This window comes from Heloderma suspectum, chromosome 9, assembly GCF_057233095.1.
Source record: "Heloderma suspectum isolate Gila_16-S chromosome 9, 16-S_ref, whole genome shotgun sequence".
Taxonomy (NCBI): Eukaryota; Metazoa; Chordata; class Lepidosauria; order Squamata; family Helodermatidae; genus Heloderma; species Heloderma suspectum.
Window position 1 is genome coordinate 23419933 of NC_139466.1, and position 144179 is coordinate 23564111.

The window sequence follows — 144179 nt, forward strand, 5'->3', positions numbered from 1 at the left end:
GTGAGTTCATTTAGAATAATTAGAAACTTCTGTATCTTGCAATACTAGAACTAGGGATCATCCAATGAAGCTGAATGCTGGAACATTCAGTCAGACGAAATGTCTTCTTCACATGGCACATAGTTAAACTGTGAAACTCAGTTCCATAGGATACAGCAATGGCTGCCAACTTGGATGATTTTAAAGGGGAATTAGACAAATTCATGGAGGATAAGGCTATCAATGGCTACTAGTCATAATGGCTGGATATTACCTCCAGTATCAGAAGCAGTAGATCTCTGTATACCAGTAGCTGAGGAATAGGAATGAAACTCTGCCATTCAGTGGTGCAGCTAGGGCTGGACAATGACCACCCAAAGAGTAGCAAGTGTGGAAGCAAACTCCATTTTGTAGTCATGATGGTGCTACAATGTAAGTGATTTTAAAATGCATAATTGCACATGCTCAGTGTGTGTGTGTGTGTGTGTGTGTGTTTTAAATCAGGGTTGGCAAACAGTTGTGTTGTAGTTCTAACAGATCAGGAATGTAAAAGCAGTTTAAAGCATGGAATAGCACTTGGGGGAAAATAACTGAAGTAATGCTTGTGGCCATCTAAAGCCTGCTCCACCATAAGATGATCAAGTCCAGGGTCTGAAATCACATAATTGCGCTACTGATGCTATTGCAGACGTGTCCTGTTGGTAGGCTACCCACTGTGACATCTGGTTAACCACTGTGGGTACAGAATGCTGGATTAAATCGGCCTTTGGTCTGATCCAGCAGAACTTTTCTTATGTTCTCTGAGATAGATAGATAGACACACACACACACACACACACACACACACACACAGCATGGTACAATAGAGGATTCTTGATGCTTCAGAAACAAGACCTGGTCTTTTAGAACTGCAATATCCAAGAATAATTTTGGATGATGGGGATTTCAGACACCTCCCTAGTAAGAGTGCAGCAAGAGTTGTTTGAAAACTATATATACTAATAGTGAGTACAGTTCTTTAAGTGTGGATTCTTATGTAGACAAGAAGAAGACACCCTGGTAACACCTTTGTTGTTGGTGTTAGTATTAACTAAGATGGGTGACTGTAGCTAGAGATTCTAGGCCTCTATTGTGTTTTTACATGGAAGTTAATTTCTATGAGAAAATTGTCTGTTTTTAGTGGAAGCCAGAGAACACTACTGAATCTTCATTACAGTAGGAGAGAGAATGGAAAATGTGTGTAGGGGTGTGTGTGTAATAGAGTATCCTGGAAAAGAGGTGCATGGCTGGCTGGTATCCTGAACAGGGTATATAATCCTGTGGATCTTTTTGTGAGGCTGGAAGGTTTTGAAATGCCCCTCCACCCCCTTGCACTAGAATTATTGCAAGTGATGTACCGACTTTGGAGTGGGGTGGGGTGGGGTGGGGGAAGAAGTGCATGTAAATAATATATTGAGCCAAACTGATGCAGTGAGTTATCCAGGAGGGACTGCAGCATAGAAAACAGCTCTCAGCATGTGGGCAGCACATCAGAACAGTAGCTGACTTCACTTTGTGATTGACAGTGAATGTGTCATGTTCCTAATATCCTTCACAGAATCAGAACTTGATATACAGCTCCCAGTAAATCAGGAGGCCAGGCTGTGAGCCCACATTCAGAACTTGCCGCAGACAAACCCTTTTTTAAAAAAGTCATGTATGTGTATAAGCATTTCTAGCTGACCTGGGAGAAGTGGTCTACACCATTGTATACAGGTTTTCCAACTTCTTTCCTGATCTCAGCCTGCACCTTCAACACGGCAGTGAAGACTACAAAGGTGCAAAAAAAAAAAAAAAAAAGGTATAAACTCTTTTTTCCTAATTACTGAAGCTTCCTAATAGAAAAAGCTGTACCTTCACACTGATATGAAAGGCACAGGACCCTCTACTGAGAAAGGAGGTGGTAACTGTGAATTCATCAAACCAACCATCAGGGTTCGACTAGGGATGTCTCCATTGCTGGGAAATCCAGCTCTTTTTGGGCTCTCCAGAATTCCGCAGTGCTCCTGACTTGGTTTGCTCTTGCAAGCTGAGCTGTGCAGTTTCCTTGCATTCTGGGGACTTTCAATGCTTTTTTTGGCGGGGGGGGGGGGGTCTCAGCCATAATTTGCACAAAAAGAGATTTGCACAAATCATGGCTGCAAATTGTGCAAATTTGTGTAAATTTTGGCTGTAAATTATGTGAAATTGCATTGAAAATTATTTACTCAAATTCCATCAGCTGGCCCGACTCATTGTGCACTGAGTTGAGCCAGCTGGCAGAAGACAGAATGGAGTCTGGGTGGCTGAGCTGACAAAAGCTTGTCACGCTCCACCCCTCCCCCCAGTTCCTCCAACCTCCTTGGGTTGGACCATGGACAGCAGTCTCTCATGAGCTGGAGCCAGGAGCCATGGACAAGCCAGGAGTGAGGACTGAAGAGCAAGCCAGGACCAATGGATAAACCAGGAGGCAGGAGCAAAGAGCAAGCCAGAAGTTATTGCCAGAAGACAACCAAAGGCCACAGGAATATGTTCAGGAAGACTCTATTGCTCAAACAAAGCTTGACTGGAACAGGATGCCCTCTTCTAGTCCTTCCTCTCCAGAAAGATCATATAGCTGGTCTGTATGGCTTGGGTGGTCAGTACAGGGCCTGAGAATACTAAATTGCCTAGGCAGATGCTTCAACATGCAGTTCAGTGGCTCACCACCTAGAGCAGTTACACATAAATCCAAACCCAAAGTTACACATAAACCAAAAGGTTGAGTGTAATGGCAGCTCCTGAAACCAATAAAATGTGAGGCATCCTGCTCAAAACACAGAATCTGGAAGCAGGTTGAGGAAATGATTGGCCTGAGTCTTGCAGCTCCAGAATGCTATCCTGATGGTGGCAGAAACAAGGGGCCTGTCAGTCTAGATGATCAGATGACCTCAAGTGCTAACAGAGCAGCCTTCCCCAAGCTGGTGTCCTCTAGATGTTTTTGGATTACAGCTCCCATCAGCCCTAGTCAGCATGGACAATGCTCAGGAAGGCTGAGAGTTGTAGTCGAAAACACCTGGTGGGCAGTGGGTTGGAGAAGGGTGGGGTAGAGGCTGTGTTGTCTCAGGTTTGAACACCCAATCTGAGCAACTCAACACAAAGCAACTCAGTTTTGGAGATAGAGAAGCAGTAAGGTGCATGCATCCAAAATCCATTGGGGGCCCTTTGATACTTCATGGTATTTTTGAACATTCAGGAAGAATCCTCAATGGACATGATTCCCTCTGCCACTAGCTAGCCAATACTTCACCCCACCCAGACGTTTGCATTCAGGGGGGCAAAACCCCTTGCAGTAAGGGATGGGTGAACTCACCTCCGTCTGGGTCATCTGGGAGCTCAATGAGCTGCCACTAGGGATGTACGAAAGTCACTTACCTGATCCCGAAGCTTGATTCGCGGTGGGGGGGAGGTGGTCCATCCCTCCCCCCAAAATTCTGGCTGGGGGGGAGGCGCCCCGTCCCTCCGGCCGCGAAACCTCCTCTCCTGCTGGGACGCAAATGGTGGCGGCCGTAGCTGCCGCCGTTTGTTAGTTTACAGCTTATATGTTAGTTTACAGCTGACTATATAAATATTCTAAGTAGTAAGGCAATCATCCTTTGTAAAAACTGAGGAACTGAACTGGCAGTCTGATTTTATTAGTACTCACAGGGTGTTCGTCCCCCCCCCTTTCTTTTCCTCCTTGGTATCAGTTTCTAAAGTGTAATGTAGGATGCCTGAAGGGTTTCCACTGTATATTAAAGAGATATACAAAATGCAGGAAATGAGGGGGAAATCATCTTTAAAAACAATGTTCTTGACTGAGAGCTGTATGTTTCAGGTAGGACCTAAGGATGGGCAAACCTTTCAGTTTTGCTTCCTCCTACTTTCATATTTTTAAAATCTCATGTTCTTTCTCTTCTGAATATGAAGAAATATGTAAATTTTGATAAATTCTTTTAAAAAATGATCTAAAACAAAATTCTTACCCATCTGCACCAGCCATATTCTATAGTTACATAAAATAAACATAGGTCCCAAGACATGATCTGAAGGTACATGATGAGGCAGCCATCTTGCTGAAGCTAAGCAGGTCTGGGTCTGGTCAGTGCTTAGAGGGGAGACCACCTGGGAACCACATGTAGCCACCTTGAGTTCCACAATGATGGAAGAAAGATGGGATCTAAGTGTAATAAATACATAAACAAATTACATCAATTAGCAGCATGGAGAGAACCATGATGTACCTGCTAGCCATACAGCTATTAAAGATGAGGCGCTTGCCATAAAAAAATAGGTGGCAACCCCAATTCAGCACTAACATGGTTAAATTAGGGATGCTGGAGAAATTTGAGATGGACTAAAATGAGGTCAGAGATTTCTAAGAATCCAGCCTGCGGAATCTGCTGCGGACCAGTCACCTAGGCCATGCAGAGTCCGTGGACTTTCAGACCTTTTAAAAAAAAATTCCTGAAATTTATGCGAATTTATTCATAGGAAAATACTCACTTTTCTGCTGAGACTGGTAAATATATGCAAGGAAAAGTTGAATGGAATGGGGAGGGACAATACACTAAATGTTACCTACTAACATAAATGATGTAAATTGTTGCAAACCCACTTACGGAATTATTTTTATTTGCGTATTTTTCCACATAACATTTTTTTTTTTAATCCGTCTGTGCATGCACACTGGAATGAATGACACTGCACAATCCACAGAACAGACATGGGATGGATTTCATAAAATCCAGACATCCCTAGGTTGAATACACAGGGATTCAAACCCAGAATTTTAAGAACAAATACTTTCCTACATTCATTAAAAAAAATAATCAAGTTCCTTTTGTCCTGAATATGGAGAACTCTGCAAATTCTGGTAAATTGATTCCCATCAAAACCACAGTGAAACACAATTCTCAAGCATCCCTAGTATGGAGACTTGTGGTACATGAAATGGGGTGCTGTGTACACTGGCAGCATGGTCTGGCAGGAATGATGCAGCATGCAATTGTAAATAGCATCGCTGCCCTTACAATGAGAATAAACTACAGCACTGTTAAAATAAATAGCTGCACTTATGTGGCAGAGAGACAGCTGGAATGTGTGGGTAGCACAGGCTGTGAAAAATCTGATTTTTTTTTTTTAAAGAAAAAGAAGAAATGGAACAGCCTGAAATGACAGAGTAAAAATGTTTAGACTGAGCTTGCCTGTATGTTACAGAATATAATGTATGTTATGGGGGGGGGGGAGCGGTGCAAAGACTTCTCCGATGTGATACTGTGTGAGATGTCTTGTTCTTTTTTTGATAAACCAAATGGAAGAAATTCATAAATGACGACAAAATGACAGATCCTGCTGTGTATTGCAAACGATAGCATTGGATATCGAACAACAAGCCTGTTGTACTATCATCATTTTCACTCTCTCAGATGCACATATGCGCATTGCGCACACATCCCGGCCATTGGCTAGTTTTCCCACATTCCCCAAAGATTGTTATCTTGCAAATGAAGGAGCTTAATTATTTCTATAACAGAAGGATTATAGAGCTCCCACAGACCGATTCTTTCAGTTTGAACTTCATTGTAGGTATAATAAATTTCATGTAGTTCATGACCAGCACAGCTGCTTCAGGAATTACTAGCGTAAGAAGAAATTCTCAGAGTGGGAAGATTAGAAAACAAAACAAAAACAAATCAGGAGCCTTTATTAGATGATACCATTCAGGTTGGGACCACAGAGGATAAATTAGCAGGGAAAAATGTGGTACAATAGCTGGTACCCGAGCAACCTTTTCATGTTTTGTGGGTTGTTGGTTTTTTTACCATACCTGTTCAAGACTCAACTAGGAGTCGAGTCTTGTGAAACAGCCACTAAGAGAATGTGTCTTTTGTTTTACTCAGCACATTGAATAGGTTCTTTGTTCTTTCCTGATATGTCTCATGTTTTAGATGTTTGAAGACTGATTTATGTCTTTGTTTTGGATTTCTCTAGTCCATGGGTGGGCAGCAGCTATAGGATGGCCAGGGGCCATCCCCCCCCATGTCTCCCCTGTGGGAGGGGGGAAATAATTAAAATAAAATTTAAGAAATCACTAAAAATGTGGCAGCAAACCACTCCGTAGCATCCGCTAGCGCTAAAACAGACAGATTTTGCTTGTTTGCAAGATAAATTTGAACATTTTAGTGCTTCATAGCCACTACAGGACTGCATGTTGTTTGTTTTTCTAAAAAAAAAAAAATGGTTGCAGGTTGCCCAACACTGCTCTAGTCGATGCAATGGATTTCCATCATGCTGCTTTGCTGAATGTAGACCAATGAATGCATATTTAAGCAGATTCTTGTCCCAGAATTGATAGGTTTGTAGGTCTGGAAAAATTTTCTACACCAAGAGTGGGCTATCTTCTTTTCTTTTCTTTTCCATTGAGGGCTGCATTCACTTGGAGGTAATTTCTTAGAGGTTACATGGCTGTAGTGAGTGAGGCCAGATCCCCCCCCCTCTTTAGATCATCATCACTCACCCACACTTCCTGTTTTCTCCCTCTTAAGAAAAGAGAGAGAGAGAGAGAGAGAGAGAGGCAGGCAGGCAGGCAGGCAGAAAAACAGAGGTGGTAATTAGAGAGAGAGGTGGTAAACTTAAGACCATCTACACCCACACACCCTCTCTCTCTTTCTCACACTCTCACACATCCATCCACCAACCCCCCCCCACCGCCCCATTCAATTATCTTTCTCTTCCCTCTCTCTCCCCCCCTCCCCCTGCCACCCCACTTTCGCCTCCCTGAGTGCCTCCAGCCCACAGCACTGGAGCCACAGCTGCTGCAAGGTGAATGAGAGATTGGAATGCAGTGGTTAGAGCATCTTTCTGAAGGTCACTACGTCACTGTAGCCACCACACCCTGTAGTTGAGCCTCTGAGAGCTCATATGTGCACCACTGGTCTCTTTTTCATTCTCCTTGTGGTGGTACCTGCTATGGGAAGGTAGGGGAAAGAATGGGAATGAGAGACACCAGGGGGAAGATAAGGCTGACAGACTCATGTTGCCTAAAGACTATGTGTCATCTGTCAGTGTTCTACAATGAAATTAGAATCACCATACCAAGACCACCAAGACCAGTAAGAGATGATTGCAAGGGATATCAAGGATTTTCTATGTTCTCAGATTAGATTATACAGTGCTGCAGTGGCACTGTAAGGTCAAGGAAGCCCTGGGAAAAATACCCAGTAGGTACCCCCCGCCCCCTGCACACACACACTATCCTGGGCACATCACTCCCTTAATTTCCTTTATTCTCTGGCCTATTCTGGTTCCTGGCTTTTTCCAAAACCACTGCCCTGGGAACTCTATCTTTCTCCCCCAGGTGGCAGAAGGGGAGCAAACAGGTTAGACACTCTGGAAACTAAGAAATGCAATACGAGCTTTGCTCCACAGTGTCCCTGATCTCCTCTGTAAAAGGTTAGTAGAAGAAGGAGAAGGAGAAGGAAGGTCTCACTGCCATGCTGTCATTTGTGAGCTTTCTGAGCTGCAGGGACCTAGACCTGCACTCCATAATCTGGCCCTAATGATGCCACTGCCATAATGGGCCAAAGAGTTTAAATGTGTTACTGTCACAAGTGAGCTTCCTTGGAAAGTCACTGTTCTTAGCTGGCCTGAAAAACCTAAGAGGGGAGAAAACTTGCTGTCTGCTTGTAAACTGAAAGGTCTACCAACTGATGGAGAGGTTTTTGGGGATCTAGGATACTGGCTATAACTGCCCTGGCCTAGTTGTGCCCCTAGGACAGAATTCTCTCCTGAGCTTTTGCCCAGTGAGCTCCAACTTTTGAATTCGTGGCTCTTTCCAAGGGGACAAGATCCTTATGAACATTTGTGATGCTGGGAATGTGTGTGCCACTGTGCTAGTTCCCAATCCCTAAGATTTATTGATAGATAGAACTGTGTCGTTCGTTCCTATATTTCTGTTCTAGAAATAAAGGGCATATTTTGTGTTTGTTTATAGACATCAAATGAATTGCTCAAATGACTGTTTTTAGAACATTTCCTTGAGAAATTCATGTACAGACTTTATAATCTTGTTGATTTCACAGTCCAATTATCATCTAATTATTTTACTTATTCCTCACATGTGTATACCTGTAGTTTCCTCTTTATTTTTTACTTCACTTCTGTCTTATTCTATTACGTTTGTTGTTCATAACTCCCAAGCACCAAATTTACCTGCAGCTGAAGGCAACACAGAATCGACAGAGACAGCCTTCCTTGGTTCACACTCCTCTTGTTGAAAGTTTTTTAAGTAGCAACTTTTAAAACTAAAACCTCTACTTACTTTGTTTAGGCTATTGTAAGATACCAAGGGTGTGGTGGAGGTGGTCTTGAACTATCTGTCTTGAACTACCCCTTCAGTAGGGATGTACGAGAATTTTGTTTGGATTCATTTTTTACTCAAAGGTACCCCATTCACACCTCCAAACATGAATGCAAATGTGGGCATATTTTTTTCAGGAAAAGCTCACATGTTCCTGAAGTTGTGTTCACATCTGATAAATGTTCACTTTTAGAAGTGTGCATTAAAAAAAGCCCCATGCATTTTCATGCTTTAATCTGGTGGGGGAGTGCACATTTGGGCATGCACTTCCAAAAATATGTGCAGAAATGCACAATTTCCCTATTCAAATAAAAAAAGCAGTGGGGGGCAGGGAACAGATAGCAATCAAAAGCAGGGGCGAGGTGATCTGAGCTTCAAGGTGGAGTTTGAAGAAACTTGGACATCTTGAACATCACTGATTTTCCTATTCCTAGCCTTCAGCAGCTTTTCTCTAGTAGCTTGCCTCCTGAACCATCACATCTCTAGGTCCTTAGGAGACCAGCAAGAATAGACCTTAGGTTAAATGAGTCCCCCTAAGCTGCAGTCCCAACTTCAAAAGTGTCAGCTGACCTCCCAGCTTGAATACAGTCAGCTGACTCAGCAAGATAATTGGCACACACCAAATGTTTCCATTTCCTGGATGCTGCCTTGGATCATGAACCCTGCCTACCTTTGACCTTGCATCTATTTCTGGCCCCTTTGAACCTCTATTTTTGCTGTGGAACTCAGCCTGGCTCGAACATGCAATTGGCTCTGCCCTTTGATCTTCGTCTGGATCAGTGCTTTACCTCCAGCCCATTTGTGGCTACTTCTTCTGTTGCCCTTCTGATCCTTATCCACCTGCACCCAAACTGGGCTTCAGACACAGAACATCTTGGAGCTAAGCCAAGACTTGATAACTCCTTAGATTGTTCTCCATGTTTGCTAGCACTTGTGACATGATGCCTCGCTTGATAGAAGTAAGAGGTCTAATGCTGCTTTTACCAGCCTGCCACCACCACTTAAACAATTTTTCTTCTATTACCCTGTACACTCAAGAATACCATGGCAATTATGTGGCTTCTTCTGTATAAACTGCCAGCTCCAGTTATTTAGCCACCCTGGACAAATAACAATGTGTTAATTTTGTAGTTAAGTAACAGTAACAGCAACTCACATTCTTTTGAAGTCAAGTAAATTAATAAACCAGCATACACAAACATATCTAATTCTCCCCCCCCCCTCAATCTACGGGTTCCACCTGTCATAACTGCCCTTGGAATCCCACTGATCAGAGATGTCCATCCATTGCTGGGGGAAATCCGTTTCATTTTTGGCTTAATGGAGCTCCCCGGCATGCCCAACTTGCTTTGCATTTGTGGGATGAGCTATGGGGTTTTCCTGAAATCCAGGAACTTTGTCTGTATTCTTTTAAGTAGTGCAGATAGAGATTTTGTGCAAATTACAGCCACAATTTGTACAAATTACACAAACCGCAGTTCAAATTTGTGCAAATCTCTATTTGTGCAAATAAAAAAAAAATACAGAAAATCCGCCAGCTGGTCTGACTCACTGTGGACTGAGTTGGGCCAGCTTGTGGAATATAAGCTGAAGTCAGGGGGGAGGGGAGAGCCCGTGAAACCTCGTTGAGCTCCACCCCCAACAGGATTCCTCCTACATCCCTACCACTGAACAATCCCAACTCAGCAAAGAAATGGAACCAACATGGAGCTCCACCACCAGCATAGCCAATCCCAGCAATAAACACGATCTGCTGATCCTTCATAAAAGCAACACTTCCCCATTTCACCATATGCAGGAGCTCCTCATTAACCATCATTTGTAAATTTAATGAACATGGAGGGTCACACCTTCATCCTGATGATTAATGAAAATGTTAAATGATCCAAGGCCCCTGTAACGTCCCACTTAGACAACCTCCCCATGATTTGGTGTCGTGTCATTTCTCATTGCTCTGTGTTTCCACTCAACTGGCCATTTTAAAATCCAAATAGCAGTGCTCCATGTCTGAGCCAAATTGAATTTAATATTTCAAGTAAAGATTTTGCATCCACTGCTTTGCCCAGACCCAGATAAATTACACATTCTTTCATCCAGTAATTTTTCAATGCTATCAGGAAAAGCAATCAAGCTTTGAAGATTACTAATACTCCCTGCCTGTTCTGTTCTCCACTGGACCATGAAAGATCAGTCACTTAAAAATCCAAATCCTGGTGTTATCAAAGCATTGCTGCTACACCAGCCTGGGGACTGATTAATTTTTTAAAAATATTTTATTGGTTTAATTCATTTTCTCACACTTGAGAACTCCTCTGACCCTGAGCATGACTCCTCAGTGGGCATTCCTTGCTTATCAGTACTAGACAATTTACAGGATGGTACTCTTACCTTTCAAGGTATAAAATCAAGAACAACCCCAAGATATCATAATTTGGCCAGGTGTCACTAGGTAAGTCAGTTATCTGTCTTCTTTGACTTCTCTATGATATCTCAGCAAACCACCATAATGTATTTTCAACAACCTTTTCATACATCTTAAAATATCACCCCACCATCACTTAGGCAGAGAGTGCTACCTAGCGCAGATGAGTGCCTTGTGGTATGTCTCTCTGGGTCAAATATTATAGTTGGAGACACATAACACACATCAATAAGACTGTGTCAGTTCACAGGAAGCATGTTTACTAGTTCCTTGGAATGAAATAGCCATAATGGTAAGGACTATCATTATTTCAACAAGGCTGTTCTGTGGATCATATAAGACTAGATTATTATGTTGGGCGGGGTCAACAGCAAAGGAGATGTGCCAAATGCAAAGAGCCCCCCCCCCAGCATATTGTTTAAATATAAACAATAGTTTAAAGCACATATTGCCAATAACTAAGCCTTAGGAGAGCCATTTACAACTTTTAGAATGGGGAAAATAAAAGTGCAACAGCTGGGAAACCACCAAAAAGCTGCCGCCATTTGCGTACGCGTGTTTTTTTTTTTTAAACAGACGTGATAGGCTACATAAGTCTTTACGTAGCCTATCACATCTATGGGGGGTGGGGAAGAAAAAGTCCAGACTGCAAATGGCGGCAGCGGCAGCTGGTCAGAAGACCAGCCTCCGCCGCCGCCACCGCCGTAGCCGCTGCTGGAGCCGCCACCATCGTCCGGAACATCCGCCCCTGGTAAGTCTTGTCCCGGGGGGGATCCATGGGGGGCGGGGGGGTGGCAGGCCATTCTGTGATGGATTTCGGGGGGCCGAATGCCAAATGATCTCCCTTTCTCTCTCCATCAGCACCCCAACCCCTCACATATACCCCAATATCTGTTAGTCCTCTGTCTGATTGATGGAGCCAGAAAATCCTTCCATTCAGTTCTGTAGTCCAAGAGCAATTGGAAGTTGGAGCTGAGTGGTCTTTCTGGAAGGGAGAAGGAAGCAAGCACCTTGACATCTGCTCCCTCCTCTGGCTGATGGATAGGACTGGGCTTTCTCTTGCCATCATGTTCTTTCTGGAAGGCAAGAGGTGCAGCCTCCCAGTGGCCCAAGGTCTCCTCACTGATTGCAGGGTATGCTTCCCTTCAGCTAAGGATCTGTATGGATTTTGCAAATTCCTTTCTGGTTGCATTTTGTGGATTGTCAGGGGTCTTTTATTCTGTTGCATGCTCATTGACAGAATCAGAATTTTTGTTGGAGAATGTTGTTAATTTGCAAATGTGTACTTGCGCTAATGTGCACTTGCGCTAATGCGCACTTGCACTAATGCACATTAACGTAAGTATGCATTTGCAAATGAATGAAAGTGCATATATCCCCCCCAAGTAAAACAAAACAAACAAACAAAAAACAAACAAACAAAACTTCCACAAGTCCATCAAATCTGCACAGCTTGCAAAAAGCTGGTCCGCTGCAGAATCTGCAAGTCAGATTAATAGAAAACCAAATTTATTTGAATCTGTTGCAGATTTCTCTGGCATCCCTACATTTAGCTTTCTAGTCCCATAGCAACTTGCATTTGGAGCCAAGTGTTCTAGCTGGCAGTGTGTGCCTCTGCATGTGCATGAACATGTTTCAGGGAGGCATTAAGATGCCCATTGTTATTGGGAGTATATGGCTGTCACAACTATAAAAGTGTCAGTATGTTCATCTGTAAAATGGTGCAGGGTATGGGTCTCATCACAGCAATGAAGAGGGAGGGGAGAATGGGGGGCGTCTTTTCCCTGGATTCTGGCTGGGAAAGCATCCTTCTCTCTTGTTAGTTTCCTTCTGTTGCCTGTCAACCGTTAAGTGTTGCACACAAAATCTCCCAGCTGGGATGCAAAATTAAATTTCCTGAAATTGCATAGGAAGGTAGATTGCTGGGGTCTTGTAATGGTGAATTCGCTTTTCTTTCCTTTTTTTTTTAATGATCAAAACTAGCAACAGCCCTCTGTTTATACCTTTGTGGTTTCTGATGAAATAATTACATCAGAAGAAGCCAGCAGCTGATTTCTCCCCCAGCATGCACAAATTAAGGGGGAAAGAATATTTGATTTTCCTCCCAGTGATAAGGGAAGTAGAGGTCATTGCTCCCCAAAAAGTCTCATTGCAGCAGGATTCATGCTCAGAACAGGGCTCATGCGTCTTAATGAGAATAAAGTTTGTGGGTGGCTGAGCTAGGGGATCATTCTTGGCTTTGATTTCCTGTTGGGAAAGAAAATATCATATTATTAAAACATGTTAAAATCTCCTGTGAACTGAAGACTTGAGCTGCATACTATAATTCTATTGCATAGTCTAAGATGGAGGAAGCGGCAGCCACCCTGGTTCCTCTTGTGTCTTAGTCTCTGGTTTGAATGTAATTTACCTTATAAAGCAATGCTATGCATGCTTCCTCAGAAACAAGTCATATTTAACACAATGGATTGCACTGTTAAGCTCTCACTCACTGATGAGGCAAATGCCTCTGTCTGCAAAATGTGGGGACTGGGAGAGTTTTCTTGTGAGATCAGTCCTTAAGACTGTGGCTCAGTGGGTAACTATGCAACAGGAACTGGAGAGTGTGGATGTCTCAGACAGACCTTTTAATCAGTGGGCAGCAGCCAAAATATTATTGGCATGTTCAATATTAAAGAAATCCCCTACTGTCCAAAAAGAATATCACCGATTTGCAGAACCAACAGCTTCCTTGACTTATTCGACTACTTTCCTACCGCAACAGATGTGTTCAGGTTGTCAGTGAAGTGTGGGCATATTTTAGAAATGAGTCCAAATCTTGAGGAAGGACTAGTCAGTCCTTCCTCAGTCAGTCGTGGAGTTCATGTTTTGACTGCACAAGGTCCCAAGCTCCAGCCCAGACATCTGCTGTTAAAGAACCTTTAACCTTAAGGTTAAAGAACCTTAAATAGCAGGAACTGGAAAAGACTTCCACCTGAGACCTGGAGAACTCCTGTAGCCATGGTAGACAGTTCCTGGTTAGAAGGACCGATGGTCTGGCTCAGAGAAAGGCAGTTTCAATGTTTTCATGCAAGTTATTCAGATTGCTACCTGTCAAATCCATCTATTCATAGGGGGGGACAACAAGCCAAGGATCATTGTAATTCTGCTCCTGAGCCCAGTGGAGAATTACTCTTTTCACGTGTGTGTGTGTGTGTGTGTGTGTGTGAGAGAGAGAGAGAGAGAGAGGGAGTGCTAGGGATGAGTGAGAAATTCATTTTAATATGAATTTAAATAATTCGCACATTTGAACCAATCTGCAAACCAGAACTCAATTTCTCCCCATACCTCCACACCACCCAGAGTTTAGAGACAGAATCATTTCATCCAAAGGCAAAAGCACCTGTGACACCACCAAATTTTGTAATTAATCAAAACTCATCCATTTCTAATGCTTATCTTTGTACTGAGCCTGGTTCGATATAGTATGAACCAGCTGGTTTCCCGCGAACACAGTTCGTGGAGAAAAATCTAGTCTCATGAAAGGTTTAACTTGACCGTGTTAAGGGAAACGTTCAAGGTGTACGTATCCCTTAATCCCTTCATGGTTTGCTTGCATACCGTCTGTTACTGACATATTGTACTTTGGCCTGCCCCTGTGTTTATACAGGTGTACAGAGACTTCGTTTGTGTTCATATATTATTTGCTCCAAGTTGCAATCAATTATGTTTGTTTAATTATACTTGACTTTTGGATATGAAAAATAGAACTTTATAGTACATTGTTATAGAAGAGAGCCCAATTCTTTTTTTTCCCTTTTTCTTTCTTTTTAAAAAAGCTTTGTGGACATAAATAAACACCCGACTTTGAATTCTAGTGAAAACCATTGTTATTCATGGGATCTGCATGTCAAGCGCTTTCCAATGAAGTGTGTTTCTTGAGAATCAGTGAATGGGAAGTAGGGATGTACGGAAGTCACTTACTTGTTCGCGGAATTGATTTGCAGTGGGAGGGGGAGGTGCTCCGTCCCTCCCCCTGGAATCCTCGATGTGGGGGAGGCGATCCGGTCCTCCCCCCTGGAATCCTGCCCGGCTGGCTGTGCTCCACGGCAGCTCTGCAGAGCAGCTGGCCAAGCCCGTCCACAGCCGGAGTTCCGGCCACGGATGGGCTGCTGCGGAAGTAAATGGTGGCCGCCGTATTGGCCGTCATTTGCGTCCAGCCAGGCTGCTGTGCTAGGCTACGTAAGTATTGACGTAGCGTATCACGACTGGGCAAAAAAAAAATAATAAAAAATAACAGCATACACAAATGGCGGCGGCTACGGCGGCCGCCATTTGCGTTCCCTATTTTTCGCCGTTTTAGCCTACGTAAATATTTACGTAGGCTATTACGGCGAAAAACAGGGGAACGCAAATAGCATAGTGGGCGCTTTTTGTGTTCCTTTTTTTCGCCATAATACCTTACGTAAATATTTACGTAGGCTAAAACGGCAAAAAAAAGAACGCAAATAGCGCCCAGTATGCTATTTGCATTCCCCTGTTTTTCGCCTTAAGAGCCTACATAAATATTTACGTAGACTAAAACGGCAAAAAATAGGGAACGCAAATGTCGGCCGCCGTAGCCGCCGCCATTTGTGTACGCCTTTTTTTTTTTTTGCTTGGCTTGCTGTGATAGGCTATGTAAATACTTATGTAGCCTATCACGGCAAAGATCAGGATGGAAATGGCGGCCGCGGCAGCTGGCCGAAAGACCAGCCGCCGCCGCCACCGCTGGACCCGCCGCCGGAGCCACCGCCATCCGGAACATCCACCCCAGGTAAGCCTCATCCTGGGGGGAAACTGCGGGTGGGGGGCGGGGGGGCAGGCCATTCCGCCATGGATTTTCCGCCACAATCCATTCTGGACTTAATAGCAAATCATATATGTATAATTCAAAGTCGGGAGCTAGTTGTTCATCCCTTTTTGACTGCCTTCCCATTAGGGATGGCGGAGAATTCCACCACGGATTTCAGTGAGGCCGAATGCCAGTTTAATGACTTTAAAAAAAAGAATGACTTAAAAAAAAAAAAAGCGCGTACGGGTAATGGCAGCCCCCATAGGGATCCGCCATTCCCGTTCCTTATTTGGTCGCTGTAGTCTACGTAAAGATTTACGTAGACTACAGCGACCAAATAAGGAACGCGAATGGTGGCTCCCTATGGGGGCCGCCATTACCCGTATGCATTTTTTTTTTAAGTCACCCGTGATAGGCTACGTGTCGATTGACGTAGCCTATCACGGCTGACTTTGCAAATCTAGCTGTGATAGGCTACGTTAATCGTCACGTAGCCTATCACGGGGGCGTTTTTTTTTTCTTTGATTGGAATGGCGGCGGCGCCCCGGACGAACACCCGCTGAACCGCCAGCAAAGGTAAGTCCCGTCCCGGGGGGGGGGGTGCGGGGGGCAGGGGGGGTGCGGAGAATTTCTCCCCGAAACTTGTTCGGGGGGCCGAACACATTGGCGCTCGGCCCCCCGAAGTTTCGGGGAGAAATTCTCCGCCATCCCTAATTTGGCATCAGACACATACTCAAGGTCATGTAATGAACACTGGATGCCCTATATAGGGATGCTGAAGGAATCCACTTGCGGGGTGGAGCTCAATGAGCTTTCATCAGCTCAGCCCTCGGACTTCATTCCATCTTCTGCTAACTAGCTCAACTTGGCCTGCTGTGGATTTCAGTGTTTGGTTTTTTAATTTGCACAAATTACAGCTGCAATTTGCGCAAATTTGTGCAATTTGCTCAAAGTATGCAAATTGAGGCTGCAATTTGCACCACTTACACAAATTGGTGCAAATTGTAGCTGTATTTTAGTTTGGGATGCATATTTAAACTGTACATTGCTGTTGTAAACATAGTAGTGGTTGATTTGGATTTAATTAGCACCTGCATCGTCTCAAGCTTATTTCACTACCTAGAGCCATAGACACCAGCTGCCCCCCAAAGCTTGTAATGCAAAGAACAAAATCAGGATTCACTTTGTTTCTGCTACTTCTTTTTTTCTACCTCTACCTGGACCAAACTACAAAAACATGTATGAGTGATAAACTGAACATGAGTTGTGACTAGGGATGTCAGAGAATTCTGCGACAGATGTCGCAGAATGCACTGGCATTCGGCCCCCCGAAATCCATCACAGAATGGCCTGCCACCCCCCCCACCCCCCATGGATCCCCCCCAGGACAAGACTTACCAGGGGCGGATGTTCCGGACGATGGTGGCGGCTCCAGCGGCGGCTACGGCAGTGGCGGCGGCGGAGGCTGGTCTTCTGACCAGCTGCCGCCGCCGCCATTTGCAGTCTGGACTTTTTCTTCCCCCCCCCATAGATGTGATAGGCTACGTAAAGACTTATGTAGCCTATCACGTCTGTTTAAAAAAAAAACACACACGTACGCAAATGGCGGCAGCTACAGCCACCACCATTTGCGTTCCTTATTTTTCGCTGTCTTAGTCTACGTCAATATTTACGTAGACTAAGACGAAGAAAAGAAAGGGGAACACAAATAGTGCCCACTACATAGCTGCCGCCATTTGCGTACGCGTTTTTTTTTTACCCAGAGCCTTCCACAGCCAGAAATCCGGCTGCGGATGGCCCTGGCCTGGGCCTGGCCGGCTGCTCCGTGGAGCCGCCATGGAGCACAGCCGTCCGTCGAGGATTCTGGGGGGGAGGACCGGATCGCCTCCCCCCCCGTCAAGGATTCCGGGGGGAGGGACAGAACGCCTCCCCACCACACCATGAACACAATCCACGAAAAGGTATTTATTTATTTATTTATTTATTTATTTCTATACCGCCCAATAGCCGAAGCTCTCTGGTAAGTGACTTTCATACATCCCTAGTTGTGACTGGGATGAATCAGGATTCCCCTTCGGGTGGCCATTACAAAAGACAGTCCTCTGTTTGAAGGGCTGTCCAGTTTAAAGAGAAAGAACCCTAAGAAGGGAAAGCAGGAACCTTGAAAGCACCCATTGGCAGGACTTGGACTGCAGACTGTGCAGGCACACAGGTCACCTGGTGACAGTTGTCCACACTATGGTGAGATGTACTATATTCCTATTTAATAATAATAATAATAATAATAATAATAATAATAATAATACATTCTAAATGTGAATATCTCTATATAAATTAAAATATGCACATTTTATGCAAAACACTCTTTTGTCCTTTTTTAATGATGCATTTCCTCTTTGGGGGCGATTCATAAGTGGCCACCCTATTTACATGGAGGAGGCCTGTGCATGTCCACTAATGTGGACATAAGGCTGCTGAAGGCATAGGAGTATGGTCAGGAGTATGGAGCTAGCTGGCATGACATGCTTTCAACACATCATGGCAGGGTCATGTGGAAACACCCACCCCACTTTCAACACTAGAACAATGTTTTGCATGAATTCTTCAGCTCGCTTCAGAGGTATTCCTCCTCCACAAGTTCAAACAGTGTGTGTGCATGTGCATGCGTGCCTGCATGCGTGATGTCTGTTAGCCCTGCCCCCAACATCCTCATCCCTTTCAGCTCCACCCCTGACCTTTGCATATTGAGACTGAAAGTGTGAGGTGGGATTCCTGACATATTTAGAATCCTCCCTAAAAGAAGTTGTGCCATAAAGGGAGTTGACTTTGACATTCCAAATAGACATAGCCCCAGTTCAGATTCTTGCTGCATGAACAAGGTCCCTGAGCCCTAGACTAACATGTCCCTCCTCCTCCTCTTTTGCACACTGGAGTAGGAGACTAAAAGCTTTTGCTTCTGATTTTTTTTTTAAAAAACACAGTTGCCTGTGGCATCCAACACAGGGAAATGTTGTTTTTTCAAACTATGGTTTGAGAACAAGCCGGGATATGAAACCATAGTTTGATCCTGGCATGTTCTCACTAACCAGCAACTAAACAACTTAACCATTCCACAAGTTTGGGTATCAAAGGTGTTGGGAATATTTCAACCTCATCTGCAAGTTACTGGAAGGGGTCAGTGTTGCAGTTAGTTCATGGGCATTTTAACTACAGTTAGCCTCAGGATCTCTATAGCCTACAATGTGGTTTCCTGTGATTGCTTCATTTTGCTCCTCCACTCCCCCCTGGCCGTTCCATCTAGGGATGTTGGAGAATTTCTCCATGAATCTCCAGGAGCAGACTGTTTCTCCACCAATTTCAGGGGGCTGAATGCGTTGGCATTCGGCCCCCTGAAATTGGTGGAGAAACGGTCTGCCACCCCCCGGCCACCCCCCGGGATGGGACTTACCTTGCGCGAATGTCCCTGGCGGCGGCGGCTCCCAGCGGTGGTTCGGTGGTGGTTCGGCTGCGGCAGTGGCAGCGGCCGGTCTTCCGACCGGCTGCCACCGCTGCCATTTCCAAGTAAAAACAACAACAACAAACAAACGTGATAGGCTACGTAAAGATTTACGTAGCCTATCACGGCTAGATTTTCAAAAAACACCATGATAGGCTACGTAAATGTTTACGTAGCCTATCACGGCTGACTTTGGGGGGAAAAAAAGCATGTACGCAAATGGCGGCGCCCATGGGCGCCGTCATTTGTGAACACGCTTTTTTTCCCCCCAAAGTTTTTTTACCACCCATTATACAAAGTCAAAAACAAAGATGGCAAGGACCTAACAGAAGCAGAAGAGATCAAGAAAAGGTGGCAAGAATATACGGAAGGTCTGTATAGGAAGGATAGTAATATCGGGGATAGATTTGATGGTGTGGTCAGTGAGTTAGAGCCAGACATCCTGAAGAGTGAGGTTGATGGGCCTTAAGAAGCATTGCTAATAACAAGGCAGCAGGAGACGATGGTATCCCAGCTGAACTGTTTAAAAACTTGCAAGATGATGCTGTCAAGGTGATGCATGCCATATGCCAGCAAATTTGGAAAACACAAGAATGGCCACCAGACTGGAAAAAATCAACTTATATTTAGGGATGGCGGAGAATTCCACCACGGATTCCAGTGAGTCCACGGAATCCGTGGCAGAACGGCCTCCTGCCCCCCCCACAGAATCCCCCTGGGATGGCACTTACCTGGAGCGGATGCAGCAGATTCGACGGCGGCAGCTCCAGTGGCGGCTCCGGCAGCGGCTCCGGCAGCGGCTCCGGCAGCTGGTCTCCTGGCCTGCTGTGGCAGGGCTGCTGCCGCCGCGATTGTCATCCTTGGACCATGATAGGCTAAGTAAGAATTTACATAGCCTATCATGGCTAACCTCAAAAAACAAACAAACAACACGCAGCGTACGCAAATGGCGGCGGCTATGGCGGCCACCATTTGCATTCCCTATTTTTCTCCGATTTATCTTACGTAAATATTTACGTAAGATAAAATGATGGGAAAAAAGGGGAACGCAAATAGCGTAGTGGACGCTATTTACATTCCTTTATTTTTTGCTGTTTTAGCCTAAGTAAGTAGTTATAGCCATTTGCGTCCGCACCAGGCCGTCTGCAGCCGGAAATCCGGCTGCGGACGGCCCTGGCCGGCTGCTCTGCGGCCTGGCAAAAGAGCAGAGCAGGCTGTCAAGGATTCTGGGTGGGGGGAGGATGAGATTGCCCCCCCATCAAGGATTCCGGGGGGAGGGACGGAGCAAAGGTAAGTGAGTTTCGTACATCCCTACTTATATCCCCATACCAAAAAAGGGAAACACTAAAGAATGTTCAAACTATCTAACAGTGGCACTTATTTCACATGCCAGTAAGGTAATGCTCAAGATCTTGCAAGGTAGACTCCAGCAATTCATGGAACAAGAATTGCCAGATGTACAAGCTGGGTTTAGAAAAGGCAGAGGAACTAGAGACCAAATTGCCAATATCCGCTGGATAATGCAGAAAGCCAGGGAGCTTCAGAAAAACATCTATTTCTGTTTTATTGGCTATTCTAAAGCCTTTGACCATGTGGATCATAACAAATTGTGGCAAGTTCTTGGTGGGATGGGGATACCAAGTCATCTTGTCTGCCTCCTGAGGAATCTGTATAACAACCAAGTAGCAATGGTAATCACAGACCATGGAACAACAGACTGGGTTAAGATTGTGAAAGGAGTACGGCAGGGTTGTATACTCTCACCCTACCTATTCAACCTGTACGCAGAACACATCATGCGATGTGCTGGGCTTGATAAAGCCAAGGCTCGAGTTAAAATCGCTGGAAGAAACATTAACGATCACCGATATGCAGATGATACCACTCTGATGGCTGAAAGTGAGGAGGAGCTGAGGAACCTCATGACAAAGGTGAAAGAAGAAAGTGCAAAAGCTAGGTTGCAGTTAAACCTCAAAAAAACCAAGATATGGCAACCAGCTTGATTGATAACTGGCAAATAGAGGGAGAAAACATGGAGGCAGTGACAGACTTTGTCTTTCTAGGCACAAAGATTACTGCAGATGTTGACTGCAGCCAGGAAATCAGAAGACATTTACTTCTTGGGAGGAGAGCAATGACAAATCTTGGTAAAATAGTTAAGAGCAGAGACATCACACTGACAACAAAGGTCCGCATAGTTAAAGCAATGGTATTCCTTCCCTGTAGTAACCTATGGCTGCGAGAGCTGGACCATAAGGAAGGCTGAGCGAAGGAAGATAGATGCTTTTGAACTGTGGTTGGAGGAAAATTCTGAGAGTGCCTTGGACTGCAAGAAGATCAAACCAGTCCATACTCCAGGAAAGAAAGCCAGACTGCTCACTTGAGGAAATGATATTAAAGGCAAAACTGAAGTACTTTGGCCACATCATGAGAAGACAGGACACCCTGGAGAAGATGCTGATGCTAGGGAAAGTGGAAGGCAAAAGGAAGAGGGGCCGACCAAGGGCAAGATGGATGGATGATATTCTGGAGGTGACGGACTCGACCTTGGGGGAGCTGGGGGTAGCGACGGCTGACAGGAAGCTCTGGCATGGGCTGGTCCATGAAGTCACGAAGAGTCGGAAGCAACTGAGCGAATAAGCGACAACAACCCATTATACAAACAGTCCATCTTGTATTGGTTTCACTGACTAACCATCACATCAATGCAACTTTGTTCTTCAGCACTCAGCTGGGAATTTCGTTCCACATCTTTGCTTCTGCATATTGCATTTGGGACAATTAAGCCCCCATTCAGGCATTCTACTTCCCATGTTGTGTGAACATGTGAAAAGAAGAGCACCCCACTGCCGCCCCCCTCCATCATCGCACCCTGATTTCCCAGGGTTCTTAAATGCATGGCGAACATCCATGAATACAGAAGGCTCTCCTGTTCAGACTGTTGCCCTCCATGCCTACAGGCCGAGGGTGACAGATGCAACAGATATGACGATGGAAGGAGGAAGGGCTGGAGAGCTCCTCTCTTCATGCATTCATACAACATGGGAAGTACCTGAAAAGGGCTTTAGGCAACATTTAGACTCAGGTTGCCTCAGCAACTGACTCCATCTATTCTAAATCCTAAAGGCATGGACCCATTGGACTGAACTCACCAAATATACTGTGCATGTAATCTTGGAAGAGCTCAATGGAAATAAAAGATTGTGGGGGGGACAGGGAAGCAAATCGTTTAGCTTAGCCTCTGAGCTTGATGGAACCTGGTATAATTAACAAACTTGTGATATCTCTAGCAATTGTAATTCCAATTATTTGCTAGCTGAAGGCAAGTTTCTCTGCTCTAAGTTGGGAAATCATGTAAATAGCCTAATTAATATAATTTGCCTTATGTTCTACCAAGAAAAACAAAAACAAATATGTCAGGGTTTTTTTTTAGAATAAATAACACGGTATAGACTATTAAAAAAAAACAAAACCCAAGTCTGTTCTCAGTCAGTTTGCAGAGCAAATATTGTGCATTGCAGATCTTTTTCCCCCAGCATTTCCAAGTAATTCAATGTGATTTAATGAAATTATGATTGCTTCCCTCAAACTCTGCCCTGCATTAAAATACAATGAAAAGCACTTCCTTTGTAAAGATTAAAGAAGATTCTTCACAGAATAGAGTGTAGCTACATGTACAACAGGGGGACAAGAGATACCAGCAAAAGTGACATCAGTTCGTATCTCCAGTCCTTTTAGCATCAAGAGATTTCATCCCAACATAAAATAAATCTTTGAAACATTCCATGCTGCCGTGATGGGAAGGCACAATAAATAACGTTTTGCCTCTTCCTCATGTGGAACGAAGAGATAAAGCTATTTATAAAGCCTTAAAAGACTTTAAAATCATCCTAACAGTTTGTCATGTGTTAACGTCAGGAAGGATTTAATCACCTAAAGTAAAAATAAAACAATGTAAAATCTCTTGTTTTCCTCACCATTTTTAAATAGTGCTCAGTTTTCATAGGTCTCCATATCAACTATCAACTAATTTTCCCCCTAAAAACAAAAGAAAGAGAGAAAGAAAGAGAAATTAGAGGTAAACATAGAAACTAACAGGCTGAGGACAAAGAATGAGATATTGCTAGCAACATGTGCTTGTAGCTGAAAGCCATGGTTCCATATAGTGGTACATGGATCCGTCAAACCTGGTCTCACTGAGATTGTCAGGTTTTTGAGGTCGAACTCATTCCATCCCATTTCTGCATGGGAGTGTGTATGCACGTGAGTTTTAACACTGTATATAAATCCGTAATGTTTTGTGGGCATTTTCCCTACTGTATGCATTAATGTACATAGTTTGTTTGTTTATTTATTTGATTCATACCCTGCCTTTCCGTCAAAAAAGGTGCTTAAGGGTACAATCCTATGGATGCTTAGACAGGAAAAAGTCCTACAGTTCCCAGCATTCCCCAGCTAGCGTGGCTGGCTGGTACTGGTAAATGCTCGGAGTTGTATGATGTTTTTCTGTCTAAACATGCATAGGATTGTGCCCTAAGGCAGTTAACAGTAATAAAACCTACACTAAAATAAACATCAAAAATGATAAAAAATGATTAAAAACACAGTTTTAAAAAAACAATAAAAGGAACAAAAAGTTAGCACTCAACCCAATAGCACCTTCTTCAGCATCAGACCAGCTTACATGCCAAGGGCCTGCTTGGGTAATAATTAAAAAAGGAGGAAACAGAGAGGGAACCAGTGTAGCCACCCTTGGCAGGGATTTCCAGAGCCTGGGAGCAGCCACCAAGAAGGCCCTCTCTTCTGTCCCTGCCAAACGTGCTTCCAGTGGAGGCAAGAGATAGTTTATTCCTCCCCATCTTCCTTACAAAGTAGAATGCAAATTTGGCATCCTTACAGCATGTGTTTTGCCATGTCATTGTCTGATGCAGAGGAAGGTAAGCAGGAAATATAGTGATATCCCCTCAGGTTTTTCATTACTATGAATTACAGGAGGAGAAACTAATTGTAGGGCTGCTGCTGTCAGTGGCAGCCATGTGTTTTTGGTAATGTCTAATTTTCTGTTAGATATATATTTGACTTAGGATTATGGGATGCACAGTGTCATCTAATTGATAATCTTTTCTTTTCATTTCATTTGCATAGGGTGGTGGTGGTGCAACTTTGCCAAGATAATTTGCCTTCCTTTGCAATGGACCCAACCTGTCAGCACATCACATTGGCAGATTCCCTTTAAAGTGAATCAGATTTGTACAAGAGCATGGTGGAGGGAATACCAAAAGGGCTTCCATGAATTTTGAGCAACTATTGTTTCCTATCTGTCTTATCCTCACTAACAGCCCTTTTCTTACTTTTGAAATGGTATAGGCACCACCTGTGATTAAATATCCATGAAAAATGGAAGTGCAATACATGTGTGAACTGTGAATTGGAAAATTAAGCTGAAAATCTTCCAGAAATTTCACCTCTTCTTATCAGAATAGACAAACCCTGGGTAGCTATGAATGAGCAGAAGTGAGCAGATGTACTGACTCCTGGACACCTGCTCCCTCTGAGTTAATAGCCAAGGGACACTCAGTTGTTGTCCATGACATCCTATCCTGGAACTGTGGGTTGTTGCAGGAGGAACAACCCATACTGGTTACCCATAGTTTGTAGCTGTTGGTTTATTTAATCCAAATAATAGACAGCAACAATAAGGGTGCAATCCTATGGGGGTGGCTGTAAGTCTCCAAACTTGGAGGGTTATATGGCCATCCAATGCAGAAGGACTGGTGGAGATGAGCTTGACGTTTTCTCCTGTCTAGCTGAGGCATTGGGGAGGGGAAGGGAAGAAGGCTCGGGAGGCTGGAAGATTCCTAATAAGCCAGCTTCCCTGGTCTCCTCCCCTCCCTGCCCACAGGAATGCCCCCTTTCTATCCTCTCCAAGATCACCTTTGTGACCTCAGAGAGGCTGCCAGTGTGGTTCTCTCCATGCTGGCTGTGAGGGGGAGGGGGCAGGAAGTTCAGACTCCTGAAGCTGAGGTCAAAGCACTGTCTCCAACCTTGGATCCAGAAATCCAAAGTATCTTATCCCTCACCGCCGCCTAGGGGCCATAGGATTGTTCTCCTTAGTTATCAAAACAGCAGTTCAGCTCAGCATAAAGGCTAAAAAAAAAAAAAGGTAAAGGTGTCCCCAACCAGTCATGTCCGACTATAGGGTGCGGTGCTCATCCCAGTTTCTAAGCCGAAGAGCCAGTGCTGTCCGAAGATGCTTCCGTGGTCATGTGGCCGGCATGACTAAACACCGAGGTGCACGGAACGCTGTTACCTTTCCTGCTGAGGCGGTACGTATTTATCTACTTGCAATTTCTTGCTTTCAAACTGCTAGGTTGGCAGGAGCTAGGACTGAAGATGGGAGCTCACTCTGTCACATGGCACTCGGGTCTTGAACTGCTGTCCTGCTGACCTTCCGGTCTGCAGTTCAGCATCTTAACCACTAAGCCACCGCGGCCCCAAAAGGCTAAAAATACTCAAGAGCTATTCAAACATATGCCTTCTTAAAGAGCCATATTTTTATGTCCTGCTATCACCTAAAGTAGTATACTGTTGGGGCCTGAAGACTCTGTTGACAGAGCATTCCACAAGATGGGTGCAACCATGAAGAAGGCTCTAGAACTTGTGGCTGCCTGCCTAGCTTCACGAAGCAGTGCATCAAACAACAACTGGAATATGTGGGGAGGAACATATGGAAGAAAGCAGTACTTAAGGTGCCCAGGTTCCGAGCTGTTTAGAGCTTTACAGTTTACACCAGCACCTTGAACTGAGCCCAGAAACAAACTGGCAGCTGGTGAAACTCAACTAAAATAGGCATACTGTGCAGTATCCAACATTGACATCCCATAAATGCAAATAGCGCTACTGGAGCTCTGCTGATTCTTTCTGCTGTGCAAGTGCTTGCCCATTATGCTTGCACAACCAGTTGTGTGAGCAGTTAAACAGGTGGTTGCACAACAAGTTGCACAACATGATTGGTTGCACAACAGGAATGCACAATGGCTGCATACCTTGTTTCAAAAAATGGAGATCCATTTTGTTTTGTTTTTTAAAAATGGAGCTTGGCTGAATATTTCCATCGCACAAGTGTTTGATCATGGTGCTCGTGCAACTGGTTGTGTGAGCAGTTGCGCAAACAGTGGCACAACAAGTTGCACAATGGGTGCAAGCAGTTGCATAACCAGTTGCACAATGGGAATGCACAATGGTTGCAGAACTCATTGAACAAGTTACAACAGGTTGCACAAGAGTTATGCAAAACTGCTTGTGCAACCACGCTTGTGCAAATGGAACTTTAGTTGGATTCTTCTCTTGCACATAGTTCAGAACCTAGTTTCCACTTGTACAATGTCATTTGCGCTAACAGAATGACAGAGTTGGATACTGCCCAATATGTTCAAAATGCCTAGCTCCCAGTAGCAACCTGGCTGCTGCGCTTAGCACCAATTTGAAGTGGACAGAAACACCAAGTGTTATGTGGCTGCTTGTGATATTTTCCATCCAGGATTTGTTGTTAAATGTACCTCTGAGCTTGACTCAAATGCATTTTTCTAAGCAAATATTCACATTTTGCAAGCTGGTGCCAAAGCAAATTGTTAGTTATCTCCGCAGAGGTATAAGAGAGGTGGTGGGGGGAATCTTCAATATGTTTTAGATGTAGCGAGCCATCTGCAACCTCGTCTCTAGATAGTGCAGTGAAGAATAATTCAACAATGGTAATTTGACCATAATAATCATAATGAGCGGATCATGCAGAGTTTTATTTATTTACAAGGTCTCAGAGGGCTCTTCTTTGGGGATCATGCAGTGCCTTGAACAATTGATTTATGGGACTAATCCATCTGCAGTTAATCTGAGTGGGTGGCTGGGAGAATGCTGCAGTCCCTTTCGAATATTTAAACCATCATTTAGCCAAGCAAAAAAGAAGTGTGTGCATGTGTGTATTATACACACACAGACATGTGCGTGCACGCTCACACACACACACACACACACACCCGTGTGTGTGTACTGGTGCACAGATGGCCTCTTGAAAGTCTCCAACAATTTCTCACAGGTAGGACTCACCATTGCAGGGCTTGTAGTACAGCCTTTTCCCTCCATAAGGGTATTTGTTTGTTTGTGCAGCTGCCACTGCAAGTGGCAACAGCAGCAACTGTTTTGGGAGCCTAGCCTTTATTTTGCATCCTTCACAATGCTCCACACCTGGAGTCATCCTGGGGAACTATTCTTCACTGAAGACAGCAGGACATAAAAGAAGGACACAACAGCTGATCTTAAAGGATTGGCTGGTTCACATGGGAGGCTTCACTTAGCGAGGTGCCAAGCTGTTTAGGGCTTTAAAAGTGATGCCCTGTGGCTCAAATTGCACTCAAGAATATAATAAGAAATCAACGTGTTCATTTCACAATCAGGCAATCTACATCAGCTATTCCCCTGGTTTATGCATTTCCATCATTTGTGCCATAAAATCCTCTCCTTATTTTACAAAAACAGTACTTTCCGTTAGATAATCATTTCACTTATGTATAAAAGGTTACACTTATTTAAAATATATGAGCCACCACTGCAAGAAAGAAGCGGCATCATAAACTACCTTCCTAGAAGATGCTACTTTCCCCAATTCTTCCGCCCCAAAAGCTTCACTGCATTTTAAGATAGAGATGAGTGCTCCAGAACTCAAGATTTAAAGCCAGCTTTTCGTCAGCCCACAGTAAAAGTAATAAAAGCCTTTTATTATAGAGAGACTGTAAACATATTTAGCAATAAGTTCAAAAGCTGGAAGTCTTGAAATATCACCACTGTTGGAACATACAAGGGTTATATCAACTGGAGCCTGGTTGAGCGATTTCAGTTTGCCGGTATTCATTGGCTGGTCATCACCGGGTCTTATAGTAGGGATAGGAATGGGGGAGAAATGTGTTTGGTTTGCATTTCAGTTTGAACTTAAGAATTTCACACTTTTGAATGAGTATGTAAACTGAAACTCAGTTTTGATTGGAGTTCTCCAATAAAAAAGGGATATAAACATGCATTGATTAGGTGAAAGTGTACACCCAAAAAATAACATTAAAACACATTATATTGGGAAAATAACTTGCAAACATTAGACAAAATTGCATACAAACATGGATATACTAGGACAAAGGCACACACAAATGCATACACATTTTTATGCAAACTTTTTTTTTAAAATCTCAATGTTCAGATGATTTGTGAATCAGAAAAAGGTTGAAGGTGCTCTGAATACCATATCAATGCTTGCTCTGACTCATTTCCATATCAGTGAGCAACTGCTGTCCAGAGGCATAGTGCCTGTGATACTGGTGGTAGTATATAGGCCGCCATGCATGCAGACAGTTAGGGGCTAGCTGATGTGGCCTTGAGACCCCCTGCAAATTCTCTCAATGCATTCCAAGTCATCTGAACATCCCCAACTGAGTCAGACCATAGGTCCACCTAGCTCAGTATTGTCTATAATGACTGGCAGAAGATCTTTAGGTTTCTAGATAGTCTCCTCACCCTACCTGGAGATACCAAGGATTCAGTCTGAGACCTTCCATATGCAAAACAATGTGCTCTGCCAATGAGTTGCAGCAGTCCTCTTTCTAGAAAAAGAAAAATAGTGTGGTGTGGTGCAGTTGAGGGAAGAATATCTTAAGGCATTATGTTCCTTCATTGTTCCATGGGTTTGATCTGTACTCCACTGCACTCTCCTAAATCCCAGTTTAACTAGGAACATTTCTAAATGTAATTCCAGGATTGGAACATGTGGAGTTCACCACAGCTTTCAATTCCTTGACCTCATTTCAATCTCTCTCTCTCTCTCTCTCTCTCTCTCTCTCTCACACACACACACACACCACCACCACCACCTCCAATGCATATGTGTGCATAGAGATACCAGCAAAATTCCCTCCACAACCATGCTCAGAAGAAAACTCTGGGAACTTGTTGAAGCCATTTTCCAAAATCCAGAATTCTTCTCCCCATCAGACTGAAATCCAAACAGGACAAAAATTGCTGGCTCAGTTCTTTCCAATTCAATTTTTGCAGGTTCAGAATCGAATTCGTAAAGGGGACTGGTGAGTGAACAAAAACAATCCAATGTAGATTGCTCTTGTGCCTTTAACTGTGGCTTGATCTACAGAAATTAGCAAGTGAAAATGGCAATGGCATTCAAATTAGGGATCTACGAAAGTTCCGCCACGGATCTCAGGGAGGCCGAATGCCAGCGCATTCGGCCCCCCGAAATCAGTGGCAGAACGGCCTGTCCCACTGCCCCCCCCAGGATTAGACTTGCCTTGGGTGGATCTTCCTGGTGGCGGCGGTTCGGCGGTGGTTCGGCGGCGGCGGCAGCGGATGGTCTTCTGACCGGCTGCCGCCGCCGCCATTTCCAGGTTAAAAAAACAAAAATGTGATAGGCTACGTAAAGATTTACGTAGCCTATCACGGCTAGATTTTAAAAAAACACCGTGATAGGCTACGTAAATCTTTACGTAGCCTATCACAGCTGACTTAAAAAACAACAACCCCTCCCGCGCGTATGCAAATGGTGGCGGCCATGGCTGCCGCCATTTGCGTACACATGTTGTTGTTTTTTAAAAAAATCAGCCATGATAGGCTACGTAAACATTTACGTAGCCTATCACGGCTGACTGAAGGGACGCAAATGGCGGCTACGGCTGCTGCCATTTGAGTCCCTGCTAGCCAGCGGCCGGATGTCCGGCTGCTGGTGGAGCTGGCTGGCGGATCTGCAGAATCGCTGCGGAGTACAGCCGGCCAGCCAGGATTCCGGGGGGGAGGAACGGAGCGCCTCCCCCCCGGCCAGGATTCCGGGGGGAGGGACGGAACGCCTCCCCCCCACCATCAACATAATCCGCGGAAAGGTAAGTCACTTTCGTACATCCCTAATTCAAATAAACAGTTCCACTAGCTAACATCTACATGGACGTTTCTGTAAGAAGCAAAAGTACAGTGGTTGGGTGACAAGTTGGCAACCAATTCTTTTCTCAAATTGCTTTTAACTTCTACAATACTAGATCAAGTTCTTAATCTCTGTTTATCTCCCCTATCATAACATTAACACTGAACATCCTCCACATACAAACATAATCGAGAAATGGTAATTTGCTTGTATATATGCTGAACTAAGCACATTCCAATGGATGAGCTTTGAGATTCTGTTATCTGAAAAGTAATCCAGTGCTACAACAATCAATATGAAGACAGCATTTACATCATCTTGTCTTCCTGTGCTTGCTTTTCTTGGCATAATCCTGGGTCGAAGTCCAATTCCCCATTGGTTTCGATTCAAATATTTCCCCATTTTTGACCTTGTTGAGGTTTGAGTGAGGCACAAAGTCATGAGATCAGATGCAACAATCCAACAAAAGCTGGAAGAAGAACATATGTCTTGAGATTCATTAATTAATCTCCTCCATCACTTTTGCTTTCTGAATCTCCATCATCTGAGAGAAGTTAAAGTGAAATGGTACCTAGATTACGTCTTACCATAGATAATATCTAAGAGGTGGCCATCCATCTTTTCATTCTCCAGAAACCTTCTCACTTCAGAGCAACACATTGATTGATTAATTGATTGATTAATTGATTGATTTGATTTGTACCTGCCTTTCTACCAAAAATTATTTATTTATTAAAAACCTTTCTATCTCGCCCTATATCATTAAGATCTCTGGGCGGCATACAGAGAAAATCAATTGAAACAGCAAACAATAAATAATTTAAACACCTAAAAAAGATATTCAACTATTAAACAAGCTAAAACCAGTTAAAATCTAAAGCAATGGAACAGTTAAAACAATGTGCGAGGGAATGCATTTAGCCCTCAAAGGCTTTGGTAAAATCCTTGTTTTTACTTGGTGCCAAAAAGAGACCAATGTCTGCACTGAAAATGGCGCTGAAGGCAGCTTACAATCACAAATAAAACTTGGTTTAAAAATATTAATATAACCAATGCATTGGAAGCACGACTGAAAACACAACAATAACAATAACAATTTGTGTGGGGGAAACACAAATGGTCATAACATTTTTTTTTTTTTTATGGTACAGGCATGGAATATGGCAACCTCCCCCCCCCCCCCGCAGTGAAGAGGCGACCTGTAAAATTTCAGACAGTTTGGCCCAGTGGTTTTTGTTCTAGGTGGAGTTACAATCTGATTTTTTCCACAAAAACTCAGAAAGCAAAGAGCCATAACTTCTCCCTGTTTCCATATACGCATGTGAAACCTGGGCCCCTCCAAGAACCCCTCACAAGCATCCCACCCACCAAAGTCCAGGCAGTTTGGCTCACTGGCTTGAATTTGATATTCTCAGAAACTCAGATCAAACTCAGAAGGGAAAGTGTGTTGAAGCAGGGGTCACTAACCCTAATGACTGCTGCAGGTTTCTTTGAAGTGACAAACAACCCTTATTCAGAAGAACCACTGGCTCAGCCTGTCTATGGCTGAATAATACACACATTACCTGGCAGGCAGGCTGGAAGTAGGGATGATGGAGAATTCCACCTCGGACTCCAGTGAGACTGAGGCCGGATTCTTTAGAATCCACCCCCCACCGGAGTCTGTGGCGGAATGGGGCAATCCCCACCCCACCCCATGGAATCCCCCCGGGACGGAGTCTACCTGGCGGCGGCTGCAGTAGCAGCTCCAGCGGTGGCTCTGGAGGTGGCGGCTCCGGGTGGTCTTCTGGCCGCTGCCAGGCTGCGGCTGCAAATGGCAGCTGCTACGCCAGCCACCACTTGCGTCCCTGCCAAGCCATGATAGGATACGTAAGTATCTACGTAGCCTATCACGGCTAATGCAGGGAGGCAAATGGCATAGCGGCTGCCATTTGCGTCCCTGCGGTAGGCGTGATAGGCTACATATATATTTACATAGCCTATCACGGCGAAAGGCAGGGACACAAATGGTAGCTGCTACGGCGGTGGCCATTTGCAGCTGCAGCCCAGCAGTGGATGGAGGTCCGGCTGCGGGCAGCCCTGGCTGGCGGCTCTGCAGAGTTGCCATGGAGTGGAGCCAGCTGGGGAGGATTCCAGAGGGGGGGACAGAGCACCTCCCCCCCACCGCAGTTGGCCCCAGCGGAACCAGGTAAATGTTTCGTACACCCCTAGCTGGAAGAGGTTATTATTATTTTTATCTGAGCTACTGGCTGGGTGCATCTGCAGCTGGGCATCTGGCTGCAGCAGGTCTGCAGCCGCAAATGGCAGCCGGCATAGGGGCCGCCATTTGCATCCCTTCGCTGAGCCGTGATAGGCTATGTAAATATTTACATAGCCTATCACGGCAAAAGCAGGGATGCAAACAGCAGCCGCTACGCCATTTGCATCCCTATCTTTTGCCGTGATAGTCTACGTAAATATATATACGTAGCCTACCAGCAAAAGAAAAGGCAGGGATGCAAATGACATAGCGGCTGCCATTCGCATTCCTGCCTTTTGCCATGATAGGCTACGTAAGTATTTATTCGTAAGTAAGTACGAAAGGCGTGCGGGACGAAGTCCCCGCCGCCCCCAACCCATGAAAGGCGCACGAAACGGAGCACTTACCTGCTCCCGTCCACGCTGCTTTGCAAATGGTGGCCGTCCTGGCCGCCATTCGCTTCCTCCTCTTCCTAGCTGTGATAGGCTACATAAATACTTATGTAGCCTATCATGGCTAACGCAGGGACACCATTTGCATCCCTGTGGAGGCTGTGATAGGCTACGTAAATATTTACATAGCCTATCACGGCGGGGGGGGGGAACCCAGCCTACGCAAATGGCGGAGGCTACCGCCATTTGCGTACGCTGGGTTTTTTTCCCCCCTGCCGTGATAGGCTACATAAATATTTACGTAGCCTATCATGGCTCAATACAGGGACGCAAATGGCGGTGGCTACAACAGCCGCCATTTGCGTCCCTGCAGGGCTACCCAGCAGCCGGATGTCTGGCTGTGGGCAGCCGGAGCTGGCCTGAGGCTCCATGGCTTGGCCGTGGAGTGGAGCCGGCTGGGCAGGATTCCGGGGGGAGGGATGGAGCCCCTCCCCCCCACCGCGGATGCCCCTGCGCGTAGCCAGGTAAGGGATTCGTACATCCCTACTTCCACCACAGAAGAAGATGCTGCTCCACCTTGGGCAGGAGTACAACTCCTGCACCTGCCCATGCCAGCGTCCTCCATCAGTGACCTCCGAGCACTGCAACTGGCCTCTGCTCTCTGCTGCCGTACTGCACCGGGGTGCACTCTCTGCACTAGGGGACAGACAGCTAGTCTAACAGTGCTGCTAGTGAGAGAAGCATAGGGAAGTATGAAAGTCACTTACCATTTCGTGGATCTACTTCGCAGTGGGGGGGGAGGCGCTCTGTCCCTCCCACCGGAATCCTCGATGGGGGGAGGCGCTCCGTCCTTCCCCCCGGAGTTCTGCCCGGCCGGCTCCGCTCTGCAGAGATTCCGCGGAGCCGCTGGCCGGCTTCGCCCACAGCCAGACATCCGGCCTCTGGGCAGCAGGGATGCAAATGGTGGCGGCCATAGCCACCGCCGTTTGCGTCCCTGTACTTAACCGTGATAGGCTACATAAATATTTATGTAGCCTATCACGGCAAAGTAAAAAAAAATGCGTACGTGGCCGCCATTTGCGTTCGCTATTTTTCGCTGTTCTAGCCTACGTAAATAATGGCAAAAAATAGCAAACACAAATGGCAGCTTCCGTAGCCACCGCCATTTGCATACACTGTGCCCGGCCAGGAGACCAGCCACTGCTGCCACCGCTGCACCAGCCCCTGCACCTGCCACCGCCGCCACACCTGCCACCGCCACCACCCTGCTGCCGCCGCCCCCACCACCCCTGCCTCCACTGCACCTGCCGCTGCCACCACCCTGCTGCACCCGCCACCCCGCCGCACCCGCCGCCACATCTGCCGCCGCACCCGCCACCGCTGCACCCGCCGCACCCGCCGATCCCCCCGCACACCCGCCACCAATCCCTCCATTTACTTTATGGCCGCAAATGGCACCCAATATGCCATTTGCATCTGGATACTTAACATAGCGATACGGCACTGCAATGGTAACCGGCTGTATTACCAGCATTGTGGAGCCAGCGGCCGGCTCCGCACGATCGCCGCAGGGAGGGAGCCAACCTGGACAGATTCCGAGGGGAGCCAGAGATGAGTGCTCTGTTTCACCACGGGCCCCAATGGGGCCGGATTCTTGGAATCCAGCCTCATTGGGATCCGTGGCAGAATTCTTGGACATCCCTACCTGCAACTGGTTTACATAGGGTTACTGCCTCTGATACTGGAGGTGGTATATAGCCATCAGGACTAGTCACCAATGATATCTTTATGCTGTGTGGATTTGTCTTATCTTATCCCCCTTTAAAGCCAGCCAAATCGGTGTCTATCGATAGCATTGAAGGGAATAGGCTGCAGTAGAATCTATCTTCCCCACTGGTTTGTTTGTTGATGTTTTCACTTCAAAGTTTTTTGTTTACTGTGGAGTGCATTAAAACTTGCAGCTGAAAACTTATCAAAGTTTTTATGACATGCTCTGCCATATTTCAGGAGGACTCCAATGCTCATCAAACCCAGACAGTATTGCCAATGGTCATGAATGATGGGACTTGTAGTCAAACAACCTCTGGAGGGCCCCAGGTTCCTGACTCCTGCCATAAGCCATTATTCATCAACAATTATACCCTAAGCATCAAAAACAATAACTATCAGGTAATTACCCAGTCACTGCTGAGTGAGTTCCACCTGTTTTCTCCTTCCCTCCCCTTGCCCTTGGTCAGTATGTGTAGCATGAAAATGCTATCTGGCATGCACAGGAAAGACAGCCTGAGTTGTCAAAAGTATACAATGGACAGCCATTTGTCAGGGATGCTGTAACTATATCCTGCATTGTAGAGCTTTCATTGAGCAGGGGGTTAGACTTATCTCCAAAGTCCCTTCCAAATCTATGATTCTATGAAATGCTCAGGTGCCAAGCTAAGAACCTTTTTTCAAAGTAGGGATGGAGAGATATGGGCATATGGCATGATGGATGAGATAGGAAGCATAAAATGAAACAAAAATGCTTTCTAAATAACCCAAGGTATGCAATCATAAGGAGGAATCTCAAACTTTCTTGTAAGGAGCAAGGATCCAGTCATTTTAGCCTAACCTACCTCACATGGTTGTGAGTATAACATGAGGGGGGGGGGGAAATAATGTACATTGCCTTGAGTTTCTTGGAAGAAGAGTGGAATATAAATTGAATAAATATCTTTTGTTATATGGAATAGTCCTCATTTTAAACTCTGTAGAATCAAGGTCAACAGGGATGGAGAATCCTCCAATCAGGTATGGTGATGTGGACTTAGGGGCCTCTAGGGAAAGATTTTTGATACTTGGGACATGGCATGTCTAACACATGCATACAGAGAGTTGGGCATCAACAATTATGGCCGTGTAGGCCCCTTCCAACCCTACTATTCTATGAATTATGCCAATAACATCTGCAACAGATCACATTCTTCAGTTCCCTCCTTAGAACTGTCATCTCCCCCTACGTGGCTTAATCAAGATCACTGTGGGGAAAAATATCATGTGGAAAAATAACTGTTTGGCTCCAGCCTTCTTCTGCACCAAGTGATGGGGATGCTTTATCCCTTCCAGGGACAACTTTATTTGCCATAGAGGCCACATAGTTCAGTGTGATGGAGTACATTCTTGGTATGCAGAAGGTCCCAGGTTCAATCCCCGGCTTCTCCAGGTAGGGCAAGGAAAGACTCCTGCCTGAAACCCTCGAGAGCTGCTGCCAGTCAGTGTCGACAGTACTGGGCTAGATAGACCAACGGTCTGACTCAGTATAAGGCAGCTTCCTATGTTCCTATGCCTATCGAAACTCTCACTTATTGTATTGATGATGTCCTCTAATCCACCGAACAATTCTGCAGAAGCCTTGCCTTGATCATTTCCAGTTAAGACTGAACTCACACAAGCCCCATATATCAAGGAAGTGCTGCATTCCATCAAAGAGATACGAAGCAATATTTTATGCTAGTGTTGTAAGTAGACTAAGAAAACCCTGGATTGCTTTGCTGTGACTGGAAATCCCTGGTGTATTTTGGCTCCTCAATCAATATTCGTTTATGTCTCAAAGTCTTGGTTTTATGATACAAGTCTCATTGGCTTATATTGTAGCCATTCTCTCAGCTCTGGAATCATATCTAGTCTCATTGGAATGGGTTGCTCAAAAGGACTGAGCCCAAGGCTACTCTGGGTGTTGTGAGAACTACTGCAATAATTTGAGTTCAAGTTCACCTGCATTCATGGTGCAGGACATTTGCTTACGAACATTTTTTTTTTTTTAAAGAAAAAGAATATAAACAGGTGGCATGACCTGAACCACAAAGACTTGACATGTTCTGATACCATGAGAATGGATTCCCCCTACCCCTGACCAATCTAGTAATCTAGGATGGTGAAAACCATGTCAGAGAGGCAGGAACATGTGGGAAGAACCACAGGAAGCTTGTCCATCCTTTCATGGTTTCTGCATTTATTCATTTTCAGAGTGGCATGGATGGAGTTACAAGGAGCACACCTCTTTTATAAGGGCAAGACCATAGCTCAATAGGTAGAGCACATGCTTTGCATGCGGAAGGTCCCGGGTTCAACCCTTGGCTTCTCCATATAGGGTGTCTGTGTGTGTGTGTTTCATTGGTCAACTATGTAACACATGGTTGCAGAACCTCAAGCCCAGAGGTAAAATCCTCATGGGCCCCAAATGTGACCCTCTGGGGTTCCACAGATAGCCACGTCCCCTTCCCCAGGCTCCATCTCTTTTTCCCGACCACCATTGTTGGGTGGTTTCCTGGCTTTTGGGTAGATATTTTCCCATTCTAAAAGGTTGAAATTAGAGCTGTGCACAAATGGCCTCTCAAAATTCTCCAGCCAACTTGTGGGCAGAGAAATTGGGGGGACAATTTCCCCAAATTTCTCCTAGGGGAAGATAAATTCTCCAACAATTTCTCACCAATAGGGCTCACTATTGGCAGGGGCTGTAGCACAGGTTCTTTCTTTTTTCCGGAGGGTTTTTGGTTTACTGCACTACTTCTCTTGGAGGCTACAGCACCAACTGTGTTGAGGGTTCCACTTTTCTGAGGCAGAATTTAATTTTGAATTACTTTTGGTGGTCTTTTTGAGCTTACCTAATCATCGCAAGGTGGCCAAGGGTGCTGTGTGCATTTCCTCTCTCTATTACACATCTTTCTATTGCTCTGCATTTCCTGAACTGAGAAAGTCCCATGGGAGGAATTGCTTCATTATCTCTTCCTCATAATGGCTTTAACTGAAGCTGAGGAGGTGACAGGCTGCCACACAGATTACTGTACAATGACAGACAGGACACTCATGCACACTCCTCAGCCACCTCACAAGTAAGGTAAGCCCAAGAACCTCAAAGCCAACCCATGAGAATTTCTGCGAAATTTATCCTCCTTTGAATTTCTTTCTGCAAGCAATTTCTTTTCTTTTCTATCAGATTGAATGAGAATGATCAAAAAAATGTGGGAGAAATTTTCGGCACAGCACTGGTTTTAATGCGTCTCATAAGGCTGAGCTTGAAGCTAATAGATGCTGGTATTTGCAATGTGGTCCCCAAGACCTTCTCTGAAATGAAATTTGGCCCTCGGGCTGAAAGAGGTTCTGCACCCCTTATGTAATGATACTTGTTTCTGCATGGATGAAACCACTTTGGAACAAGATATATTCATTGTGTTTCTCCCCTGAGGTGCTAATAACGATGGGGAGTAATCAGGCTAAAATTCCATTCTCTTGGAAAACAAGGGATTTAGACAAGAGCAGAACAGTTGTGACACATATGCACACAGAGATAATTCTCAGTAGCTAACCTGGTGACTTCTCATTTGAGCATCTGTTGATTGAATAGTGTAAACAAAGATAAGTGAGTAATTTGAGCATTTACAGAGGGAAAAAACAGCTCAGTAAACAGATGACACACTTAGCTCATATTAGTCAGTCAGTCAAGCAAGGAAATCGTGACACTAGGAGGAACACGGGACAAAATCTGTTGATGAGATTTCATCACCATCGATTTCCTAGATCTGCTTGAGGGCTCTTCCAAAAACACACACACCATTTTGCTCAAATACATATGATTTCTTTGTAACTGCAGAGATCAACCCAGGTACAAAGGCAAGTGGTAAATGTAGGGAACTAATGGAATGAACAACAAACAAGAAAATGTGTATGCTGTTTAAGTAGGAGTGCAAGTATTCTACACTGTTCTTTTTCTATGGGTCTTTATCTCTCATGGCATAGATGGAGGCAGTTTCACCTATTAATTGTTCTGCATGTTAAGAATACAGGAGCAGAGCCAATGGGGGGTGGGGGGTGAGTTGGCACCCATAATGAATGGATTAAAAATGAAAGACCTGGGGTATATCCAGGGCTAGGTCACCTGCTGTAGTTAGGTCCATTAGTGGAAGAAGAGCAGCAAAGATATCCTCCAATTGTTCTAATTGTTCTGTGGTCCTCTCTACATCTGAAAATGCGCGTTGTTAACTTTTCTTCATCTTTCGTAAACTAAGCAGTCAGGATGCTGGGAAAGACTGAAGGCAAAAGGAGAAGGGGATGGCAGAGGATGAGATGGCTAGATAGCATCACTGATGCAATGAATATGGACTTGAGCATGCTCCAGGAGAGAGCGCAGGACAGGAAGGCCTGGCGTGCTATGGTCCATGGGGTCACGAAAAGTCGGACATGACTGAATCACTGAACAACAACAATCTTATAGGAGTGGAGGCCAGATTTGGCTTCTTCTTCTTCTTCTTCTTCTTCTTCTTCTTCTTCTTCTTCTTCTTCTTCTTCTTCTTCTTCTTCTTCTTCTTCAGGCAAGAGGAGGATTGCTCAAAAAAAGACCACAAACTGATGCCCAGTTTCTGTGAGTTCACTGCCAGCCTGGGACGCTCCAACTTATGTCTGTAACCACTTCTCAATTCACCCTAACTCCTGAATGAGAGGAACTCCAGGAGCTGCATGTTCATTTTCAGCCTAGAAGGGGGCGACTAACAGATCATTCCTCAGTCACTGCTGAGGGAGTTCAGCTTTGCAAGGAGCAAGGATCCAGTCAGTCATCCTCCCTTTTAGCCTAACCTACCTCACATACAGTAGTTGTTGTGAGCATAACATGAGGAGGGGGAGAACAATATACCTTGGAAGGAGAGTGGGATATATAAATTGAACAAATGAACATTTTTGTTATATGAAATAGTCCCCATTTTAAACTCTGTAGAATCAAGGTCAACAGGGGTGGGGGATCCTCCAATCAGGTATGATGATGTGGACTTAGGGGCTTCTATAGGCAGTTTTTTGATACTTGGGACATGGCATTCCAACACATGCATACAGAGAGGTGGGCATTTGGCAACGTTCAACAACTTTCAATAGTCCAGGTAGGTGGAAGCAAAAGTTGTGAATTGGGAGAGTCCACTTCTGATTGTTGTTCAGTCGTTAGGTCGTGTCTGACTCTCCGTGACCCCATGGACCACAGCCCTCCAGGCCTTCCTGTCCTCTGCTCTCTCCTGGAGCATGCTCAAGTTCATGTTCATTGCATCGGTGATGGTATGTAGCCATCTCCTCCTCTGCCATCCCCTTCTCCTTTTGCCTTCTATCTTTCCCAGCATCAGGGTCTTTTCCAGTGACTCTTCTCTTCGCATTAGGAGGCCAAAGTATTTGAGCTTCAGCTTCAGTATCTGTCCTCCAAATGAGCAGTCAGGGTTGATTTCCTTTAGGATGGACTGATTTGACCTCCTTGCAGTCCAGGGGACTCGTAAGAGTCTTCCCCAGCACTACAGTTTGAAAGCATCAGTTCTTCGGCACTCAGCCTTCCTTATAGTCCAGCTCTCACAGCCATATGTTACTACTGGGAAAACCATAGCTTTGATTAGATGGACCTTTGTTGGCAAGGTGATGTCTCTGCTTCTTACTATGCTGTCTAGGTTTGCCATCGCTTTCCTCCCAAGGAGCAAGCATCTCTTAATTTCATGGCTGCAGTCACTGTCTGCGGTGATCTTGGAGCCCAAGAAAATAAAATCTGTCACTGCTTCCATTTCTTCCCCTTCTATATGCCAGGAAGTGATGGGGCCAGATGCCATGATCTTAGTTTTTTTAATGTTGAGTTTCAAACTCTACTTTCACCCTCAACAAGAGGCTCTTTAGATCCTCTTCGCTTTCTGCCATTAGGGTGGTATCATCTGCATATCTGAGGTTGTTGATAATTCTCCCAGCAATCTTAATTCTGAACTGTGATTCATGCAACCCAGCGTTTCTCATGATGTAATCTGCATATAAATTAAATAAGCAGGGCGACAATATGCAGCCTTGTCATACTCCTTTCCCAATTTTGAACCAATCGGTTGTTCCATGTCCGGTTCTTACTGTTGCTTCTGATTAGGGTGGATCAATCTGTCAATTTGTTTCTGTCATTTCTCATTTTTCCAAAAATAGATTGGGTTTGTCCTAAACTTAAAAGAGTTTTCCCCAGTCTTTAATTCACTTTGTCCCACAGTTTGAGATTAACATATATTTTCATGAAATGTATGTGCATTTTGTGTATATTTCTCCAAGTACATGCATTTTTGTATGGGATTTTGCTTCATATAGACATTTTTGCAAGCATTTCTCCTAATATACTGCATTTTTGTACTAATATGCACATTATGTATTAATCATGTATTAATATGTGTGCACATTTCTCTAAAACTTTTGTACACATTTGTTTATTGAACAATTCCACCGCAAAATTTGGAGAAGTGCAAATTTCAGAGGATATCAGAGTTTTGATAGCATATAAATTCAAAAGTGCAAAATCAGGAAAGTTCACATTAAAATGCATAAATAAATAAATAAATAAATATCCCCCATACCTGCTCCTGGTAGACAGAACCATCAGAGCCAAATTCCAGTCTGTGTGCATGGGGGATGCTGGAAATATGACAGGTAAATTACCATGTAAAATTAAAATAAGGGGGAAGGTTGGCCAGTGTACTAGGTACTTTGCATTTTTAAAGAAGCAGCAATTTTATTCTCATTATTTTCTATACAGATCCCCACCCCCAGCAAATTTCTAAGCAACCAATAAAAGCAAATGTCGGTTGCTCATATACAGTGGAGGGTGGTGGCTCCAATTTTGGTGGGGCTGCAGAACCGTTCTGGGTTTCAGTCAGAACCATTCAGAGCTCCAAAGGAGTTAAGCAAGGTGCTGAAATTATTTTGTGAGTCAGGTTCAGCAGACTGTATATCTCCTTTAGAGTTCTAGCTGGTTCTGGGTGAAAACTGGAATGGATTCTTGCCCCACCAAAATCAGAGCCACCAGCCTCCACTGCTCATATTTCTAAATTGGGGGTTTCACACTCAAAGAAAAGTGACGTTTAAGTAAAGGCAAAATGGTCCAGTAATGTCCAAATATTAAAACACTCTCAGCCACTTGTCTTATGTTCAGTTGTAACAACTGGGAACGAAGCTTTAGAGAAGGAAAAGAAGGCAGTGGGGTGGGGTGGGGGGAAGAATGAGACAGCAAAATTAAAGTTTGCTAATGTTTTTCACAGTACATGCAAGAAAAAATAATATAGCATTGTTTAAAAAGAAGTGTTGGGCAACTGCTGGGGGCTCAGTGTGAAAATTTCATATTTTGCTAGAATTAGTTGGAATATGTGAATTTCCATGTTGTGTTTTTATTACAGTATTCACACATTTCACAATTTCTGACAAAAGCTACCCAATGTGATGAAATATATAATTTTCTCATGTGGAAAAAAATGCTGTTTTGTAGAAGGATTATGGAAATACTCATTTCATTTTCACTTTGAGCAAACATTTTCTATATTTTTTTTCTCTGAGGGTTTTTTTTAATCCCAAAAGCAGTGTTCGCATAGACAAAGGGATTCCTGGGGCGAACTCAGTGACACTCACTCCCAGCTTTCTAGGTCCACCCTTCCGCTTCATATTGCTATCTTACGAAAGGGGTTCTTCAGCAAGAAGCAACTTCTTTATCTCCTGCCAGCCCCAGCACAGATCCTTAGTACCAAGGAAAGCAATTCAGCAGTACTGAAAACAAGTCCCATGAGGAAAGGTGGAATTAACTGGCTATGTTGAGCCTGGAGAAGAGAAGACCTGAGAGGAGACATGATAGCACTCTTGAAGTACCTGAAGAGCTGTCACACAGAAGAGGGAAGAACTTGTTCTCTACTGCCCCAGAGGGCAGAACTCAAGCAAATGGACTTAAGTTACCAGAGGGACAATTTTGGTTGAAAATTAGGATAATTCAATTAACAACAACAACAAAACACCTTTCATAGAATCATAGAATAGTAGGGTTGGAAGGGGCCTACAAGGCCATCGAGTCCAACCCCCTGCTCAGTGCAGGAATCCAAGTCAGAGCATCCCTGACAAATGGCTGTCCAGCCTCGTCTTGAAGGCCTCCAGTGTGGGAGAGCCCACCACCTCCCCAGGTAATTGGTTCCATTGTCGTATTGCTCTTACAGTCAGGAAGTTCAATTTAACTTGTTTTGTTAAGGACTTTCCATGTTCACTCAAAGTACAAAATGCTGGGAAATTACAGCTGTTAAGATCCATAGCCTTAATACAGATGTGGTATATAGGCCCCATGGATATGGTATGGTATTCTATACGGTGGCTAGTTCCAGCTTCACCACTACTGTGCGGCTGGATGGCTGTCAGTGGCAGAGTGGTGGACCAAAGTCCAAAATTTGGCTATTCACTGGAACTGGAGCTTGTTTTGAGCTCATGTGCCTTTTTGTGATGAATTAACTCACAGCCCTTTTGACATGAGTAACTTCCATTTGGAAAAGGGCAAAACTACATTTTTGGGGGGATTTGGCAAAGCATGCAAATTAACTATAATATGTAACTGTTAAATTTCCCTCCATGGAATTAAATTAGGAAGCCATGAATGTGTTTACTTGCATGGGGTTCTATGTGTTTACTGAACCTCCTCTGTCCAGTATGCTCAGGCCAGCATGCACAATCATTCCTCCAATTTTATCCTCACAGCAACCCTTTGAGGTAAGTTAGAGGTGGTGACTGGCCCACCCCATAATGATAATGGCTGAGCAGGGATTTTAAACTAAGGTCTCCCCAGTCTTAAGTCCAACATGCTATCTCCTGCACCACATAAGCTCTCCCAACAGATCACTAAGTTGAGAAGATATAGGAGATGAATGATACATCTACAAAAAGGTAGCCTACTGACTATGTGTCTTGGAATATTTCCACTCTCCCCACATGTCTCTCTGTATGTAACACTATATATATAATGCTACCATTCTGGCAAACAGCAAAATTTAAAACAAACCTAAATGAACTGAACATCAATAGGAATTAGGCCATACTTCTATTTGTAATTAATCTATTAATATGCTGTAAACAAATATGTGCTGAGAAAAACAGAAATGGTGGAGTTCATCTCCAGAAACCAACTAGACTACAGGCATATTTCACACTTCTGTCTAGCACTACCAGAAATGCCAGGTGGCCCACTTCTTCCTTGGCTAGAGAAGCACCACCACGAGTAGGAGGACTAGGTGGTGACAAAGCAGGGACTGGATTCTTGGACACAAATTGCGGCAGGCTTGTGTGATATAGTGACAGAAAAGAGAGAACATGTGCCAGCACTTTTTTAATTCGCTGGGACACTAACACCACACGCCACCTCACCCACCTCAGAATTCCCTGAAAAAGGCTAAGCTGCCATTTTTATTCAAAATGGCGGCTCGGTGAGGGATTGGGTGGCTGAGCACCACGCATTGGGCACTCATGGACCACCTGACAACTCGCTGCCTGTAGCGAGCAGGGGTGGGCAGCCGGCAGGAGGCTGGTGAGTGGGGGGAGACCCAGACCATGGTTAGTCTGCCCATCCCTATAACACCTCCCCCCCGATAATCTCAGTGAGACCAACATTGACAGAGCCATCCTTTGCTAGTCATGACTTCCAGCTCCAAGACATAGCCCTTGCTTCCACAGGTCCTAATCCTTCAAGGGCAGGGGATGGGGCAGTGGGCATGATCCTACTCTACACATTCATTGGCCATGTGGGCCAGAGCATGAGACTAGGGATAATGCTGGTACTGCTGTGTTGGGTGCAGGAGCACTGATGAAATGATTGCCAGCACCTCTGGAGCAGAAAGTTGGGAGGCAGGCACAGCACATAGGATGTGGACCAATCTGAGGCACGGGCAATATTCAGTAGCACAGAATGGTAAAATTAACTTTGAATACCATCTTCTTATGATTTCATCACAGGAATCCCACCAGGGTCAGCACAAAACATTTTTCCACCCAAGGCAAACCTCCCCCCGCCCAGCAAATCAAAATGCATAGTATCCAAAGCCAGCTAAATTATTTTGGGACCCGAGGCAGAACATCTCACAAATGCTTTCCCCCCCCCGATGATAAAAAAATCAAAGTCCAAAAATCCAAAAATAATGTAAGTAACTAAGAATTTGCTGCCCTTTCATGGTACCCCAGATCTGCTGCCTGAGGCATCCGCCTCAACCTAATGGTAGGGCCGGCCCTAAATTCCTCAGGCGTAAGCATTGCAAGGGGATTTCCTCTCTTTAAGGAAAGCAGCCAGTACTAGTAGAAGTACCATTCGTTGCTTGGCCCCCTTGCTAAAGAGAACAAGTAGGCTGTGAAATAACTGTAGCAACTTCTCATTTTTTCCCCTTAAAGCCCTTGTTAAGAGGCCAGAGTGAAAGTGGTAATGAGTGCATGTACTATCCGGGAGAGTGTAGTCCATATTAAGTGGGGAGAATTAGTCTGGCTGTGCAATTTTGTTCCTGGGGCAGTTTGGGGTGCTTTATCATGGCAGAAATATTGTATGGAAATAATAACCTAAAATTAACATCCAAGAAGATAAATGCATCTATGAAAACCATCCATTTGGGAATGAGCATATGAACCTTAGAGCCAATGCAGTGTAGTGGTTCAAATAACAGGCTTTCAATGGGAAAATCTATGTTTAAATCCCTGTTTTGTCACATAGCTTCTTCAGTAGCACTCAGCCAGTCACTCATTTTCATTCTAACCTACTTCACAGGGATATTGCAGGGGATAACAATAAAATTGAGGGGAGGACATCACAATGCAATCAATGAATAATCCTCAGTTTCAGCCCCTGTAAACTGACAGTGTATTATTAATGACATAATTAAGGGATTTTTAACACTACCTTTTGACATAAAAACTAGGGATGGATGAAAGGGACTTACCTTGTCCCGCAGCTTGTTTCGCAGTGGGGGGGAGGCGCTTCGGTTCTCCCCCCGAAGTTCAGGCAAGGGGGGGAGGCGCCCCGCCTCACCTGGCCGAAATTCAGGCTGGGGGGGGGAGGCGCCCAATCCCTCGCCGGCGAAATTCAGGCCGGGGAGGAGCGCCCCATCTCCCCGGCCACGAAAAAAAAAGTACAATAAAAAAAAACACACCCGTGATAGGCTACGTGACGATTTACGTAGCCTATCATGGCTAGATTTCCAAAGTCAGCCATGATAGGCTACGTAAATCGTCACGTAGCCTATCACGGGAGACTTTGAAAAAAAAAAAGCGTGTACGCAAAAGGCGGCGACCCATGGGCACTGACATTTGCGTTCCTTATTTGGACAGGGGTAGTCTACGTAAAGATTTACGTAGAATATGGCGAAAATAAGGGCAACGCAAATAGCGTTCCCTTATTTTCGCTGTAGTCTACGTAAATCTTTACGTAGACTACCACTGTCCAAATAAGGAACGCAAATGGCGGTGCCCAAGGGGCGCCGCCATTTGCGTATGCACTTTTTTTTTTTCCAAAGTCACCCATGATAGGCTACGTGACGATTTACGTAGCCTATAATGGCTGACTTTGGAAATCTAGCCATGATAGGCTACGTAAATCGTCACGTAGCCTATCACGGGTGTGTGTTTTTGTTTTTTTTACTGTACTTTTTTTTTTGTAATGGCGGCAGCGGCAGCTGGTTGGGAGACCCTGCCGAACCGCCGCTGAACCGCCGCCGGGACCCGCCACCGAGAGGGACATTCGCCGAAGGTAAGTCCCATCCCGGGGGGGGGGTGGGGGGCTGGCAGAGAATTTCCCCACCAATTTTGGGGGGCTGAATGCGTCGGCACTCGGCCTCCCGAAGATTCATGGAGAAATTCTCCGCCATCCCTGATAAAAACCCTAAATGCAACTTACAAATGCATTTCAACTAGGGCTGTGCATGGAATCCCACCCCCCAACCTGCTTCGGATGCCCCTTCGGATGCTCTGAAGTGATCCCTATCCTCTAGGGATGTTAGAGAATTCCACCACAGACTCCAGTGAGACTGGATTCTTTAGAATCTCGCCCACCAGAGTCTGTGGCGGAATGGAGCAATCCCCCCCTGCCACCCCACGAAACTTGCCCAGGATGGATCTTACCTGGCATTGGCTGTCTGGTCCATCATCCACTGCCCCTGGTTTGCAGCCATGGATGGCTGCCCCGGTCTGCAGCTGCCATTTCCCTCCCCACGTTAGCTGTGATAAGCTACGTAAATATTTACGTAGCCTATCACAGAAAGAGCAGGGACGCAAATGGCGGCTCCTACGCCATTTACATCTAGGGATGTCAGAGAATTCTGCCACGGAACTCAGTGAGGCTGAATGCCAGTGCATTTGGCCCCCCGAAATCCATGGAGGAATGAAGCCCTCTCGCCCCCCCACCCCACGAAAGGCGCACAAAATGGGACACCTACCTGCTGCTGTTCCCGCTGCTTTGCGAATGGTGGCCGCATCCACGGCCACCATTCGCTTCTTCATTATAGCCGTGATAGGCTACGTAAATACTTACATAGCCTATCATGGCTAACGCAGGGACATCATTTGCATCCCTGTGGAAGCCGTGATAGGCTGCGTAAGTATTTACGTAGCCTATCATGGCAAAAAAAAGGGAACGCAAATGGCGGCGGCTACGGTGGCTGCCATTTGCGTTCCCTTTTTGTGTGTGGCCGTGATAGCCTACATAAATATTTATGTAGCCTATTACGGAAAAAGAGAGGGGCGCAAATGGTTTAGTGGCTGCCATTTGCACCCCTCTCTTTTGTCGTAATAGGCTACGTAAATATTTACGTAGCCTATCATGGCCCCCCCAAAAAGGGACGCAAATGGCAGCCGCCGTAGCCACCACCATTTGCGTTTCCTGTTTTTTTGCCATGATAGGCTACGTAAATATTTATATAGCCTATCATGGCAAAATGCAGGGACGCAAATGGCGGCGGCTACGGAAGCCGTCATTTGCGTCCCTTTGCAGGCTGCCCAGTGGTTGGATGTCTGGCTGTGGGTAGCCCTAGCCGGCAGCTCTGTGGAATCGCCACAGAGTGGAGCCGGCTGGAGAGAATTTCGGGGGGAGGGACGGAGCGCCTCCCCCCCACCGCGAATGTCACCCTTGGAAAAGGTAAGTGACTTTCGTACATCCCTATTTGTGTCGCTGCTGTTTTCATGATAGGCTACGTAAATATATACATAGACTATCACGGCTAATGCAGGGATGCAAATGGCTAATGCAGGGACACAAATGGCAGGGAGGATTCCAGGGGAAGGGATGGATTGCCTCCCCCCCCACCGCAGAAGACCCGGACCGGAACCAGGTAAGGGATTCGTACATCCCTACTATCTACCTCAAATTGATTTTGATCCCTTCCACTTTGACTCGGTTCCAAATCTGAAGTGAGATTCGATATCCGGATTGCCCGTTTTGGGCATTTCCCCATTGACTTGCATGGGAGAACACAAACGCTCATAACTTTTTTAGTACTTACAATACAGGCATGAAATTTGGAGACCTCTCCATGCACCTGGACAGACAGTTTGGCCCAGTGGTTTTTTGTGCTAGGTGGAGTTAAAACCTGATGTTTTCCACAGAAACTATCCAAGCAAAGAGCAGTAACTTCTCCCTGTTTGTGACACCTTGGCCTCTCCCAGCACCCCTTGAGGGCATTGCAACCCCAAAGCCTGGGCATTGGCTTGTGTGCTAGGGGCAGGTGAAATTTGAGTTTTTTCCAGGAAAACTTCCTAAGCAAAGAGCTGTAACTTCTTCCTGTTTCCACAGATGTGTGTGGAACCTGGACCCCTCCCAGCCCCCCTCGAGGGCATCCTGACCACCAAATTCCAGGCACTTTGGCCTACTGGCTTGTGTGCTAGGCGCAGGGGAAATTTGATGTTTTCCACTAAAACTCCCAAAGAAAGAGCTATAAATTCTCTCTGTTTCCACAGACGTCCAGGACACCTGGGACCCTCCCAGCTCCACTTGAGGACATCCCACCCACCAAAGTCCAGGCAGTTTGGCCCACTGGCTTGTGTGGTAGGTGGAGGGTGAATTTGATATTCCCAGAAATTCAGACCAAACTCGGAAGGGAAAGTGTGTTGAAGCAGAGGTCACTATCCCTAATGACAGCTGCAGGTTTCTTTGAAGTGCAAAACAACCCTTATTAGGGATGTCAGAGAATTCCACGACGGATTTCAATGAGGCTGAATGCCAGTGCATTCGGCCCCCCGAAATCCATCGTGGAACAGCCTGCCCCCCCCGCCCCCCACGGATCCCCCCGGGACGAGACTTACCTGGGGCGGATGTTCCGGACGGCGGTGGCTCCAGCGGCGGCAGCAGCGGGGGCGGTGGCGGCTGGTCTTCCGAACGGCTGTCACCGCCGCCATTTGCAGTCTGTTTCCCCCCCTATAGACGTGATAGGCTATGTAAAGACTTACGTAGCCTATCACGTCTGGGTTTTTTTTAAAAAAAAACAACGCGTACGCAAATGGCGGCGGCTACGGCCGCCGCCATTTGTATTCTTTATTTTTCGCCATCTTAGTCTACATCAGTATTTACGTAGACTAAGACGAAGACAAGAAAGGGGAATGCAAATAGCCCCCACTACGCTATTTGCGTTCCCTTTTCTTTTCTTTTCTTTGTCTTAGTCTACATAAATATTGACGTAGACTAAGACGGCGAAAAATAAGGAATGCAAATGGCGGCGGCCGTAGCCACCACCATTTGCGTACGCATTTTTATTGCTGCTGTTGTAACCCAGAGCCCTCCATGGCCAGAAATCCGGCTGCGAACGGCCCTGGCCTGGGCCTGGCCAGCTGCTCCATGGAGCTGCCGCGGAGCACAGCCGGCCGTCGAGGATTCCAGGGGGAGGGACGGAACGCCTCCTCCCCACCATGAACAGAATCCGCGAAAAGGTAAGTCACTTTTGTATATCCCTAACCCTTATTCAGAAGAATCACCTCTCTATGGCTGACACACACATTACCTGACAGGCAGGCTGGAAGAGGTAAATTTTTATCTGCTTTTGTTTATTTCTAGCACAGACTAAATGTGTATTTTGAATGCATCTTGAATGAACACAGTTAGTGCCTAGCCCAGAAGGGCCACTGATTTCTGAACACTAGAAACCTCCACCTCATGGACCCATACTTCCCCCACCCCATCTCCTCCATGGTGGCCTGCCCAAGCCTCTTTTGGCAAGAGACAGAGAGCTTGCAGGAGTTCTGGAGCCACTACCAGCCTTCTGCTTGCCCCTGCTGCCGGCCAGCTGGGACTTGGGGGCCTCTTCCCCGAGCAAGACCGATTGGTGTTGCCTCCTTAATAGGGATGGATGAAAGTCCCTTACCTGATCCTGCAGCTTGCTTTGCAGTGGGGGGGAGGCGCTCCATCCCTCCCCCCAAAATTCTGGGTGGGGGGAGGCGCCCCATCCCTCCCCCCCCAATTCTGGCTGGGGGGGAGGCGCCCCGTCCCTCCGGCCGAAATTCTGGCTGGGGGGGAGGCGCCCCGTCCCTCTGGCCGCGAATCCTGCTGTCCTGCTGGGACGCAAATGGCGACAGCATCCCTGCAGTCAGCCATGATAGGCTACGTAAATGTTTACATAGCCTATCACGGCTGACTTTGAAAAAAAAAAAGTGTGTACGCAAATGGCAGCGCCCATGGGCACCGCCATTTGCGTTCCTGATTTGGGCACGTGTAGTCTACATAAACATTTACGTAGACTATGGCGAAAATAAGGGCACCGCTATAAGGGCAACGTTTTCTTTTCTTTTTTTTCATTCAGCCGTGATAGGCTACGTAAACATTTACGTAGCCTATCACAGTGTTTTTTGAAAATCTAGCCGTGATAGGCTACGTATATCTTTACGTAGCCTATCACATTTGTTGTTGTTGTTTTTTTACTTGGAAATGGTGGTGGCGGCAGCTGGTTGGAAGACCGTCCGCCACAGCCGCTGCTGCCGAACCGCCACCGGGAGCCGCCGCCGCCAGGGACATTCGCACAAGGTAAGTCCCATCTGGGGGGGCGGGGGGGTGGACCATTTCTCCACCAATTTTGGGGGGCCGAATGCATTGGCATTCGGCCTCCCGGAGATTCGTGGAGAAATTCTCTGACATCCCTACTTCTTCAGTGCAGGAGCAGGCTGCTGGTGCTGGAGTGCGCTGGCTGTTTCCCCCTGCTCAGAGAAACCTTGCAGTGGCGGCCCACGGCAGTGCTGGGATCGGCTCCCAAGTCAAAGTGGTCCCATTCAATGCTGCCCTGGCATTTTGGGGAAGGAGGAGATGCAGACTGCTTGCCTTGAGTCTGGGAGGGCACCACATGAGCGGTGGGAACTGTTTGAGGAGACTGGTATGGGCAGGTTCAGTAGTTGCAGTCTTGGAGCAGCATCTCCTGTAGTGGAAGAGGGGAGCCTGCCAATGGACATTAGGTCAGAGTAGGGATGGCGGAGAATTTCTCCCCGAATCTTCGGGAGGCCGAGCGCCGAGGCATTCGGCCCCCCGAAAGTGTTGGGGAAATTCTCCACCCCCCCCCAGGATGGGACTTACCTTCAGCGAATGTCCCTCTTGGCGGTGGGTCCCGGCAGCGGTTCAGTGGCGTTTTGTGGGGGGCGGGGGCAGCAGCTGGTCTCCTGACCGGCTGCCGCCACCGCCATTACAAAATAAAAAAGTAAGTAAAAAAAACCCAAACCATACCCGTGATAGGCTACGTGACGATTTACGTAGCCTATCACGGCTAGATTTCCAAAGTCAGCCATGATAGGCTACGTAAATCTTCATGTAGCCTATCACGGGTGACTTTGGAAAAAAAAAAGCATGTACGCAAATGGTGGTGGCCAATGGGTGCCGCCATTTGCGTTCCTTATTTTGGCACGTCTAGTCTACGTAAAGATTTACGTAGACTATGGCAAAAATAAGGGCACGCTATTTGCATTGTACATTTGTACAATGTACATTTGTACATTTGTGTACTCGCTTTTTTTTCCCCCCAAAGTCACCCGTGATAGGCTACGTGACGATTAACGTAGCCTATCATGGCTGACTTTGGAAATCTAGCCGTGATAGGCTACGTTAATCGTTACGTAGCCTATCACATTTTTTTTCCACTTTTTGTTTCGCGGCCGGGGAGACGGGGCGCTTCTCCCCGGCCTGAATTTCGGCTGGGCGAGGTGGGACCCCTCCCCCCCTTGCCTGAACTTCGGGGGGAGAAGCGACGCACCTCCCCCCCACCGCGAAGCCAAGCTGCGAAAAGGTAAGTGACTTTCGTACATCCCTAGGTCAGAGGTGTCTGACGTCCTCAGTTTGGTGGGGGTAGGGATGGCAGAGAATTCCGCCACAGATTCCAGTGAGGCCAGATTCTTTAGAATCCAGCCCCCTGGAATCCATGGCGGAATGGCCTCCTGCCCCCCGCCCCCCGCCTCCCATGGAATCCCCCCGGGATGGAACTTATCTGGGGCGGATGCGGCAGATTCGGCGGCGGCGGCTCCGGCGGCTCTGGCCGCTGGTCTCCTGGCCGGCCGCAGCTGGGCTGCTACAGCTGCCATTGCCATCCTTGCAGCTGTGATACGCTACGTAAGTATTTACGTAGCCTATCACAGCTACCCCCCAAAAAAAACTACGTGGCTACGGCAGTCGCCATTTGTGTTCCCTTTTTTTGCCGTTCTAGCCTACGTAAATATTTACATAGGCTATTACGGCGAAAAAAAGGGGAACACAAATGGTGCCCACTACGCCGCTGTAGCCTCCACCATTTGCGTACATTGGGGTTTTTTTTGGGGGGGGGATGTTAGCCGTGATAGGTTACATAAATACTTATGTAGCCTATCACAGCAGCCCAGCTGGATGCAAATGGCGGCCACTACAGCTTCCGCCATTTGCGTCCGCATCAGCCCGTCTGCGGCTGGAAATCCGGCTGCGGACGGCCCTGGCTGGCTGCTCCACGGAGCTGCTGCGGAGTGGAGCCGGCAGGGCAGGATTCTGGGGGGGGAGGACCGCTTCGCCTCCTTCCCCATCGAGGATTCCAGGGGGAGGGACAGAGCACCTCCCCTCCCACTGTGAATCAATCTGTGAAAAGGTAAGTGAGTTTCGTACATCCCTAGGTGGAGGGCAAAGAGGAGGAGATCCTCCGGGGTGTGTTGGAGGAGGAGCAACAGGGAGAGGCTCTAGCACCCAATGCTTCTTGCATTGTTCCCCTGTAGGGCCCTGGCTAGGGATAACGGAGAATTTCTCCCCAAATCTTCAGGAGGCCGAATGCCAACGCATTTCCCCCCCCGAAATTGGTGGGGACATTCTCCGCGGCCCCCCCCGGGATGGGACTTACCTCCTGCGAATGTCTCTCCCGGCGGCGAGTCCCGGTGGTGGTTCGGCGGCAGTTCATCGGGGGCGGGGCGTGATAGGCTACGTGACGATTTACGTAGCCTATCATGGATAGATTTCCAAAGTCAGCCATGATAGGCTATGTAAATCGTCACGTAGCCTATCACGGGTGACTGGAAAAAAAAAAAAGCGCGTACGCAAATGGCGGCGGCCCATGGGCACTGCCATTTGCGTTCCTTATTTTGGCACGTCTAGTCTACGTAAACATTTACGTAGTCTACGGCTAAAATAAGAGAACGCTATTTGCCTATCACGGCTGACTTTGGACTTTGGAAATCTAGCTGTGATAGGCTACGTAAATCGTTACGTAGCCTATCATGGGTGTGTGTGTGTGTGTGTGTTTTTTACTTTTTTTTTCGCGGCCGGGTAGACGGGGCGCTTCTACCTGGCCTGAATTTCGCCGGCGAGGGATGGGGCGCCTCCCCCCAGCCTGAATTTCGGCCGGGCGAGGCAAGGCGCCTCCCCCCTCTCGCCTGAACTTCGGGGGGAGAACCGAAGCGCCTCCCCCCCACCGCAAAGCAAGCTTGGAGAACAGGTAAGGGACTTTCGCCCATCCCTAGCCCTGGCTGTTTCCCCCTGCTCAGAGACACTTTGCAGTGGCGGCACACGGCAGTGCTGGAATTGGTTCCCAAGTCAAAGCGGTCCCATACAATGCTGCCCTGGCATTTTGGGTAAGGAGGAGACACAGACTGCCTGCCTTGAGTGTGTGTGTGGGGCACCACATGAGTGGGGGGAACAATGCAAGAAGCATCAGGTGCTGGAGCCTCTCTCTGCTGCTCCTCCTCCAATACACCCCGGAGGATCACCTCCTCCTCACCTTCCACCATGCTGATGACGTCAGACACCTCTGACCTAACATCCATCAGTGGGCTCCCCTCTTCCACTACAGAAGGAGATGCTGCTTTGCCTTCGGCAAGACTGCAACTACTGCACCTGCCCACACCAGCCTCCTCGAACAGTGACCTCTGAGCACTGCAGCTGCAGCCCCACTGCACCGGGATGCACTCTCTGGACTAAGGGACAGACAGCTGGCCTAATGGTGCTGCTAGTGACAGGAGCACCTCACCCACCTCTGCCCCTGCCAACACCCCGAAGATGCCTCCTCTTGCACTGGATTGCTTTGCCACACAGTGGAGTGTTATTGGAATAGGAAGGTAATTAATGTAAATACTATGTGCCTCATGCTTTCTCAACACTGCCTTGAAATTTGGAGTGTTGGTGGAACAGCAACCAAAGATGAAGACACACACACAGAAATACAGACACACAAGAGATAAAGAAAAGCAGAACTACCTAAGGAAATGATGGGTGTCTTTAATTTATTGTTTTATATTTGGTGCTCTTTTATGGAAGGCAGGATAAGTTCAAGAAATACAGGGTTAGGGTTAGGGTTAGGCTACCCACACCAGCCCTCTCCCAAAGACACACCGAGCTCAATGACCAAACACAGCCTTTCACTGAAGTATATATACCCCCTTCCTCCACCACTCTCTCTGATTGGAGACTGCTGGCATTGGTTCTGGCTGAGAGTTCCTATTCACCAAAGCACACTCTCTCCTCCTGCACTCACCTCCCCGCCTCCCCCTGCCTTCCTGTTCACCTTCCCCCTCCCTCTCTCCCTCCTCCTCTTCCTCCTCCTCCTCCTCCTTATGCCCCTCCATGTGAGCTTTCAGAAGTTGATACATTTTAGACATGGCCTCTCTGGACTGCTCAAGCATTTAGTAGAGCTCTGAATATACGAGGTGTATGAGGCCTTTATGGGGGGGGCATTTCACCCCAGGGCGCCTCTGTACTGCTCTGACACACTTCGGATCACAAGGATTTTGTTCCAAATATGCTAGAGATGTACGAAAGTCACTTACCTTTTCGAAGGGTGACATTCGCGGTGGGGGGGAGGTGCTCTGTCCCTTCCCCCGAAATTCTGGCTGGGGGGGAGGCGCTCTGTTCCTCCCCCCCCCGAATCCTGGCCAGCCGGCTCCGCAAATGGTGGCGGCTGTAGCCACCGCCGTTTGCGTCCCTGCAGTCAGCCGTGATAGGCTACGTAAATGTTTACGTAGCCTATCACGGCTGATTTAAAAGAAAAAAACGCGCGTACGCAAATGGCGGATCCCATGGGCGCTGCCATTTGTGTTCCTTATTTTGACACGTCTTAGTCTACGTAAACATTTACGTAGACTAAGAGGGCGAAAATAAGGGGAACGCAAATAACGTAGGTGCTACGCTATTTGCGTTCCCCTTATTTTCGTCATCTTAGTCTACGTAAATGTTTACATAGACTAAGAGGTGCCAAAATAAGGAATGCAAATGGCGGCGCCCATGGGCACCGCCATTTGCATACGCGCGGGTTTTTTTCCTTTTAAATCAGCCGTGATAGGCTACGTAAACATTTATGTAGCCTATCACGGTATTTTTTAAAAATCTAGCCATGATAGGCTACGTAAATCTTTACATGGCCTATCACTTTTTTTGTTTATTTGTTTGTTTTACTGGAAATGGTGGCAGCGGCAGCCGGTTGGAAGACCAGCTGCCGAACCGCCGCCGAACCACCGCCGGAGCCACCGCCACCACCACCACCAGGAAGATTCGCCCAAGGTAAGTCCTGTCCCGGGGGGGCAGGGGGGTAGACCGTTTCGCCACCGATTTCGGGGGGCCGAATGCACTGGCATTCGGCCTCCCCGAGATTCATGGCAAAATTCTCTGACATCCCTAAAATATGCCCACTTAACCTTGTTATTTGGGCTTCATAATGAGGTGGTGCACAGCCCTAATTTCAACCATAAAAACATCTGCCAAAATGACAAAACAAAGCAGGTACACAATACAACAATAATCACAGTAAAGCAGGAATGGTTTGGCCCAACCCTAATTATATATGAAGTACCATTCAGATACCATGCTAAGGCTTAGTTTGTAAATGCAAATCATGGTTTGTGCAATTCAAAGCTGTTTTTCAAACCACTGTTTGTGCTGTTGAGTCTCATTGTAGCTGAATTCATAAACCATTGACAAACCATAGTTACGGCCATTGATTTGCCTTAGGGAGCTGCTGCACTAGAGCTGTGCACAAAGGGCCTCTCAAAATTCCCCAGCCAACTTGTGGGCAGCAAGATCGGTGGGATAATTTCACTGGATTTCTCCTAGGGGAGGAGAAATTCTCCAGCAGTTTCTGGCAGATAGGGGTTTCTCACTGCTGGCAGGGGTTGTAGCACAGGTTCTTTCTTTCTTTTTCCCTAAGGGTTTTTTATTGACTGCACTGCTTCTGTAGGTGGCTACAGCATCAGTTGTGTTGAGGCTTCTATAGGGATGTCAGAGAATTCCGCCACGGATCTCGGTGAGGCCGAATGCCAGTGCATTCGGCCCCCCGAACTCCATGGCGGAACAGCCTGCCACCCCCCGCCCCCTGCAGATCCCCCCTGGGACGAGACTTACCTGTGGTGGATCTTCCAGGTGGCGGCGGCTCCGGCGGTGGCTTCGGCGGCAGCCGCTGCGGTGGCTGGTCTTCCGACTGGCTGCCGCCGCCACCATTTCCAGGCTTGTGTAAAAAAAAAAAAAGACGTGATAGGCTACGTAAAGATTTACGTAGTCTATCATGGCTAGGTTTAAAAAAACAACAACAACGATGTCATAGGCTACGTAAATCTTTACGTAGCCTATCATGGTTGGGTGGGTTTAAAACAAACAAATCGTGTACGCAAATGGCGGTGGCTACGGCCGCTGCCATTTGTGTTCCTTATTTTTGCCATCTTAATCTACGTAAATATTTATGAAGACTATGATGGCGAAGATAAATGGGAACGCAAATAGTGTAGTGGGCGCTATTTGCGTCCCCTTTTGATTCGCCTTTTTAGCCTACGTAAATATTTACGTAGGCTAAAACGGTGAATGAAAAAGGGATGCAAATAGCGCCCGCTATTCTATTTGCGTTGCCCTTATTTTCGCCGTAGTCTACGTAAAGATTTATGTAGACTACAGTGACCAAATAAGGAACGCGAATGGCAGCTCCCTATGGGGGCCGCCATTTGCGTACGCGCTTTTTTTTTTTTAAGTCACCTGTGATAGGCTACGTGACGATTTACGTAGCCTATCATGGCTGACTTTGCAGATCTAGCCGTGATAGGCTTCGTTAATCGTCATGTAGCCTATCACGGGGGCGTTTTTTTTTTTACTTTTTATTTCGCAGCCGGGCGAGGCGAGGCGGCTCCTCCCCAGCCTGAATTTTGGCCGGGCGAGGCGGGAAGCCTCCCCCCCAGCCTGAATTTCGGCCGGGCGAGGCGGGAAGCCTCCCCCTCCAGCCTGAACTTCGGGGGGAGAGCAGCGAAGCGCCTCCCCCCCACCGTGAAAAGCTGCGAGACCAGGTAAGTGGCTTTCGTGCACCCCTATTGTGTACGTTTTTTTTTTTTTTTTTACCCAGAGCCCTCCGTGGCCAGACATCCCGCTGCGGATGGCTCTGGCCTGGCTGGGCTTGGCCAGCTGCTCTGTGGAGCTGCCGCGGAGCACAGCTGGCCGTTTGAGGATTCCGGGGGGAGGAACGGAGCGCCTCCCCCCCAGCGAGGATTCCGGGGGGAGGGACGGAACGCCTCCCCCCCATAAACATAATCCGCGAACAGGTAAGTCACTTTTGTACATCCCTAGGCTTCTATTTTCCTGAGGCAGAATTTTGAATTTCATTCGAGCTTACTGTGAGGTGACCGAGGGTGCTGTGTGTGCTTTCTCTCTCTATTACACATTTTTTCATTGCTCTGGGAGCCTCCCAGACCACCTGCATTTCCTGAACTGAAAAAGCCCAATGGGAAGAAGTTCCTCATGACATCTTCCTCATGATGGCTTTAACTGACGTGTGGGAAGCTGAGGAGGCTGCCGGCTGCCACAGAGATTACTGTACAGTGACAGAAAAGACACTCATGCACACTTCTTAGCCACCTCATAAGTAAAGGAAACACAAGAACCCCAAACCCAACCCATGAGAATTGCTCTGAAATGTCTTCTCCTTTGAATTTCTTTTTGAAAGCAATTTCTTTTCTCTCACATTGAATGCGAATGCTTGAAAAAAATGTGGGAGAAATTTTCAGCACAGCACTATGCTGCACCATGGAAATGGAAGTGAATTCATGAAGCCAAATGCTTAGCAGATGGAAAATCAAAGCAAAGAAGCAGCTCTAAATCATGGTTTGGAAAGTGATGTGATGATGTTTATTTTTATAGCGCAAACTATAGTTTGGTGTGATATCTGAATTAAGCCTATAGGTCTAAACATGTATGGCTTCAAATCTGTATCTAGCAGCTTCATCATTTCTCATCCCCCCCCCCCGCGCTGAGTGGTTGCAATGGTGCTGAACTGGATCAGGACCCTAGCAATGGAGGCTGGCAGCTCCAATGTTGGTGGAGCTGTGAATCCATTGTGGGTTTTAGACAGAACCAGCCAGGAATCTAAAGAGTCATCCAAGATGCCAAACCTATTTCATGGGTGGGTTCAGCACCTTGGATAGCTTCTTTAGAGTTCTGGCTGGTTCTGACTAAAACCCAGAATGGATTCACATCCCCATCAAAATCAGTGCCATCAGCCTCCACTAGACCCTATTGAGGGTGATATGGGGGCAGTTAAGATCTGGATTGGGTCCCCCTGAGCCTATTCTAGAGTGAAAATGGGGGTGGGGAGATGTAGCTGCTGGGCACAGATTTAAAGCAATATCTGCTTTGTCCATGCATCTTGTGTTCCGATGTGTTTCTTTCATTAATTTAGTTTTAATTTAGAGCACGCTGTAAAGATAATGCAGGATGAATTAGGGCAACACTTTTCAAAGTACATGAGACAGGCTGAGCCAAGTATAAAATGTGATGAAGTACCCAGGAAGGAAACAGAGAGAGCTTTATGGGAATTTATTTTTCCTGTGGCACCAGCTTCTCATTAAAGGCCCATTACTAAAAGTAGAGATATTGGTAAAGACCCTGACAATGGCTTAAATATGAAACAGCTAATGGAGGCATCTGAAATATTAAGAAACGGAAATAATAAAAGAGATACAGAGAACAACAGAAAGTGCACAAAATTGATGTGGAAGACAGAAATAGATGGTGCAGACTAATATGATAAATATTTGAATAGGGAGAAATTACAGTCCAGTTCTTTTCCCAGCTGTAGCATCTGCTTGAACATCTATAGTGCTGGAGACATTCAGTATAAAGTATGTGGACTTCCTAATTGGTGCCACAGTGCACAGGCACTAGGCTGCCACAGGACGTACTGATCTGACCACTAACTTAAATTACTTTTTTAGGCTGCAATTCCAAAGCCACTTACATGGGAGGAAGTGCCATTATACTCAGTGGGACTTATTTCTGAGTAAACATACATAGAGCTATACTGTTGAAGGATAGAACTGTCTTGGAGGATAGGTCTCTCAATGGCTATTAGTCATGAAAGATGAATTAAACCTTCACATACAGAGGTAGTGTTGCTCAGATTAACAAATCCTATTCTCATTATCGGATTATCCATGATTCACAGGGCAGCTAACATAGAGTTTAAAATTACAATACAACAAGTGAAAACAAAAACACTGAAATGAGAACACGAACAGCACAATCCTATACATGCCAGGCCAGCTCAAACGTAAGAGCCTGCCAAGGTCCCCCTTATTACCTGGACCCCCTGAGCAACTTCTGAAGGATCTCTTGCCTCCTTAAGAGTCCCAACTTCCTTCTTTTAAATGTCCCCTTCCCAGTAACATGGGGTTTAGGCTGTAGACTGACACTCTAGACACAGGGTTTAACCACAACAGTTTACTAGTAGATTTAAAGCAAACAAATTACAACTAAAGGTATTTACACAATAGAGCTGAGTGATACAAAATACATTAAAATAAAATAAGAGCTCAGTCAGAGGGGATCTTCGGATGGCAAACTTGGAGGCAACTATCCAATGCAAGGTGGACAGATTGCAGACGGGATCTTCTGCTCCTCACTTTGGCTGCCCTGCATTTGCAGCTAGACAGCCAATTTTGGCTATATAGCCAGGGCACCTCAGAACAGGGGGTGGGGGAGGCTGGACAGTGCATAGGAAGATTTGTAACAGCATTTCTGCCATCCCCTCCCCACCCCACCCCCAGGAATGCCCCCCTTCCCGCCCTCTCTGTGCACAGAGCCCTGGATGAACCATACCATCTATGAATCAGTGGGGGAGGGAGGAGGGAGATGGTTTGGCTCTGAGGTCATTTCCCAGAAAACAAAAAATCCTTTGGCTGTCTAGCCACTGTCTAGTGGTCATAGGATTACGCCCTGAAAATTGCAAAATGCAGGTTCCTTCACCCTAGCTGTCGTTAGACTTTTCTAGGTTGCTTCTTCCTGCTCACTCTTCAGACTCTGCTCTCACTTCAGGCTCTGGCTGTCTCTCTGCTCTTACTGGCTCTCTTGCTCTCTTTATATACCCTCTTCCCTCAAAACCAAAAGTACTGCTTCAAATCTGAAGAAATGAAACTCGTGGAGAAACGAAACTGACACTTAACCGGAACTACGCCTCTCAGGGTTACCCCCTCTCAACAGAAAACTCTATTCCTCTAAGCCTGCCCTTTCCCCCCTTTGCCTCTGTAGGCCTCAAACGTAGGGGTGAACGAAAGTCACTTACCTTTTCTCGCAGCTTTTTTGCGGTGGGGGGGAGCGCTTCGCTGCTCCCCCCGCGAAGTTCAGGCCGGGGGGGGAGGCTTCCCGCCTCGCCCGGCCGAAATTCAGGCCGGGGGGGGAGGCTTCCCGCCTCGCCCGGCCGAAATTCAGGCCGGGGAGGAGGCTTCCCGCCTCGCCCGGCTGCGAACACGAAAGTAAAAAAACAAAACAAAACACGTCCCCTGATAGGCTACGTGACGATTCACGTAGCCTATCACGGCTAGATCTGGAAAGTCAGCAAATAGCGTTGCCCTTATTTTCGCCGTAGTCTATGTAAACATTGACGTAGACTACAGCGACCAAATAAGGAACGCGAATGGCGGCTCCCTATGGGGGCCGCCATTATCCGTACACACTTTTTTTTTTTTTTTTAAAGTCACCCGTGATAGGCTACGTGACGATTCACGTAGCCTATCACGGCTGACTTTGCAAATCTTGCCATGATAGGCTACGTGACGATTCACGTAGCCTATCAGGGGACGTGTTTTTTTTTTTTCTTTCATTGCAATGGCGGGGGCGGCAGCCGGTCGAAAGACCGGCTGCCGCTCCCGCCCCGCTCGAACACCGGACGAACCGCCAGCCGGACCCGCCGCCGGGAGGGACATTCAGGGAAGGTAAGTCCCGTCCCGGGGGGGGGGGCGGGGGGGCGGAGGATTTCTCCCCGAAACTTGTTCGGGGGGCCGAACACGTTGGCGCTCGGCCCCCCGAAGTTTCGGGGAGAAATTCTCCGCCATCCCTACTCAAACGTTCACACTACCATTGAGTTCAATGGCTCTTACTCCCAGGAAAGGGGATGTACAATTGCATTTTAAAATACCACCGTATCAAATCAGTCAGTGGAATTAAAACAAACTCCAAGCTGAATAAAAAGAGGATTAAAAAGCTGGGGGTGGGGAGATAGTTGCCTACTGCCAAAAAGTCATCCAAGTAGCTGCCAGATGCACCTCCTTGGGGAACGGCACTACCCAATTGGCGGCACTACCTTCACAATGGTAGTGCTACCACCAATTAGGGCTTTTCCCCTGTGGCCAACCACCAGAGCTCAAATGGCAGGAGTACCTGAAGAAGGCTTCTATTGAAGTTGTGAGGGCATGGGCAAGCACATCTAGTGACAAGTGGTCTTTCATGTCTCCCCAGTGGAGGCTGGTGGCTCCGATTTTGGTGGGGCTATGATTCCATTCTGGGTTTCAGTCTGAACCAGCCAGAACTCTAAAGCAGCTGTCCAAGGTGGTGAATACATTATGGGGATAGGGCTCAGCAACTTTGATAGCTCCTTTAGAGTTCTGGCTGGTTCTGACTGAAACCCAGAATGGAGTAGGGATGTACGAATCTCTTACCTTGCCATCCGTGGGGGACCCACCGAGGGGGGGGAGGCGATCCGTTCTTCCCCCTCCAGAATCCTTGCAGGCCAGCTCCACTCTGCATTGACTCCATGGAGCCGCTGTCCAGCTCCGAAGCCCCAGCGATATGGCTGCCATTACCGTATTGCTGGCTGGACTGACATACTGCAGATAGGGATGTATGAAAGTCACTTACCTTTTTGCAGCTTTGATTCGCGGTGGGGGGGAGGCACTCCGTCCCTCCCCCCGGAATCCTCCCTGGGCCGGCTCTGCTCTGCGGTGGCCAGCCGGGGTGGTCAGCTGGGGGGGGGGGCAGACCGTTTCGCCACCGATTTCGGGGGGCCGAATGCTCTGGCCGAGATTCGTGGCGAAATTCTCTGACATCCCTACTCTCCTGGTCCCCATCTACATGGTGCCGACTTGGTCCATCACCTTGTTGGAGCTGTGCAGCTCCTGCGCTGCAGATGCTCAATGAGCTAGACATACGGGGCTAGTTACTGTCGCCGCCACCCACGAGCAAGTGTGACCCTATCTGCTGGGCACCGAGCACCAGCAAAGACGGGCGCAGTTGCTCTTGGTAGTGGGATGGGAAATGAGAGGGAAATGCCACTTCCCTGTCTCTTCCCATCCTGCTGTCTCCGCCGCCACCCAGGGCAACTCTGCACTGGCAGAGAGGGGAGCAGTTGCTCTTGCTGGCAGGATGGGAAGCAAGAGGGAAGAGAGGGGAGGAGGAAAAAGGCATCACAGTTACTCACTGCCCACCCCATGCCCACCCCAAACTGCAATGTCACCCTGAGGGATGGTTAGACAGCATGCGCACGCATACCCCGCGGCGAACCCACAGCAGCTGAAAAGTTCGCAGCAAAACGCCGCCTTGGAAATCCGCATTTTTCGGGCTGAAACCACGGAAGTCTGTGAATTGGCAAGTGCATCGCCTGTGCCAAGGGACCTCGACTCGCCCCCGCGTGGAGCAAAAGCCGGGGGTAGATGGGGCCCTGTTCATGTTCCCTGGAAGACTAGTAGGCTCTGGTAGCCTTCTCTTCCATGCATTTGCCTAATCCCCTTTTGAAGCTGTCCAAGTTGGCAGCCATCGCTACATCTTGTGTACATCTTGTGAACTTTTTAGTTCGCGGCCGGGCGAGGCGAGGCGCCTCCTCCCCAGCCTGAATTTCGGCCAGGCGAGGTGGGAAGCCTCCCCCCCGGCCTGAATTTCGGCTGGGCGAGGCGGGAAGCCTCCCCCCCGGCCTGAACTTCGCGGGGGGAGCAGCAAAGCGCCTCCCCCCCACCGCAAAAAGCTTCGAGGACAGGTAAGGGACTTTCGTGCACCCCTATTGGGGTCGCGAAGAGTCGGACATGACTGAATGACTGAACAACAACAAGTTTTTGTGTGAATATTTGTTAACAGCATCAAAAACCATCCTCCCTTCAGTTATTTTTGGACAGTACATTAAGCAATGGTGGTGGGACAGGGGAACTTGGAGGGAGCAAGCCTATGGCTGCTAGTCATAGGATATCTAGTTTTCCAGGAACCAACCTTCCCCCTCTTCTGCACTGTCTCGCAGGCAGCGTGAAAAAGCCCCCTGCTCCGTGCTCACAAGAGAAGCATGGAGCAGCCAAAACAGGGCGTGCCGGGGGCGTTCCATGGCAGGGACAGCAGAAATGCCTGTTACGAAACATCTGATGTGCCATCTGGCAGCCTCCTCCCCAGCTCAGCCTTCCTGCGGTTAGACAGCTGAAATTGGCTGTCCAGCTGAAAATGCAGGGTGGGAGAAGCGTGGAGGAAACAATCCCCTTCATGCTTCTCCTGCATTGGATAGGCGGTTGCCTCCGAGTTTGGAGATGGCTGCCTATCTGCATGGGATTGTGCCCTTAGAGAGTAAAGACAATGCTTCCTAAATGCCGATTATGATTATTTCATCCCCAGTGACATCAGCATATTGCTAACTCTGGGTATGTATCATTGGTTATGCCACCTTGTTCATGACAGGGTCCCTGGTTGGCTGCGATCATCCATGCAGCTATGCTCAGGAGAAGGCTCAGCTTAAAAATGGTGCTAAACAATGGCAGTAAACATGGCGTAAGCAAGGTAAGCATACGTGTAATTTGAGTTTCTTTACTGAGAATATTTCATGACCCAAACATGACTCCCCCCCAAAAAAATCAAAACGACATTACAATGCAGCCTTATTAAGTTTTGCATATATCTAATTGGCTTCTTATAGAATTTTCTGCTCAATGGAATACTTGATTTTGGAAGCAAAAAACAACACTGTCTTCCTGCCTATGTGCGTTTAAGGTAGGAGCTCTTTACTGAATATTTAGCAGCCTGCTAACCCCATTGATCTCCTTGATATAGTCTCTTGGATTCCACAGAAGGGCTTACAATTAACAATGTAGATGAGTAGCTATAGGCAAGCTCCTTGTGTGTTGATATGTTAGCTTTCTCTCTCATTTTCAGGGAGCTAATCAGATTTGCATACGTTTTCATTGTGAAGAACTTTACTGCCATCTATAAAAGTGTTCTTTAAAAAAAAGTATCTTGAACACAACAACAACTTTTGCTCAATTGTTCATGGGCTCGGTTCATTCACGCTTTAATTGTTAAATGAAGGCAGACACTGCTGGAAAAGTCAGACGCTCCAGAGCATGAGTGCTATCTCTTCTGCTTTTTTGAAGATAGTGGGAAATTAAAAAAAAATGTAAAAATTATTAAATGTAAATGGGAGCAAATAGAGAGGCCCAGCCAAGATCATGCAGTATAATGAGCCATTTCTGAAGGGTTGAAACAGGAGTAAAATTTCAGTTTATAAAGTTTTTTTCCTCCCCCTAAATGCAAAAACAAGAAAAAATAAAATCCAAGCATTAGACAACATGGGAAGCGGCAGTATGGTCATTATGGTTAACTGCAAAAGCACAGTGCCAAACATCACAAGCTTGTGAAGATGCAAGAAGGGATTTGAAAGGCATCCAGTTATCAGTCAAATGGAGCTTTAGATTAAAACTCCAGCAGAGAACAAATGAAGTCTTTGGAAGGTAGCATTGGACTAATCTTGTAGCACATATTTTGGAGTAAGATGTGCTGTAAAAACCGATTGACGTATCTGCGAATTACATCGTACTTAACTAAACTAGAAAAAAGCACATTTAATTCTATATGCCAAGTCATACTGAATACCACTGGTGGGAATAGTGTGAGATTATATATCTATATCTATATAGCTAATATGGGATGCCTCCAGCAAAGGAGATTGTTACCTTGTCGTGGTGCTGGAGCTTGAGCACCTCAATGACACCATGAGCTAAACTGTGAAGGGACACCCAAGATGGGAAGGTCATGGCAGAGAGGTCAGACTAAATACGATCCCTGGAGAAAGTAATGGCAACCCACCCCAGTATTCTTGTCATGAAAACTTAATGGATCAGTACAACCAGAGATATGTTGGTATACCATCGGAAGATGGGAGTCCCAGGTCAGAAGACTGTCAAAATGCTACTGGGGAGGAACAGAGGATAAGTTCAACTAGCCCCAGATGTGATGACGCAGCTAGCTCAAAGCCGGAAGGATGGCTAGTGGTTGACAGTGCTGGTGGTGAATGATGAATCTGATGTTCTAAAGATCAATACACCATAGGAACCTGGAATGTAAGATCTGTGAGCCAGGGCAAATTGGATGTGGTTAGACACTGGAAGCAGCCCAAGAAAGAAGGAAAGCAAAAGGCAACAGTGACAGGGGGAGATATGCCCAATTAAATGCAAAATTCCAGAGGTTAGCCAGAAGTGATAAGGAATTATTTTTAAACAAGCAATGCGCGGAAGTGGAAGAATAGAATAGGAAGGACAAGAGACCTCTTCCAGAAAATTAGAAACATCAGAGGTAAATTCCAGGCAAAAATGGGTATGATCAAAAACAAAGATGGCAAGGACCTAACAGAAGCAGAAGAGATCAAGAAAAGGTGGCAAGAATATATGGAAGATCTGTATAGGAAGGATAATAATATTGGAGATAAATTTGACAGTGTGGTCAGTGAGTTAGAGCCAGACATTATGAAGAGTGAGGTTGGCTGCTGGCCGGGGCCACCCGCAGCCAGACTTCTGGCCGCTGGGCAGCCTGCAGGGATGCAAATGGCAGCTGCCATAGCCGCCACCATTTGCGACCCTGTATTTTGCCATGGTAGGCTACATGAATATTTACACAGCCTATCATGGCAACCCCCCCTTTTTTTTGCCATTTTAGCCTATGTAAATATTTATGTAGGCTACTACAGCAAAAAAAAAAAGAAAAAAAGGAAAACAAATGGTGGCCGCTGTAGCCACTGTCATTTGCATTCCCTTAGTTTTGCCGTGATAGGCTACGTAAATACTTACGTAGCCTATCACGGCTTCTGCAGGGACGCAAATGGCATCCCTGCATTAGCCATGATAGGCTACGTAAGTATTTACATAGCCTATCACGGCTATATGGAAGAAACGAATGGCGGCCGCAGACACGGCCGCCATTCGCAAGTCAGTGTGGACAGCAGCAGGTAGGTGCTCCATTCCGGACCCATTTCGCAGGGTGGGGGGCTGGGGAGGCTTCATTCCGCCACGGATTTCGGGGGGCCGAATGCACTGGCATTCGGCCTCACCGAGATCCATGGCAGAATTCTCTGACATCCCTAGGTTGAATGGGCCTTAAGAAGCATTGCTAATAATAAGGCAGCAGGAGATGACGGCTGAACTGTTTAAAATCTTGAACTGTTTAAAATCTTGCAAGATCATCCTGTCAATGTGATGCATGCCATATGCCAGCAAATTTGGAAAACACAAGAATGGCCACCAGACTAGAAAAAATCAACTTATATCCCCATACCAAAAAAGGGAAGCACCAAAGAATGTTCAAACTATCTAACAGTGGCACTTATTTCACATGCCAGTAAGGTAATACTCAAGATCTTGCATGGTAGACTCCAGCAATTCATGGAATGAAAATTGTCAGATGTACAAGCTGGGTTTAGAAAAGGCAGAGGAACTGGAGACCAAATTGCCAATATCCGCTGGATAATGGAGGAAGCCAGGGAGTTTCAGAAAAACATCTATTTCTGTTTTATTTATTATTCTAAAGCCTTTGACTGTGTGGATCATAACAAATTGTGGCAAGTTCTTGGTGGGATGGGTATACCAAGTCTTCTTGTCTGTATAATGACCAAGTAGCAATGGTAAGAACAGACCATGGAACAATGGACTGGTTTAAGATTGGGAAAGGAATATGGCAGGTTGTATACTCTCACCCTACCTATTCAACCTGTACGCATAACACATCATGTGACGTGCTAGGCTTGATGAATCCAAGGCTGGAGTTAAAACTGCTGGAAGAAACATTAGCAATCTCTGATATGCAGATGATACCACTTTGATGGCTGAAAGTGAGGAAGAGCTGAGGAACCTTATGACAAAGGTGAAAGAAGAAAGTGCAAAAGCTGGGTTGCAGTTCAACCTCAAAAAACCCAAGATTATGGCAACCAGCTTGATTGAGAACTGGCAAATAGAGGGAGAAAACATGGAGGCAGTGACAGACTTTGTCTTTCTAGGTGCAAAGATTACTGCAGACGCTGACTGCAGCCAGGAAATCAGAAGACGTTTACTTCTTGGGAGGACAGCAATGACAAATCTTGATAAAATAGTGAAGAGCAGAGACATCACACTAACAACAAAGGTCTGCATAGTTAAAGCAATGGTATTCCCCATAGTAACCTATGGCTGCGAGAGCTGGACCATAAGGAAGGCTGAGTGAAGGAAGATAAATGCTTTTGAACTGTGGTTGGAGGAAAATTCTGAGAGTGCCTTGGACTGCAAGAACATCAAACCAGTCCATACTCCAGGAAAGAAAGCCAGACTGCTCACTTGAGGGAATGATATTAAAGGCAAAACTGAAGTACTTTGGCCACATAATGAGAAGACAGGATACCCTGGAGAAGATGCTGCTGCTAGGGAAAGTGGAAGGCCAAAGGAAGAGGGGCCGACCAAGGGCAAGATGGATGGATGATATTCTGGAGGTGACGGACTCGACCTTGGGGGAGCTGGGGGTGGTGACGGCCAACAGAAAGCTCTGGCGTGGGCTGGTCCATGAAGTCACAAAGAGTCAGAAGCAACTGAACAAATAAACAAACAAAATATGGGATGCATAAATAGGCCTGTTTCACTTTGGAATTGTTTAAAGCACAAGTTCGTCCCACCCTATTTCCCCATTAGTTTATGATTTGGGGTTGGGGGGTGGGGATGGGTAAAAAGCCCACATGAAGAACTTTATTTATTTATTTATTTATTTATTACATTTCTATACCGCCCAATAGCCAAAGCTCTCTGGGTGGGTATACATGCTTCTTTATGCATTTTTGTATGCATTTCTCATAATATATTCTTTTTGCACACACTTTTTCCTAAAACACACATTTTTGGGTGCGATTTCCCCTAATATATCCCCTTTTTATACAGACTTTCCCTAATGTATACAGTATTGTAGACTTTTTTTTTTTAATTGGATAACTGCATCACAAAATTTTGGGAAGTGTGAAAACTGAAGGATTATTCTGTTCCACTGGATATATTAGTTGAGGAAGGAGAAATGAGGTTGGTTCATAGTAGAATGTGAACCAAATGCAATTTTTGTCCCATCCCTAATCACCATATGAATACTGACAATCTCACTCACATTTTATGAATGGGGGGGGGGAACCCTCAGATAGACACCAGTGAACATTGACAATCACTGTATGAAATGAGGCTGACTACATTCAACAGTGGATGTCCAACAAGTTGGGATATATTGCAGCCAGTTTTGATATTCACAAAATCCAACTTGGATTGGCTTCCATATATATATTCAACAACTATCAGTCAATTCCCATCTGAAAAAATAGGAGAGTTATAACTTTACCTGAAGGACAGTAAGTGAGCAAGCCTATGGCCACTGGTCAGTGACTAGATGGCCATCGGATACGTTGGTTTCCAGGAACTGACCTTGGAGCCCATGCTCTGAGGTCGTTTCCCTGAGAACCGACCCTCCCCCCTCCTGCATTGCCTCGCAGGCAGCTCAGAGTGGCCCCGCACTCCGTGCTCAGAAGAGGAGTGTGAAGTAGTGAAAACAGGGCATTCTGGGGGGGTGTTCTGGGGTGGGGAAGGCAGAAATGCCAGTACAACACATCCTATGCATCGTCCAGCAGCCACTTCCCCTGCTCCGCCTTCCTGTGGCTAGACAGCCAAAATCAGCTGTCTAGGTCCAAATGCAGGGTGGCTGAAGTGCAGAGGGGACAATCCCCTTCACTCTTCTCCTGGCCTGCATTGGGTAGGTGGTCACCTCCAAGTTTGGAGGCGGCCACCTAGCCTGGCAGGATTGCTCCCTAATAGTTAGGGGTGCACGAAAGTCCCTTACCTGTCCTCGAAGCTTTTCGCGGTGGGGTGGAGGCGCTTCGCTGCTCCCCCTGCGAAGTTCAGGCCGGGGGGGGAGGCGCCTCGCCTCGCCCGGCCGTGAACTAAACAGTTAAAAAAAAACACAATGCCCCCGTGATAGGCTACGTGACGATTTACGTAGCCTATCATGGCTGACTTTGCAAATCTAGCCGTGATAGGCTACATTAATCGTTTTTTTTTTCTTTTATTGGAATGGCGGCGGCGGCAGCCGGTCGAAAGATCGGCTGCCGCCCCCACCCCTGATGAAGACCCGACGAACTGCCGGCCGGACCCGCCGCCGGGAGGGACATTCGCCAAAGGTAAGTCCCGTCCCGGGGGGGGGGGCGGGGGGCAGGGTGTGAGTGGAGAATTTCTCCCCGAAACTTGTTCGGGGGGCCAAACACGTTGGTGCTCGGCCCCCCGAAGTTTCGGGGAGAAATTCTCCGCCAACCCTACTAATAGTATTATTTATTTAGAAGTGGCACATGCAACAAAATGTTGCAGTGTGAAGTGCTCATGTTCACTGTTCAAACTATGACCTCCTTGTATACTCCATTCTGTTTTTCCTTAGGAGCAGCAGTTCTTGTGATTTTTTGTACTTCTGCAAACATCGGGTTTTCCTTTGGCCAGCAGATACCTTCCCTGTGTGTCACTCTGTGTGTATGTGTAGCCATTTTGGCTACATAAGCAATGGCACTCATGTCCAATATTCAGAAATAGATGAACAATTGCAATGCTATCCCATGTTTCCTCCAAAGAGCTCAAGCGGTATACATCCACTTGCTCCCATTTTATCCTCACAATCATAGTAGTCCCCAGCAACAGGTTTTCCTTGGCACAGTGCCTTTGAACATGGAGATGCCATACACCAGGCATCTTTCAGCCAGAGAGCGGAATTTGATTTTGCATATGCTGGAAGGGGCCACATTCCAGTGGTGGGCAGGCCAAAAGCAAAAGATGAAAGGACAAAGGAGTGGGACTAAAATATAACCACATTTTAGCTTAAAGTTCTTACTGCCAGTAACAAAGCCTTAGAAGATGCATTTTGAACTTTTAGAATGCAAACAAAATAAAGTGCAAAAGCTGGAAAACTTCCAAATGATCCTCCATTAATTTTTTGATTACACATTTAGAGTAATCTAAATTGGTAAACAAAATACAAGAATTTGATATTGTTGTTAGTTTATATTACGTTTTTATCACAATGTATTTAGTTTTTAATTTTAGTGAACTGCCTAGAGAGGTATGGCTTAGAAATGAAAGGAATGAAATGAAATGTGGCCATCACCAGATCCTGTGGCAGGAATTCCATACATTAATGATGCATTGTTTGAAGAAGATCTTTCTTTTTGTTGATCCTGAAAACTGCTGCCAAACAATTTTGTTGGATGATTCCAAATCCAAGTATTATGAGAAAGGCAGTAAACATTTGCTCTATCTGCTTTCTCCATACCATATACAAATTTATAAAGCTCTATCAGGTCAAGTTGAGGTGAGCCAGGATAATGTCTTGGCTAGAATGTTGCATTGGGCAGCGGAGACTTATGGCTCACCTAGAGTGTTGCGTTGGGCAGGGGAGACCTATGGCTTGGCTAGAGTGTTGTGTTGGGCAGGGGAGACTTATGGCTTGGCTAGAATGTTATGTTGGGCAGGGGAGACTTACCCTTTAATCTGCACTCAGCCATAAAGGTCACTGGATGAACTCAGGCCGCTTAATCTAATCTATCTCACAGGTTTATAGTTGAGGATACCATGAACCAATCTCATGTACACTGACCTATGTTCATTGAACGGGAATAGGCTGTCTCTAGAAGGTGACAAAGTTGGGCATTTCCCCATAGATCAAGACCAGCAGAGCAGAGGGCCCACTGTCCAAACATTTCCACTTTCTACAACGCCTCCAAAAATATCAGATGCAACCTAAGAGAATTATCAGTTTGAATGTTGTGCCTCTTGCAGGTTGTGCGCACGTGTGTGTGTGTGGGGGGGGCACTGAGGGTGATGTGCCCAAGCACCCTCAAAATCTTAGTGCCAGGATTGGAATAAATATTGCAGTATTTTACATACATCTGGGACCAAGCAATGCATTTTACCAAAAAAATTAAAAGCACAAAAAAAATAGCCGAACTGACATGTGTTAACCTACATTTATTACCATGTCTGCTTCAACTTCAAGTCTGCCTACAAACAAACAAACACAGGCTATTTCCAGACAAGAACAGAAGCCAGGAAGGCAACTGTACTGAAGGAGGATGGTGATACCTGAAGTAATAGGCCATATGTCCATTGTAGCAAATGCTCATTTTGCTTAGCATGCCATAGCATAATGGACAGAGAATAGGTCAGGAAGCTTCCAAGGACGGTGAGTGTATCACAGCTATATACACTAATAGCTAGATGAATGCTGAAAATTGCTGGTTAATTAATCTGCATTTTGTTTAAATGTTTCCCTTTTCAATTTTCTCTTGGTGTGAAAGTCCCCCATTAAGGTTTTGCTGAAATGTTAATACCTCCTACTGTGTAAATCTGTTTTAAACTGTCCTTGATGATTCTAATGTGAGACGGCTGAGTGTATCTTCAAGCTATTCATTGCAAGGACAGCTGTATCAAGTGAACCTAACTTACTTTTAAATTCTCCTTTTATTGATTCAGTTCTTTAATTAACATTTGACTTTTTACCAGTTATTTAAAAAAAAAAAAAAACCTGGAGGAAACCTTACATAATTACCCATATCAGTGCTGTTAAGAAGGCCCCATTTCTACATCTTTTATAATCTGCTGATGAGCACATATAAGAAGTAAGTCTATATAGATTTTCTCCTCCTGCATTATGTTTGCCTCAATAAATAATGTGCTTGATGGTTGGTAAATACCTTTAGGCACAATTTCTCCTACTCTTACTACAATAATAATAAGAAAGAAGGTGATCACATTCTTTTCTTTTTAAGTCTTCAGCCAGATTACTTGTAAGAAGAGAAAAAAAAGAGACAAAAATAAATACTTTTTTCACCCAGTGCATGGCTGAACTATGGAATTTGCTTCGTCAAGATGCGGTGATGGCAAGCAACTTAGATGGCTTGAAAAGGTCTTTAGACTGTCATTCCCCAACCTGGTGGCCTCCAGATGTTTTGGTCTACAACTCCCAGCATTCCTGATCATTGGCCAGGTTAGCTAGAGTTGATTGGAGCTGAAGTCCAAAACACTTGGAGGGCACTAGATTGGGGAAGGCTGCTTTAGATAAATTTGTGAAGGAGAAAGTAATCAGTGGCTACTAGTCATGTTAGCTGTATGGAACCTTCAAGGCACAACAGTGGGAGGGGGTTATTGCCTTCCTACCCTGCTTGTGGGCTTCCCAGTGGATCTGGTTGACCACTGTGGGAAACAAGATTCTGGACTAGACATGTCTTCTTATGTTCTTCAAAACATAGTAGAAATCTTGTAATAAAGGACCAGGTAATGAAGACCTTCCCCATGTCAGGGCCTGCAGGAGAAGCCACCACCACCACCACTGGGGAAGAGGCATGCTTGCTGCTGCTGGGCCTGCTGCTGCTGCCGCTGGGCCTGCTGCTGCCGCCGCTGCCACCACCACCAGGCCTTCCCTGTGGACTTCTGCCTGGCAGACTGCCAGTCCCTGCAGGACCAGGCCCCCAGGTACTGAGCCAGCTGTGCTGCTCCACCTGCCCCTCCCTGGAGAGGCTACATAAGCTGGCTGGCTGAGGTGGCCTGGGAGAGCCAGGGCCTGCAGGAGAAGCCACCACCACCACCACCGGGGAAGAGGCGTGCTTGCTGCTGCCGCCACCAGGCCTTCCCTGTGGACTCCTGCCTGGCATTTTTAAGGGGATTTTAATTGTTTTGTTTGTTTGTTTTATTTTGTTGGGGGGGATTTTGTTGTGTTTTTAGGGGTGGGTAGCCTGCCTGATAGGCGGGAGCGAGGGGGCATGTGTCCACCTGATGGAGGAAGTGTGGGGAGTGTTGGCGGCCAGAACATACCGAGGCTGGGCGGCAGGCGCTGGCGGAGCGCTAGGGGCAGGCCATGCCAGGTAAGGGGAACAAGGGAGAGATGTGTAGTATCTGTCCCCTGCTCCAGGCCTGTCCAGAGCCAAAGGATGGCTGGGGGAGGTGTGACCCCATCTTCTGGCATTCGTTTGCTGCTCTGCAATGCCAGGTCTGTTACCCAGAAAACCTCCCTCATCCATGACATGATCCTGGATGAGGGTGCAGACCTGGCATGTATTACGGAGACCTGGCTGGCCGAGGCTGCTGCTCCAACCCTTGCAGCCATGTGTCCAGCCGGATTTTCGTATGCACAGCAGCCGAGGGCTGGGGATCGGGGAGGGGGAGTGGCTGTTATCTACCGAGAGTCCTTGGTCTTCACCAGACCCCCTCTCCGGGAGACGAAGGTTGCTGAGTGCACGTACTGGAGGTTGGGCCCGAAGGGCAGTCTGGGGATTCTGCTCGTGTACCGTCCACCCCGCTGCACGACTGACTCCCTGGCCGAGATGCTTGAGGTGGTCTCTGATGTGCGTGTACAGTCCCCTAACTTAGGGATGGCGGAGAATTTCTCCCTGAAACTTCGGGGGGCCGAGCGCCAACGTGTTCGGCCCCCCGAACAAGTTTCGGGGAGAAATCCTCCGCCCCCCCCCCCGGGACGGGACTTACCTTCCCTGAATGTCCCTCCTGGCGGCGGGTCCGGCTGGCGGTTCGTCCGGTGTTCGAGCGGGGCGGGAGCGGCAGCCGGTCTTTCCACCGGCTGCCGCCCCCGCCATTGCAATGAAAGAAAAAAAAAAAAAAGTCCCCTGATAGGCTACGTGACGATTCACGTAGCCTATCACGGCAAGATTTGCAGTCAGCCGTGATAGGCTACGTGAATCGTCACGTAGCCTATCACGGGTGACTTTAAAAAAAAAAAAGTGTGTACGGATAATGGCGGCCCCCATAGGGAGCCGCCATTCGCGTTCCTTATTTGGTCGCTGTAGTCTACGTCAATGTTTACATAGACTACGGCGAAAATAAGGGCAACGCTGGTGGGTGGCTGGAATGCCGCAATCACTGGGGCATTAGATCGGGTGGCTCCAAAACACCCTCTCCCCCTGAACAGGGCTCGGACTGCACCATGGTTCAATCCGCGGTTACGAGCTCTGAAACAAGAGGTGAGACGGCTAGAGCGCCGGTGGCAGAAGTCTCGCTCCAAAGACAATCAGACAGGGGCTAGAGCTGTATCTTCAGCCTATCACGTGGCGGTGAAGGCAGTAAAAAAGGAATATTATGCTGCCTCCATCGCGTCTGCAGAGTGCTGTCCCAGGAGGCTGTTCCAAGTGGTTCGGAGCCTGGTCGGTCCTGTGGCTCCGGAACCACTGGAGCATTCTAAGGCCTCGTGTGAGGCTTTGGCAAGGCACTTTGCAGATAAAATTGATCAGATTAGGTGTGTTACTCTGCACACTGTGGATACAGTTAGTGAGCAAGAGGCTGCCCGTGGCAAACCGGTTTTGTGGGATCGGTTCCAGCTTCTTCCTCCTGATGAAGTGGACAAGGTGCTTTCATCTGTAAGGCCGACCACCTGCTTACTTGATCCTTGCCCATCTTGGCTTATTATGAGCTGCAGAGAGAGACTGGGTGAGGGGATCAAGGCGGTGGTGAATGCCTCCCTTGAGGAGGGAGTGATGCCATCAGCCCTCAAGGAGGCAGTGATAAGACTGCTCTTAAAGAAGCCCTCCTTGGATCCTCAAGTTCTGAACAACTTTCGCCCAGTCTCAAATCTGCCATTTTTGGGCAAGGTGATTGAGCGGGTGGTGGCGGTGCAGTTGAAGGCACACTTGGAAGAAACTGATTATCTAGACCCATTTCAGTCGGGCTTCAGGCCTGGGCATGGGACAGAAACGGCCTTGGTCGCCTTGGTGGATGATATGAGGAGGGCTCTGGAAAGGGGTGAATGCTCCTTCCTTGTTCTCCTCGACCTCTCAGCGGCTTTTGATACCGTTGACCATGGCATCCTCCTGGACCGCCTGGAGGGGTTGGGCATTGGAGACACTGTATTGCGGTGGTTCCGGTCCTTCCTCTCCGGCAGGTACCAGAGGGTAGCACTGGGAGAGGAGGTTTAGGACCCGTGGCCACTTACTTGTGGGGTGCCACAGGGTTCCATCCTCTCCCCGATGCTATTTAACATCTATGTGAAGCCACTGGGGGCTATCATCAGGAGGTTTGGGGTGCAGTGTCATCAATATGCGGATGACACGCAGCTCTACCTCTCATTCAAATCTTCACCAAGGTTGGCCGTAGAATCCCTGTCCAAATGTCTGGAGATGGTGAGTGGCTGGATGGGGAGGAATAAGCTGAATCTCAACCCTGACAAGACCGAGGTACTTTTGGTGGGAGACAAGAGGAGGCTGGGGGATGTTGCCTGGTGTTGAATGGGGTACGGCTACCCTTGAAAGACCAGGTCCGCAGCCTGGGGGTCATTTTGGACTCCCAGCTGTCCATGGAGGCTCAGGTGTCAGCTGTGAGCCGGACAGCGCTGTATCAACTCCATCTGATACGGCGGCTGCGCCCCTTCCTTCCCGACCATCTGCTCCCATCGGTAGTACATGCCCTGGTCTCCTCTCATTTAGACTACTGTAATGCGCTCTAGGTGGGGTTACCCTTGAAGATGGTTTGGAAGCTGCAGCTGGTACAGAACGCGGCGGCTCGCCTGATTAAAGGCAGCCGCCGGCGAGATCACATCACTCCAGTGCTGAAGGAGTTGCACTGGTTACCAGTTGTTTTCCGGGCCAAATTCAAGGTGTTGGTTTTGACCTTTAAAACCCTATATGGTTCCGCCCCAGCCTATCTTAAGGAGCGCCTCCAGCAACACCAGACAGGCCGCTTAACAAGATCAGCCTCGGATGGCCTTCTCTCTGTCCCATCAGCCAGGACAGCTAGACTGGTGGGGACGAGGGAGAGGGCCTTTTCTGTGGTGGCCCCCACTCTGTGGAACTCCCTCCCTAGGGAACTCCGTCATGCCCCCTCTTTAATGAGCTTCCATCGTGCATTAAAAACGTGGTTGTTCAGGCAGGCATTTGGGGTGGGGTAGGGTATTTTAAAAAAATTTTTATGGTAGCATTTTATTGTTTTAAATTGTTTTATGGTGTATTGTACATCGCCCAGAGTGGCTGGGTGACCAGCCAGATGGGCAATTAATAAATTTAATTAATAATAATAATAATAATAATAATAATAATAATAATAATGTCCTGTTCTCCATGGGGACTCTTGTGAGGGTTCAGAGTTCCAAGACACTTGTCTTTTTTCTTTTTCCTCAAAGTGGAAGTGATGCATTAGGAACCTTCCATTGTTCCATTCCTTGTACAGAGTGCTGTGTTTGAACTATTTGCCACAGCTTTCAGTTCCAGCAGTTCATTTGTCTCCCTAGTCCCTACCCCTACATTCATGACATGTGCATTGAACAACAGCAACAACACTAAACAAAGCAATAGTTATGTTCTCATGCATACAGTTGTATCAAGATTGTTTTTGAATGGTGAGTTACCAGTGTGTAAGAATGCATGTGTAAATCAGTACAAAGTTGCAGAAAACTAATCTTGATGCCACAATACTACAATCATATCAGTATCACTTTTGTTTTATAAAGGTGCATGTACTAGAGCTGGCAAGAAACAGTGATTTGGCCAAAAATTCATGAAACTCACCCAGTAATCTGAGGAGAAATAGTATTGTGAAATGCCCCACAAACTTTGATTCACTTAGGGTGCAATCCTATGCATATTTAGACAGAGAAAAGGTCTACAGCTCCCAGCATTCCCCAGCCAGTCGGCTGGGAGTTGTAGACCTTTTCTTTGTCTAAACATGCATAGGATTGCTCCCTAATTCAGTTTGCTGACTCATCAGCATGGTTGCACGATCAGCATGTCCCATCTGAGGGGATGAAGTCTGCCAAATGTCACATGAGGGATTCTCTGCTGTGCATCTTTAGATGTTGATTTTGATTAAAAAGGGAATTGCTGATGACCTTTTTATTTGTTGGCAGAATTGGATGAAATTTGCAGCCATAGCTGTTCTGAGGGAATAAAACCAGCCATGTTTCAGACAAAGAGTTTTTGTTCAAGAGCTTTTTTAGGTTGGGGATTTCCCCAAAAGGATGCACTTATTCCCCCCTTTTTGTGGGAAATAGTTATGAAAATAGCATATAGCTTAAAGGTGGCCCTAGCTAAGGAACCTGCAAAATGTCAGAAAGATAGGTACAGTGTTTTTTTGTGAAGGGGGATTTTCAACATTTGGGAGGGGGAAGTTGTGCGCTTTCCCTCCTTCTCTCCCTCCTGTTTTGTTTTTATTTTTGTATGGGGGGGTGCAATTTGTATGAAAATGGCATACATCATAGAGGTTCCCTAGACAAGAAACCTGCCAAATTTCAGAAGAACAGATGATGGCTGAAAAACAGTTTAAGGTTGCTGTTGTTGTTGTTTTTTGCTCAATTGACACCAAAGTCACAGAAAGTGTACTATAGGACAGGGATAGATGGTAGATGTGGACCATATAGTGACATAGGCAGAAGGGCTTGAACATCTAGCATTCTCCAAGCAAGGATGTATTGTGGACGTATTGCTTTGTTCGACCATAACACAAGCACACACACACACACAAGCAAAATAAAAGCAAATACAGAACTACCTACAAGCAAAGAACATGGTTTTATTTATTATTATTATTATTTTTTTAAAGGAAAACATAAAGTTCAAGAAATACAGGAGAGTGGTGGATGTGTGTGTGTGTGTGGGAATAAGAGCCAAATGAGCAAAGAATTGGGGGGGGGGAGTAAAAACCCTTTCTTTAATTTATATTTTTTGACCATCAAGCCAGAAAAGAAACAGACAGTTCACTTCAAAACAGGAGTGGGGGGAAAACAAACAATAAAGCAAAGTAGGCTGCTATAGTAATATTTCTTTATTTTAGAATTTAGAAAGAAAGAACAAACTAAATGGTTGAATGAAAATTAAAAAGGGTGCTAGCAGTGGGTGGGTAGGTGTGGGGGTGACTGAAGGAACAAGCCAAGAAGTAAATGTTTGTTTTTTAAAGACTGTGTTCTTAAAAATCTAGAAAATACAGTTGCAGAATGCAGAAGGTCTAGGAGGAAGGAAAAACAAGCTGCAGTGAGTGCTCAGACACACCCCAGAGATCAAACCAAACTTAAACAAAGAAACACAGCCCTCTCCTGACTCCCAACCGACCACCTCACACAATGGAATGGCAGGGGGAGTGGGGAGTGAAGGAACAAGCCAAGAAGAAGCTAACTAGTAAATGTTTTTTTTAAAAATAATAATCTAGAAAAGACAGATTTGAATGGAGAAGGAAGGATATAAGATACAATGCTGCAGTGAGTGCACCCCCCCAGATCTAACCAAACAAACACAGCCCTCTCCCAACCAACCACCTTGCACAATGAACAAATGCAGCCTTTTACCAAACTATATATACCTCCCTCCTCCACCATTGTCCCTAATTGGAGACTGCTGGCTTAGGTTCAGCCCTAGAATTCACATTCACCAAAGCACACTCCCTCCCTCCTCCTCCTCTTGCCTTCCCCCTCCCTCCCCCTGGGTATGATTTTTCTGAAGTTGACACATTTTGGAGACAGCCTGTCTGGGCTGCTCAGAAGGCCTGTGAGGGCTAGGAATCTCCGAAGCAGACGAGGCACCTTGTGGAGGAGCCGCTTAGCTTCAGGTCACCTTGTTGCTGGTCTGATCCTCTTCGTATCATAATGAGGCATCTCTGAATCAGCCCACTTCACGTCATTATTCAGTCTTTGTACCGAAGTGGTGCACAGCCCTAATGATTATAGCTGGAAGTAGGGATGTACGAAACCTTTCTGGGATTATGCTGATGGTGTGGGGGAAGGCGTTCCGTCCCTCCCCCTGGAATCCTCGCCGGGGGGGGGAGGTGCTCCGTTCCTCCCCCCCCCAGAATCCTGGCTGGCTGGCTGTGGTCTGCAGCAATTCTGCGGAGCCGCCGGCCGGCTCCGCCAGCCACCGGATATCCGGCCGCTGGCTAGCAGGGACGCAAATGGCGGCGGCTGTAGCCACCGCCGTTTGCGTCCCTGCAGTCAGCCGCGATAGGCTACGTAAATGTTTACGTAGCCTATCATGGCTGAGTGAAAAAAACACACAAACAAACACGCATACGCAAATGGCGGCGCCCATGGGTGCCGCCATTTGCATTCCTTATTTTGGCACATCTTAGTCTATGTAAACATTTACGTAGACTACGACGGCAAAAATAAGGGGAACGCAAATAGCGTAGCGTCTATGCTATTTGCGTTCCCCTTATTTTTGCCATCTTAGTCTACGTAAATGTTTACGTAGACTAAGACGTGTCAAAATAAGGAACACAAATGGCGGCACCCATGGGCGCCGCCATTTGCATACGCGCATTGTTGTTGTTGTTTTTTAATCAGCCGTGATAGGCTACGTAAAGATTTACCTAGCCTATCACGTTTTGTTTTTGTTTTTGTTTTTGTTTTAACTTGGAAATGGCTGTGGTGGCAGCCAGTCGGAAGACCGGCTGCCACAGCCACCGCCGCCGGAGCCGCTGCCGGAGCTGCCGCCGCCAGTAAGATCCGCCCCAGATAGGTCCCGTCCCGGGGTGGTGGCGGGGGGGTGGCAGGGGGGTGGCAGGCCATTCTGCCACCGATTTCGGGGGGGCCGAATGCGCTGGCATTCGGCCTCCCTGAGATCTGTGGAGGAACTTTCATACATTCCTAGCTGGAAGCTTTCACAGCAGCAACAAAGTTACCTTGGTATACATGAGGGTACAGGGAAAGAGAGTGGTGCCCATTCCTCAAGTGGTGGCAGTGGGTTGATTAGACGAACAATAAGCCTCCACACAGTAGGGAGGTACGAAAGTCACTTACGTTTTCCAAGGGAGACATTTGCGGTGGGGGGGAGGTGCTCTGTCCCTCCCCTCGAAATTCTCCCTGGCCAGCTCCGCTTTGTGGTGACGCCGCAGAGCCGCTGGCCGGGGCCACCCGCAGCCGGACATCCTGCCACTGGGCAGCCTGCACAGAGACGCAAATGGCGGCTGCCGTAGCCACCACCATTTGCTCCCCTGTCTTTTGCCATAATAGGCTACATAAATATTTACGTAGCCTATCATGGCTATAATGAAGAAGCGAATGGTGGCCACAGACACGGCTGCCGTTTGCAAAGCAGCGCGAACAGCAGCAGGTAAGTGCTCCGTTTCGTGCGCCTTTTGTGGGGTGGAGGGATGGGGGGCTTTGTTCCACCCCAGATTTCGGGGGGCCGAATGTGCTGGCATTCGGCATCACCATGATCCGTGGCAGAATTCTCTGACATCCCTACCACACAGTAGCATCCCTGCGGACATCCCTACCACACCATTTGTGTCCTTGCGGAGGCTGTGATAGGCTACGTAAGTCTTTACGTAGCCTATTACGGCAAGCAAAAAAACCAAACAAACAGCGTATGCAAATGGCGGTGGCTACGGCGGCTGCCATTTGCGTTCCTTTTTTGTTTTGTTTTAGCCTATGTAAATATTAATGTAGGCTATTACAGTGAAAAAAATGGGGAAAGCAAATGGCATAGTGGGCGCTATTTGCGTTCCTTTTTTTTTTTTCTCCCTAACAGCCTTCATAAATATTTATGTAGGCTAAAATGGGGGAAAAAAGGGAAAGCAAATGGTGGCCGATGTAGCCGCTGCCATTTGCGTCCGCTATTTTTTTTTTTGCTTGCCGTGATAGGCTATGTAAATATTTATGACGCCTATCATGGTAAAATACAGGGACGCAAATGGCAGCGGCTATGGCCGCTGCCATTTGCATCTCTGCAGGTGCCTAGCAGCCAGATTTCCAGCTGCGGATGGCCCCAGCCGGTGGCTCTGCGAAATCTCCATGGAGCAGAGCAGGCTGGACAGAGTTTTCAGGGGGAGGGACAGAGCTCCTCCCCCACACCGCAAATGTCACCCTTCGAAAAGGTAAGTGACTTTCATACATCCCTACCACACAGTCATAACCTGTTGCACATGATGTTTCACAGTGAGTCCACTTGCAAAGCTTAAGGATACACAATAGCTCAGCCTTGAGTGAAATAGAAACTGGTCAACAGCTTGTGTGGGAAACAATAATTGAGCACATGATCTGATGGACAGGGAAAAAAAGCTGGCCCTTGCAAAAATGGCATACCTTTCCTTTTTGGATACAAGTCCTGAAGATGTGATGTTAACAAAATTAAAATTTTCCTAGAAGTTTGGCTATAGCATACTATTATTTACGTACATCATTTTCATGTGTAAATAACTAGCAGATATCCATGTATGACCCAGCACATGTTGGCAAGATCTTTGCTTTGCTGTTCTTTGTTTGAATGCATTTGTCTATTTATAGCAAAAGTGTACTCAGCCAGGATGTCCACATCCTTTCAGTTCCTGACTGTACAATATCTCAGAGAGGGAAATGTGCTGTGACATGCTTACTGAGTTATGCTAACTCTCCCTTTCACTTACTTGGTTTCACCAACTCCAAACAATTTTGTTCATTTCTGGATAGATGCATCTCCTGCCTGTGCTTTTTTATGTAAGCTAAACAAAGCTGGTCATTGATGTACTTACTAGAAAGACACTTCCATGGCAAAATAGCTACTTAGCTTTTGTATCTAGTAGTATCTGTGAAATAAAACCAACTACATTTACGAAAGGTGGTTCTTTTTTGGGGGGGGAAATAATGAGAACTGGTATATATAATCAACCTCACCTTCTGATCAAGTTCTATCCCTACCCCCCACCCCCATCTAGGCTCACTGGATAAAAAACAAATGAAGCTGCTGTCCTAATTAACCTTTGATCCTTGTTTCCAAGGGGTTTGTTTTTGTTTTAATGGTGCATATGAACAAGACGATTATAATTGTAAAAGTACATTGACAAGCATATTGATAAGCTATTTCCTCTTCTCCAACTAGGGATGTCTGTCTCTAGGAAATCTGATTCTTTTTTTGGCTCAACAGTTTTGCAGTGTGTATGACTTGCTTTGCATCTGAAAGTGAAGCTGCAGGCTGTTCCCCAATTTCCAGGAACCTTTTTTGTGCCTTTTTTGTAATTTGTGCAAATTCCTGAGCAATTTGTGCAAATTCCTGAGCAATTTGTGCAAATTCCTGAGCAATTTGTGCAAATTCCTGAGCAATTTGTGCAAATTTGGCCATAAATTTGCTCATACATTTATGCAAACTGCAGAACTGTCCCCCTACCCCATGCACAAAATTCCCAGGAATCTGCAAACTGGCCCAACTCACTACAGATAGAGTCAGGCACTACAGTGGGAACCAAAATGAAATCTGGGGGTTGGTGGACCTAGGAAAACTCACCCAACACTGCCCGCCAAACAGATTTCTCCAACATCCCTAATTACAACACAGATCTGACCATACTTTCAGCCAAGTGTACAGTGATTTGTTCCAGGGTAGGCAAACTCCCATAAGAGCATAAAAAGAGAGCTGAGATGGTACAATGGTTAGACTGAACATAACAACATAAGAAGAGTCATGCTGGATCAGACCAAGGGCCAATCCAGTATTCTGTTCACACAGTGGCCCACCAGCTGCCCACAGGAAACCCACAAGCAGGGCATGAGTGCAACAACAGCACCCTCCCACCTAGCAACTGGTATACATAGGCATACTGCCTCTGATACTGGAGGTAGTAGCACATATCCATCAGGACTAGTAGCCATTGATAGCCATACGGCAAAAGAGCCATGCTGGATCAGACCAAGTGTATATCTAGTCCCACATTTGATTCACACCATGGCCAAACACATTGCAATAACACCCTCCTGCCCATGTTCTCCAGCAACTGGTGTACATTGGCATCCTTCCTCCATTTTATTGACAGACCCCTGAGCCAGAAGACAAGCTGCTCTTGAAAACTCCCATTAGTTTCACAGTAGATCCCATTAGATCACAGATCTCCAACAGCATGCATGGTTCAGACCACAGATCTTTGGATTAGGATGACAATGAAATCACATTTCTACTGCCAACTGCAGTAATGTTGTGTGTGTGTGTGTGTGTGTACTGTATGTATAGTGCTTCACCACAGTGCCTAACCCCCAGGATGAAAATGCATATGAATAGCAAGCCAGTGCTGTAGATAACTTTTAACTATAGTAAATTATTCAATTTGTTGGTCAACCCAAAAGCTGTTAACGATTTACCAGTAACAAAGCATTAAGAAGGCATGACACAACAATAAAATCATAATCTAATACAGATTATCAAATTGACAATTGAGTATTTGAACCTCCATGAACAAGAACCTTCTTATGATTCCAGTTTTGGACACTGAACCTGGCCATTCTAAACATATTTAATGTATTCCAGTCAAAAAGCAAAAAGTTTACAGTACAATCCTATATATGTCTACTCAGAAGTAAGCTCCACTAGGTTCAATGGATCTTACTCTCAGGTGAGTGTGTACAGGATTGCAGCCTTGAGCTTACATCACCATTCTAAAAACTGAGTGGGCATATATATATATATATAGAGAGAGAGAGAGAGAGAGAGAGAGCGTGCAGTAATTTCCTAAAATGAACAGTTGTTGATACTTATTAGATGATCCTGCAGAGCTGTATCAAAAACATGCCTTATAATGGAGCTTTCAAAAGGCAGATGACTTACTCCAGCTATGTCCGGTAGTACAAAACATTATCATATCAAATAATAATTGCTCACTATTTACTCGAATGCTGCTATTATGATAGGAATCTAATTTGGCACAGCTTAATGTTTTAGCCATGGCCAAAGGAGCACCATTCCCTTTGACACTGTAGTGAACATGGTGCTACCCTCCTAAATCATTCTATGATTGATTAGTTAAATGACATCTGCACAATCAGAGGACTTTAAAAACAACAACACGCCATTAAATCACAGAATTGTTAGCCTGAGAAAGCAAAAGAGAAAGGGGAGTGGGACACCAATGCAGCAAGCAAGTATGGAGTAGAATGTTGATAGAGCTATCCTGGTTACCCGAGTTTCTGGAACAGAAGACTGCTTCATGGGAACATACTTTGCTTCTCCTTCTAGGCAGCTGTTCTTGGACAGCGTAGTTCCATATCTGAAGGAAGTGCTGTGCTCTTTTGTTCTTGTGCTGTGCCTTCTTTTACCAAATGTGCTGTACTCTTAACTGAGGTTGTCATGGAAGCTTTTTTATTTTTTATTTTAACTAATGAACTCTTCAAGCCCAGACCATGTTTCCCATTGTGGTAGAAGTTCAGTATTAATCAGCAAGAGTGGCAGCTTTTCAAAGCTGCCCTCATATTTCTCTCTCTCTCTCTCTCTCTCTCTCATGCTCTCTTGTTTTCTTGTTGCTGTTGACTATAAGTGATACATGCTTAGACTTCTAAGCACATGTGAATGACATTATCACAAATATGGTCATCATAGGCTGTGCCCCATCCTCTGCAGGGCACAATTTCTTCTAGTTAAAGTAGGACTGGGCAAAATTACACACACACACACACACACACACACACACATTCTCTCCTGTTTAACTTCAGAACCTTCACTAAATGGGTCTGAAGTAGGGATGTGCAAAACAGAAAAACATAAGCTCAACAAAGTTCTCCAAATTCCTTCTGACTAGAGTCCGTATCATATTGCAAGCTTTTTTTTTGGGGGGGGGGGTGCATGAAGATCTGTGTGTATTTTTCAAAATGCATCAGTTGTGCACATCTGTGAAACATACACATTCTTCTCCCATTAATTAAAGCATATTTGTGTGCATTTTTCAGAAGTACACATTTTTCCATGTGTTTATTTTTTCCCAAATGGACACATGCTGATGAAAGCATTTTTGGTTTGTGAATCACATTGCATGCTCAGAAATGTACAGACTTCAACCACAGATTGTGGCTGAGTCCATGTTTGATCCAGAAGGTGTGATCAAAAATGAACTGAAATGGGATCAAAAATCCTGATCAAAAATGAACTGAAACAGAATTTTCATACATCCTTAGTCTGAAGCACCCTGGTGGGTAGCCAAGCTAATCCCAACAGACAAACATCACTACAGACAAAATTGTAAATAATTGAAATCTATTTAAGGCTTTATTTCAGAAAAAAAATGCAAAATATAAAGAAAGTGGCATGGTAGTTATATGAGCATTAGAAACTTTCTCTATAATTACAGGGAAAGAGAATGCAACAACAATAGAAGATTAATCAAAAGAATTGCAATTGTCAATGCTGGTATTATGAATTTGGCTAATAGGCTAACAGCTTGAGCTTCTTACAGTGTTCTGACTCCTTCTTCCAACTTTCTCCTGTTTACTATTTGTGGTTTAAAGGTATACTAAACTAAGTGTTAACCCTCCCATTACTTCCTCCTGCATCTTACTTGAATATAAAAGGTACACTAAAACATTACTATGTTCCTCTAGGCATGTGAAGAATAGGGGCAGGAGGAGTTAGAAACCCAAGACGTGGAAAGAATTCCAAATGCCAACTCTGAAGGTGGGATTCCAAATCCCATCCTTGGAAATAACCTCCAAGTCTCAAGCTCACAAATCACTCTAATCCCAAACTCAGACATAATTCTAAGTTCTACTTTCAGAAAATATTCTAAGTTCTAAAGTTTAAGGTTCTAAAGAGGTCCATAGTTACCCAAATCCTTGGGTCTGGTGGCGCAGCAGAGTGAGTGAAGTGAAGTAACGGCAGTGGCAGGAACAACAGCAGCAGGAACAGAGCAGCAAGGAGCTCTTATTACTAGGGATGGCCGTGAATTTCTCCACGAATCTCGAGGAGGCCAAATGCCAACGCATTCGGCCCCCCAAAATTGTTGGTGAAATTCTCCGCCCCCCCCTGCCCCCCCCGGGATGGGACTTACCTCATGCGAATGTCCCTCTCAGTGGCAGTTCCCAGGGGCATTTCGGCGGCATTTCGGCAGGGGCAGGGGTGGCGGCCGGTCTTCCGACCGGCTGCCGCCACCGCCATTACAAAATAAAGTAAAAAAAAAAACTGTGATAGGCTACATAATGATCAACGTAGCCTATCACGGCTAGATTTCCAAAGCCAGCCGTGATAGGCTACATTAATCATTACGTAGCCTATCACGGGTGACTTTGAAAGAAAAAAAAAAGCGCGTACGCAAATGGCAGCGCCCATGGGTGCCGCCATTTGTGTTCCTTATTTGCGTTCCTTATTCCTTATTTGGTCCTGGGTTGTCTATGTAAAGGGCATTGCGTTGCCCTTATTTTCGCCGTAGTCTACGTAAATCTTTACGTAGACTACCTGGGACCAAATAAGGAATGCAAATGGCGGCGCCCATGGGTGCCGCCATTTGTGTATGCACTTTTTTTTCCCCCCAAAGTCACCTGTGATAGGCTACATAACGATTAACGTAGCCTATCATGGCTGACTTTGGAAATCTAGCCGTGATAGGCTACGTTAATCGTTACGTAGCCTATCACGGGTTTTTTTTTTCCCCATTCACTTTTTATTTTGCGGCCGGGGAGATGGGGTGCTTCTCCCCGGCCTGAATTTCGGCCGGGCGAGGCGGGGCGCCTCCCCCGCCGCCTGAATTTCGGCCGGGCGAGGCGGGGCACCTCCCCCGCCGCCTGAATTTCGGCCGGGCAAGGCGGGGCGCCTCCCCCCCCGGCCTGAACTTTGGGGGGAGAACCGAAGCGCCTCCCCCCCACCATGAAGCAAGCTGCGGGACCAGGTAAGTGACTTTCATACATCACTGCTCATTACCTGTGCTTTTATCCACTTGCTCTGGTCAAAGGTAGGGGCCCCAAGGAGCAATGAGACAACTACCCTCCAATCAAAATGCGGTGGACGTGGTTAGAGCATTCGCTCACCAATCAGAAGTAAGATGTCTCATCTATCTCACACAATCTCACATGTTTGGGGAACATATCTGGCATATTACAAATGTAACATATTATTGTTATCATATTATTGTTATTGTAATTATAACATATTACAAATGGGTTACTTTGAAATGTCCCGAAACGTGGCCCAAAGTCTGCCATCTGGGCATGTTATCTTTATTGACACATTTCTCCCTGGTACGTCTTCTTTGAACTCCCAGTCATCTTTGGCCATTTTTGGTCATATCTGCCCAAACACCTCCTCCTAGTTGTCGCTCATGCTCAGGACTACAGCTTCCCCCACTCAAATAGAGTCGAGTAAGGACATTCTCTTATCAGCAGGTGTTCACCACGAGATGTCAAAACAGTACTTTTCCTCCTCTTAGTAGGCCTCTGAGCATGCTCGGTTCTTCTGTTTATCTCACTCATACACTTTGCCAGTACACTGTGGCCTTGAACAAGCTCTCTGAAGCCGCTTGTAAAGACAGCTGCATTTTTTCCCTTTCTTCAAAGACAGTCCTGCAAAATCTTAGTTAGAGTCTCAGTTAGTGAAATAATATCAATTAGCATAGAATCATACTTCAAGGTCTTCTTGCTCAGGGGTCAAGAATCTGGAATATAAAACTGGTTACGAGTCTGGGATCTTTTAGGGGCTCTTCTAGGTCTCCCCAAAACACTCACTCACGGCATTCAACCATTCCAGATCAAATTAGCTATCTTTACTCTTTGTTAACACTTTTAGAACCAGACTAACAACACACACACACACACACACACACACACTTCATAGCTCCATTCGCTGCAAAATGGAAGGGATATATTGGTGATTTTTTTTTTTTAAGGGGATGGGGTAATTTTCAGCTGGGGGATGCAAAACTTACTAGAGCTCTTCAAAGCCCACCATTTTAGATTTCTCAGAATGCCCATTCCAAGGGGCATTTGAGGAAATTAAAATTGTGGGTGCCATTCCAATGCTTTGAAGAGCCGTGGTAACTTTTGCCTCACTGGAAATTATGCCCCAGTCCTCAAAACTATGAAAAGGGAATTGGAGCTTTGCTCAGATTTGGTCTGATTTTTCACCCTTTCCAAAGTTTGACCCATCTCCAGACCAGTTCCTTGGAAATTCACACACCACACAATGAACATTGGCTGGTCCTAATAAAGGTATTATTTTAGTGCCCTGTGAATGATTTTTTCTGATGTCTTTGAATCACAGTCACTTAGCATTAGCAAGGGCTCTCCTGGCTCTGGTCTTCCTTCTCTTTGCTGTTGCTGAATCAGTGACAGGAGAAAGGAAGAGGAGCAACAGCCTCCACTCACTTGACCTCCAAGAAGGTTGTGTAGACTGGTGTCAGAAGAAGAAGGAAAGCAGATGGCAGCAACGATAATAGCAATAAGGAGATGGACCCATTCGGGGGGCGGGGGAGGTCTTGAGAGGATCTTGCCTAAGAGCCCAGCAAAAACGTAAGCTGGCACTAGCCAGATGTGCATATATACAGTCGTGATGTGGTAGTAGAGCAACAGTTTTAAGAACCCTTTTTTATGAATGGCAAGTGTCATCAGAAGAGTAGATGGGCTGCTTTACAAGCTGAAATGTCCAGCAAAGGCTATGCAATGGGAATGAAATAGGTCTAAATCAGGCATGTCCAACCCCTTTCATCCTGATGGCTGAATGCCATTTCAGAGAAGTCCTCAGGGGCCATATTCCAGTGATGGTTGGGACAAAAGGCATGGGACCCAAAATATCAAAATTAGCAGCATATTGTAGCTAGGGGTGTCAGAGAATTTCTGGCCGAAACTTCGGGGGGCCGAGTGCCGACGTATTCGGCCCCCCAAAGTAGTTTCGGGGAGAAATTCTCTGCCCCCCCGCCCACCGCACCCCCCCCCCGGGATGGGACTTACTTTTCCTGAATGTCGCTCCCGGTGGCGGGTCGCAGCGGCGGTTCGGCAGGGCTTCGACAGGGGTGGGGGCGGCAGCCAGTCTTTCGACCGGCTGACGCCGCCGCCATTCCAAGAAAAGTAAAAAACAAAAACAAAACGCCCCCATGATAGGCTACGTGACGATTAACTTGCCCTTATTTTCGCCGTAGTCTACGTAAATCTTTACGTAGACTACAGGGACCAAATAAGGAACGCGAATGGCGGCTCCCTATGGGGGCCGCCATTTGCATACACGCTTTTTTTTTTTTTCAAAGTCACCCGTGATAGGCTACGTGACGATTAATGTAGCCTATCACGGCTGACTTTGCAGATCTAGCCATGATAGGCTATGTTAATCGTTACGTAGCCTATCACAGGGGCGTTTTTTTTTTTCTTTTGAAGTTCGCGGCCGGGGAGACGGGGCGCTTCTCCCCGGCCTGAATTTCGGCCGGGCGAGGCGGGAAGCTTCCCCCCTGGCCTGAATTTCGGCTGGGCGAGGAGGGAAGCCTCCCCCCCTGGCCTGAACTTCGGGGGGAGCAGCGAAGCGCCTCCCCCCCACTGCGAAGCAAGCTGCGAGACCAGGTAAGTGACTTTCGTGCATCCCTAATTGTAGCTTGAAGCTCTTACTCTCAGTAACTAAGCCTTAGGAGAGGCATCTCAATTTTTTAGAATGGGAAAAAAAATTCTGTGCAAAAGCCAGTAAACCACAAAATGATTGGTGCTGGAGGGAAAGGGGGTGGGGCCAAGAGAAGGGGTGTGGCCATCTGGGGAATTTGAGAGGGCTGGATTGGAACCCCAGATAGGCCAGATTTGGTCTGCAGGCCTGAGGTTTGATAACCCTCTTCTAAATATTCAAGCAGTCAGATCACACTTGCTGATGGCCTCATGTGCATCAGCCGTGCTTGTGTGGAGATTAGGGATGGATGGACTCACCCGAGCCCATGCTCAGCAGGTGCTTGAGGAGCTGCTGCTGCTGCTCACCTGCACAAGCTGGGCTGGGCAAGCCTCTGGAGGGCTTAGTGAGTGGTCTGGGAGCACCCAGCAGCTGCCCACTGCTCCATCCATACGAGCCACCATTTTTACAGAAGATGGGAGCTCTATGTTTTCATATATCTAATGTCATGCACAATGGCAGCCATAGAAGACCATTTCTGCAACATTAGATATATGAAAAGGGCTCTTCCATTTTTTTTTTCAAATTGTTCCTTTTTTTCTTGGGCTTTTATGCATCCTCCTTCAAATACATATGTGCCAAGATAGAGCAGTTTTCAGGAGCCTTGGCAGGACTACTATACTCTTTAGACAGATGGGTCATCTATCCAGTGGGATGCCCATGACATTGCTATAAGTGATGTACTTGGGTGCCTGCTGGTGGGCCATTTGGCAAGATTGGAGGGGGGGCGTGTAAGAGGAGTGAAAGAGTAAGCAGTTCACTGGGGATGTGTGGCTGTGGACTCATCATTTCTACTAGTTCCAGAATTGTGGAGACTGGAGGCAGAAAGTGACACCATGCTCCTGCCTTCTGAAAAAGAGGGGATCTCATTAAAATGGAAGATGGAACATTTATTAAATGTATAATGAGCAAATTATCATGCCAAATATTTGACCTGAATAAATGAAATGAATTCTAATTTGCCTCTTTGCATGGTTTAAGAAAACAGCACCAGATTAAGATCAGATTCTAGTTGGCACATTTCAAAATGCTGATAGTGTCTGGTTTTGTTTGTTCATTTGTAATGGAAGTCACTATTCTGTTACCACCACCACAGGAGTTGCAAAAGGCCTGAAATCACAGGAACACAAGAAAGACTAGGGAGCATTTCAGCTAGGAGCGAACACCTGCATTGAAGCGAGGCTGCAGGCCACAATTACTGAAACAGGGTAGCTGTCCACTCAGAAACAGAACAAGGAGCAAGGCAGACCTCACATGAGCACGAGCTAGGAACTCCCTGAGGGTATTTATTTTGGGCCTTGCAGCTCCACCCTTCCTGGTACATCAATGGAAGCCCTGATCCTGGAAGTTAAGAAGTACTTAAGTCTAGTGATGGGCAAACTGACCCTATCATAATTCATAATTAGCTCGCTAACTTCTGAATCCAACATTTTTAACTTAGGTTGAAAGGTCTCTGTTATTATGCGATTTCAAGGTAGCAATGAATTCAAACTTGAAGTAATATGAGATGGTCTGAGGAATTTTATTTTCCCTTTTGTATTCTTTAATCTCTTTCAAAGCAAAAGGCTTTCCAGGAGACTTCCACCTTTAAAGAAAATAAAGGGGGAAATAATTTAAAAGCCATTGGATGAGCAAAGGGCTGGATGTGCCTGCTCTAGTCTGGTCTTGGAAGCTAAGCAAGGGAAGGCCAGGCCTGGTTAGTACTTGGATGGGAGACCACTTGGGAATCAAACTTCCTGCATTGAGCAGGGGGTTGGACTCAATGGTCTTGTAGGCCCCTTCCAACCCTATGGTTCTATGATTCTATGATCACCTTGTATTACTGTATGTTTACTAAGAACCCCACCCCCTATGAAGAATATGCACAACAGGTGCAGGGAAAAAGATGAACTCAGTTTCAATTATGAATACTAAGTACGAGCAAAGGGCTGGATGCACCCAATTTCATCTGATATCAGAAGCTAAGCAGTGTCAGCCCTGGTTAGTACTTAGATGGGAGACTGCCTGGGAATCAAACTTCCTGCATTGAGCAGGGGGTTGGACTCGATGGTCTTGTAGGCCCTTTCCAACCCTATGAGTCTATTCTATTCTATTCTATTCTATTCTATTCTATTCTATTCTATTCTATTCTATTCAAGTTTCCATGGATCTAAGTCAGGGCTTGCTATACATTTCAAGGACAATCAGATTAGACTTATGAATGAAATCATTTAGCATTTGGTCAGCATCACTACTCCACTCAGTGTCTCAGTGTCATGAACAGTTCTTGATGAAAGGAAACATGTATTCATTTTTTTTATTTATTACATTTCTATACCACCGAAGAACCAAAGCTCTCTAGGCAGTTCACAACAATTAAAACCATAAAATACAACATGGTAAACCTTAATATAAAAGTTTAAATGTTTAAAACTACAGGATAAAACCAAAATGAGAAAACTCCAACCCTAGCAGTCATCTGACTGCCAGGTGAGTGCTCTTCCTTCTATGGTTGCCTACTGCCCAGGTGTGCTCTCTCAGTGCTGTTCTTGGGCTCCAGGTGATTGTGGGAATCCTGGACCATCAAGGGGTCTGAGGGTCTGGGTGTGTGACATGGGATATGTCTCACACAGCCTGCTGTCTGAAGATAAGTGCTAGAATAAGTTCAAGCCCCTTGCTTCAGGAGGAAGGGTGTCCATAGGAGCTTCCTGGAGTTCTCATTAGGGGAGCCATCCCTCTTGTCCTCTGTGCCCCCCCCATTTCTGTTCTGAGAAGGTCCTATCTGATACAGGCTCTTAGATGTGTCAGGCTCTGGAATCAAGCTCATTCCATCCCATTTTGCTTTAAAAAAATCCATATGAAAATTTGCTATTTGTGCGTGTGTGAATTTCCCTCTAATGTACACATTTTTGCCAGTGCATTTTAAACTGTACACATCTTTACAAGTATTTTACATTGCTGGGATGCTGTTTTCTGCACTCTTCCCTCAAATGCCTTTTGTGCACACTTTCCCCTCTTATAAAGATTTTGGGTGCACATTTTCCCCAAGTTGAGCTGTACTGCAAAGCTCACCAAAAATTGGTTTTGGAACACTTTCTTGGCTCGCTTAGGGTGCAATCCTATGGGGATTGTCGGCTGCCTCCAAACTCAGAGGCAACTGATTATCCAATGCAGGGCAGGTGGATCATGGAGGGGATCTTCTCCTCTGCTCACCAGCTGCCCTGCATTTGTGGCTGGATGGCCAATTTCAGCTGTCTAGCCAGGGCACCTTGGATTGTGGGATGGGGGGATGGCACACAGGAAGCATTGTAATGGCACTTCCACCACCCCTCCTATCCCTGCCTCCAGGAATGCCCCCTTTCCCCGCACTCCCTGCTTCTCTTATGAGTGTGGAGCCAGGGATGAACTGCCACCTATGAGGTCGAGGTGGAGGGGGTGAGGAGGTAGTTTTCTGGGAACCGACCTTCGACTGCTGGCTCTGAGCTCCATTCTGAGAAAATGAAAAATCCTATGGCCATCTAGCCACTGTCTAGCAGCCATAGGACTGCACCCTTAAAGACTCAGGAGGTGTGAATTGGGTAAATCCATTAAAAATGAACAAACAAAACTTTTGAGAGGAAATTTCTCACCCATCCCTAGCTATGGACTCTATTAACAATTAATTGTCAATGTAGATCTATAAGTTCTATAAGTCACCAATGCCTCTCTTAGACTTAGACACAGGGGTTAATTTAAGCTGGGGAGTAGAAGTTTCAAGGACAGTGGGAGGAGTTTCCATGTTGGTTTAATGGACATTACTGCTTGCTGGTGCAGAAGTTAATAGTTCTGCATAGTTCTGCATAGTTCTAAGTGCCACGTTTGGTTGAAACACAGATCCCTTTTTCATATGCAGTTCACTCACCAACAATACATTTTAGAAGTATTGTCATGTCTCCTGCAGGGTTGACGTGTTTCTTCTTCTTTTTCTTCTCTTTTTTTACCAGTCTAGATGATTGCCTCCGAGACTGGTTTAGCTGGGCAGCTGGGCTTTGAGATTTTCCTGTTCCTTTTAAAGGGAAATGAACTGCTGCCATCTCATTTCTCTGATGTTTTTTTTCCAGGGGCTCCAACATTCACTCAGAGACATGTTGTGATATTGTGGTTGTTATCTGGAACTTGCTACAGGCAAAACTAACAAACAAACAAACAAACAAAACCCAGGACTTGCTATGCACTCCAATGGTACATGCTTGAGCTATCGAGCCCATGAGGAGTGCGTTAAAATAGGAATGGCTTTGCAACTACCTTCTCATTGTTGCATACAAGCTACTAGAAAACCGTGTTCTGTTTATGCTAGGGAATTGCAGAGCTGCGATTCAGTTCACCTTCTGACAGTTAATAGATGCTATGACATGACTAGGGGAGGAAGCAAAACTCAGTCAGTATGCAATATTCCATTTAGGAAGCTCTACTGCTATTTCCATTTGGGGAATAACATAGGAGGTGTTTATGAGTTAACCTATTCAAACAAAGGGCAGGATGTTTCCCTTCAGCAAACACAGCAATCATTCCTATACATGGAAAGAATATAATTGCCAGCATCCAGCCATTTTTGATGTTCATGCAGGCTATGATGGTCTCAGGGGATGTCCCATTTATCAGAACAGACTGGAAACTCCTTGCATGCCATATTTTGGGGGCATTTAAGGTGCTTTCTCTACTTGAAGGAAGAAGGCCAGGACTATAGACAGCTAGGTGGGTGAGCACATATCATGCATGATGGATAAGAGCCCAGCTTCAACCTCCAGCACATTCAGTTAAAAAGGAGAACAGGTAGCACATCTGGGAAAGACATTTGCTTGAGGGCTTGGGAAGATGTTGACAACGTGGGAAGCCACTTCATACCAGGCTTACTGGAAGCTGGTGGCTCCGATTTCAGTGGGGTTGTGAATCCTTTCTGGGTTTCAGTCAGAACCACCCAGAACTCTAAAGGAGCTATCCAAGGTGCTGAACATACATTGTGGTAGGGTTCAGCACTTTGGATAGCTCCTTTTCAGTTTTGGCTAGTTCTGACTGAAACCCAGAATGAGTTCACTGTCCCACTGCAATCAAAGCCACCAGCCTCCAGTGACCAGGCCAGACTATTTGTCCATCTGATCTAGAATTGTCTACTGTGTCTGTGGCCAACAACCATTTTCCAGAGTCCCAGGCATAAGTCTTTCCTGTCAACAGCTACCTGATCTGTTTAACTGGGGTCTTTATGCAAAGCATGCCCTCTGCCACTGAGCTATGGCCCATCCCCTTAAAGCACAGGTAGGGCACATGTGGCCGGTGGCCCTCAAGACACCACTGTTGAATGGACACTGAATTTCAGCAGCATGGCAGCTGCTGAAAAGCCACATTTTCACTTTAAAACAAGGCATGCATGTCTTATTTTAATGCAAATATAAGCTCCCCTCAGGCTTCTGGGGACCAGGGTTGTGCACCTCTTCAGACTGAAGCCTAAACTCTGAGTTGAAGTGGGGTGCCTCGTGTGACTTCCGGCTGCCTCCGAGTCGAGGCAGAGGGGGCCCAAGGTGGATGGGGTCGCTCCAAAGTGTTTTGGTGTGCTTTGGAGCAATCTGGAGGCCCAGCCACCATGCTGCTGCCACTGCTGCCGCTTAGCCCCCAGCTCCTTACCTGATCCTCTGAATGTCCACCGTCAGCCACCATGTTCCGGGGAATGAGGGCAGTCATTTTTAAAATGGTGACTCCCTGTATTTCTGGGAATACAGGGAGTTGCCATTTTTAAAATGGCTCCCCCCATTCCCCGGAACAAGGTGGCTGCTGGCCTGTGTCCAGAGGGCCTAGGAGCTGGTGGCAGCAGCGGCAGCAGCAGCCTGCCCTCATTGCAAGCTCCTGCTGCTGGCTCCACTCAAGCCTTCATGGGCTCCTTCTAGGGATGGGCAGATTCCCTACTGTTGTTAGGGATGTCAGAAAATTTCGCCACGAATCTCAGGGAGGCTGAATGCCAGCACATTCGGCCCCCCGAAATTGGTGGCGGAACGGTCTGCCACCCCCCGCTCCCCCTGGGACAGGACTTACCTTGGGCAGATCTTCCTGGTGGCGGCGGCTTCGGTGGCGGTTCGGCGGCGATTTGGCAGCAGCGGCAATTTCCAGTTTTTAAAAAAACAAAACAAAATAACATGATAGGCCACATAAAGATTTATGTAGCCTATCACAGATAGATTTTTAAAAAACACCGTGATAGGCTACGTAAATGTTTATGTAGCCTATCACGGCTGATTTAAAAGAAAAAGAAAAAACGCGCGTATGCAAATGGCGGCGCCCATGGGCGCCACCATTTGCGTTCCTTATTTTGGCACATCTTAGTCTACATAAACATTTATGTAGACTAAGACGGCGAAAATAAGGGGAACGCAAATAGCGTAGATGCCACACTATTTGCGTTCCCCTTATTTTCGCCGTCTTAGTCTACATAAACGTTTACATAGACTAAGAAGTGCCAAAATAAGGAACACAAATGTTGGCGCCCATGGGCGCCGCCATTTGCGTACGTGCGTTTTTTCTTTTTCTTTTAAATCAGCCGTGATAGGCTACATAAACATTTATGTAGCCTATCATGGCTGACTGCAGGGATGCAAACGGCGGCGGCTATGGCCGCTAGGGATGTACGAAAGGGACTTACCTTGTCCCGCAGCTTTTTTCGCAGTGTGGGGGAGGCGCTTCGCTTCTCCCCCCGAAGTTCATGCGAGGGGGAGGAGACTTCCCGCCTCGCCCGGCCGAAATTCAGGCCAGGCGGGAGGCGCCCCATCCCTCGCCGGCGAAAGTCAGGCCGGGTAGAAGCGCCCTGTCTACCCAGCCGCGAAAAAAACAAACACCCCCGTGATAGGCTAAGTAACGATTAACGTAGCCTATCACGGCTAGATTTACAAAGTCAGCCATGATAGGCTACATTAATCGTCAAGTAGCCTATCACGGGTGACTTTGAAAAAAAAAAAAAAGCACGTACGCAAATGGCGGCCCCATAGGGAGCCGCCATTTGCGTTCCTTATTTGGTCCCTGTAGTCTACATAAAGATTTACGTAGACTATGGCGAAAATGAGGGCAACGCTATTGCGTGTTTTTTTTTTTTTCAAAGTCACCCGTGATAGGCTACATGACGATTAACGTAGCCTATCACGGCTGACTTTGCAAATCTAGCCATGATAGGCTACGTTAATCATTACGTAGCCTATTATCACGGGGGTGTTTTTTTTTTAACTTTCCTTGTAATGGCAGCGGCGGCAGCTGGTCAAAAGACCAGCTGCCGCCCCCACCCCTGATGAAGACCCGACGAACTGCCACCGGGACCCGCCACCGGGAGGGACATTCGTGAAAGGTAAGTCCCATCTCGGGGGGGTGGCGGGGGGGTGGCGGAGAATTTCACTGCCGATTTCGGGGGGCTGAATGCGTTGGCGCTCGGCCCCCCGAAGTTTCGGGGAGAAATTCTCCCCCATCCCTAATTGGCCGCCGCCATTTGCGTCCCTGCTAGCCAGCGGCCGGATGTCCGGCTGCTGGCAGAGCCAGCCAGCGGCACCGCAGAATCCCTGCGGAGCGGAGCTGGCTGGCCAGAATTTCGGGGGAGAGAGACGGAGCGCCTCCCCCCCCACCTCGAATCAATTTCGCTAAAAGGTAAGTGACTTTCGTACATCCCTACCTGTCGTTCCATGGGGGAATCCACCCATGTGGGGGTGATCCGTCCATCCCCCTGGAATCCGTCTAGGCCGGCTCTGCTGCACATTGATCCTATGGAGCCAGCCTCCAGCTCCGCATCGCTGGCGAATGTCGATATGGCTGGCAGCCATTGCCATGCCATATCGCTGCGCTAAGTAAGTCTCCAGATGCAAATGGCATAGTAGGTGCCTTTTGCAGCTGTAAAGCTGGTAGATTAACCTAAATGCAGCTGTAAATGGTTCCATTTGTGTCCAGAGACTCACTTAGCATAGCGATACGGGACGGCAATGGCTGCTGGCCGTATCGACATTCACCAGTGATGCAGAGCAGGTGGCCGGCTCTGCAGGATCAATGCAGAGACGGATCCGACCTGGACGGATTCCGAGGGGAGGTGGAGGTGAGTGCTCCATTCCACCATGGGCCCCAATGTGGCTAGATTCTTGGAATCTGGCCTCATTGGGGTCTGTGGTGGAATCCTCCCCCATACCTAGCTCCTTCAAGGAACCCATAAAGGCATGAGCAGAGGCAGGAGCTGGCCTCCAATTGGGCGCCCTCCCCTCCTTGCAAGGAAGGGAGAGAGAGCATCTGGAGGGCAACTCCTTCCCTCATGCCCATCAGTGGTTGGCGGCTCCCCCAGAGGCTCCCCCGGTAGCACTGGTACCAGCTCCCCCGGTGGCATTAGCAGCAGGGACAGCTCCTCTGGCAGCAGTTCCCCCCCCCCATGGAACAAGGGTTAAGGAGCTTGGGGCTGGCCGGTGTGTTGGGCCCTCTGAAGCGGAATTCAGATGTCCAAATCCTACTTCAGCTTCATAGGCCAAACAGAGTCACTCCCCCCATCAGCCTGAGTGAAATCGGGCCTGCCTTGTAAGCCCTGAAATGGCTTCCAAGTCGGATTGGAGGGTCCATGCACAGCCCTACTGAGAACACAATTTTGTATCAAAACAAGGCGAACGTTTCCCACGTGCCTTGTTTCAAAGTGGAAGTGCAGCTGTTTTGCCTTGGCTGATGTGCTGCTAAATTTCAGGAAAGGAAAGGAAAGGTTCCTCCTGTGAAAGCACCGAGTCATTACTGACCCCTAGAGGGACCATGCTTATATTGGCGTTTTCATGGCAGACTATAGTGGGGTGGTTTGCCATTGCCTTCCCCAGTCATGACTACCCCAGCAAACTGGGTAATCATTTTACTGACTTCAGAAGGATGGAAGGCTGAGCCAGCTACCCGAGACCCGGCTTCCTTTGGGATCGATCTCAGGTTGTGGGGAGAGTTTCGGTTGCAATACTGCTGCCCACCACTGTGTGTGTGTGTGTGTGTGTGTGCGCAGGTCCCAGTGGATTCTGGGGATTGGAAATTGGCCCCTGGATCCTCTGAGGCTGTCCACCTCTGCTGTAAAGTACAACTGTCTTCTCCCTGCTTGCATGGGCTTGTTCAAGCTAAATGGACCAAGGATGACCATCCCTGGAAATCCAGCCCTTTTGGGGCTCACCAAACTTCTATGTCACACCCAATGCAAGCCAAGTTGGATGTTTTCCCTGAATTCTGGGGACTTTTTATGTGTTTTTCTTTGTTTGTTTGTTTCTGTGGAAATAGACATTTATGCAAATTTCAGCCACAATTTTGCACAATTCATGCAAATCACAGTTGTAATTTGCAGAAATTACAGTTGTAATTTGTGCAAATTGTGCAAAATGCAGCTGCAATTTCTGCATATGTCTATTTCCTCAAATTAAAAATAAAACAAAAAACAGAAACAGAAAATCTGCCAGCTGGCCTGACTCGCTGTGGACCAAGTCAGGCCAGCTGGTGGAATGGAGTCCAGGGGCTGAGACTACGAAAGCTCTTTGAGCTCCACCCCCAGGCCAGATTCCTCCCACATCCCTACGATGGACCAATGGATTTGACTCAAGAAGACAGGTTGTCTAAGTGAATAGAGAAACTTGTAAGCTTGGAAGGTTCATTTGTCTTTTGGAGCTTACTTTTATACAAGCATTCCCTCAAATGTCCAATTTTCAGCGTTCAGGCACTTGGACATGCCCTCAAATGTCCAATTTCAACATTCAAGTTATGAATTGTTGCCAGATTTTGAACTGATGTGGAATGTTGTTTAGGTTTTAGTGGTCATAGGGCACAACAGCTTATGATTGTTTAGGTTTTATAGTGGACAGAGGGTATGAGAGCTTTGGAGCATCCCTATGCTTCAGAGTGAGTCTGGAGGACCCACATATGCTGTAGAATGAGGTTGTAATGAAGTGGTAGAGTCCTGATGCAATGGGATGGACTGAGGCAGTTCAGACTGCATGGCAGGGTCAGATTTTTTATGTTTCAAATGTAAAATTACACCTACACTTAGTGAGTTCTGCATATTAGCTCAAAATAGAAGACCATTAAAAACTCACAATATATTTCATAATTAGCATTGGGACAAAATATACAACCCAGGGTTTGGGGGCAGTTTCAGGGAGATGAGAGGGGAATGAAAAGGGCAGAGTTGAACAAGTGTGATTTTCAGAGGGAGGGTGAAATCTTCTCATTTTCAGGGGGCAGGGAGCTTATCATTAGGACAGAAGTCATTAGAGGTTTCTAGCTTCTCTTTCTTTTTTGAAACAACAAAAGCTTTACTGTCACTTCAGCGATTTGTTGTTCCCATTGAGTCATTCTGTGGGACAGAAAAACACACATCAGTGAGCTGTGTGAAGTCGTGGCAAACTTTTTTTTTCTTTTTTAAAAGATAGAGTTCTCTGCTGCCTTTTCTCCTAACAGGAAACCCCACCCCCCAGCTGTCAAATTAGCAGAATTTATCACAAAAATCACTGAAATTGTCCCTCCCGACTTTCAGAGGAAACAAATGATTCTTTGGAACTCTCTCTCTCTCTCTCTCTCTCTCTCTCAATCACTCTGATATTTGGCTCACCTCTACCAATAATACAGAGATAAACAGGAACCAGGTAATGAATGGTGAATTTGACAACAGCAATCAGGCCATAACCCTATAAGTAGAGAACTATGCCAGGAAAGATAAAACTGTGTGAAAAGCTTTATCCCTAATGACATAATTGCGTTCTCCCACAACTAGTATGGTTCATTCTATCCCATGGTGGCCATCTACTTAATGGAGGATAGTCCTCTGTTTTGGAGAGCTGGCAAAGGACAAGTGTTTGAAGTTGTCCTCTGTTTGATAGGAGTCCAAGTCTGATATAAAGTGAAAGAACCGTAAGGAGGGAGAGCAGGGACTTTTATGCTGCCCATCAGGCTGAACTGCAGACTGAGTAGGGCACGCAAGGAAATGCAGCTCTCAAAAAGAACAAAAAGGCTTCCCACCCCTGTTTTTCATGAAGGCTAGATAGATATTGGGCCCTTTGGTCACACAAAGAGGCAGATCCATCTTTAATTTGCCAATAAACACATCTTCCCAACATGTCCCATTATGTGGTCCCTTGAGGCTCATAGGGGAAGCTGGTAGCAAGATTAAGGCAGGAAGTCTGATCAAGGCAGGAAGAAAGTAAGACCTTGGATAGCTCTGGTTGGAACTCTGTCCTACTAGGGCAATAGGAGGATGTTGTCTCAGCAGGGAACTAAATCTAACTGTAGCCTTATATAGGTTGACAAGGCCTGTAGTGTGGTCAGTTTAGCCCCTCCTGAAGGAGCTGACTGGATTGTGAAAGACGCTGTTGCCTGATTTTGTATCCTAAGAAGCATGTGGGATTCTGCTGGGCATTCATTCTTCTGAGTCAGAGGACAATGGTAGGGCTGTGTCATCAGAGCAGGAGGGCCCTGAATAAGGCACTGACTGTCCTATTCCCAAGGAAGTATCCTATGCCATTTAGTCATCAGAATTATACACTACACACTGGAAGGCCTGAGAGCTAGGGATCATGACACAATCCATATATACTGGTGGGAGTTCCATTCATCTAGGGATGTCAGAGAATTCTGCCACAGATCTCGGTGAGGCTGAATGCCAGTGCATTCGGCCCCCCGAAATCCATGGTGGAACGAAGCCCCCACCCCCCCAACCCACGAAAGGCACGCAAAACAGAGCACTTACCTGCTGCCATCTGCGCTGATTTGCAAATGGCAGCCGCCCTGCAGCCGCCATTCACTTCTTCATCATAGCCGTGATAGGCTACGTAAATACTTACGTAGCCTATCACGGCTAATCCAGGGACGCCTTTTGCGTCCCTGCGGAGGCTGTGATAGGCTACGTAAGTATTTACGTAGCCTATCACGGCAAGCCAAAAAAACAACAACAGCCTATGCAAATGGCAGGCAGTAGCTACGGCGGCTGCCATTTGCGTTCCCTATTTTTAGCCGTTTTAGCCTACGTAAATATTTATGTAGGCATTTATGATGAAAACAAGGGGAACACAAATAGCGTAGTGGGCGCTATTTGCATTCCGTTTTTTTCGCCGTAGTAGCCTACGTAAATATTTACGTAGGCTAAAATGGGGGGGGGGGAGAAATGCAAATGGCGCCCACTACGGTATTTGCGTTCCCCTTGTTTTTCGCCATAATAGCCTACGTAAATATTTACGTAGGCTAAAATGGCTAAAAATAGGGAACGCAAATGGCAGCCGCCATAGCCGCCGCCATTTGTGTACGCTGTTTTTTTGGGAGGGGCTTTCCATGATAGGCTACATAAATACTTACATAGCCTATCACGGCAGCTTTGCAGGATGCAAATGGCGGCTGCTATGGCGGCCGCCATTTTTGTCTGCAGCAGGCTGTCCGCGGCCAGAACTCCATCTGCGGATGGCCCTGGCCGGAGGCTCTGCAGAGCCAGCCCAGGGAGGATTCCGGGGGGAGGGACGGAGTGCCTCCCCCCCCACCATGAATCCAAGCTCTGCAAAGGTCAGTGACTTTTGTACATCCCTACATTCATCACATTGTAACTCTTAAATTGTGTTTTGCTTCTCTAATTTTCCAATAAAAGAGAAGTTATTACAAATCAGTGTAAAGAACAGCTGCTCAGTGTCTCCAAATACTCTGTATCCACTTGCTCTCTAGCTAGTGACTGGGAAAAAACCCACCCCGCTAGAATTATCTGGAGTGAAGCTGATCTGTTTTAGAGCCAGGACTCTTCACCCAGCAAAAAGATTTACAAAACTTCAAAATAACTATGATTCAAAAAAGTTTGAGCTTTCTTGCATGAGTGCCCATCTCATTGCAATCAATCTTTTAAAGTCCCCCCTCCCGAAAGAAACTCAAGAGTCCTTTATCAGTGATTGAAAGAGATTCAATTTGGCCTCATCTAATTCCTTATCTAATTATTTGACGTGCCATGCAGCTTGAAAGCTAATTGACATTGTGTCATTTTCAGTTTCTTACAACGGAACCACAGACAAGCTGCCTTTCCCATTTGGCATCTTGTTTGAGTCACTTGCAGAAGAAATAAGTAATCTAAATTTAATTGAGTGTATTATAGCCAGGACTACGAGACCTTTGCACACTATTAGTATACACGTGAAGGCAAGCAATCGTTTTCCTCCTGAGGATTTAGAAGGGGCGCAAGAGGGACTGGAGGTATTTGCAGTACAGTAAATCCCTTCCTTTTCTTGAAAGGAAATTAATATCTGCTTGGAATATCTGCTAAGCTACATCACATAATTTCATTATTTATGGAGCTAGAATCCTTAACCTGATAGCACTCTGAAGGCTTTTGGATGGTAATAATATTTTAAAACACTTAAAAAACTAAAAAGAACAAATCCTCCCACAGACCCTGTGTAGGGTCTGCACAGCCCACAGCTGAGGTCTGCACGTGGCCCATGGGCCATGAGTTGTACACCCTGTAAATGGAGGAAGCAGGTCTGTTCAGGCAAAGCAAGAATCTGCTTCCTTTGTTGAAATTAACTGAGAAGCCTTGCGGGAAGAGGAGACTCTTAGTGCATTAGAATCCTGTACTCATAAGAAATTGTGGGATCTGTCTGATAGAGCTGAGAAGGTATCAAATATGCCACTGTCCACCCTCTTTTGTATGGTAGTATCGCCATTGGGGCCACGGTGGCTTAATGGTTAAGACGCTGAACTGCAGACCAGAAGGTTGGCAAGACAGCAGTTCGAGACCCGAGTGCAGCGTGACGGAGTGAGCTCCCGTCTTCAGTCCCAGCTCCTGCTAACCTAGCAGTTCAAAAGCAAGAAATTGCAAGTAGATAAATAGGTACCGCTTCAGCGGGAAAGGTAACAGCATTCCGTGCACCTCGGTGTTCAGTCATGCTGGCCACATGACCACGGAAGCGTCTTCGGACAGTGCCGGCTCTTCGGCTTAGAAATGGAGATGAGCACCGCACCCTAGAGTCGGACACGAGTCTGGTTGGGGACACCTTTACCTTTTTATCTGCCATCTAGAAGCCTCCCACAAACAAGCAGAACAAACTACAACAGTCTGAGAGGAGGACTACTGAATAAGGTGCTGACAGAAAAGATAGCTCCCCATGACTTGAGCATACACGCCAAACCACATGTTTCTGGGGGAGGAGTCCACTTTCTTCGATGATGGGATAGCTCAAAAACTTTAGGACCTGAGCAAATGTCTAGAAAAGCCATAGAATGTCTGTTTGTTTAGACATATAGCAATAATGAATTGGGTCAGTTGCACATCAGTGTGCCTGGCAATTTATAGTTTTTTAGGAACAACATGCAAGAGCCTTTAGCATGAAAGAAAGTAAGCTTCAAAGCTAAGAGGGAGACAAATCACTGCCCAAAGGCAGTAATAATCTACAGCCAAAGTCATTTGGAAAGATATATGCTGGATTAGCTTATTGGAGACCCTGAAGTCTAATGGAAGGGAAAGGTGAGGCCGAAGGCTCAGGAACTAGGCAATTAATTGCAAAGGATACATGTTTTACCATTTGGAATTGAGAACAGGTGTGAGAGAGTGGTGCAGAACACATGCTCTGCCTCCATGTAATTTAGAACAAGCTATAATTGTTTGAAGACAAGACATATGAGCTAGCAGCTCCAGTTTCCAGTCTCACTATTTATCTGTCCAATTACGGAAGTGGTTCAAAGATTGCTAAAGGTGATCTGCAAAGTTTCCACCAAGCTGATTCTCGCTTTGAATATAGCAGTCAAACAGCCGAGGTGATGACTGATGTGCCCCGTGGGTGTTTTTTGTTGTTGTTGCCATGGCGATGGTGTGAATGCCATATCATGTCTTAATTATGTTACGAGGCCACCATTCACCAAATATAGCTCACACAATGCCTGCAAGGTGTTCATGAGTGGCACTCCCCCCATGTAGCCATAATATTCAGAGCATTCAGATAAATGGTTGACTTCTGAGAAAGATCGCCCCATGCCAGTTCATGATCCTGCATATTTTCCAAATGTATGGATATAGATACATTTCTGTTCTTGTAGGTGACTGTGAAAAACCCTCGCATGAATGTTCCCTAGAGGTGGGAGACCTGTCTGATCAAAAGTCCATTTAAAATTATTGTTGGAACGAATTGTCTATCACATGCAGTTCCATTTGACTTGGCAGGCTCAGAAATATGATTTTGTCTATAACTGATGCATTGATCCCATTGTCAGACTGTTGAAAAGTAACCCAAACAGTATTCTCAAGCTACTGGCTTCCATCAGTTTTGGATGAATTTGGAGTGGAGGCAATACTTGGTAGTAAGTTGCACACATTCAGAACAATGGAAAATTCATGTGAGTGATACTATACCGCATAGAGCTGAGCCAAATTTTTCTCAGAAGACATTTTTCAGAGAAAACATCAGAGATTCTTCATTTTTGTTACCCCCCTAGAAAAGGAAGGACATTTTGCACCAATCTCTCTTAATATTCCCCGGCATAATATTCTCCATCACTTTGTTTTGTGGTAGGTGCCATTTTTATCCTACAAGGCTGGGGCATTGTGGAGGAATACAATGTAATGTTCAGGTTGCTATCACAGTTGCAACTGTGCTTTTGCTCTCCAGCAGCAGCAAAAACAAACTAACAAACTAGGGGGGAAAGAATGCCGGTGTTAATGGGGAGTCCCACCTTTCTTGGAAAATTGAGTGCCTTGAGTGACCTTTTTCTTGGTAGAAAGGCAGGGTACAAATCAAATGAATAAATCAAATAAATAAATATCCCCCCTCTGTAGAAATTTGCTGAAAATATGCCTCCACCCCAGATTTCTCAATATATGAATAGGGTGGAGAATTGTGACAGAATTTGCTGGCGTTAACAACACAATCTTTTGAATGTCTACTCAGATGTAAGTTGAGTTCATTTGGGTTCCCCTCAATGTAGGTGAACTTAAGAGGGTCACCTCAGTTTCTTACAATTGCTTGCAATACAACTGCTTCCAATACAATTTGGAAATAGGACTGCATTTTTAGTACTCTTCTTGTTTCTACATTAAATTGCTTTTCCTTGCATGAAAAAGTGGGTAGTCTTCAGTTCCAACATCTTTACATCTTTCTCTCCTTGATGTAATCAGGTGGGGAACCTGTGACCCTTTAGATGTTGTACTACAACTCCAATCATCCCTGATTTTAGCCATGTTGACAGGGGCTAATGGAGTCCAGTTACCTCTGGAGGGTCACATTTTCTCCATTCATAACTTAAATGATGAGGTATGAAACATATACTGTATGCTTGGTAAACTCACAAAGCCTTCAAGGCACAGAAATTTGGCTCAGTATTCAATAGGACCCCATATATATGTATATGTATATATATATATATGTATATATATATATATATATATATACACACACACACACATACACACACACACACACATATATGGTGTTTGCATACACAATAGCAAAAACAAAATGTAATTCTTTCTGAGAGCTTTGCAACAGCCCCGGTCATATGCTGTACAAACAAAAACTGAATATAATTATATGGGTAAAGATTAGAGTCAGCTGAGATTGTCTTCTACAAGAAGAATAACTGTGTAGACAGGTGAAGGAGAATTTAGTGCCAGCTGAGAGGTGTGTTAAGACATTCGCTCCCAAGAAATGCTGGTAACTTTTCCAGAATGCTTTTACTTCTTTCAGAAATGTAAGAGGCATTTTGCTTGAGGCTCTTCAATTTTTCTCAGGTTATGCTGCGTGGGCACTATGGACGGACAAATGACTCTATGTGTGGTCCATATCAGCTTCAAACGTATTTAGTCATACATCCATTCCATTCAATTTCTGCATCAGTATGCCAATTAAATATGCATGAAAAGTTACATCTATTTTCAAGCACAACTTTTCACATTTTGTATGCATTTTCCCCTAATATACATTTTGTATGCAACTTTCTCTAATATGTATGCTGTGTTTGCAACTTTCCCCAATACACACATTTTGGTACCCATCTTTCCCATTTTGGTATGGAACTTTCCTTAATGTATGCATTTTTGTATACCATTTTCTCAAAAACACAAATTTTGGTACACAGTTTTTGAGCTGAGAACTGCATTACAAAATCTGGAGAAGAGCACACTCCAAAGGGTAACTGAGTTCTGATCCACATATCACTCTAGGAATGAGGAATTAAGTCAGCCATGAACCAAATGAAATTCTCCTCCATACTTAAAAGATGAATACCGTTTGGTGGCAGGTCCCAATTTCTTCCTCACCAGTATCAGCCACTCCCATAAAAGGTAAATCCTGTTCAGAATTTCTCACCATCCCCATAGAGCGAACTGGGCAATATGCCACCTAAATTCAGATTACACCTTGTTAGCTAATTTAAAACCAAGACTCACATATTTTGCTCTAATCGAGACAAGCCTTGAGAAATTACTGCCAGGAGACAAGAGTAGATTTGAAAGGATGAGCACCTGGAAAGTGATGGATGGGAAGCCAAGATAAAGTCTTGTCCCTGTCTCAATTATCAGAAATTGTCTGATTAGTTTTACTCTTCTCTGATGCAAGGAAAAAAATCCATGTGTCAGACTTCAGCAGTACAATTAGCACATGCAAGATTCTGAACATGATTATTAAGCCTTAATCAAGGCATAAAAATAATGGAAGTTGAATGGAAGGAATGTGAACCTAGCCCAGCTCTTCTGAAAAAAATGTAGGTGATGAGAAAAAGGAAATCCATGTGCTTCTGCTGCTGTCCATCTCCCTTGAAGCTGAATCCTGCCCAACAGTCACTATCTATGAACATAAAATATAAAGCTGTCTCCTGGTAATGAGTCAGACCATTGGACTACCAAGCTCAGTATTATCTACACTTACTGAGGTCTTTCCCAGATCCACCTGATCTACCTGGAGATGCTGGGGAATTAAACTTGGAACTTTCTGCAAGCTGGGCATGTGTTCTACACTGAGCTACCATCCCTTCTCAGATCGCACTCTTTGCAGGGTTGTATCCCAGCAGCTAAAAAATACAGAAGATGACCTGAAGTAGGTAATATTGGCAGAAGCAGAGTTTATCACATGGGCGAAGTGAGACCAAGATTGACAGGTCTACCTTTGCCTAGTGCTATTGCAGATTGTGAAATAAATTGTCTAGTCGGGCATCGGGGGCTACCTGCCAGTCAAAACAACACTTCCCCACTGAACTTAACAAAATAGCCCTCTGCTTTGCCTCAGTCACATCTCTGTCTAACAAAATCATGGATATAACAGGAGAATGTTTCAGAACCTTCTACAAAAGTAGATCTACTTCTCCTGGCAGGACATCCACTTGTCATAACAGAGATTCAGTTGTGTTCTCTGGCTTCCACTAAGACCAAACACAACTTCTTATGCATGATCCTAAACTGTTTATTTTAGTACAAAACACAGGCCTAGAGCCTCTAACTAGAGTCAGCCATCTTAACAGGGGTTCTTCTTCCAACACTGCCTCTGGGAGACAAATAGCCTGACCTACAAACATTAACTCTTCATTCTCCACAGTACACTTGCATTCTACATGATAGAAGGAATTGGAATTTTCTTTAAAAAGGAAGATAATTTCTGAAGGGAAACCTGCAAGTAGGTAGCTTTGCCTGTTTCAAGATGGCCACATTTCTGTCTCTCCTGACACCTGAAAGACTAACAGATATGGCATAGGGTTTCTTATGCTGCGTTCCATGATACCATAACAAATGTATTAGTCTTTAGGTGCCAGAAGACTCTGCTGTTTTTTCTGCAACAGGCAAACACACTACCCCTCTGGAAACTGTGTCTACACAGTAGCTCCTAATTGTATCTCATATGAAGGCCATTCTCTAATCACAGTGCTTTATGATTCCTGTCTCTCCTACAAACACACACATCTTGATGCTGCTCACCTCAAGTTGAGACAGACTTTTCTACTAAAATGATGCGTAGGTATAGTTATGTGTTGAATTGTGTTGGGAGTTTCGCTGCTTATAGTTTCTGCAGCTTGTTTTACTGCATAGGATTGTTCTCATAACTATAACACGCAGATGGAAGGGACTTTTTGTCTGGAAAACAAAAGAAAAATCTCATGAACATTAATGGAAATTTGATTATGAAAATCCACCACTACCAAAGAAACAAGTAGGGGAAGCAAACAGATAACAAGATAACAAGAAGATAACAGAGGAATAGTCTAGTTGCTCAGAGGGACAGCTGTAGACATGAAGGATTTTTTCAGTGATTAGTTGCCAAGAGAGCAGAGTAGGCCTTGGACCAATATAGCAGTAAGCTGAGTGGGACTGGCACTCACAGATCATGTGACTCCCAAATTCAAGAAGCTTCTGCCCAGCAGTGTTTGTTGCTGGGCATGAAATGGCCGCAGTTCCCTCCTCCAATCATCTGACCTGGTGGTATGTGGAATTGAGAAGTGGAGCCTGGATACTCATTGTAGGGTTTCTGGTTCAGGCCCTATGACACTCAACAAACCCAGTCTTCTCCTCTTCGTACAGCCCACCCGTGAAACCGTACAGTGCAAATTAGGGATGTATGGATTTTGTTTAATCCATTCCATGTCTGTTTCATCATGGATCTTTTGTTCTGTCATCTGCTCACTGACAGAATTCCCATTCGGAAAAATCAGCAAAAAAACTCCACCATAATTTATGGAACTTTTGCTGACATGTAACATTTTGCGTATTTTTTGCAGCTCATGCAATTGACCAATAGAGTGCACAAAACAAGTGATCTACCCAGCAGAAGCTGAAGAGAGATGTATAAAATGTGTGTATCTTAACATGGTGTATATATGAGTGTATTTTCAGGTAACTATCGAATTTTTGAAATGACTAAATTTGTGTACAATAAACAGAACAAAACATGGTCCACAAGTATGTGGAATCTGTGCACCTTGGAAGATGCCAGTTCTGTCCAGAAACCATGGGTTGAATTCATAGAAATGCCCTAAACCTAGTGCCAGCTTGTCTGGCAAAGGGGGGGCCGTTACAGTTGGGTGGGGAGAGAAGAGGTGGCTGCTGCCTATTGGGTGCCCCCCCAAGGCACCACCAGGCAGGGGAGGGGTCAGCAGAGCCCTCTTAAGCTCTGCGCCCCCTCCCAATCCAACTCTCTCACTCTTGCAGCTCCCTCCCACCCTCCCTTAAGCAGTGTGGGTTTATACTAGGGATGTGCAAAAGTCACTTACCTTTTTGAAGGGGGTGATTTGCGGTGGGGGAGAGGCGCTCCGCACCTCCCCCCAAAATCCTAACCCAGGCGGCTCTGCTCTGCAGTAGGGATGTACGAAAGGGACTTACCTTGTCCCGCAGCTTTTTTCGCGGTGGGGGGGAGGCGCTTCGCTTCTCCACCAGAAGTTCATGAGAGGGGGGGGTGTCTTCCCGCCTCGCCCAGCCGAAATTCAGGCCAGGGGGGAGGCTTCCCGCCTCGCCCGGCCGAAATTCAGGCCGGGGAGAAGAGCCCCATCTCCCCGGCCGCGAACTTCAAAAGAAAAGTAAAAAAAAAAAAAAAAAGCCCCGTGATAGGCTACGCAATGATTTACGTAGCCTAACATGGCTAGGGATGTACGAAAGTCACTTACCTGGTCTCGCAGCTTGCTTCGCGGTGGGGGGGAGGCGCTTCGCTTCTCCCCCCGAAGTTCAGGCCCTTATTTTCGCCGTAATCTACGTAAATCTTTACGTAGACTACAGGGACCAAATAAGGAACACGAATGGCAGCTCCCTATGGGGGCCGCCATTAGCGTACGCACTTTTTTTTTTTTAAGTCACCCATGATAGGCTACGTGACGATTAACGTAGCCTATCACGGCTGACTTTGCAAATCTAGCCGTGATAGGCTATGTTAATCGTTACGTAGCCTATCACAGGGGCGTTTTTTTTTTTTACTTTTCTTGTAATGGCGGCGGTGGCAGCAGGTCGAAAGACCGGCTGCCGCCCCCGCCCCTGACAAAGACCTGCCGAACCGCCGCTGGGACCCGCCGCCAGGAGCGACATTCGTAAAAGCTAAGTCCCATCCCGGGGGGGTGGCGGGGGGGGTGGCGGAGAATTTCTCCCTGAACCTTCGGAGGACTGAATGCGTTGGCACTCGGCCCCCGAAGTTTCGGGGAGAAATTCTCCCCCATCCCTACTCTGCAGCAACTTCATGGAGCTGCCGACTGGGTGCATTCGCAGGTGGGCAGAGCCTGCAGATGCAAATAGTGGCAGCTATGGCAGCCGCCATTTGCGTTCCTGTTTTTTTGCCGTGATAGACTACGTAAATATTTATGTAGCCTATCACGGCAAAAAAACAGGGGCGCAAATTACAGTGGCTACGGCGGCCGCCATTTGCGTTCCCTTTTTTTGCTGTGATAGGCTACGTAAATATTTAAGTAGCCTATCATGGCAAAAATGGGGAAGCGAATGGCAGCTGCCATTCGCAAAGCAGCGCAAACAGCACTAGGTAAGTGCTCCATTTCGCATGCCTTTCACGGGGTGGGGGGGTGGGGGGCTTCGTTCCGCCATGGATTTTGGGGAGCTGAATGCACTGGCATTAGGCCTCACTGAGATCTGTGGCGGAATTCTCTGACATCCCTAGTTTATACCGGTTGCCCTTTTGGGAGCCACGTAGGAATTCTTGGCTAACAGTTAAATTGGCCTTTACTGTGTGTCCTTTTGCCTACTTCACACTGTTACTGGGGCTAGGGTGTGTCCAGTATGCAAATATGGTCCAATCCCTCATAGGTCACTTTTCAGTTTGCAGCTAGGACGGGCAACAGCAGAAAGAGATTAGGGATGGTGTGCATGCAGAGGCACCTTATGGTGACAGGTGACACCTGAGGCCCCCCGAATGGGTTGTGCGGCTCGGTGGGGGGATAAGGGTTGCCTGGGTGACCAACCCTCCTCACTCACCCAGGTGTTGTGTGGCACTGGGAGGGGGTGACAGGGGAAGGTCTACTTCCCCCAGAAGGGACAGTCCGGAGGGGCGGCGAGATCGACGCATCCCTCAGGCTGGGTGCGCTTTCGCCCAAGAGGTGCCTGCTAGTTGCTGGCACAGTCAGTTGCCCGTCCTAGGTACCCCTTTGCAGATATATTTTCAATAAATGTGGCCCAATTTTCAACCCAAGCCTTGTTGTTCGACTCTTCTTTGACCCATCTCCGCTCACAAATCCAAAGTCATTTGAATACATTTTAATCCCTAGTGCAAATCCTTTATTCTATTTTCCTATCTTTGTGCATCTCCACTAATAGGCAAAGGTTGCCGACAGGGTAACCAGGGCTGGCATTAAGTTCAGCATCTTCAGACACTTGCCCTGTTGAAGTGAGCAAGTAATCTTGACTTGCCGTTCTCTCTCCTCTGTGAATTGGTGAGGATTTGACCCAGAGGAAGAAGCAAATGAATGGGTAGTGTCAACTGTGGCACAGAGGAGGAGAGGGGTATACTTAGTCCCATGGCGATTATCTTTCCCAACCCCCCCCCCACGCTAAATGAAACCATGGAACCAACATGGAGGTCAAACGTGTGCATGCAGTGCTTCAGATCACTATGTCACAGTTCCTTTTTATGGATAATTAATAAGTACCTCTCCTAGCATGGTTTAATCTGCAAGCTATTGGTAAAAACTGCCAACGTATGTAATTTTCCATCTTGAAGGAATTCACTCCTTTTTTATTTTATTTTGTGGCAAATTAACTTATGTAGCTCTTTTTCCAAGTGTATTCACAGACCATAACATTTGATTCAGTTCAGAGGATTCTTAAAGTCCAAGCATTTATATCTATAAGATTTATAGGTTCTTCTTGTCCCGGTTACATTATATATATATATATATATATATATATATATATATATATATATATATATATATATTTGCAGGATTAGCGAAACCACTGTACAAAACCTGACAGTAAACACGTTTAATGGAATTGATTGCAGAGAATTGCTTGATGCCCTGTTTTACTAGTGAGACAACCTTTGCACTTACTCATCTTGACTTTGGGTTGCCTTTCACAGGATGTACAGATGTTAGCATTAAATATATTAGCTTGGGAACTATTTTTTACCAATTGAGAAATGATGATGAAGGCAAAATTTTATGCGGACCATGAATATAATCCAAATACTTGCAGCCAGGAAGTAAAGGATGCATGACTGCTATGCAAACATAGCTAAAGATAGGGTAAAATCTCTGGCTATTTACCAAGCCGTAATCTATTACCCAATGCAACTTGTCACATGTAGCATCCACCCATGTAGTGAGGATAATTTAGGGATGGCGGAGAAATCTGCCACGGACTCCAATGAGGCCGGATTCTTTAGAATCTGGCCCCCCGGAGTCCATGGCAGAACGGACCCCTTACCTCCGCCACCCCATGAAGTTCGACACGGACAGACCCTACCTGCTGCCGGCCGGGTCCAGATCCATCCACTGAGTCCACAGCTGTATCCGCTGCTGGTCTGATAGTCTATATAAATATTTATATAGCCTATCACAAACAGAGCAGGGACGCAAATGGCATCCACTATGCCGGATGCCATTTGCGTAGCGATGGAGGAGAATTCCGCCACGGATTTCAGTGAGGCCAAATGTACTGACATTCAGCCCCCCGAAACCCGTGGCAGAATGGCCTCCCATCCCCCACCACCTTGTGGAATAGCCCTGGAATGAAACTTACCTGGGGCTCCGGTGGCGGTGGCAGCGGCTCCGGCAGCGGCTCCAGTGGCTGCGGCAGCTGGTCTTTCGACTAGATGCCGCAGCCGCCATTTGTGTCCTGCTCTTTGCTGTGATAGGCTACATAAGTATTTATGTAGCCTATCATGGCAAGCCAAAAAACCCCAAACAAATGTGTACGCAAATGGCGGCGGCTACGGTGGCCGCCATTTGCGTTCCCTTTTTTCCGCTGTTTTAGCCTATGTAAATATTTACGTAAACTATTATGGTGAAAAAAAAGGAATGCAAATAGCGCCCACTACACTATTTGCATTCCCCTTTTTTTCACCATAATAGCCTACGTAAATATTTTTGTAGGCTAAAACGGTGAAAAATAGGAAATGCAAATGGCGGCCGCCATAGCTGCCGCCATTTGCGTACGCGGGTTTTTTTGTTTGTTTCTTTTTTGGCTTGCCATGATAGGCTATGTAAATACTTACGTAGCCTATCACAGCAGTTTTGCTGGATGCAAATGGTGGCCGGTACAGCGGCCGCCATTTGCGTCCGCAGCAGCCCATTTGTGGCCGGAACTCCAGCTGCGGACAGGCCTGGCCGACGGCTACGCGGAGCTGCTGCAGAAAGGAGCCGGCCGGGCAGGATTCCAGGGGGAGGAACGGATCGCCTCCCCCCCCCCGTTGAGGATTTCAGGGGGAGGGATAGAGCGCCTCACCCCCACCACGGATGTCCCTGGACGAAACCAGGTAAGTGTTTCGTACATCCCTACGTTTGCGTCCACAGACTGGCAGTGGATGGAAGTCCGTCTACAGGCGGGCCCAGCTGGTGGCTCTGCGGACTCACCGCAGAGCAGAGCCGGCAAGGGAGGATTCCGGGGGGAGGGACGGATTGCCTCCCCCCCGCCATGGACCCCTGGGCGGAATGGTGAGTGGGGTTTATCACTCCCTGGCTTTCTGATATGTGTGGTAAGCTTCTCTGATATGTGGGGTGAGGTTACTCAGAAGTGGGCAACTTGTGTCCTTCTGGATGATGTTGGACAGCAAATCACGTCAGCCCTAGCCAGCCGGTCCAGTTCGTCCGCTGCCCTGGTCTGCGGCTGCCATTTGTCTCCCTACTTTAGCCATGATAGGCTACTCAAGTATTTACATAGCCTATCACGGCAAAGAGCAGGGATGCAAACGGCGTCCGCTACACCATTTGTGGCCGCAGCCTGGCAGCGGACAGAAGTCCGGCTGTGGGCAGGCCCGGCCAGTGGCTCCGCGGACTCGCTGTGGAGCGGGGCAGGACAGGGAGGATTCCGGGGAGAGGGATGGATTGCCTCCCCCCACCGTGGACGCCCTGGACCAGAACGGGGTAAGTAATTCGCCCATCCCTAGATTTACATAGCCTATCACGGCAAAGGACAGGGACGCAAATGACGTCCGCTATGCCGGAAGCCATTTGCATCCTCAGACCGGCAGCGGATGGCAGCGGATTGAGCGGACGGACCCAGACCCAGCTGGCTGCAGGTAGGATCCGGCCGGTGCGAACTTTGCAGGGTGGCGGAGGTGAGGGGTCTGTTCCGCCACGGACTCCAGGGGGAAGGATTCTTTAGAATCCGGCCTCATTGGGAGTCCGTGGCGGAATTTTCCACCATCCCTAATTGCAACTAGGGATGTATGGATTTTGTAAAATTGATCCCATCTGTACTTTGTAGATTGTCGAGTGCCTTTCATTCTGTCATCCGCTCATTGGCGGAATCAGATTCTTTGCAATTTCCCAAATTTGTGCAAATTCACGTTTGTTCAAATTCACACTTGAGAAAATATGCACCCCCACCCCCCAATGTGCAGATCCTCCCCCAAACACATATTTTCATGCCTTAACCTATGGGGAAATGCACATTTTCAGCCAGTGGGTTTTTTTAATGTATTTTTCAATGACTAAATTTGTGTACAATTCTGGATATTTTTTTTTTAATGGTCTGCAATTCCACAGATACTGTGCAATTTGGGAAAAGACGGTCCACTGCAGAATCTGTCCAAATTCATTTGATTCCATTACAGATTTCTCTGGCATCCCTAATTACAACAGGGATAGCTCACAACAATATTTTGTTGCTAGGGAAATCCATTTCCCCCCCAGCTTCTGTCAGGATTGTAGCTAAGCTCAGAGATAACAGAGAAGTCGGGGTGTATGTGTGTGTGATGTCGTTATCCCTACCTATCAGGAAATTGCAGGTCTTTGTCCCCTCAAGCCCTGGCTCCACTATGCCATTGGTAAATCCTCAGCTGGATTCACTTATCATCATGGTGAATGGGAAGGACCGTAGCCCAGTGGCATAGCTCTTACTTTGCATACAGAAGGCCCAAGATTTAATCTCTGGTATCCCCAGCTCAAAGGATCAGGCATCAGGAAATGGAAAAGATCTCTGCCTGAGTTCCTGGAGAGCCAGAGGTGACAATACTGGATTAGATGAACCACTTATCTGACCTTGTCATTGATTTTACCTTCCTACCAGAGACACTCCTGGCAGAGTTCTGTTTTGGACAGAATAAAACCCCCTTGTCCTGACCTGAAGAAGTTTGAGAACTTTTGAAAGTTTGTGTTGTGATCTTAAAATAAAGTATTCCAGCCCTTTCTCCTCTGCATATAAATGCCCTACCTGCATCCGGCTTGCCTGGCTGGAGTTGGGGTGGGGCGTTGCGGGTGTTGCGGGGGAAGGAGAGACGTGGGTGACCGCCACTGGTGGTCGCGATATGGTGCCATTGGTGGGGCGAGGGCCTGAGAAGCATTCTCAGCTTTCCGGGTTCTTCCTTCCAACATCTTCAGAATGCCGCTCCCTCCCCCCCTCCCTGTATGCAGTGTGGGGTCTGCTGGTCTCCCTTTTGGGGGCCGAGTAGGACATTTTGGTTCATAGTCTGGCTGGGACTATGCATCTTTTTGCCTACTTCACAGTGTAAATTGGGGCAGGGGTGTCCAGCAGGTGAATTTGATTGGCTTTTTATGTTTCAATTAATTTGGTCACATTGTGTTCCAGGTTGGCTGCTAGGGATGGGCACTGCTGCTAAGAACAGGGATGGTGAGCATCCTCAGGCACTGTTTTGGTGACAGGTGATGCCCGAGACCTCCTGTTCAGGGTTTTGTGGCTCCAGTGGGGGGATAAAGGTTACCTGTGAGGCCAACTCACCTCACCCACCTGGTGTTTTGTGGCCCAGGAGGGGGTGACAGGCAAAGGCCTACCTCCTCCCAAAGGGTTAGTCCTGGGGGTGATGATATCTCAGATGCCACTGGTCAGGCAGAGAATGTTTTCCCATTATATTGCCTAGCTAGTATTTCTCCTTTGCAGATTTCAAATTAATGTTGCCCTAATTTAATACCAAACAACTTTGTCTTGTCTCTTTATCCCCCCGCCCCTTTCAAATGCAATGTAGTTTGAAATGTCAAATGTGGCTTGGCATCTGGGCTAATATTGCTAACTATCATGAGAAAGAGAAATCACCTTGGTGGCATTTATAAATGGAAAAAAGTGCCATTCTTTTAAGCCAATCTCTTTGATCATCTCAGTTGTCAAGATCTTAACAAAATTTTTGAATTTGCCACCATCGGAGAATTATCAGAAAATTACATCTTCCCCATCAAACAAGATTTTATTGTAAAGGAAACTTATTTAAGCAATGTTTGATGTTTTATTAACAGCTCTCAGTCTGTCTTTGTCTCCTAAGAAGACAAAGACTTGCCATATATTCATCTTGGTGGACAATGATTTTTTTTTTTTTTCACAATAGAATTTATTCCTTACTCTGGGAAGAAAGTTTGAGGTATTTCTTTGACTCACTTTATCAAAACCATCCTAATTGCAGTGTGGCTAGCTTTGCTCCTGGCCTAAAATCCCTCTGCAGTTTCAGAAGAACACTTTGCTTCTCCTTTGAAACTGTTGCACATTGGAGTTTTTTTGCAAACTTCCAAACAGCTTTCATGTTTCAACTGGCTATAGACAAAGATGGAGAAAAATAATTCAGTCCAAATACTGAAAATGCTATCAGTCTTGTATATCCTCTATCTGCACTTCCTGGTAATATGAGCTCCAAGTATCCCCCTGCCCCCCAAAATATAGGTGGCATATATAAATTACACAACTGAAAACAAACATGGGATGAAGGGTACGTTTGTCCAACTTTGAAATTCCCCTATGCTCCTTGCCAAGGAGGTAGAAGAGAGCTGAGAGAAAGAACCCTTCCAGGGTTACCCCTACAGTGGCTTCCCCAATCTGGTGCCCTTTAGATATTTTGGACTACAACTCCTAGGATTCCTGACCATTGGCCATGCTGGGTGGGGCTGATGGGAGATGAAGTCCAAAGCATCTGGAAGGCACTATCTTGCAGAAGGCTGCTCTCCTGGCTAAGGTTCTGAGCTCCCTGCTGCCCATTAGGACAGAATGGTACTACAGTTATAATGTGGTAGGTTTGGATGAAGAAGATCATTTTTCTTCCCATACCCCAGAATAAAGACATAAGATTGGGGTAAACAAAGACACAACTTTATTAAAGAGCTGATTGGAAGACTACCACCCTACCTAACTGTCCATCTCCCAACTGCCCTAGTGTGATTAAACTGCTCTTAGGTGAGATTTTGAGGTCAACTCCTTCTTGTTGTTCTCCTTGGATAGACAACCTCACCCTGGGTCAGTGTTTCAGCACAGTACCTGTACTGTACTTTGACTTTCATCACCTGCACACCTTCCGTTGTATGGCCTACCTGTACCATCAGACCTCCAGCCTTAGGGATCAGTGAGAACAGTCTAAAACAGAAGCGGGAAAAAGATAACTGCTCACCTCATTAGTTTCTATGAGATACACACTAAAATATAGAAATGAAAGGGAGAGATGTTTTCCTTCCATTTTGTTTCTCTTATTCGTTTCTCATAGGAAGATTCCTGAAATTGACACAAACCACTGCATTGCACTGATGATCATCAAACTGAGACAAATTGATATGTCCAAGGAACACATTTGTAAGGCAGGATGACTTGGAGTGCTATAAGAGTGACAAGACATGAAAACTGTCCAAACTGATGCATAGAAGAAATATTAGCCCAAAGATTTTCAAAATGTTTCTGGCACATTGCAAACAGTTACATTCAGAACACATTCTGGAGGTGAGATGAGGGGTTTTGGAGCACTCTGAAGTGACAAGGTCTGAAAACTGACCAGTCTGAAGCATAAACCAACAAGAAGCTTAGAAGATGTCACCTGTTTTAATTGCTTCTAAAATGGGGACCCTTAATCCAATCTGTCTGAAACCTGACAGGTCTGATGCCTTTGGGGAGTGGTACAAAACCCAAAAATATCATGCTATTTCAATGAATTATTACAGGCTTCAGAAAACAGACTGGGTTTCCATTGTAAATGTGATCAATGGGGAAATGACACCAATTAGGAAAAAGAAAGAATGAATCAACAACAACAGCAGGAAAAATGAAATAAATTAATGAGGTAATAATACACTCAGTGTGGGGCTGCCCTTGTAAAGTGTTCAGACCATTCCACAGGGACACAAGGACCATTCCACAGAGTGGGTCCCACCACCAAGAAACTGGTGGCACCCATTCTGAGGAATGCCCTTCCAGTTGAGATTCACTAAGCTCTGGCACATTATGGTTTTAGGCATTTGGCCCAAACCTGGTTGCTTAAAAAGGCCCTTCAGCTACAGAGCAAACACCTTTCAAATCCGTGTTATGAATATGTTAAGACTGGTTTCCTTTCTCTGTGTCTTCACTTTGGTTTTTGGTGGGTTGGTGGGTTATATGAGTTGCTGTTTGGGGTGATTTGGGACTTGTTGGGTTTTTTTTTTCATTATGTTCATATTTCTTCCTGATGGTTGTTTATTGCATCTGATGGATTTGGTTTTATTATGTGTTTTATTGTTGTACATCACCTTGGGAGGGCTTCTGCCCTGAAAGACAGCCAAGAAATAATTTAAATAAGTAAATAATATTTTTGCAGTGTGTTTGTGATACATTTTCTCTTTTTGGGGATGACCAGGTTTGCCACAAGCTAGCCAACTCCCTGGAGGTTATATGAGGGCCAAAACAGACCATTACATTAAGCGTACAATCCTATAGGGTTGCTTGGCTGCCTCCAAACTTGGAGGCGGGTGACTGGCTATGCAATGCAGGATGGAGTGTGGAGGAGGGGAACTTTGCAGCTAGACTAATGATTTCGGCTGTCTAGCTAGGGTGCCTCTGAGGCTCTGACCCGGGGGGTGGAGGCTGAATGGCGCGTGGGAAGCATCATAACTGTGCTTCCGCCCTCCCCTCCTCACCCCACCCCCAGAAATGCCCACTTTTCATCCGCTCTGCACTGCTCTTATGAGTGTGGAGCCAGGGTCAAACAGTGCCGCTTATGAGGCAGCAGGGGAGGGGGCAGGGAGTCGGGTTTCTGGGAACCAACCTCGGGGCACTGGCTTCAAGCTTGGTTCCCAGAAAATGAAAAGTCATATGGCTGTCTAGATGCTGTCTAGCAGCTATAGGATTGCACCCTAAGTGTGTATCTAGCAGCTACATTTTTGGTGTTTCTCTAGAGTAGGTGCAGGGCCTCTGACTTGGATTGTACCCCCAGCATAGGAGCAGGGTTTTATTTTTAAAAAGTTTGGATCAACCCCCCCTGCACCTACTCTTCAGGAGGGCTGTGCACTGCTTCAGCTAGAGGCCTGAAATCCAAGTCGAAGTGGATTGCTTCAGGTCACTTCAAGCCCCTTCTGAGGTGAAGCAGAGGAGCACGAAGTGACACGGAGTGGGTCGGGGGCTCTCCGAAGCACCTCAGTGTGCTTCGGGGAGCTTCAACACCCCAGGCCCAGCTGCGCCGGCACCTCTAGGTCCTTACCTGAGCCTCCCATCACCGTCACTGCCGCCACCTCTGTTGCCTCTGCTGCCACCACTGCCCCACCGCTGCCACCTCCTGAGGCCTGGATGTGTGCTGGCTCTCACTGCAGGGAGTTGCCATTTTTAAAATGGCAGCTTCCTGCAACAAGAGCCAGCACCCGTCCAGGCCTTAGGAGATGGTGGCGGCAGCGGAAGTGGTGATGGAGGAGGCAAAGGTAGTGATGGAGGAGGTGGTGACGGAGGAGGAGGAGGTGGCGACGGAGGAGGAGGAGGTGGCAGAGGAGAAGGCAAAGGTGGCAAGGTAAAGAGCTGGGGGTTTGCACGGGGGCTTTGGGGGGGGCAAAGCAGGATTCGGCCATCCAAACCTGCCTTCTGGTTCGGGGCCGAGTCGGGTTGGGGCCCCCCTGAGTCAGCCTGAGCCAAATTGGGCCCATCTCCGAAGCCATGAAGCTGCTTCTGAGTCAGATCAAGGGGTCCCTGCACTGTCCTACTCGTCAGTAAAAATGAAGGCACAGTTGCGAATAATGTGTGTTTTGGCCCTGAGCTGGCTTCAGGAAGGAATGTGACCTTTTACCCTCTGCTTCTGTAAGCTTCTGCTACCCTCCTCTCCTTGCTTCTTCAAACTGGCTTTTTGGCTGCATCCTTCATAGCCACGTGGCATTCCAAGCTGGCAGCCATATTAGCACCAGAGACAACGGCTGTGTTAGAAGCAGCAAGCAATTCATTCTGCTCCAGCAAGATAAGGAAAAGAATGGTGGCATCACACAAGTTTTCTGAGAAAAGAACATAGTTTTGACACCCTTTCTTGCACTGAAAGGAATTGATGGGAATCCTTTCAGTACATTGGCGACAAATCAAAATAGTAAAGCATGTGTTCATTAGTCTTTATGCAAAAGCAAACACTATGTGGCATAATTTCTCCCTTTCTACTCTTATTCTTTATTTCAATGATGCTATGAGTGGTGAAGTTGTGAAAGGTGTGTGTGGGGGTAATGTTTATCTCCATCTACTCTTCTGTCTTCCGCTTTCTCCCTTTTGCTTGGCAAAAAGCTTCATGCTCAGTGTCTTTGTTTTATTGACATATGGCAGTTTTTTAATAATTGACAAATTTAATAACTGTCATGGTGGTAATGTTGGTGCATCAGCCTTTTTTGGGTGAATGCCTGACTCAAGACATATTACAGCGCATCAAGATTGCCTTTATGAGTGAATAGTTTGTTGAAAGGTCACCATGCAATTATGCAGGGACCTAAACCAGACCTTTCCTGCATTGAAGGGGATGGAATAGGCATCCTCCTCACTCTTAAGCAATGGTTAAATGATGTATTTCAAGCAAAGAGTTGAATACAAATAGGGTTTTTTTACTCTGTATATTTGTGCACATATATAGCACAATTATGAGATATCGCCTTCATAACAGGAAATCTTTGTGTTCTTGTATCACAACTAGCACAGGATTATAATTAAAAACAAAACAAACAAACAAACAAAAACAACATCACACATATTGTTCCTGCAAAATATACCCCGTGAACCAGAAAATTACTGAGTTATCCCCTACTAAGGACTCAGTGGAGACCCCCGAAGGTTGTATCTGGCCCATGGGCTGGAGGTCCTCTAGTCTTGCTCTAAGGCATACTTAGTTAACTGGGGAAATGTCCCATTTCTAAAACCAGGGTAAGTGTCCGTCCAGTAGGGAAGCCCATTGCTGGGAAATCTGGTTCTTTTTTGACTCAGTGGAGTTCCGCAGGATGTACAACTCCATTTGCATTTGCGAGGCAAGCTGCAGGCTTTTCCCCAAACTCTGGGAACATTTTTTTGCACATTTTTTCACAGGTTCTGCAATTGGTGCACATTCCTGAGCAACTGGCACAAATTACAGTTGGATTTGTGTAAATTCACTCGTAATTCACACAAATTTCTCAGAAATTTGCACAAACTCCAGGACCTCTGAAATGTGCTAAATACACTTAGCACACTGCTCCCCTCCGCCATCAACACCAAGCAAACCAGAGGGGACTCACCAGAAGACACATTGTTGAGGAAACTCTCAAACCTTGAGCTGGCCCTGGTGTGGATTTAGGTATCTGTAAGTTGCATTGTTACATTCACCTCTCAACATTCTTGTGGACTGATGCGTATTAACTGCCTCACTCTGCAGGTTCTAAAGCTTGGTGCAATAAAGTCCATAATAGTTATTGCAGTCAGCTATTTCACTTAGTGTAACTAAATGTTCTTCACAATTGATCAAGTAAAATGACAAAGCAAACGTTTCCAGACTAATATCAAAGACCCATCAATTATCCAGTAATTCTGTCTTGAGGAAATGGAAGAACAAAGCAGAGTAAATGTCAGCTATTTGCATATTTAGTAATGCTGATTTATTTAAAAGGGATAGGTTTTTGTTGTTGTTTAATAGTCTGTTTGGTGCAGGTCAGATCTGTGAGGGTGATTTTGAAACGCTTAGCTTTTGAAATTTCCTTTTGTGTTAAGACAGTAAAAAAACAACAACACACACACAACTTTGAAAACTGGGGAGGGGATGGAGGGAGGCTCATTGCTCCCCTCAGTCTCTCAGCTTTTCTCTCCTGACATTTTTAGGAACAAATCAGACACATGACACAGACAAAGGCACACTGAAACATACACACAGTGGAGGCTGGTGGCTCCGATATTGGTGGGGTATGAATCCATTCTGGGTTTCAGTGAGAACCAGCTCAAACTCTAAAAGAGCTATTCAGTGTGCTGGACCTATTGTGGTGATAGGTTTCAGCACCCTGGATAGGTTTCAGAACCCTTTAGAGTTCTGGCTGTTTCTTACTGAAACCCAGAATGGATTCATAGCCCCACTGAAATCAGAGCCACCAGCCTCCACTATTCACATCTAAAACAGCCATGGGAGTCTTTGGTTTTGATTTGGAGTAGCAGTGCTGGGGTAGGGGATATTTAACAATTCTCCTAAGCTGTTTTCTATCCAAATCCCCTCCATCCCCAAAGGTGCTATTGACCCACGGAAAATGCACGCATGCTACAAACAACAATACTGGATGCTCACTTACACCGTGTCAGACCATTGCTATATCTAGCTTAGTATAGTCTACTACAGGCAGCAGCTCCCCAGGGGTCCAGCAGTTAGGGAAAGGGTTAAAGCCCACTTTCCCAAGCACTGTTGACCCACATTTATTTATTTCACTTATATCCTGCCTTTTTTCCTCTTACAAGGAACCCAAGGCAGCTTACATTATCCTCCTCCTCTCCATTTTATCCTCACAGCAACAACCCTGTGACGTAGGTTGGGCTGAGAGTCAATGACTGGCCCAAATTCACCCAGTGAGCTTCCATTGCCAGTCCAACACTCTCACCACTACACCACACTGGCTCTCACTGTTGACCCACTGTTGTACCATTGGGGAAAATGGTACAGGGGAAAGGCTCAAAGTGCACTTTCCCAAGCACTGTTGACCCAATCCAATTTCCCTCCCCTTCCAGCTGATTTAAAATTAGATAGACAGACAGACAGATAAATGTAGACAGACAGACAGGGATATAATTATGGCTCTTCTACCACGGATCTATCATATGTCCACATGGACATATGGCCCAGCTGGAGTTCACTAGGAAGAGATCCTTCAGTGTGGTGGCCTTCCCATGGAACTTTCTGCCTTTGGAATCCAGGCAGGTGCCAACACTGCGTTCCTTCAATGCCTCCTGAAGACATTGTTATTTCAGGAAACCTTCTGAAACTATGGTCCACAGGAACTATGGTTCATTAAATTTGGTCTTATTGGAACTTGTTTCTTTTAAAATGTTTTAATTGTTTCAACATGGTGTTTTAATCTTGTATCTTTACTGTTCACCGCTCTGAAATCTTTTGATGTGGAGTGGTATATAAATGTTATAAATAAATAAATAAATAAATAAATGCCAGGGCTAAGCTGTGAACAGCAGTCTCGTGTAAACCAGGAACAATGTGGACAGTCAGAAATCAGGACTGAAGAACAGCCAAAAGTTCAAGAATACACCAGAGCTCAGGAAGGCCTTGCTGCCCAAGCAAGGTTCAACAGGAAACAGGAAACACTCTTATATTCCTTCCTGTGCCAGAGAGTGCAATGGTTATCCTGGGCGGGTAGAGTTAGTCCAGCTCCTGAAGGTCTTTTACTGAGAAGTGGTGACATGCAGTTCAGTGGTTCACCATACCATAATTATGACCATAATTTAAATAAAAATATGATACATCTGACCACAGTGGGGAAGACTGTGACTGGGTCACCTGTGTGCCTGCTACTCAGTTTGCTCTTTGGTTGGTAAATGCTCATAGGCATCTTCAAGGCCCCGCTCTCCCTCTTTATGATTCTTTATCTTGAATCTTCAGCTAGAGGATGCCTTCAAATTACAGCTGTGTGCAAATGGGCTCTTGAAATTCTCCACCATACTTGAGAGAACAGAGAAATTTTGAAGACCATTTCACCAAATTTCTCCAGGAGGAGGAGAGAAATTCCCAAAAGTTTTCACAGGTAGGGCTCCCCGTTGGCAAGGCTTATAGCACAGCTGCTTTCTTTTTCCCAAAGGGTTTTGGGGATTTTCATGCTGCAACAGCAGCAACTGTCTTGGCAGGCCAGCCCCCAGTTTGCATCCACCACAATGCAGGTGGGGGCACTGTTGGCTCCAGCTCCAGGGATGAGATGGAGTTAATCTACCAAAATCTGTCCTCCAGTTTCCTGAAAGTGTTATCTTCCCCCCTCAAAAAAAAGAGGCTTCCATTGTTCTGCTTCATTCAGAATGTTTTGTAATTTATTTCTGTGGTGCTTTTGAGCTTACCTAATCACAGCTGGCCTCCCAGGCTGCCTGCACATCCTGTTCTGAAAATGGCGTATGGAAGGAATTACCTCAAAGTGCCTTAGAGGTCCTTCACACAGAGCTTTTATTCTGCTATTAAGATTGCTCAGTCACAGAGGTTTGCAAGTCCTTGTCATGACATTGTCAACCTCCAGGGCACATCCAGAGTTATTTCCTGGTTATTCCATCTCAAAAAGATTCAGAACGAATGTACTATCTTTTAAATGTGGAATGTTATGTGATTAAAACAGCAACTAGATGGTGCTGTTTCATTGAGTTCTATGGAACCTTGAATGAAAATTAAAAGCTTCCCCCCCCCTCAGCAATCATGTGGCCGCCATCCGGGAGCTGCTGTAAACACAGAAAGGCTCCACAATGAGAGGTCTGTGGGTTTTTTCTTTAACACAAACACAGCCTTAAACTGGGCTTTAACTGAAGTGTAGGAAGCTGGGGAGCTCCAGGCTGGCAGAGAGAAGATTGTACAATGAAAGACAGGACACTTGTGCTCACTTCTTGGCCACCTCCTAAGCAAGGTAAGCCCAAGAAACCCAAATCCAACCCATGAGAATTACTCTGAAATTTCGCTATTCTTCACTATTGAATTTCTTTTTCAAAGCCATTTCTATTCTGTCAAATGGAATGAGAATGGTTGAAAATAAAAAGTAGGGCAAATTTTCAGGACAACACTACTTCAAATAGAGGATGGTCCTCTGTCAAGTGGGACACTATGCCACCCTATGAGAAGCACCCAGAGTCAGGAGCTCCTGGCACAATGGCGGTACCCCTTGTCTGGCTTTGCCTTCAGCACTCTTACAGTGCAACTGCAATGACCTGATGCAAACATGCCACTAACCTCTCATGTTGCCCCCCCCCCCCGCTCACAGGTGCACTGTAGATTAAGTGTCCCTTGCTTGCAGGTCTTTGAACAAGGACTGCTGACCAAATTCTCATACATCCCTGAAGGTCATCCAGTGAATTTCATGGCTGAGTGGCAATTTGGTTCTGGGTCTCTCTCATCCTAATCCAACTATTCCACCATGTTGGTTCAGGGTGGAAATATAGCATACGCAAAACAAACCCTTTTATTTAATCCTGAGCAATGTCATCAAAAAGTGTTCTCAGTGAAAAGGCATTCAAAGACTTGCCTTTAAGGATTTAGATAGTTAAAAAGTATTCCCCGTGACCTACCACTTCTAAAGAGTAGAGAAAAATATGAAAGAAAAAATCAGCTCCACACAGCAGAGGAAGTTCATGTCATATTTATATAATAGCGACTGCAGCAACGGTGTCATTACTGTTCCACATCACTACTGTGCAATGCCCCCAGCTGGGAAAATGGTGGAGGAGAGCAGCTTACTGTGCCATCGCTTGTCAATCAATCAAGAAATAGCAGAATGAGGTAACTACTGCCATTATTTCAGTCTGGTCCTAGGGGGACACACCAGGCAACAGTGGAAATTGTGAGCTGATTAAATGGGACTTAATGGGCTGCATTTCTCATTGAGGCCCACATTTGTTGAGAGTATTTAATTGTGTTAGGGAGCTGCTTCAACATCTAACAGATTGTAAGGATCATTATTGTTACACTAATTGGTGACAATCAAAGGCAACCAGACCCATAATGGAACCAACAGCCCAGCATGCTAGGGTGTTCCAGAGTGACCCTGGAAGACACACAGAACTGGTGAGGTCAGCTTCTTTTGCCCATAGGGAGTATTTCCAGATGCCCTTTCAGTGCTAAGCAGGAAATGTTGTTCGTTAGGCCAGCTGGGGAACCAAATCAACTGTTGCTCCTTCTCATGTAAGAGTTATTAAACATGGATGTTGTGCCTTTTGGATTATGGGTTGTGCCTTCTGAAAGACGGCTGGAGATGCATAGGGTTCCCAGTGATATTACTTCAACTGCAACCTCTAGGGAGATGCATTCTGCTGAGATTCCTCCACACTGCACCACCCACTCTGTGAACCCATTTACTGAAATTATGGGAAAAGCACATTGCAATAATGCATAACCATTCGGAAGCTGAGAGAGAACTTTGTCATTGTTTCTCAATAGCAATTGCGTTTCTAGGACCAGGCATGTCTTTCTCCCTCACCATAGCTCATGTGTCAAGTGCAACCCCCCCCCCCAGCATACTTCACAAATTAAATTAAGGAGACATCCTTGTGTGCTTCTGGTAGTACCCATATCCATACACGGAGGATCAATACATGAAATGCCTCTCCTATGACACCCTTTGACAAACTGAACATAACATTAAAACATAAGGAAATTTAGAAATGTGCAAAGCTTCATTATCCTGAGTTAAATCATTGGTCCTTCTAGCTCAGTATTGTCCACTAACTGGTAACAGGTGGTAGAGACCTTCAGCTATTATAGAAATGAAATAATATATTTCATATAATATATATAATATATAATATTTATTTCATTTCATTATAGAAATGAAATAAACGGCTCTCTAGGGTTTCAAGCAGGGGGCTTTTCCAGTCTGAAAACTGTCCATCTATCTCAATATTGTCCAGAGTGACTGGAAGCATCTATCCAGAGTTTCAAACAGGAGACTTTCCCACGACTATCTGGAGATGCAAAGGATTGAACCTGGGGCATTCTGCATCCAAAGCATGTGCTCTACTGAGGAATGGCTGAATCAGTCTATTTCTGGTCTATGGAAGTTTCACAGATATTCAGTCATAAATATAAGAATTTTGGGGGGGTACATTTTTATTAGAATTTGCCCTGTTCACAACTGTGACTATGAACATGAACAGGAGTGCAATTTTCTTGGGAAGCTCGCAAGTTCTTGAACTTGTGGTTGCGTTCGCAGAGAGAGAATACTACACACTTTAAGCTATGGGGAAGTGTGCATTTTGGGTGTACACTTTAAAATATGCTCTGAAATGCACAGCTTTGAGGGTCAAAAAGAAAAGAAAAGCTCATGTTCATGAATGAGAACAAGCCAAACCAGGTGAAACTAGCAGAATCTTGATGAGCTCAAATCTTGCTAATTCTCCCATCGCTAATTGTACATCTTTTCCATCCATACCATATCAGTCTGTGAATTAAAACACACACACACACACACACACACACACTAACATTTACTGTATTTGTCTATGCCATTTCCCCTAACATACACATTGTGTAAGCAGCTTTCTGTATAATAGGCCTTTTTTGTATGCAACTTTCCCCAACATATTTATTGATTTCCTGCAGTTTTGAAGTATAGATCACTACAGGTGCTGTCCTACAAGGACACCTTACAAGGCCTATTTTGCTATTCATAACCTTCTCTAAGAAGTTATCACTCCCAACCCATCACAGAAAAAAGTGCCATTTTTTTCTTAGGACTCAGTTTTATCTTCAAAATGGCATTATCTGCAAGTCTAGTACATGCACATAAACGCATGCACATTCTCTCCAGTCTTTAAGCAATTAAAGTACTAAGTAATCAAGAGCTAAGTGCTCAAAGCCCTGGGACTAGGTGAATAAATCTGTCACTTTGTTTTCTCCTATATTCATTTTTTAAAAATCTCTAGTTTTTTTTTCCATCTCATTTATGATGAAATTTTCAAATATTGGGAATTTATTATAAAAATCAAATGGATTGAATGTAGGATGGCTGCCTTGGGGAAATCCAGCCCTTTTGGGGCTCACCAGATTTCCCTAGAGCCCCCAGCAAGCCAAGCGGCAGGCTTTTCCCCAAAATCTGGGAACTTTTGTGGGTTCCCAGCTCCTTAAAATCAACATTCAGGTGAAATGCAATTGTGTAATTTGCACAAACTGCAGCTATAAATGTGCTTAACTTGAGCAAACTGAGGGTGCAGTTCACGCAAATCAAGCATATTATGTCTGCAAATTATGCAAGTTGCAGCTGCAATTTACATAAATGCTGATTTAGGGGGTGGGGGCGGAGCAACTTGAAAATCCTTCAGCTGGCCTGTCTCTATACAGATCAAGTCAGACCAGCAGGGAAACAAGAAAGAGTCTGGGGGACCAAGCTGCTGAAAGCTTGGCGAATTTGACCCTGTCCTGTAAGCAGATACAGGGAGCAATACAATAGAATAGTCAAGTTGGTAAGCAAATGGTCAAATGCACAGGTTTCAGCTCAAGGAGTGAAGGTTAAGGCAGGAGTGGTCAAAATCCAGGCAGAGATCAGAACGCAGGCAGGCAATGAATGTCAGGCGGTAGCAGCAAGGTAACAAGCGAGAGGTAGCAGCAAGGTAACAAGCGAGAGGTCAAATACAGTAAATCAGTCAAGTACATTACACAGTCCAGAAGCTGGGTCATTAAGCAATCCAGAAGGTCAGTAAACTGAGCATCAATCACAGGGCACCACTAAGGAGGCAAGGTACACAGCAGAGGCTGGATGGACCAAGTTGTTCCAACACTGGCTGGGTTTCTAGTGAAGGATCTTGAGCCCGAAGCCAGCTGGACCCCACCCAGACCTCAGCTGCAGCAATCTGAGCTCCCTTTCCAGAGCCTACTCCTGTGGAGTCCCTTTCTCCTGATGAGACCTTCTCAGGAGGCAAGCCTCCCTTCACACAGGAGTCCTACTAGACTGTCACTTGAGGTGATGCTGCTGCCAGGGGTCAGGGGGTTGCTCAGCCTCTGCCACAGAGGCAGAGTCCTTTTCTCCTGACAGAAATGGCCCTGCAACCACTTCCCCCAAGGGTTCAGACTCCTGTAGGTCTGGTGACAGTCCCTGGTCTGGGGCGGGGCACCCTTGGCTTCTGGGGCCTCTAGTTCTTCCTCTGGGGTGGACTCCTCCAGTCATGGCATGACAACCCCTTGGACAGATTCCTCCAACATCTCTAACTGAATGACATTCTTACCAATCCCTAGCACCAGCCTTTTCTGACAGCTGCAAGTTACATCATGTTAAAAATGGTGTGTCCTTTATCTTTTGAAATATTGTCACTCTGCATATATTGTTAGAAAGAGGAAGGATCAATACTGGATAAGACCTCCCCTCTCCAACACCAGAGAGTTTTGGCTGCATCCAACATGGTCACTTAATCTTTCAAAGCACATTTCCCTCTTTTTTAAGTCTGTTCTGGCACACTGTTTGGGAATCACTGGCCTATTTCAGTCAATTTGTGTTCAAATCTTTGGTGCTTCTTAGTTCCAAGACAGAAGGAATTTTATTAATATTACACAAACTTTTGAATGATTTACCAGACCCTGCACCCCAGCAGATGGTGTTACTTACCATGCTGCATGCTGGCATCCCATAACTGTACTATGACCTTAAGACCATTTCAGGTTATACTTTGTACAGCAGATTGAGCCAGCCAGGTGATATCGCAAATCGTGTTTCTGCACCATAAAGTACTATAGTTGGGAAGCTATTTTCATAAAGATAATGTCAGCTGAGAGAAGTCAGCAGCAGAGGTGGTAAATAAATGAAGGATAGCTAAATTAGATGGTGATAGATGATAAGGGAGGCTGTTAAAAATCAGGGGATATACACTCATGGTTATGGTGGTTTTAACTTCTGATTTTAAAAAATAGCTTGGATGAGAGTGGAGCAAAGAGAGAAGCAAAGTTTTCCTTGGTGGACAAATTGCTTGGTCTCTCCAAATAATTTCCTCATAATCTGGGTTGTTGACTTTGAAGTTGGGACCAACTGTATGATGCAAACCCAGCTGACCTTTCAAAACAGCTACTCCCAGCATGGAGAGGATGATGTTGTAATATAATTGCCTGCCACAGAGCTGTTAAAGATGAGGAGCCTATCAGAAATCAAGAGTTGGCAACCCTAAGTAAGTAGTAACAATGTTGAATACACAGAGATTTAAACCCAGACTTTTAAGAGCTCACTGCTCCCTAGTCCTGGGCCTGGATGGACAAATCTTGGTTTCCTCCACATTTGTAATGCACTTTTTTTGTCCCAAATATGGTGAAGTTTTCAAATTTTCCTATATTCTAATCAAAACTGAACTGAAACAAAATTCTCATCCATCCATGATCGGAGCTAAAAAGATTGGCCCTCTTTTCCAGATCCCTTCCAGCAGATAATCCATGTAAGGATGCTTTTGGTAAGCTATCTTTCACTACTTGGGCACTTACTGTTGTTCCCTATTTGTTGCCACATATCCTTCTCTACACATGTGTAACCCTGAATGTGTAGCCATGCAACACTTTCCGATGATCTTTAATCATAATCACAGTGCTCTGTGGCAGTAATTTGGGCATCTGTGTAGGGAGAAAGAAATAGATGATAAGGCCAGAATAGAATAAGCAATTCATTACAAAAATAGGAATATAAATGACACAAACAATATATGTGGTTAAATCTATAAGGGGATGTAGATGTGGGAGGAAACTAATGTCAAACAAGTAAAGAGGAAGGTGATGAATGCCAGATCGAGATGTGGGCATCCTAATTGAGTTAGGAGAAGGAGCATAAACAATGCTTTCCTAGAGGCTGTGTAGCTAAGCTGCTCTGAATGTTAGAGGGATGGAAAGGGGACTGAAGCAAGTGGGGGAAAAGGGAAACCAGAGTGCAGAAACTACCTTTTCCCAAGCAAAAGGGAAATGGGGGTTTCTCTTCTGAGGGATGCAGTAGATCAGGAGGGTGGTTCTTTTTGTTTTGCCACCAAGACTATTTAGGTTAGAACATGAGAAGAGCCATGCTGGATCACACCAAGGGTCCATCTAGTCCAGCATTCTATTCACACAGTGTGGCCAACCAGCTGTTGACCAGGAACCTACAAGCAGGACATAAGTGCAACAGCACCCTCCCACCCATGTTCCCCAGCAACTGGATCACTGTCTCTGGTACTGGAGGTGGTTCATGGTGAATCTTCAAGGGGGAACAGACGGCAAGTAGAGCTCTTTCAGATTCCTTAAGCCTTGTGCTGTGCAAAGCTTTGTTGGATAGATGATTGGAGCGGAAACTCACCTGGATCCCTGACTAGACCAAGTGCAAAATAATAAAGATGGATCTAGAGAAAGAAAACTGGGGAGAACGGTCGGAAGGCAAGCCAAACTAACTCAGGAGGAGGCGGTCTCATAAACTTGGGGGGGGAGGATGTGAGCTGCCAACAGGGTGGACTCTCTGCTCGCTGTTTTTTAATACCTTGGCTTGAGGGAAGGGCTTTTGTTTAGGATCAAAAGAGGGTTGGAAAGTATATAGATGACACAGGTTAGAGGGCAGCTGTAAGAACCTGGAAGCATTTTTTTTTTGTTTCCTTTATGTATGAAATTATGGCAACGTTGTTTAAAACTGTGATGTGCTTGAATTTTGGTAGGGCTGTCAGAGGACAGAGAAGTTTCCATCCTGGCTGGATCCAGCCTTCTGGACATAGTAAACTATCTCTGAGAGCTAGACTATTTGCAAACCTTCCTTGTTATTTGTGATCATTTTGAGACATCCCTTGCTTTATGCTGCAACCCTAATCTTCCAGTGCGATCACCCATGGCTTAGATTTCACCTATCACTAATCCTTAAAAAAAAAAAAAATCAAACCGTACTTAAACAAACACAAACACACTATTTTTTTAAAAAACCTAATTTTTAAAACCCAAAGCCCTCTAATTTAAAAGCCCCTAACCCCCTCTCTAATTTTAAAAACTCCTAACCCCTCTAATTTTTTTTAAAAACCCAACTTTCCAGTGTGTTATGTTCCAACCCCTAATTTTCCAGTGCAATCACCCATGGCTTATTTTTCTTCTACCACTATTAATATTTCTGTCTGTGTATTAGTGAATAATAAGTGTTTTCTCTAAAGGTTTAAGCTTCAATAAGTCAAAGTTGGTGTCATAATGAATCTTTCTTTCTTTCTTTCTTTCTTTCTTTCTTAGGCCTAGAACTGCATCAGGAGCTGAGGTTTGTAAAGGAAGATGGAAAAGCTTGATTGGCCCTTCATCACTTTCTCACTGGCAATTTCCAGACATTATTTCCTATTGCCAGCCTGTCAATCAAAATGCATTCTTTGCTGTGATGCCATTAGCTCCTGTGTATGAAAAGATTTTTGGATTAACAGGCAGGTCTCTAACATCCAAAAGTGAGATCGCTTAATAAGATTTGCTTGGTAAATACAGGACTGCTGAACACTATTAACAGACACATGAGGATTATGGAGTAATTCACTTAGCAGAGGGCTGAATTGCTCTCTGGGATGAATCTATTTGGGGACAGATGTAAATATACCTTTTGATGGCAGACCCTCTAGTATTTTGCTGGGCTGACAGTGACTAATCAATCTGTACTCTTTTGTACAAGCATGATCTATCTCCTCCAATGCTTCCAGATTATAGATGCTTTCAAAATTCTGAATCATAGAAGTTGCAAGAGACCTTGGGAGGCACCTCGTCAAGCCTCTGTTGAAATACCTTTAGTGGAGAAGATACCATGACATCCCAAGCCATTCTGCTATCAAACAGCTTTTTGATATCAAACAGGAAGTTTCTTCTAACGTTTAGCCCAAATATGTTCCCCTGCCATTTTCACCTACTGGTTCCAGTTTGTCCTTTGGAGCAACAGAAAACAATTCTGCATGATAACCTTTCAGATACTGGAACACTGCTATAATCTCTCCCCTGAATATCTTCTCTATGCAAAATACCCAGCTCTTTCAGTGTTCCTTATAGGACCTGGAACATAGGAAGCTGCCTTATATTGAGTCAGTCCATTGGTCCAACAAGCCTAGTATTGTTGACATTGACTGGCAACAGCCCTCCAGGGTTTCAGGCAAGATTCTTCCCTAATCATACCTGGAGATGCTGGGGATTGTACCTGGGACCTTTGGGATGCAAAGCATGTGCTCTACCACTGAGCTACAGCCCCTCCCTTGTTTTCTAGACCCCTCATCATCATCCTGGTCGTGCTCCAGTTTCTCAATATTCTTCTTTAAATGTGGCACACAGAACTGGGCACGATACTCTATAATTATTTGGTGTTGTTTCTGGAACCAGTGTATGAGGAATCCTCCATTGTTCTGTTTTGTTTCCAGATTTTGTACTGAGAACTTCGAAAGGAGTTTGCTGCAGTGTCCAGTTCCTTAAGTTCATTACTATTATGTTTCCTCCTTCTGCATTAGTGATGTGCTTTTGTGCATTACTGAAGCACTGGGGGTGGGGGAAGGAAAGGGAAACAATGTGATTGTATGCATGGTTGCACCAGTGTTCCCCACACAAAAAAGGCTCTTAATGCAGCAAGCATAAGATCACAATATTGGTTTGTGCTATTTATTTATGTATCTGTTTTCAGTGTTTTGACCAAAGTGCATGCGTCAACACATCATTAAATGTAAAGGGGGTGGGGAGAGGTGAACATCAACTGAAGGGACCGTGGCAAACTGTGCCTGTTCCAATTCTGGAATTCATTGCAGAAACTCTCCCATTTAAAGCAGAATTCAGGGTGAGTGGAGTTTAGTGCAGAGTGAACCCATGAAACAAGAAAGGAACTAAAAATATGGAATTGGATGATCCCAAATGCAGACCACAGAGGCACTGATGGCTCTTCCATTGGAAGTATTTCTCAGGGATGTTCTGGTGCATTTAGCACTAATTGCGTATGGCTGAGTCGGGCAGAAAGGTGGAAGGAAACGGATCTGCTATACCCAGTGAACATCATATGAAGCATGTCTAGCTTTCTTTCAAACATTGCCAAATTCTAATTATCATGATTTGGAGATCAGCTGATTTAAGCTTGCAGTGCAACCCTATGGAGGTCTACTCAGAATTAAGTTGAGTTCAGTAGACATACTTCCAGGTAAGAGTGTATGTACAATCAAATCTTTTGGCCGCAATGCCATGTACACTTACCTGGGAGTAACTCCTACTGAAATCAATGGGGTGCACATCTGAGTAGACACACGACTGCACTATAGGTCTCTTGTACTTCACATCACATTTATCTTTTTTCGGTGTCTGGTGTACTACCATCAGCTTATCAGCATTCCCCTTTCAAGTAAGAACATTCCTTATGAAGAAGAAAGCACTTTCTTTGCTGCCAAGAAGATAGGGAACACTATTCTCCAAATGCTATGCAAGCCTCCTGTGTGGGAGCTACAGGTAAGAAATCACTCATTCCATTTGATTACAGCCCATTTGCAACCCCCCAAAGAGCAGCTTTGCCATCTTAGAATAAAGTTTATGAATCGTTCTGTGGAAGGGAAATCAGCCTTTTGAAACATATTTTGTGCTGGCAATTGCAAGCAAAAGACAGAGTGCTTCCTTTTGAAAGCCTTAATAAAATATAAGTGTTAGATAACTGTCTACATGCTTTCTCTTTGAGAAAGTTTCATATGATGGGGGAATTAGTCCCAATAAGGAATAGTAATGTATTTTGACATCAAAAACCTCGAAGAAATGCAAAGCAGAGAGACAGCTGGAGGTAGCTTGGAGGAGGATGAGGAGAGCTGCCATCCATACAGATGATCTGTGCACAGCAACATGGGTATATCCTAGAAAATGGAGGCCCAGGGTGGGTGAGGGGAGTTCAGGCGGGGGGGGGGGATCAGCCATGTTTTTGGTGGGTTTTGCATTTGGGTGCAAGAACATAGAATGGCTCAGTGTTGTCTACAGTGACTTCTCTCCAGGGTTTCAGACAGAGGCCTTTCTCACTCCTACCCTGAAATGGCAGAAATTGAACCTGGAACCATCTGCATGCAAAGCATAGAACTACAGTTCTTCCCCGAGAACACGTACTATATAGTGTATAACAGTGGGGGCTCTAAAATTAGACATCCCTAGTTCACCAAATCCACAGAAAGTCCTGCTCTCTTGACCTAGGCAATGCCAGGCTCCAAATACTTATACCAGGCCAATCCAGAGGCCTCATACTGCCTGCCAGTCACAGTGGTTGATGATACACACCTGTAATTCCCTTCTGTGCCTGACAAAGCCTCTGAAGCTTGAGTACACATAGCCTCTAGAACCTTCTAGCCTCAGGGCCCGCCCAAAACAGGCATTACTTTTAATTCATATCTTGCAGCTATGTCTCTGCTTCTCATTTATACTCTAGAGTAGGTGCAGGGCCCCCATCCAGATTTTGATCCTAGAGTGTGGGGTAGGATTTCTTTTTAAAGATCTGAAGTGGGCTTCCTGAGCTTACTTTAAATAAAAATAATTTAAAAAGACATAGCTGCAGATACAGATTTAAAGTAATGTCTGTTTGGGCTGTAGCTGACAGCCTCAGGCTGTGCGGTTCTTAGTGTAAACATCAGAATCCTTCACACACTACAAATCAGATTCTACATTCTACGCAAAATGGGGCAAATTACTGGACCTCTTATTCCAGCAATCTTCTGGTGGCTCCAGCAATTTCCTATGAATGAGATTCTCTGGATCTTTTGAGAGGCTTCTAGGTAGGGATGGGCGGATTCCCTACCTGTTGTTCTGTGGAGGAATCCACCCACAGTGGGAGGCAATCTCTCCCTCCCCCCAGAATCCACCCAGGCTGGCTCCGCTCCACATCAATCCTGCGGAGCAAGCCGCCAGCTCCACAGGATCGACGCAGAGACGGATCCGGCCTGGACAGATTCCGGGGGGAGGCGGAGGTGAGTGCTCTGTTCCGCCACGGGCCCTAATGTCTTGGAATCCGGCCTCATTGGGGTCCGTGGCAGAATTCTCCCCCATCCCTACTTCTAGGTAGGGATGTACGAAAGGGACTTACCTTGTCCCGCAGCTTTTTTCGCGGTGGGGGGGAGGCGCTTCGCTTCTCCCCCCAAAGTTCATGTGAAGGGGGGGAGGCTTCCCGCCTCGCCCGGCTGAAATTCAGGCCGGGCGGGAGGCGCCCCATCCCTCGCTGGTGAAAGTCAGGCCGGGTAGAAGCGCCCCGTCTACCCGGCCGCGAAAAAAAAAACAAAAACCCGTGATAGGCTACGTAACGATTAACGTAGCCTATCACGGCTAGATTTGCAAAGTCAGCCATGATAGGCTACGTTAATCGTCACGTAGCCTATCACGGCTGACTTTGAAAAAAAAAAGCGCATACGCAAATGGCAGCCCCCATAGGGAGCCGCCATTTGCGTTCCTTATTTGGTCCCTGTAGTCTACGTAAAGATTTACACGTAAAGATTTACACGTAAAAAAAAAACACCCCCGTGATAGGCTACGTAACGATTAACGTAGCCTATCACGGCTAGATTTGCAAAGTCAGCCATGATAGGCTACGTTAATCGTCACGTAGCCTATCACGGCTGACTTTGAAAAAAAAAAGCGCATACGCAAATGGCAGCCCCCATAGGGAGCCGCCATTTGCGTTCCTTATTTGGTCCCTGTAGTCTACGTAAAGATTTACGTAAAACGCTATTTGCATTGCCCTTATTTTTGCCGTAGTCTATGTAAATCTTTACGTAGACTACAGGGACCAAATAAGGAACGCAAATGGTGGCTCCCTATGGGGGCCGCCATTTGCGTACGCACTTCTTCTTTTTTTCAAAGTCACCCGTGATAGGCTACATGACGATCAACGTAGCCTATCACGGCTGACTTTGGAGATCTAGCCGTGATAGGCTACGTTAATCATTACGTAGCCTATCATGGGGTTTTGTTTTTTGTTTTACTTTCCTTGTAATGGCGGTGGCGGCAGCCGGTCGAAAGACCGGCTGCCGCCCCCGCCCCTGACGAAGACCCGACGAACCGCCGCCGGGACCCGCCGCCGGGAGGGACATTAGTGAAAGGTAAGTCCCATCCCGGGGGGGTGGCAGAGAATTTCACCACCGATTTCGGGGGGCTGAATGCATTGGCACTTGGCCCCCCGAAGTTTTGGGGAGAAATTCTCCCCCATCCCTACTTCTAGGTACTGAGAGAAACTGTATTTTGGGCCAAATCTCTCTCTCTCTCTCTCTCTCTCTCTCTCTCTCTGTGGTATCACCTGAACAGTTTTGCTATGCCTCTGAGTGTTGTTACACAGATAATCAGGGCAATCTGCCCTTCAGAATAAAGTGAGCATATTTTCAGAAAACTCAGGACTCAAGGAGTGTCTTGGAATCCGGCCTCATTGGAGTCCGTGGCGGAATTCCCTCCCATCCCTACTTCTAGGTACTGAGAGAAAATGTATTTTGGGCCAAATCTATCTGTCTCTCTTTCTCTCTGGTATCACCTGAACAGTTTTGCTATGCCTCTGAGTGTTGTTACACAGATAATCAGGGCAATCTGCCCTTCAGAATAAAGTGAGCATATTTTCAGAAAACTCAGGACTCAAGGACTAAGTAACAATTTCTTCAAATAAACTTCGTAGCCCCACACATGGCACTGCACAATCCATACAAGTGAAGAAGGAACATTCCAGTCTCGCCTTTAGTAATAAACCTTCTCACAGCTGTAAGAAAGGTAGGTAGCCTAAAGATAAGTTGTTGGGGGATAAAAATGTGATATTTATAGCACCAGTTATTCATAAATCAAGCAAAGCTTGGAATGAAATTTCAACATAGAACCTGATCTCTCTCTCTGTCGCTCTCATGGGGAATGTGGGCAATAGACGTAGGTTTAAAAAAATGTTCCAATTAAAATGAATTATTCATCTACAAAGTAGGAACCAACTAACACTACCCAGCATAGCAAAAAAACTTTAGTTACATAGACATGCGTGGATTTGTTTCCATCAAGCAAGACAAAACACCTTTGGATGTTCAGAGAGAATGGACTGAAGGAGGAGTGGGGCTGTGTCCACCAGTTATGTCCTCTGATGCTGTTGTCTCCGCTGATCGTGCCTTTGGCAGCTTCACGTCTAGAGTCAGTGTGGAAAGGAATCTATGTGCATGCATAAATACACACATAGGGCACCTCTGCAGAAACATAAGAAGATCCACACTGCATCAGTCCATCTAGTCCAGCGTTCTGTTCACACACTGACCATAGAATGCCCTTTTCCAGTTTCGGCTGGTATGCCAGCTATGGCCTTTTCTGGACAGGGGTGGCTTGGCCATAGAGAAAGAGGTGCTAGTAACCTCAAGAGTGGATTACTACTGCAATGTGCTCTATGTGGGGCTGCCCTTAAGGCTGGTCTGGAAGCTGTGGCTAGTGCAGAATGCCGCAGCTAGGGGTGTACAAAACCCACTCACCAGTCCGCTGAAGGGGTCCATGGGGGGGAAGGTGATCCGTCCCTCCCTCCAGAATCCTCCCCAGCCGGCTCTGCTCCACAGAGAGTCCGCAGAGCCGCCAGCTGGGCCCGTCTGCAGCCGGACTTCTGTCCGCTGCCATGCAAATGGCGTTCGGTGGAGCGGACGCCATTTGCATCCCTACCCTTGGCCATGATAGGCTATGTAAATATTTACGTAGCCAATCACGAAAAGAGCAGGGATGCAAATGGTGTCCACTATGCCATTTGCATCCCTGCCCTTGGCCGTGATAGGCTACGTAAATATTTACGTATACTATCATGACCAAGGGCAGGGATGCAAATGGCGTCCGCTATGCTGGACGCCATTTGCAGGCGCCAGGTAGGGTCCATCCTGACCAGGCTTTGTGGGGTGGCGGGGGGGGGGAGCAGTCCATTCCACCATGGACTCCAGGGGGCCGGATTCTAAAGAATTCAGTCTCACTGGAGTCTGTGGCAGATTTCTTGCCATCCCTAGCAGCAGCTCAGCTGTTGTCAGGAACTGCCCCTTTTCAGCAATGCATGCAACTCCTTTGCTGAGGGATCTGCACTGGCTGCCTATTTGATACCAGGCCAGGTTTAAGGTATTATTACTAGTGTACAAAGCCCCAAAGAACTTGGGACCAGGATACCTGACAGGGCCTTCTCGATGTCAGGCAGGCTCCAACATTGTTTTGTTTCTGGCACTTGTTGAGGACATTCTTTTTTTTTCAACAAGCCTTCCCTGATGGACCAACCATGGTTTTTATTAGTATTCTGTGTGTTTGTGTTTTAAGTTTAATATTGTGTTTTATTCCTTTCATCTTTTTATTGTTCACCATTCCAGAATCTGTTTAGATATGGGGCAGTGTATTTATTTATTTATTTAAAATATTTATAGGCCACTTTTCAGGGCAGGAGCTGTTATAAAATAAATAAATAAATAAATAAAATTGGTAACTCTGCTGCTTAACTCAACCCATCTTATGTTTGCTATGAAAAAAAAGGACAAGATTCCTCCATCCCTCCTGACAACTCACAGATGGGCTGTGAATGTGATACAATCATATTGATGCCTCAATGATCACAATCCCCATCTTCCCATAGGGGTTGGACCAAAACTATCAATGGCTACAAGTCAAGATGGTGAGATGCTACATCCAGTATCAGGGGCAGTATGCTGAGGTACATGATAGGGAAGGTGCTATTGCACTCAAGTCCTACTTGTGGGTTTCCCACAGGCAGCTCATTGGGCACTGTGTGAATGGAATGTTGTACTAAATGGACCCTTGGACTGATCCAGCATGGCTCTTCTTATTTTCTTATTTGAAGGAAACAATGCAATTAACACGCATTGTCTATTCCTTCATAAGACTAGCGTTGCCCTTATTTTCGCCGTAGTCTACGTAAACATTTACGTAGACTACAGCGACCAAATAAGGAACGGGAATGATGGCTCTCTATGGGGGCCGCCATTATCTGTACGCGCTTTTTTTTTTTTTTTTTAAGTCACCCGTGATAGGCTACATGACGATTGACATAACCTATCACGGCTGACTTTGCAAATCTAGCCGTGATAGGCTACGTGAATCGTCACGTAGCCTATCAGGGGGCGTTTTTTTTTTCTTTGATTGCAATGGCGGCGGCAGCAGCCGGTCGAAAGACCGGCTGCTGCTCCCGCCCCGCTCGAACACCCGCTGAACCGCCGGCCGGACCCGCCACCGGGAGGGACATTCGGTGAAGGTAAGTCCCGTCCCGGGGGGGGGGTGCGGGGGGCGGGGGGGGGTTCGGAGGATTTCTCCCTGAAACTTGTTCGGGGGGCCGAACACGTTGGCGCTCGGCCCCCCGAAGTTTCGGGGAGAAATTCTCCGCCATCCCTATAAGACTACACATGCCAAACTAAGGAATGCAAATGGTGGCGCCCATGGGCGCCGCCATTTGCGTACGCACATTTTTTCCCCCCCACTCAGCCGTGATAGGCTACATAAACATTTACGTAGCCTATCACGGCTGACTGCAGGGACGCAAATGGCAGCGGCTACGGCTGCCGCCATTTGCGTCCCGGCCGGCAAGGATTCGCAGCGGGAGGGACGGGGCACCTCCCCCCCAGCCAGAATTTCAGGGGGGAGGGACGGGGTGCCTCCCCCCCAGCCAGAATTTCGGGGGGAGGGATGGGGCGCCTCCCCCCCAGCCAGAATTTTGGGGGGAGGGACGGCGTGCCTCCTCCCCACCGCGAATCAAGTTTCGTGAAAGGTAAGGGACTTTCGTACATCTCTAGTAAATGGGGAATGGTAGGGAACATCCTAAAGGGCTAGAGAGGGTGGAGGGAGGTGTTTTTCATGTGCTGTGTGTGTGTGTGTGTGTGCATCTTTCCCTGACCATCCCCAGTTTGCCTTTTGTGAAATGGGAGCAGTAAAATGTGGGTTCAAAAGAGTGGTTTTGTGTTTTGAACAGAACCCACCCCTGCCTTGTACTCTGACTTGGATTCCTGCATTGAGCAGGGGGTTGGACTCGATGACCTTGTAGGCCCCTTCCAACCCTACTATTCTATGATTCTATGATTCTATGATTCTAGATTCTTCTTGGGTAAGTTCCTTTTCTTTTAAGCTCACCAGTTTGCCTTCGGGGAAATGGGCATTTTGTGACTGGAATTACCCACCATGGCAGCCATTTTATGAATGGGTAAGCCTCCCCATGGAAGCTATTTTGTGAGACTGGCCAAGACACTTTCTCAAAACTCTAAATGTGCCCACCATCCTTATTAATTTGGGGACCTCTGCCTTCACTGGAGATGCCAGGGATCGAACCTGGGAGCTTCTGCATGCAATGCATGCACTCTACCACAAGGGTGGGGACAACTGGCCTGCAGACCAGACCCAGAAAGCAGTGCATTCAGATCTGGACCACAGCTTGTCCTCCTCAGCTCCATCCCCTATTCCTCCTTTCATCTGCCAGGAAACAAGTCTTCAAAGAACTCTTTGTCATGGGAGTGTTCTGTGCTGGCTGTGGAGGGAGCTGAGCGACCTGGAGGCGGAGGGTCAGACCCAGAAGATCACTCTGCTTCCAAGCTGGCCATGGAGGAAGAGAAGCACCTTCATCCCTGGCAGAACAATCTTCTTGAAATGTCCCTCCTCCTCCAGCACGTTCACCTCCCTCCACAGCCAGCACAGACAGAATGCAACACAAGGAAGACTTCTACAAAGAGTCAAAGATGAAAGGAGGAGGATTTCCTTGAAGATAGTTGACTTTGCTGATAGGAGGCAGTTACATACCACTGGGGCTGGGGAGGAACTGGGAAAAATGAGACATGGTGGTGGCAGACCAAAGGAGCAGTTCCACTCTGTTTTTCTGAGTCTCTTTTTGCTACTTTGCAGCATCCACTTCTTTTGTAGTTATGTTAATGACTGGTGGCAGCGTGTGAATGGGTGTGTGTGTGTGTGAATGGATGGATGATGGGCAGGGGGAGGTCAATGGGCTGGTGAGAAGACCCTTTTCCCTCTGAATTGTATTTGTATCTAATCCAGACTACTGGGGCACCTTGGAATGAGGCAAGACCAGCCCTACAAGTGATGCATGAGATGGGTTGGCATTTTTCTTGCTAATGTTGATTTTGCTTCATTCTGATGTATTGAATCTGGATTATTTCATTGTAGTATTGACTTTGTGGTATGCTTATAGAATTACTGATTTTTGTCAGACTTGAATTTATTAATAATTATGTTACTTTTTTAAATGTGATGTTGAATTTTGATGACACAAGATAACATTTCTCATGAGCTGCTTTGGGCACAGAACTACACTGTGGGAAAGCAGCATGTACAGTAAAGTGAAACTCAGACCAGACATTTTGCTTTGACATATGCACTGGCTTCCACAGTTTTCAGCCCTAATTCAGAGTGCTTGTGCTCTAAGTGACACTCGAGCCTTTAAAGCTCTAAGTGACACTAGCCACTTGAAAGTTCACCACCTCCCAATTATGACTACCTAACCTTGACTTTGAGGTCAGCCTCAGAGGTTCTTCTCTGAGTGCCACTGCCAAGTAAATTCTGGTGGGACAAAGAGGGCTTTTTCTGTGATAGCATTCCAGTTGTGTCATACCCTCCCCAGAGAAGCTTGCTTGGAACCTACTTTGGCGGGGGAGGACTTGGTAAAGACTTTTGCTTAATCCCCTGCAGGCACTTTAGAAGCCCTTTAGGGGCCTTTTAATGGAATGTTAGGTTTTGCCTTGTTAAAGGCTGAAGATCTGTCTGTGTCTACGTCTTAATATTTGTTATACAATTCTAAACTGCAATTGTGTTTTTGTTGATTATATTGTCTTCTAACAACATTGCATGTACATCATCCAGAGGTCAGTTATGTGGCAGAACAGAAATGGCACAAATAAATAAATAAATAAATAACCTCACACATCCTACAGCAACGGGTGATTTCATTTTGGGATATACAATGTTTTCATCAATCCAAGTTTGTTCCTCTGTATGCTGTTATATAGAGAGTTGCGTACAAATGACTTCTTGAAATTCTCCACCTTACTTGTGGGCAGAAAAATATGGGAGACAATTTCACTGAATTTCTCCAGGAGGAGGAGAAATTCTCAATTGTTTCTCCCAGGTAGGGCTCCCCATTGGCAGGGGTCATAGCTAGGGATGTTAGAGAACTCTGCCACGGACTCCAATGAGGCTGGATTCTTTGGAATCCAGAGTCTGTGGCAGAATGGAGCACTCACCTCTGTCTCCCTCTGGAATCCATGTGAAGCTGGATGGTGATCCTGTGGAGCCAGCTGCCAGCTCTGTATCTCTGGCGATACGGCTGGCTGCCATTGCCGTGCCGTATCGCTGGCTGAGCGAGGGCTGACTCCGGATGCAAATGGCATCCGCTACGCCATTTGCGGCCGTAAAGCCCTTAGTTTAAGCTAATTGCAGCCATTTATGGCAGCCAGCTCTGTGGGATTGGCCATGGAGCAGAGCAGGCAGAGAGGATTCTGGGGGGAGGGAGGGATCGCCTCCCCCTGGGCGGATTCCCCACCAGGACAGAAGGTAGGGAATCCACCCATCCCTAGTCATAGCACAGC

At 46.1% G+C, this 144179-nt stretch overlaps 1 long non-coding RNA gene across 1 annotated transcript; it reads right to left on the bottom strand.

The window, feature by feature from the left end:
• Window positions 1-11038: 11038 nt before the first annotated feature.
• On the bottom strand, window positions 11039-84435 carry LOC146338467 (uncharacterized). The gene is made up of 4 exons (XR_014784756.1): window positions 84311-84435; window positions 28672-28752; window positions 23086-23146; window positions 11039-13046 (listed from the first exon to the last, which is right to left on the bottom strand). It is a non-coding gene; the product is annotated as an uncharacterized LOC146338467 (long non-coding RNA).
• Window positions 84436-144179: the final 59744 nt, after the last annotated feature.